We start from the raw sequence: 144,179 nt of genomic DNA on the forward strand, positions 1-144,179 counted from the left end.
CGCTCAACACCAGACGGCCGTGGCCATATGCAGTCGCCTAGCTGAGGCTCACCTACCCTGTCGTTACACGTGCTACCTTAGATTTCTCATAAATAAATGCAACATAGTTTCATTTCTCTTCAGAATAAGCTGCAAGTGTAAACCTTGCGCCCACGTTCATCTCCTGCGGGCACACATGTTGAAATCTGGCGCACGCACGTACGAGGAGGGGGAGGCGATAAGAAGGCGAGCGTGCACGCAGTCGCGTGACTTCACTAGGGACATCTCCGCCTCGCAAATCTAGGGAACCGCACAAGACGAGATCTGGCAACACTGGTGTGTTCTGGTGGGGATTTAAGAAAAGGCGTGCGTCTAAATGTCGTACAAAAATCCCTCACGTGACCAGATCCTAGGCACCTAAGGACACGATCATTTAGGGACTTTTGAGAAGGCGCGATGGTGGCGCCAAGTGACGACGGCATGGGATGGCGTGTTCGTTCTCGGCGTGATCGTTCTTTGGCCCGCGCCCACCGCGCGTTGTTCAACATTGCGTGTGTGATTGTGCTTGCGTTGCTTGTGTATTGGTTGTAGGTTCTGTGTTACTTGGCGGAAAGCCGTGAGTAGTGCTTGTGTGGCACTGCGGCTTTGGCCTCGGTGAGCTCTGGCAATACAGAACCTGCGTTGTGTGATCCGTGTTCCTTCACAATGCGGAGGTGGTGACGATTGAAATGTCGAAGTGGCGTAGCGCCTCGGCAGTGCAGTTCAGCGAACCGCGTCCGCCTTTGCATAACGGACGTCGAGAGATATGCTGCTCTCTACAAGTCATAAAAATGTGACTGCGTCGACCGCCCACGGTTCAGCGCTGAATGTGTGGTTCAAGTACTGTGCTTGAAACGAATGGCGCAGCTGTGGTGGCAGAACGCCATGAGGCCTCAGTTCGTGCTGTATGCTTGAAACGAGTGGTGCAGCTGTGGTGGCACACCGCCGTGAAATCCGTGCTGTGCAGACGCTCGAAATATCCAATTCACGTCGGCGTCTTGGCAACGGCCAGTTCGCGAACCGGCGAGCGGCGCCTCTGTGCCCGCCCTATTCGGTAGCATCGACGCAATAATATTTACGTAACCAGTCCTTGCTTGACAGACGCCGATGGCGAAGGTGCTGCGATATGCTGCCGGCCAGCTTTGCAGTTTTTCTCACATTAAAAACATGTAGCATATATACATGCCTAGCATGTGTTATAAGACAATGTCTACCATGAGACGATTGTCAGGAGTGCCCCAGTACTGCTCCCAATCTGGCATTCCACGCTTTGCATGCCCTCAGTAATCATGATGACAATGTGGGCCCATTTTCTTCAAAGTGAGTTGCTATTCTGTTTGCAAAATGGGGAGGCTAGCTAAGCTGGTCTGTTCTTTGTGTTTTGTCAATTTGATGACAAATTATTGGCAATGTTATTTTAAGGTGCTTTTAAAAGATGTTAAGCCTACCAAAAAATTCCACCAGTGGCAGTGTTCTTTGGTGGTGACAGAAAAGTGAAACTGCAGACGACCAAGTTGGCCATGCCCGCATTCTTGCAAAATTTAAGAGCAATGTCGGCACCCACAACCTTACAACTGTGATTGAGCCATGGATGGCCACATGCTTTCTGCACCAATTATAGGCCCTTACGCAACATCAGTGAAGAGCCAACAGACCAACGTACTGTGTTCCCTTCAACCTAGGCAGTCTACAGTTCATTGTTGTCGCAACAGCTGATCGCCCCGCAAATTCACAGCCTGTGCCTTCTGCTGCTACTACGGTCAACTCGTCACCCGTGCACAACACACTTCTAGTTGCCCTAGTGGTAGTGCCGTTGCTTCTAAATATTGAGTAACCACACATTGTAGGCTACAAGGGCATTGTTGCACTGCATCTCATCTCCATGTGTGTTGTGTTGCTGTTTGCATATATGTCCTTGTTTGATAAGTGCTCTGAATTTTTTTCACTGCTGCAATGTCTTGACTGCACTGTGGCAGTGTTGTATGTACTATCGATTAACCTCCATATACACAAGTGCTTTGATCATCAATCTTCAAAAATGCAACCTTCATGCTGCTCCTTCCTTCACAAGAAAGCGTGCATATTAAACATTATTCTTGCCCCAACTAGAATTGGTAGGTTCAATTTGGTCACCTCACCAGACATATCTAATCCGCATTCTTGAGTATAGCCAAAACTGTGCTGCACGTTTAATCGCCAGGGATTGCAACCAATATTTGAGCGTATCTAACATTATGTTGTCATTGTCACTACCATCCTTGGAATCGTGCCAGAATGTAGTGTCGTTTTGTCTGCTACATAAAATCATTAATAGTGAGCAGTCGTCCACCTTGCCTCTTGTTTGTCCATCCCACACATCTAGGTGCTTGCACAATCGCCTTAGCGTCCAGCACATTTTTGGTCGAACTAATGCCTTTGACTTGTGTGCTTTGCCACGTGCCATTAGGCATTGGAATGGTCTTCTCGATAACATTGCTGACATTAACAATACTGTAACCTTCAGACAAAAAATCAGTATGTTTGGGTAGTGTTCAAGTGGTTTCTATTTCTGGTGTATGTAACTTTTTTTATGTAAATATGCAATCGTACTATTCACTGTATAACCCAGCTTTCTAATGGTAGAATTTTACTTCACGATTTTATAATTTGTTATCTTTAATTTATTGCGTTGATCTTGTGTCGCTGTTTATATTTCTAACGTTGTATAACTTTTTCGCTCCTTTGTTATGCGATGCCCTCCCCCCTCCACGCAATACTCCTTCTGGAGCCTGTGACGTAGATGAATACATAAACCAGATAGCACTACTGTTTCTTGTGAAATCAAAATTGTGTATATTGTTGTGGTTTTACCAATAGAAGCTCTAAATCGTAAATTGTTCTCCTGCAATGCCAGCAACGTATCCATAACAGGCCAGTTGTGTATATTGCCTAGAATTATCGTTCTTAGACCCTGAAAAGTGTGGAATATCCTATCTTCCTGTCTGTCCGGGTCTTTATCCATTTTTCCGTAAACTTGGGTCACTGGGTAATCCATGGTATAAGGGGTAGAGCACTGGGGCTGTTGTGCTGAGGACACCCAGTTTGAAACAAAAATAGGTCACGAGGTATGGGCCGGGCCGCTCATCAATGACAAAAAAAAAAATTTCTTAGGTGCTGGGCAGATTCGAATCGAATGTCAAGCACCGACTTAGCGGCAACCCTGCTAACAGGCGTAGCATGTCCAGAGGGACTCGTGAGAGAGGAGCCCGACTCATACATGACTGATCTCTGTGGTGGCAATACAATGTCTTTACATTGTTTCAATGCTATCGTATTAGCATCGGCATCATTGTGAAATGGGTTGTGCCAGAATTTTTCTTTCTAAATTTATTCGCCTGTACCTATGTGCCACAGCTGAGCTTCTATCTCAACATTAGTCGATCTCAACTGAAGTAATGTATATATAGCCTTAGCTATAATTTCTAATGCGCATGAATGATTCTCACCAAGAGTAACAACCGCATCAATTCCATCACAATCTGCACCTGCATTATCAAATATGTTATAGTGAAGTGAGTCTGCTACAACTGAGGATCGAACATGTTTTCAGTTTCAAGCAAACCATGCCAGTCAATTTCATGAAAGTGGCATTACAGAATTCACAGGCATTCAATTGCACAATGCATGCTTATAGGCAATTTTATATTCAGTTCATGGCAGTTGCCATCTTGGGCTGTCGTAATCTAAATTTTGTGCATAGTGACGTCAAGTTAATCGTGGAACGTTAAAAACACCTGTGCACTGACTCTAGGTTGTTACAGCCAGAAAAATGGGCATGTGAGCAACCATGGTAAGAGCGCCCCAAAGCTCCAGTATAAGGGTGCCTGCATGCGCTCCCCCCCCCTCCCCCCCTTTCACCATTCAGTGCAGAGTAGGGAAAACTGCGTCATTTGCAACTGAACAGAAGTTACAAAAAAAGAGTTCCATAGAACAATTTACTTTATTTTTCATTAATTGTACATAATGACGGAAGTCTGCAGTCAGGCATTCCGCTCACTAAGGCACATGGAAACAAAACAGGAAAACAAAAATGAGTAGCTCATGAAAAATTAAGCCCTCGAACATGCAATATACATCCATCACCTGTGCACCATCAGCCCGATTACAACTTTTCTATTACTGTGCAAATATAGCTGTAGCCATTTGCCTTTGCACACTCAACTTCTTTCAGTGGTTTATGGGTTCAATTTATTAGATATCTTTAGTGGCACACCTAATTTCCTTTTTTTTTTTTGAGAAGCTCAATCACCACATACCTGTGATGCTTTGTTTCCCAAGCACCAAATAATGCCAGCAACCTCATCACATTATCATGGCAATCTCTTAAAAGTCACAATTTTATTTGGTCGTTTTGACAAGATTGCCAAGCTGATTAAACATGAATTGCACTGAATCCTTCTATATAATCTCAACTCTTTCCTTGATTGGCACCAGTATATCAAGCTTTAAGTTGACAACTTGAAGCATCACTTCATATTCTTCAGGATAGGTAGGTTATCTTTATGTTTGCTTGGATTGTTACACATTATTGATGGCAAGCGCCATGAACACTTCCAGATTTTGCGAGAACTTTCATTTTTCAACTTCTATTTCATCAGTGACTCCACCACACCTACCGGTGTGATAGTTTTCTTTGCATGCAAGGAGTATGTTATACTTTCACAAGCATCATCCAAATGTGGTTCACGTTCAAGGCATTCACCAGACATGGTAAAGCAACATTTGGCGGCAGTTGCAGCAAATAGAGCAATGTAACAGTCGAAAAAGCAACCAATCTGCGATTGTACAGCAAAATCCCATTTTTGCAGCTACTCTGACGCCACTGCTGTAATATAATATGTAGAAAACAGACAGCCTAAGCTAATGATCAAAGAACTGCTCAGTGACAACAGAAATTCAGACATGTGATCAAACAACCGCTCAGTGATCCACAGATCCAGACGTGATGCTGCAGCAACTGTGGAATTCCTTTAACGTGTTTTCACAGTACACCCATGTGCACAAGAAATCTAACACTATAGGGTATACCATTTGGGCAGCTGCTTTGGTGCTGCTACCACTGCCAAAGTCCTGCACCCCTCAGTCAGTCAATAGGCACTGAAAGTACTGGATTTGCATGCAAGTAACACGACCACAAAATATGATGCAACGAGCGGCTTTTGGTCTCTCCTAAATAAAAATTTAATGTGATTATATGTGTCACGAACCCGAATATAATGCGAGGCGCGTCCTGAGGCTGGAAATTTCAAGGAAAAAAAGGCAATATCCGTGAAAGTGAGCCATCAAGTATAGGGTGTGTCCTTCTACATTGAGCTTATTCCAATGACAAAATTCAGTGAGGCACCTGACACAGCCACCAACTCCACACCCCCTCACCACACATTCGTGCTGAGCCCCAACCCACACGATGGACTCCCATGTCTCATGTGAGCAGTGAGTGATAATCCTAACATACAGCTTGTTTGAAAGCAGAACCAAACAGAGTTCTGCAAACGCCACATTCGAGTTGAGGCTATATTCACAGCATAGCTGCAGTGCACGCTTGCTTGCTGTAGAGACTACCATCATAATAAACATGCACGGCATTGTTGACATTGTAGCATCGCCTCAGCGGGTTAAGATACGATTTGTTGCCCTTTTTGCACATAAGCACGCGTCTATATTGTGCGAATTAGGGCACCACAGCTGCACCACTCGTTTCAAGCACAGTACTCAAACCACACATTCAGCGCTGAACCGTGGGCGGTCGACGCAGTCACATTTTGTGACTTGTAGAGAGCAGCACATCCCTCGACGTCCGTTATGCTAAGGCGGACACGGCGACGCCACATCGCGGTTCGCTGAACTGCGCTGCCGAGGCGCTACGCCACTTCGACATTTCAATCGTCACCACCTCCGCATTGTCAAGGAACACGGATCACAAAACGCAGGTTCTCTATTGCCAGAGCTCACCGAGGCCAAGCCGCAGTGCCACACAAGCACTACTCACGGCTTTCCGCCAAGTAACACAGAACCTACAACAAATACACAAGCAACGCAAGCACAATCACACACGCAATGTTGAACAACGCGCGGTCGGCGCGGGCCAGAGAACGATCACGCCGAGAACGAACGCGCCATCCCATGCCGTCGTCACTTTTAGCGCCACCATCGCGCCTTCTCAAAAGTCCCTAAATGATCGTGTCCTTAGGTGCCTAGTATCTGGTCACGTGAGGGATTTTTGTACGACATTTAGACGCACGCTAAGAAAAGAGCTAGTTTTGGTGAGCAGCCCAGTGTTGCCAGCATGATGTTTTCTATACCGCTAACTTTGGGCGATGTTGTGGTCGGTATTTAGTCTCGCGCCTGATTCCTAGACGCGATGACAATGGGCGCGTTAAGTTAAGGCGCTCGAGCGCGCTCTAGCCAGCAGAGCACGCTCTTTTAAACTTAACGGCTAAAAAGTGACTTCCGGTGCGTGATTACGGAGCGCGCTCTACGCGCTCCACCCTGGAAACGGTGCGCGAGAGCGCGCGCCTGCTACGGCTTCCGGAAAAATGACGTGTTTCCGACTCTTTCCACTTATGCAAGTCCGTGCTCCTTGCCCACTCGTTCCTGCCGCCGCTGCGCAGCCGGGCGTCTGCTCTAAGGCATGATCGGGAACTTCGCGTGTTGGCGCGGTTTGAGCTTATCACGAACCGAAAATGACGGCCCGATCATTACTAGCCAGACGCTCAGGTACGCAATCGGACAGTCGCAGTTTGGCGCCTTCTCGTCGCTACGTTCATGTGTATGACTTCTTCAGGTTCTCATGTTATCATGGAAGATGTTGGGGCACTGCTCATTGAATTGTGTGTCCGTGTATCTGGGCACAAGGTTGATCACATAATCCTGGATGCCTCGGATCATAAGGCTTTCTGTCCTCTTGCGATAGGCAATGAGTCATCAGTCAGCATACCGCGGAGCAGAAATAAATCCTCTGTTAGGGTATCCTCTGAGAACAGCACGAACAGCTTGCATCGCGCACATAAGTCGCTGCTGCTTCGTTCGTCGCCGCGCGTCAAGTTCTTCTAGCTCTTCATCGTCTATCAAGAACTGCAGGATGGTGTTTATCGGCGGCGCCATCTTCAAAAAGCGCGCTCAATGCGATAGCGGTCGCGGAAGCAACACAACATTCGCCAGACGGCGCGTTCGTGCGCCCGAAAGCAGTCGGCGAAAATCGCCGTTAAGTTAAGCTCCGAAGGCGTCGCACTCGAGCGCACTCGAGCGTGCTCCTTTGGAGTTCGGAGCGCGCTAACTTAACGCGCCCAATGCTACAATGCCTTGCCGGTGAAAGTGAGAAACTGGAAGTGCATAGCGTTTCCGCAGAAATGGTTAATTTGTGTTAAGCACTGAAAATATGGCCCAATAGCCATTTTCAGTGGACGTATTCTCGGAGTGACACGGCGCATTGTTCGTACACGGCGCGTTGTATGATTCGAGCGCCTGAACGTTTTGTCTCCGACATATATGGTCTCCGAAACCGAAAGTGACCGTCCGAGAATATGTCCCCAGCCATAGCCAGGAGCACCGTGGCCAGGAGGCTATGCCCCAGCACGTGATCAGTTGAATAAATCCATAGTTTGTTCGTTTTTTTTTTTTTTCCCCCATAATCCTATTACTCATGTTCTAGCCACTTTACTCCTATGTTCTTCCCATAGAGTTAATATACTGACTGCGGTAATAATATAGTAATTACCGTAATATACTGAGTCAGTTATATTAACTCTATGGTTCTTCCCACAGGCGCAGTTGCAACATCCAAACCTATCTAGGTTTGGATGTTGTCTAGCAGGCAGATTGTGATAAGGAACGGCTATACACTCGTGTTCACATCGGCGATCGAGCACCGAGCAAATGACCCGTAACAGTCGCTTTTCAACCAAAGCGACCATCTCCGGCCATGTACGCGACCAACCTGATCGCACACTATGCATAACGCGACTCGCTTAGGTGCTCTGTGTGACCAACCTTCCAATCGTCCTTTTGTAGTCAAGTCTGTTTATGTTTACTGCTAACTGCTGCTTCATGTCTGCTTCCAGTTGTCTCCGAAATAATAGGGCTATTTTTTTATCTGCACTTCGTGCAGGCTCGTGTAGGCAAGTGTAGTGCCAGGCTAGAGTGTCCTAGAATTGGAGAGTGCCCGGAACGAGCTTCGAAAAGTGAAGCCAAACGACCGTAACGCCGCTTGGGGCGCTACGATCGGTAGCACACAGCCCACCGTGGCTCAGAGGTAGAATGTCTGTTTCCCACGCAAAAAAACCGGGGTTCGAATCTCGGCAGGAGACAATGTTTTCCCGTTCTTTTTACTACTTCATGCGTTTATTTTTTTATTCTTTATATTGCTACTTAATACTTGCTTCCGTTGCTATGCAATGCAACAAAAAGTAAAGCAGAAGCTGTAGGAATAATAACAAAATAACGATGTTTTGCAGTGAACGATAATGTTTGCAGCGCCACCTCACGGGGATCAACAAAACTATTCCAACCAAAGCATAGCCTCCGAGAACTGCACGCATACAAAACCCCGCCGACGCCTGCTTGACAGGCTCCGTTGTGCGCTCAAGGCTCATTCACACTAGGCCGACACGGCACCGATTTTGGTCAGCCGACTGTTGGCCACAGCAGTCTACAAAACGCTGTGGCCAACAGTCGGCTGACCAAAAAAGGTCACTACACTACAGCTAAAAATGGCTTCGTGTAGGTGGGCGGAGCTACACTTTTCTACACGACTTCCTACACTAGCTACACTCGTGTAGCCAGTGTAGGTTTAAAAAAAAAAAAAAAGAAAAAGAGCCCTAACTGCTAACCATGGAGGTTGCTAACAGATTATGCTCGATAATATATACACTCAATGGTTTCTGCAGGCATTTCACTCTTCATATGAAAAATTCATCCTGTAACTATACGCGTTGTCAGGCACTGCCCTATCATAAATTGAATTATCATAAATTGTTTCCCTTTACCTCAGCACCTTCCTCTGCCTTTTATAAGTTTTATCTGTTATATCTCTCGTCTCCAAAAGCTGGCCCAACACGTGACCCTGCACTAAAGCGACGCAAACATGGACGTAAAAGAGAAAACGAGAGCGCGAACGAAACTTGAGCTAGGACGAGCAAATGTGAAAATCATTCCGTGCTTTATTATTTGCATTGGTTAGCTTGGACTCAACTGACGAGTGGACTCAAATGTCGTGGCATGCGCGTCGCTTATTGGCCATAATACAACCCGATATAAAATCCTTGCGGCAAGTAACAGCTTATAAACAGTTCATAAATCTGCCCAAAGGTGACGCGACAACTTGTGGACACGACGGCAGCAGTGCACAATTGACTCTACAGGCCTTCTATTCTCGTGTAAACCATGAAAACTACCACTAATGCTCGAGTACGGCGTACTTGCGTTCGCGCTGCTGCAGGTGGCATAAACAAATGCGCCAACCCAAAGCAACGACGCCATGGAGCGGCCACGTTCACGCCAACCCGATTGCGCTTGCCACGCGACACGTCTCGCGGTTTTCCACGAGAGCTTGATTAGCACCTGCCGACGTGCCTGTTACTGCTGCGTGTCCTCATGCTGACCGAGCTAGTGCAGTGATAAAAACTGACACGTACAGGAGCTGCCAACATGCCAGTGTCGCCGACACCAAAGAAGACGGCTGGGATGTTAAAGGCCGTAATTCTAATCGGAGGACCCCAAAAGGGCACCCGGTTTCGACCGCTGTCGTTCGACATCCCCAAGCCGCTATTCCCGGTGGCTGGTCGCCCGATGATGCAACACTTAGTCGAGGCATGCTGTGGTCTGTCAGGCGTGCGCGAGATTCTGCTCATTGGGTTCTACCCAGCCGATGATGCGGACCTGACGGGGTTTGTGAAGAGTGCCAGCCGCGAGTACGGCATGCCAGTGCGTTACCTCCAGGAGTACGCGGCACTGGGCACGGCTGGTGGCATCCACCACTTCCGCGACCAGATTCGCCGAGGCGACCCAGAGGCCTTTCTGCTGATTCACGGTGATGTGTGTGGTCATTTTCCGTTGGAAGAAATGTTGGAGTTCCACCGGTCGCTGCCCAAAAGCAACCTGGTCACCGTGCTGGCCACCGAGGCAACACGCCAACAGTCACTAAGCTACGGCTGCATAGTGGAGGACAAGGCTACGCATCAGGTTCTACACTACGTGGAAAAGCCGTCCACGTTTGTCAGCGCAGTCATAAACTGTGGAGTCTACGTGTGCAGCCCAGACGTGTTTCAATGGACCGGGGCAGTGCTGCGCGACCGGCATGCGCGAGAAGGCGACAGCCTGGACGCGCTCAGTTTGGAGCATGACGTGCTGGCGCCGCTGGCTGCCGCCGGCCGACAGCTGCACGTCTTTCAGACGAATCGCTGGTGGAGTCAGCTCAAGACGGCCGGCTCGGCCATCTATGCAAACCGACACTACCTCGAGCTGTACCGCCTGGAGCACCCAGAGCGTCTGGCACGGCCAGGGCCCGACGGGCCCACCATATTTGGCGACGTGTTCGTGCACCCATCGGCAAGCGTGGACCCTAGCGCCACACTTGGACCTAATGTGTCCGTCGGACCTGGGGCGCGCATTGGCGCCGGTGTACGGATCCGTGAGTCATTGGTGCTCGCTAACGCCACTGTCTGCGACCACGCTCTTGTTCTTCACTCCATCGTGGGTCTCGACAGCTCGGTTGGCGCCTGGAGCCGTGTGGAAGGAACACCCTGTGACCCCAACCCGGACCGGCCCTTTGCCAAAATGGAAAATGTGCCTTTATTCAATGCTGATGGCCGTCTGAACCCGTCAATCACAGTGCTCGGCTGTCATGTCACTGTGCCTGCAGAAGTCATTGTACTCAATTCCATTGTACTGCCTCACAAGGACCTGGCACAAAGCTACAAGAATGAGATAATTCTTTAAGAGCAAGCCTGTAATGAGGAGCCACACCTCTCAATGACAACATAATGGGCATGGAAAAAAATGGGAGAAAGCGCGAACATTTCTATAACTTCCAATAAAAGATGTGAAGAGTGCATAAAAAGAGGAGACATTAACTGCACAAAAAGCAACAGTAAATGAAATAGGTGTTTGCTTGTGTGAGGGACTGAAATGCCAAGATTTTTTTCACTGGATAAATGTTCTTATACATGCATGCTGCAAAGCTCCTGTTCCACTCTTATGACAGTAGTCTTCTCCCTTAAGAAGCCATTATTTACCCCTGAAACGTTTCTCTACTTGGCACTCCACCTTGAATCAAAATGAATGGTATTGCTGCTCCTCAACGGAAGCGGTAACTGCACTTCCATGGCATGCCAAGGCAATTCCAGAGAGAAAGTTTGGTGACTAGGCACTCTTGGGCATCTACTCGAATGCACTTTAGTGAATGTGTGTTTCTCAAGCAGCTGCTTCACATCACCAAGGAGCATTGTTGAAGTGCAGTGTTGCTTTCAGCTGAGGGGTGGTGCTGTGTTCAGTGGACTTGCAGGTGCCTTTGCCTACACCCTTTATTCGATGACATTGAAAATGTCCATACACAGTGCACTGCCTGATCACTGTGTAGTGACCAAGGGCAGACTCGCACAACAGAGGAACAAATGGCAGTTTCAATCCACAGATTTGGTGTCGCATGCTACAGATCTGTGCTGTACGTTTGAGCACCAGCAACTATACTTGCAGACAACTTTGTGGCACTTAAGGGAAAATACAGGGGCAGAGCTTCTGCATGTTACTTTGAAAGTAGTCTGGAAGAGTTTGACACCTCTTTCCCTGTTTCTCAAAGCAGATACTACATCAGTCTAGCCTGCTATTTGCAATTTTGACAGAAGAGCAAAGCGAAAAATATAAAATTGATATGTAACACTAAGAGATACATTTGTTTTGTTAATATATATGATGTAGTAAATGTTTCCTGTTCTCCAGCTTAAACAAATGTGAATAAGAGTGTAGGACTGTTTTCTGGAGCGTTGTCACATGTGCATTTGGCCTGCATAGCTGTTTTTGTTGTCCCAGAATGCTGTCTGCGAGAATAGCTGGTTGGTGGAGTGAATAAATTGGAGATTTGATTTGCTGTGTGACTTCACCTTGACCCCTTAAGTGTTTTGGATGTGTCCAGCTCGTCAACGTGAATTAGTAAAGCTTGCTTTCTCGTCCACGGCAACATCACCATTTTCGAGGCGATTTGGACGAATAGAGGACATTCACATTTTATTCCCCTACTACTAGATGGCAGCACTTTGTCAGCGCTCAAACACGGCGTTTTTTAAATCTAATTTTTTGGCTATCTTTTGGCAAGAGCTTTTCAATGACCAGTCTCCCACCAAGAGTTTGCTCGTAAGTCGTGCAGGGCCTGGTGCAAGCGGTGTGGCAAAGCTCTATGTGCCATTCCGTGCCTAATGAAATTTCACACACTTTGTGACTTTCTTTAGCAGTAGAAGAATGTATGAAAAAATTTCTTTGATGCCAAACCTTGTTTCGCATAAGCTGATTTTGAAGAACTGCAACAGAAAGCATTTCCCTCTTTTACAACTGTACATTTGTGGCAATGATAAATACATCTATATTGCTTAGGTTTGCACTCATAAAATATAAAGTAAATTGGTTTGAAAAAATTTACAAGTGTTTTGGAGAAAGGCAAGTTTCAAAATAAGCCTTTTTTAAAAAGGAAGCAACATAAGGTCAGAATAACAAAATGCTTAAGGGACTCTCCAGTCCAAGAGCTTGGTAAGTAAACACATTCCATGGGCACAACACAAAAGAGTGTACACTTAACTGAAGTTTTATAGTTATTCGAGAAGCTAACAAACAGTACATAAAGACAGCTTCCCCCTCTCTTCAAAGAGATGGGCTCCGCACCATTTTCGGAACTGCCGGCTGGCTGCTTGCTGACATAGGGTGGCAGTAGCCCATAAACACAGGCCGAGCCATTGGCCAATCATTTCTGACCTCAAATTGCTTGTATGCATGCATACCCTTCCAGCATCCTATCTGTCGAGGATAACTGGGAAACTGGAAAGCAATGACTGTTAACATGTCCTGCCCGTCGCATTGCACTTTGGCAGCTTTTTCAGTGGCCTATCTTAAAAGGTTACACCAGGAAACAAAGGTGCAATAGGCAGGGCACTGCTAATGGCAGCACCCAAGCTGAGGGGAATGTGGAACATAAACGCTGCATTCCTTGCATCTCCTTTTATATAAAGTCCTTTTCAAAAATGAGAGATTATATGCATGTTCTTGAAAGGGATTGCACTCATTCATGAGGGTAGCTTGTTCGGCAAACTTGCATGGTTCTGTACATACAGAATGCCAGCGAACAGAAATACAAACGAAAAACAGAGAGGAATGTAAAGACGGGTAAGCTGAAGTCAAGGGAGCCTTTTCTGAAATCTGAGGGTTACATCGAGTGCTACACAGGGGCAATGCCAGCTTAAAGAAAACAGAGAGGAAGGGAACAACCAAGTTGAAGGCAGGACACTGGACTTGCAACCAACTTTTTTTTCAGTATAATGTCATATTCACACACTTCTACTTAATCGTCGCATACCGCCATGTCTATCTAATAAATGCTTTGATTGTCGAGAACAGGGACAGCACACTTAACACAGTTGTCAAGGCCCAGCTTTTTGATGGAATACTTCCAGAATATCTTTCTTACTGGGTCTTCGCTTTCCCAATAATTGATGTATTTATAAATTGTGGCATGCAACCACACTGCTTACAAGCTTCTGGAAGCATTCCATATAAATATCTGGACACTGACAACTGTGTGAGCATGCTATGTTTGTTCCTGACAAGCGAAGAGCCAAACTTAATAGGCATGGCTGTATGTGATGATTAATTACACAGAAGTGTGAGACTATGACTTGTTACAAATGTGTCGTTTGGTCTTTTGTGGACATTGTTCTGCTGAAATAAATCCAGTTGCAAGTCCAGTGCCCTGCCCTCAACTTGGTTGTTCCCTTCCTTTAGACTTTAACCCCTTCAGATGCCACTTTATCCTGTTTATTGAAAACTTACTTGCACCACATTTCTTGCATCTTCAGAATCATACAAAGTGCACAGATGCAGCAAAAAATAAGAATTTTTCATTTTTTAGTAAGTTTTGTTATGTTTAAAAAATGTAGACTACTTGTAAAAACTCACTACAGGAACATCAACTATTTCGTGTATTGAAAAGTTTGAAAAGCACTTATCCAGCCGCTTCAAAATTATGCCTGGGGCATGACATTGTGAAAAACAATGAAAGTGAACCTGCTACATACAACATATTGGCACCAAGCAAAAACATCCAACAGTCTACCTTCCCACTCATTTTACCAAAACATTTTGCACATGTCATCCAAAATTGCATCACAATTCCAATCATAAGTGTTTCAAATTTTTGCGCCACATTTGAAATATAATTACTTTCATCAAGGCTTTTGCTGTTGATGCACTACCTTGGTGTACACAATTGTGTACACCGCGAATTGTGTACACAGCGTCTGAAAGGGTTAAGATGGCATTCCCCCTGGTCAGCACTCGATGTAACCCTCAGGTTTCAGAAAAGGTGTTTCAGGGCTCTTTTAAAGCAACAACAGTCTGGGAACAATTCTTCATGTTCACCTAATACATCAATGTTCACCTTTCGGCAAAAACAAGGTGTTATCAAGCATTATTTGTTAGAGATTATGCGCTTGCATTTCAGAACAGTGTCTGCCACCAGTATCAATGAACCTGTTGCAAGAATCTGGAAGTTGGCTTCTCTGCAGTGCTCTACTCAAACAAGAACAGCCTTGTCCACAGACTGCCTTTCCACCCCACACACCGAGCGCCCACTGTAAAATATACCCCCCCCCCCCCCCCCCCCCCCCGCCGGAGAACTAACCAAGTAATTTCACACACACACTGCTCTAAACCCCAGCAGCCATCTTTCAGAACAACTACTGTGAGTCATCAGACGCCCCTGCAATTGAAAGCTTTGCGGTTAGAGATCAGGAAGCGATCTACCAAAGGCAGATGTCATTCCTCTTTTGCTAATTAGCATAAATGTAGAGCTGGATCTATGGAAAAGTTTTTGGTTATGGTGCAGCATAAAGGAGTACTGACATGGCATTTTCGATTTGTAATTTTTTTGCATTAAGTGAAGGTCCGAATCGTCTAAACCCTAAAATAAATACTGGCAATTGCATCAGAGCACACTAACTAAATCACTGTAATACTTGTTAATTTCTATGAACTAGTTTCATATTCTGTACCTAAGTGGTGGGCATGTCATGACATAATAAAACATAGGCCCACTTAATTCCTGCAATTGCTATGGCTGCATTATGCAAGTGCAGCCAGAAGTGCACGCAGCACTCGCTTACATATGTTTATTATTTATGAGTAACATCACTTCATATATGGAAGTAACTTGGCAGGCTGTACTTGCACATCTTTCACCTTGAATAAACAAAGCCTTCATTTTGTAGAACTGAACATACTGCCTATTGAACAATTGTTTCTACAGAGACTTGCAATAGACGCATGTAAACAAAGGTGTGCAAACAGTTAAATTTTGACGACACATATTTCAATTTAAATTCACTCTATACAATTTGCAGAATTCTTTGATTGGATTGGGATACCACAAGCTTAGACACACTATGGAATGCAGTTGCTAACATCTCAGATATCATCCCTGCTAAATCATTTAAAGGCTTGTTCACTCTGGCGACTGACAGTGGTCGTGCAACAAGTCTGAAATAGTCACAAATAGTCGCTTTTCTGGATAAGCAACTATTTTGGGCCAGTCACTTGCTGCTCTATTTTTTTCAGTCGCGTGACCGCAGTCGCAAAACTGCTGAACCAATCAGGCACGCAGGAACAGGATGTCTGTATACGCCGATACTTTTTTTTTTCATGGCGATGCAATTGTGAGCAGATGGCGAATGGCCGATTGCACTCGCCAGTGTGAGCATTGGTCGCCTTCAGACGCTTTTTGGTCGCCAGTCGCAACCTCCTTGAACTTGAAATTCCAAAATTCCATTTCTTTATAGACAAAAATTATCCAAACAGTATTTTCTGTGTCCACTTTTATTTCGACAATTTTTTTTTAGAATCGAAATCATAAGTAGTGATATAACTGATAACAGCTAACTGATAAGAGTATAATAAATTTCTGATCAGATACAAGTTCACTCCAGTGCTACACATTTGCTGGCACCTCCACACCTGCAGTTCTTGCCGTCCTGCATGGGGAGCACTTGGTGGGTCTGACTGCAGTGGACGTATTCACATCTTTTGAAGTTGAACATGTCATGTGTATATCACTTTACTGCATGAATTTGACTTATGTAGTATATCCACACTACTGCTTTTTATTTTGAAGCCAATATCTACTGTCATTGAACAGAAAAGTGTACAATCATGGCATTCTACCGGTGCTAACATAAGGGGCCGAAACTTGGAGGTTACCAAAGAAGCTCGAGAACAAATTAAGGACCGCACAAAGAGCGATGAAACAAAAAATATTAGGCCTAATGTTAAGAGACGGGAAGAGAGCGGTGTGGATCAGAGAGAAAACGGGGATAGCCAATATTCTAGCTGACATTAAGAGAAAGAAGTGGAGCTGGGCAGGCCATGTAATGCGTAGGGTAGATAACCAGTGGACCATTAGAGTTACAGAATGGGTGCCAAGAGAAGGGAAACGCAGTTGAGGCTGGCAGAAAAGTTAGGTGGGCTGATGAAGTTACGAAATTTGCAGGCCCAAGTTGTAATTGGCTAGCGCAAGAATTGAAGATCGCCGGGAGAGGCCTTTGTCCTGCAGTGGACATAAATATAGGCTGATGATGATAATGATCTATTATATTTAAACTATCTCACATTCTTTTTCTTGAATTCATAAGCTAGTACCTGATTGCCTTGCTTCTGCTGTTGTCCACCTGTCGTGAGTGACAGGGCTAAACACGTGCAGCGAAAAAGACGCGAAGGTGCATGTGAAGACTACGACGACAACGCCGGTCAGCGAAACGAAGTTGGGAGCACTTAATAAAAGAAGACAAAAAGGGAATGAATTGGGACACATGCTGCGTAAAGCGCGAGAGAAGAAAAAGAAGGCGAAGGCGGTTTAGTGGGCCACTGCTGACATGGACTTTGAACAGGCCAGACGTATCTCCAGCTGTGCTCTGAAGACAGGAAGGAGCAGCTTCGGGGACCCAGACCAGAGATGAGATGACCTGGAGATGGCCGGCAGTGGATCCAGGTCTTGAGCCCCGGCTACATCGCCGTGGCCTTGCTCCAAGAACCCGGTCCAGCCCCACGCTTCCATCACCGGCCACTGCTCAGTGCCACAAAGGCAACCGCCTGCCCACTTCAGCGGCATGATGCCCGACTGGCCAAGACCGCATCCTGTGCCACGCTGGTCTCAACAGAGAGCCACCACCCCACTTGCAATGAAGGTCGACACCTACGCCGCATCAGAACTACGGAGGCCGGCGTCTTGTGCAACACCGAGCCTACTTCCACCACTACTGGTGATGGTCGGAACGCTCAATTTCTAGTGGCTCCTTGTTATACTTGTTTAGTCAAGCTGAAGAACAGTATATAGTTGAGGTTTAGTTTTTTCTCTATGTATATAGCTAGTTCTGGGAGTTTTTTGTGCATACCTGCCAAGTTCGACGAAAGTCCGACGGGAGGGAGTGAGTCGGTTACACCCCCCCCCCCCCCCCCCCCCCCCCCGAGGTTTACATCTTCAAGTTCAGACAGGAGACATTCATTACAATTTTATTTACAGATGTACAAATGACCACATGAACGTCAATATCTCACTTTTGCAAGCGTTTCTTTGTTGCAAATTCTGTCTTCGACAATACTTTCAAATTAAATTAAAATTTCGAGTCTTACGTCCCACAACCACCATCTGATTATGAGGCACGCTGTTGTGGGGAACTCCGGATTAATTTCGACTACCTGGGGTTCTTTCATGTGCACTCAATGCACGGCACACGGGCATTTTTGCATTTCGCCCCCAACTAAATGCGGCCGCTACGGCCGAGGCGCACGTGCTTAGCAGTGCAATGCCAAAACCACTAAGTAACCACAGCGGGTGTTCAAAAATTCTTCAGATAATGTTTGATTGTAAGAAATTTCATCCTTCACATTTTGCGAGGATGAAGTTTCCCAGCGCCTTAGACGAGCGACACATGGATGAGCGGCACTGCGTCCTCGTATTTCTCCCAATGTTAAATTGCCGTTCACACTCTGCATTGCACTGTGGCACCAACAAAATACCCAAAGCCACTTTGGCCTGAGCACTGCATTAAAAATACTTGAAGACACTTTTTGCGCTAGCACTCCTTGCTTTTAAAGCCGACTGACCGTAGGCCTATGCAATGCCAGACCGGCCGACGCCGAGGAGAACGATGGAGAGTCAAGTGTTGTTAGTTACAGAACGCAGTATTCACTCGCTAGCTTAATGAGGCTAGGGCCACTAGGGCACCCAACAACCCCGTCAGCGTAAAGAGAGGCTCTGCGGTTAACGAAATGGCGCAAGTATAGGGTTCCCCTATACTTGGGTTGGATTCTTTTTGCCAATGTGGCCTGACAAAACGATGGATGCGGAGAGAAACGGGACACAACTGCAATTTCCGGGAGATTTTCCTGTCAACTGTACAACCGGAAGAAATGGTCCAAATCCAGAAGTACCCGGGAGACTTGGTAGGTATGTTTGTGTGGGTATAGGACTTATGGTGCGTGAGATTACTTTGTTTGGTTTTCTTAGTTAGAATTCTTTCTTGAGATAAATGGTTTTTAATATGTTTGCATCGTGTCCCTGTTTCTGGAATGCTGAAATTCGTGACACCACCTGAGTGTGAATGTATAATTTTTGGTGCTACGGCCATTGTCAGGCATTCTCTTTCTTTTAGCTGTAGATTATGCATGTGTCTTGAATATTTAGTTCAATAAAAAAATAAGAAAATCACCTTATCACTACACATCCGCAAATTAGTGATGATCCCCGTGTGCTTCCGCAAGTGCTCTAAACAACAATGATGCCCTGAACACGTGCCTATATTAGCTTGAGTTGTGAAGCAGATAATATGCAAGAGACTGAAGAGGCTTGCATCTCAGTCTGATGCCACAAGTGCACCAGAAAAATGGCACAATCATTACTTAGAAGACTATCAATTTATAACATGGTTCCCCCAGGCTCTTGCAGCTGATGCTAAGTGACATTGTACAAGAGCCAAGAGTAGTTGAGGCATGACCTGTTTACTGTGAAATGTGTCAATGGCTAAGCTTCACATTACAAGCATACTAAAGGTTTTGCAGCATCAAAAGCACAAGTGTGGGTAGTACTAAAAGTGTTACTATGCCTCGTACACAAAGGGGTGCTTTTTCACTGCCTTCTGAAGCAATTGACATACAGTACACAATGTCGTAGCTTTAAAAATTATAATGAAGTAACAACTATAATTGCTGCCACTATATATATATATATATATATATATATATATATGTATATATATCACATATATATCACGCAACCAGCTTCCCGCACTTCTCACACATAAAATTTTTTTCCCACTTTGACACTCCTAATGCCAATGTATTAGAAGTCAGTGCATGAAAACTCATCACTTCTTTGAATGTATGACTCCACAACGAAATGAAAAACACATTTAAAAATAATAACTGTAGCCACCTGCAACAGATATTGTGGTTCAGCAACATAGCTGACAAAATGCAAATTATGTTGATAATAACGGCCTTATGCTACTAGGTAAACTTTAAAAGTATAGCACACCACAATAAGATCAAGAATACCAATTATGCAGCATACCTTAAGACACAGTAAAGTAAAACTTTTTTCAAACTCAGAAAGACATTTTAACATACATACTTGGCAACAAAGTTTAGCGAAAGTCAGAATCACACACATTTTGTAAAAGATGTTAACACCTTCTTTAATGTCAGCCACAATGAAGGCAGCACATTTTTGAAAGCAAGTGTAAACTGCAACCTAGCTGTTATTCTGGTACATACGTACAACTTTGACAATGATGAATGGTTCATATTAGTTGCTGTTTTGACACTGTTTCTATGTAGTGCCATAAACAACTTCTGAACTTTTGTTTCAGTATGGCTGGCCATTTTTTTTACTATATACACTGCATGAGAGCATCTTAGGAAAACATCATGTCATACACTTACAGAGGACCACTCTAACGTTTCCAGACTTTCAATTAATGCAGGTATAATGATACATTATAATTACAATAAACAAATATTGTAGTACCAACACATTTGACTCACTTTCTGCACTAAATGCTCAAGTCTTGCCTATATGGACAGCTTAGGTGATGCACTAATCACAGCAAAACTTGTACTAAAAAACAGTGACATCTAATAGCCATGGAACAAAGCACAATACATTATCTTAGTGAATTTAGACTAGGCATCGAATGATAATAGAACAAGGCATAAAAGATTAGCTTTGTGATACTAGTCCACTTTTATCTGTATACTACCAAGAGAAATAGCACTTGTAGTCAGAATTTCAAACCAAGTTATCTAAAACAAACTCTATGAAGATTAGGTGCTGGCACTGTATTACACTAACATGAATATAAGCCACTTCCCCTCACCAAAAACCATGGTCTGAAGAAAGACACGTCGACTTCAGGAAAGTCTGCTTATACATATTATGAGAGCATTTTTTCCTCCTTTGATGTAAAGAATACTGAACGGCTAGGAAATAGGTATCTACTAACACAAGTTACACTAGATTGAACGCATGTAACTCCTACTTAGTATTTCAATTAGTGTTTAGTGCAGCCAGTTAATTATAGGGTGGTCACAAATGTCTTTTTCTGTATTAATTAATGATAGTGCCCGAAGCACAATAATTCCAGTCCCTTTAATTTGCACTTAAATTATGAAGAATGACACATGGAGAGGTCCAGATAAAGGTAGGGCATCATCTAAAGAGCAGGGCCCTAGTCTGGATGAGTATGTTTGAGATTACCACTCCAAATGCACACCATCGGTTATAGAAGCTCAACTGGACGGGGTGAAAGTACTTTGTGAGCGAATAAATTTCTTGCCAAAGCCAATTTGGTACAACATACCTGTTCAGTGCATTAACGAGACTCATTACACAAACTCTGCAGCAAGTTGCTTCCGAAACGGACGAATTGTCGCCTTTCAGTAGATTATGAGTGCCCATGAGGAACATGGCAATATCAGCAAATGCCCGTCAGTGCAGTGAGGCACAATGCTCAGATGTCATGGTACGTGGCGAGTCATAATTCAGTACAAAGCCCCTGTTCTGTGATGATACTTATGTGCAACGAAACACTGCTTTACAGCACAATTTTAATAAGCACAAAACGAACCGAGCATGTATCGTTATGCTCCCCTGTCACAGTAGACAGCAACATTCCACATAGTAGGAATGGGGGTACACTGCTGCTCGCAAAATTAGGTTGCCAACGCAGACCATCATATGCAGGCTACCAATTAAACATTGTTGTGTTACACCTACCAGCTGAGCAGTGGCTGTACACATCAGATAATTTTGACATGCATTTCCTGCAGCCCACCATGATCATCCTAACAAACACACAGCACAAGATGCAACTTAACAGATGTCAGACTAAACATGCCCGGACAACTTGGCTAATGTGAAACCAATGAATGCGGTATGTCACACAGGCTGTTGAGTCGAGGGGGCATGACATAAGTGGTGCTGGCCCAGAATGTCGGGCAAGTTCTGCGCAAACTCTTGCTGGATGTCAATGCAGTCCTGGTTAGCATCTATCACCTGCGCACAGCAAAGTACTTAGCAATAAACATGCAATAAAAAGAAATTTAGGGAACTGATTAGAAATTCCATTAAGTAGCAATCACTTGTGACAAAACAAAGCTTCATGAAGCCATTGTAACGCAAATGAAACAAGACACAAAGAACAGACGACCGGACACCATGGGCACTACACTTACAACTGATTTATTAGTCTCCTGGAGGCTAGAAGACAATGTACAATAAAATGTGCAGGTACAACGGTTCCATATTGAAAAAAAAAAAAAAAAAATCTCGCTTCTAGACTGACAGAAGTATCACTGACACAATATGAAAGGCTTGGAAAAGTTCACCTGCAGTAGCTTCTTAGCTTACTCCTTAGATGTGTACAATGGCATCATCAAGTTTCAACCAACTAGCACAAAAATAAGTAATGTTGAAAACAAAGCTTGTTTTCCAAGTAAAATGTTGAACTTCTTAAGTTCAGAGAAAAGAGGCTGTTGCACAGCACGGGAAGGGAGCGGGGGAGTCCCAGAATGCCTCCATTGCATAGCGCCTTTGCCTTGTTTCTTGGTCGCATTGACAAAGCCACATCTCATCCCCAGTTGTCAGATGAATGAGAAAATCTGTTAACTCACTTTCATAGATGCTGAAAAGCTCCCTTGATGAATGCAAGCAGTACTATCAATTTTGCACATAGAGGTACGTCTCATGGTAACCATCCTGCCGAGACCTTTAACACGCCAAAAATGTCATGAATGATTATGCATGTACTGCCACACAAAATGTTTAATTGCATGGCAATTTCAGACACCTTAATTCAACAACTGTTCATGACAAGGCTCTCAGCTTGGGCTGAATGATCCAAATCAATCAAAGTGGTGGGCCGTCCTGCACATCCACACGGCCATGTCTTGACTCGTTGAATCAACAAGTTACTACAGCATACGACGGACATTCACTGCCATACATATCCACTATTCTACAGTGTATTTCTTTGGTTGAACTCCCTTATTTGCTCAAAAATTTTACCACGCTCCTGCTGGCTTTCATGATTTCAGGCTTGAAATCATGAATCGTGACTCCCGGCCTATTAATTTATTAACCCTATTCCAGACTTTCGTTTCATCAGTACCAAATTTATGCTGCAGATGTACCTTTTCCAGCTCTCTATTAGCACATCTATGTGTTCTACTGCCCTGCGATTTTGCTTGTTTAAAATTAATCAGGTTTTCGGCTGTTGGAGAGTTGCGAAGCAATCCCCAGGCTGTTTTGCTTTTTACGTGCTTTTTGGCATTCGTTGTCGCTTATTAGCCAGTCCATTAGTTTGTCATATGTATTTTTCAGCAGCATCAATGAAACAAACCTGTTATATATGCCACAGCATTATCTATGTTGAAAGAGGCAATATCATCCCGGCTTAAATATTGTTACGGTGAGGAAAACAGACAAGGTCGACGAAGGAGAAGAGGACGAAGTGGCAACAGCCTCTCTGTGTTCTCAGCTGCTGTCTATCTCCTGTAAATACATTCTCTAAATAGTTTATACCCGTGACATTTTGGTGGAGGTGCGGGGTACGCGTCTTCGCCACGGAGCTCCGCAGCGGACGTCTCACCCAGCCCGAGAACATGCATTCAGCAGCAGGCACCGCGTCTGCAGCTGCATCGCCGACTACGCAGACCCAGTACGTTGCTCTACCTCAGCCGCAAGACCCCGGCAAGTTCAACGGCCTCAATGGTGTTGACGTAGAAGAATGGTTAAAGATGTACGAGCGCGTCTGCAAGGTGAACAGGTGGGATCCTACCATAATGCTGGCCAATGTCGTGTTCTACCTCGATGGAACACCGCGAACGTGGTATTATACACACGAGGAAGAGCTCACCAGCTGGGAGTTGTTTAAAGAGAAGCTGTCCGACGTTTTTGGCAATCCGACCGGTCGACAGCTAGCCGCCAAGCAACAACTCGCCACGCGTGCCCAAACTACTACCGAGTCGTACGTATCCTACATTCAGGACGTCCTCGCCCTCTGTCATAAAATCGACACGTCAATGCCAGAGGAGGACAAGGTTGGCCACATTATCAAGGGTATCGCGGACGACGCATTCAACCTTCTGGTCTTCAGAAACTTATCGACCGTCGACGCCATCATGAAGGAATGCCGCCGTTTCGAGCAGGCGAAGAGCCGCCGTATACATAATCAGTTTACACGGCTTCCAAATACTGCAGCGACCTCTTCTTGCACCGACCTAACCGACCAATCTAGCGTGCCACCACCAAGTGAAAACGTGACCCGCATTGTGCGCCGCGAACTCGAAGCTGCGTTTCCTGTCTCGCCTCAACCGACGTCTTGGACCAACATTGCTGAGACGATATCGCTGATTCAATCCGTGGTTCGCCAGGAAATTGCTAATATGGGTCTCCCCAGCGCCTTCTCCTTGAGTCGTCCTGACCCCGGCCCTGCCCTTATGCCTCGGTCCTATCGAGCTCCACCCTCCAGTGCCCGTTATCCCTACAGTGCCCGGAATCCATCGGACTGGCGTGCACCTGATGACAGGCCGATCTGTTTCTGCTGCGGCCGAATCGGTCACGTTTCCCGTCACTGCAGTAGCCGTTGGTCGTCCCCGCCTCGAAACACGTTCTGGAATACAAGTTCGCCCCGCAGTTCTTCACCCCGTCGCTTCTACGACGCTTCCGACGCCGCTACCTCTCCTCGCCGCTAGACTCGCTCGCCCTCGCCTCAACGTCGCCAGCCACGTCCGCCCCAGTTTGACCGCTCGCCCTCGCTGACCTACCCAGGACCATCCCAGCCGGAAAACTAGGCAATGCGGCACCTCGGGGTAGTGCTGCAATGTCGAATACGCCGCAAAATCCTCCTTTGACGCTGTTTACGAAACGTAACCTTCTCGACGTCCACGTTGATGGCACACCCGTTACAGCACTCATAGATACCGGAGCACAGATATCGATTATGACCAGCCGCCTTCGCCGCCATTTAAGGAAAATTGTTACGCCTGCCGTTACTCGGGTCGTACGAATCGCCGACGGCAGCATGGTGGCCGTGGTCGGATTGTGTACTGCAAGCGTGAGCATTTCCGGCCGCCATACTGTCGTACTTTTCACTGTGCTTGACCAATGCCCCCATGACCTCATACTAGGCCTCGACTTCCTCTCTGCCCATTCAGCGCTCATCGATTGTTCTTCAAGTATTGTGCGTCTTGACCTGCCTCTGCTGGACGACCCTACAACACCTCACGAAATTTGCCTGAGACCAACTGATTTTGTTCCCGTTCCACCACAGGCCTTGCAATACATCGAAATGGTGCCATCTATGCCAGTTCCCGATGGTGATTACATCTCCGCTCCAATAACTGCCATCGTTCTCAGCCATAACGTTGCTGTCCCGCATACAATACTGAGAGTCAAAGACAATCGCACCTATCTCCCTGTGGTGAATTTCGGGCTTACGAAGCAACTTCTGCCTAAAGATATTACCCTGGCTACGATCATTGCTTTAGAAGTTCACTGCGTTGAAACTTTTGCCGTCGACACGTCCTGTGAACCTTTCCGGTCTACCAATTGTACTGACCACGACATTACGAAAATGATCGCCCCGGGTCTTACGCCTGTGGAGGCTGAACAGCTCTGCAGTTTATTGCTTTCGTTCAAGGATATATTTGACCTAAACAACCGTCCCTTAGGCCAAACGTCTCTTGTCAAACACCGTATACATACAGGCGATAATCCTCCCATCCATCGGCGACCCTACCGAGTTTCAGCTTCGGAGCGCCAAGTCATCAAAACGGAAGTGGACACGATGCTCGCGAAAGGCATCATTGAGCCATCGTCAAGTCCCTGGGCGTCACCTGTTGTGCTAGTAAAGAAGAAGGACGGCACATGGAGATTCTGCGTCGACTACCGGCACCTCAACCGCATCACGACGAAAGACGTCTACCCACTACCTCGTATAGATGACGCCCTTGATTGCCTATACGGGGCACAGTATTTTTCATCCATCGACCTACGGTCCGGATATTGGCAAATCGCTGTGGATGATCTCGATCGTGAAAAGACCGCCTTTATAACGCCTGATGGTCTTTACCACTTCAAAGTTATGCCTTTTGGGCTCTGCAACGCTACCTTTGAGCGTATGATGGACTCATTACTCCAAGGATTCAAGTGGTCGACTTGCCTCTGCTACCTAGATGATGTTATTGTGTTCTCGCCCACTTTCAGCACACACCTTGAGCGCCTTTCAGCTGTACTTGCTGTTTTTCGCAAGGCCGGTCTGCAGCTCAACGCGAAGAAATGTAACTTCGGCCACCGTGAAATTACAGTCCTTGGCCATGTCGTCAATGCGTCTGGCATCCGACCGGACCCGGAGATAATTCGAGCCGTGAAAGATTTTCCTGTCCCACAGTCCGAAAAAGATGTCTGCAGTTTCGTGGGCCTTTGCTCCTACTTCTGTCGCTTTGTTAAAGATTTCGCCACCATAGCACGCCCTCTGACGGATCTTCTGAAGAAAAATGTGCCGTTTTCATGGGGAGACTCTCAGGCCGCCGCCTTTTCTCGCCTTACCACCATACTCACCACCCCGCCGATTCTAGGACACTTCGATACGTCAGCCCCTACTGAGGTGCGCACCGATGCCAGTGGCCACGGCGTCGGTGCCGTCTTGGCACGAGTTCAGCACGGCCGTGAACGTGTTATCGCGTACGCTAGCAGTCTTTTGTCACCTGCGGAGCGGAATTACTCTATTACCGAGCGCGAATATTTGGCACTTGTGTGGGCAGTAGCAAAATTCCGCCCCTATTTATACGGCAGGCCCTTTTCTGTTGTAACTGACCACCACGCCCTCTGTTGGCTTTCCTCCTTAAAAGATCCCACAGGGAGGCTTGGACGATGGGCTTTGCGGCTACAGGAGTATTGCTATTCTGTGGTGTACAAGTCTGGTCGCCTACACAATGACGCTGACTGCTTGTCCCGTTACCCTGTACCCACGCCCGCCAACGCCAACACGGATGCTTCCGCAAGTGTTCTTTCCATTTCCCAGCTTTTGGACATGGCCCACGAGCAACGCCATGACGCTACCTTGAGGACCCTCATTGACCGAGTGCAATCTGCTCCCACTGATCCATCGTTACGGTGGTTCGTCCTCAAAGACGGGATATTGTACCGCCGCAATTTTCACCCTGACGGTCCTCCCCTTCTATTTGTCGTTCCCCAACACCTCCGCTTAACCGTGCTTCAGGAGCTGCATGATGCACCTACTGCCGGACACCTTGGGGTTGCTCGCACTTATGACCGCGTGCGCCGCCGCTTCTACTGGCCTGGCCTCCCGCGCTCCGTACGGCGATACGTAGCTGCTTGCAAGTCCTGCCAACAACGGAAAAAGCCAGCATTGCTTCCTGCCGGGTACTTACAGCCGATCGAGATTCCAACTGAGCCATTCTTCCGCGTGGGTTTGGATCTCCTTGGCCCTTTTCCTGAGTCCAGCTCCGGCAACAGGTGGATCGCTGTGGCTACTGATTACGCGACGCGCTACGCCATCACTCGAGCGCTTCCCACGAGCTGCGCAACTGACGTGGCCGATTTCCTACTCCGGGATATCATTTTAGTCCATGGCGCCCCGCGACAGCTCCTTACCGACCGTGGCCGCACTTTCCTCTCCCAAGTCATCGCCGATATCCTACGCTCTTGTTCTACCAAGCACAAACTCGCTACGTCCTATCATCCCCAGACCAACGGCCTTACTGAGCGACTTAATCGGACCATCACTGACATGCTATCCAAATATGTCTCACCCGACCACAAGGACTGGGATATTGCGCTACCCTATGTCACGTTTGCCTATAATTCGTCACGCCATGATACTGCTGGGTATTCCCCCTTTTACTTGCTCTTCGGTCGTGACCCTGTATTACCATTGAATGCTTCGCTCCCCTTGGTACAGAACTCACAGACCGAGTATGCCCGCGATGCCATCGCCCACGCTGACCATGCGCGCCAGCTTGCCCGTACTCGTTTGTTGGCATCGCAGGAAACTCAAAAGCACACTTACAATTGCCGCCATCGTGAGACATACTTTGCACCAGGCTCTCTCGTACTCCTTTGGTCCCCTTGCCGACGTGTGGGGCTCTCTGAGAAACTCCTTCCGTGCTACAAAGGTCCTTACCGCGTTCTACGTCAAGTGACCAATGTCACCTATGAGATCATCCCAGTGACATCCGTCGTGCCAACCGGTTCCACATCACCCGACATCGTACACGTCTCTCGGCTTAAGCCCTATTATGCCCTTCCCGATGGCCCCATCTGAAGCACCGGGACGGTGCTTTTTCCGCCGGGGGTTGTGTTATGGTGAGGAAAACAGACAAGGTCGACGAAGGAGAAGAGGACGAAGTGGCAACAGCCTCTCCGTGTTCTCAGCTGCTGTCTATCTCCTGTAAATACATTCTCTAAATAGTTTATACCCGTGACAGTATGTTAGTTCTCGGAAAAGTTCCCAGTTAGCTAAGTCAATCTTCCATCGGGGAACATGTGACGAGCATCCATCTTGTTCTGTTAAGCTTAGCATAATTGGGAAGTGGTCGCTGCCAAAAGGGTTCTTAAGAATGGACCACTCCAGGTATGGCATTAGTGTACTCGACACTATGCTTAATCTATGGAGGAGTATGTGCTATGCGCCATGCTGTAGTACATTGGCTCTTTCTTATTAAGTATACATGCTCCTGAGGAGAACAGAAAGTTTTCAAATAGGTGACCTCTCGCATCGCAACGAGAGTCTCCCCAGAAAGTGTTATGTGCGTTTATATATCCGACAACTATGTATGGCGCCGGAAGTTCATCTATGTAGTTTTAAAATTCAGTTTTATGAAGATGATAACTGGGAGAGATGTATATAGAGCTGATAGTGACTAACTTGTCAAACAACATCTCTCGGACAGCAACTCCCTCGAGGGGCGTATGAAGTTTTAATTCCCGGCAGGCAACACCACTGTCGACTACGATAGCCACACCTGTACCTGATGACACAACACTGTCATCGCGGTCTTTATGAAAAAAAGGATATTGTAGGAGAAAATTTGTTTGTGTATGTTTGATGTGTGTTTCTTGAACACACAGCACCTTTGAATTATACCTATGTACGATTTCTTTAATGTCATCAAGATTGTGGAGGAGACCTCTGACATTTCAGTGCAATATCCGTGCATCCATGTTGAATGTGGTTTTTGTGCTGTGTGTTTAAGAGAGAAGAGTTAGATCACAGAGCCCTTTCCAGGCGCCGTTATGCAGTGCTTTTCTTTTTTAGAGTGATCGCGAGAATCTCGTCGCTTCTTAGGTGCTGGCGGCGCCGTCTGGCCGGTTGTGTCCATGGCCTCTTGCGAGGCGCACACGCGCTCTTGCGAGAGAGAGAATAAACATTTTATTAGGTAAATGAAGCTTCGGAGAGGCATCTTCATTCTAGAATGCCTTGAGCTCGGTCCAAGTCCTGGGCCCTCGCAATCAGCCGTTGCTGATCCTCGAGGTCGGAGCTGGCCAAGGCTCTCTCCTAAAGCTCATTGGTTTGATAAAGGTTCAGAGGATGTAATGGTGCCTGTCTGAAACCCCCTACTATGTGCCTGAGGGACCCGGGCTCTGCGCAGAAGCGGCATTGCGGAGAGAATTCTGTAGGGGCCATGAGGTGATTTCTGGTTGGGTGGGGGAATGTTTTAACCTGTAGAGCTCGGAGAAATCGCTCCTGCTCTCTAGGTAGTAAGGGTGCGTATGTTCTGCGGGTTGCTTGTAGTGTTGTGTGATGTCTTGGTACGAAACTAGAGGGTGCACGTGCTCGGGTTCAGATTCCTCGGCGTTGACTCGGTGAGTCAAATCTCAAGCCATATACTGGTTGGCAACCTCGTTGCCAGGAATGGCGTGATGAGCTGGCGCCCAGATGATCATGACTGATCTCGTTGGCAGATTTTGATTGATGATCTTGAGCGTAGTGGCATGAATTCTGCCGCTAGCGAAGTTGCGGAACGCCTGTTGGGAGTCGGTCACTATGACTTTAACATGCGAGTCCTGGTGCAGTCGCTGACTATGGGACCCTTGTCTGTATATTATTTCTTATGTAAATAACTGTGTGAATGCATAATAATAAACTGAAACTGAAAACTTCTGTTTGGGAGAGCGCGAGGGCTATGGTCACTTGCTCGGCTTGGAGGGGATTGTTTTGGGGGAGCGAAATGCTGCTCCGATGTTCTTTGTTGACGATTACGGTAGCTGTCGTGGCTGCACGTCTGAGGTAAGACCCCACATCTGTGTAGGCTGTAGAGGGTTGACTACTGTACTGCTTGTGTATGGCCCGGGCCTCCCTTCACTGTGCGTGGTGCACTGGGTGCATGTTGCGAGGTAGGGGAGGCACGGTGATGTTGCACCAGATGGCTGAGTGGGGCAGAGAGCCCCAGGCGTAGAGGATGGACCTCCCCGCTTCCATAACTGCCAACCTTGTTCGCTGGCTGGATAAATGTGCCTCGATCAGCTCCTCGGCCGTGTTGTGCACTCCTAGTCGTAGTAGGCGTTCTGTGGACGCACTGATCGCCAGGCCCATCGCCTGCTTATATGCCTTTCTGATCATTGTGTTGATTTTCTTGAATTCCGTCGCGTTGAGTAGTGCGTAAGGAATAGCATAAATTATTTGAGACACGATGAAGGCTTGGACAAGCCAAAGCTTGTCCGCCTCCCTCCCCCATGCCTCTTGTCTTGGTCGTTACTCGCCGGATCATGTGGGTAACTTGGGCTTTTGTATTCTTAAGCATGTTAATTAATATTGTGTTCGTGCGATCCGACTGGAAAACCATTCCCAATATTTTTACGCTCTGAGACGGAATGATGGTGTGTCCCTCCAGTTTCTTTTTTTCCTTTGGCAACATCAACGGGAAGCGGAGAGTGCCGGCTTGGCGGGCGAAGCCAGCTGCAGCAAGCGGCGGGATCAGGTTTGAATGACGGGAGGGGGAGAGGTCACGCCCACGGCGGCAAGATCACCGGGTCGAGGGATGCAGGCCTGCCTCGTGCACGCTCGCAAGCACGCACATGTGCGCTCGCTCTCCCCTCGCAGTCGCAGTGAATTCGAGTGTGCCAAGCGCGCCGCCGCCGCTTCGCATTCCATTGCAGCGGAGAAGGTGCTTCTGGTTGCTGCTTGCGCAAAAATGACAAAATTTGGGGCGAAATCTCTAGGTTGTCGGCGGGGAAAATTCGTTATTTCGAGGGGGTCTCCCGCTGTCACTTCATTATGTGGAGGTCTCAAATACATGTGCTTCTATGGAGTAATGGCGGAGAATAGAAAAACTGTGTTATATCCAGGAATTCGTTATATGTAGGTTCGTTATAAGCAGGTTTAACTGTATATCCCAGTTGGCAATGCTACCTACAATGTTGACGGACCACAACATTGCAGACAGAATCCAAAGCAATCTAATCTGGAGTAGTTTACACTCCAGACTAACAGCGTGTGAAATAGGCTGAACAGGACATGAATAGCTGCTTACGCAAACAATGTCTCGATCCCAGGACACATGCTCTCATGGATGACACTTGTGAACTGTCCATGCTGTAGGCTGTATCAGATAGCTTTTGTGCTTTGGGATGAAGCCATGATGAGGAAAAGCCATTTATTCATTTCCTTATGAAAGCCTGCTTCACATGATGCAGATTGCCTGCTATTCCAGCTGAACAGCCACAGAAACCCGTTGAACACACTAATTGTTACTGATGCAGTTGCCTCTGCCAATTGAAGCACTGCGGCATGCTGTGATGTATGTGTCGACATGGCAGCAAGAGCACACGCTTGCAACTCATAAGGCAAATGCTTGAAGCTGGAACATGTGAAAACTGCCCTCGAGTGCGGAGCGGCACAACTCGTTGAAGCATTTCACGTTGCATAATTGCACCACGTGAAACAGGCTTAAGTGGACGCAGCCCCACTGCAAGTGCCCATTTTTTACAACAATGTTCATAACCTCGCCTATGATGGCATTGTGGTTATCAGTAGATGGTATGGATGGTATTGGCCATACACTCGCATGCTTTACAGCCAAGGTCGTTTTTGGCATTTTCTGTGTCCATGGGCAAAAATGTGGGCTGAACCCGGAGGTAATACAATACTGGGCCAACCCGTGGCGAAGGTGAAGCTCAGCAAAATGAAGCAGTAAGTGCATACATTCTTTGGAATCATGCATACAACATGCAGAACAGCATTTGTTTCAATACAGTGTAGACCGCTTATAATGTAAGTCGCCGGAGTCGCGAATATCCGCACTATAAGTGGTACTGCACTATAACCAAAGCAACAATTTTCAAGGCCCGCACATATGCTAAACATGTGCACCGAGCTGCCACGCGTATGCGACAGTCGAGGAATGCGGCTAGAACGTTTGCATTCAATTTACAGTCGAATCTCGTGAATGCGAACCAAATCACGCGGCGGCGCCTCCGACCGGCATTGCTCTGGCACCGCCATAGAGTAAAAGCTTAAGAGAGACCCCTCAATGTCGCGCGCGAACAAAACAAAAAAAAAAAAAAAAAAAAGAGAGAAAGAAACGCGGCGGAAATTTCACCCTCTCTCAAATGGCAAGGTCGCCGATTCTGTGTTGCGCCGGAACATGCGTGTACGTGCCGACGTCTCAGCCACGCTACCCTAGCCACGCATAGACAATGGCAGTGAACCCTTCTTTCTCCTTTATGCTTCCTCTACTTTCTAGTCACATGTTGACCTTGCACGCTGCGGCTACGGCGCAGAGGGAAGCAGCGGCGCTGTTTGCCCACGAAACTGCCCACGCCGGCAAACGCCCGCTTCCCGATACCGGCAGAAAACGAAACTTCGGAGAGCTACGAGGGAGGGCGAGAGGAGCCACCGAAGCAGCGGAGTTGCCGAGGCGAAATCCGCTTCCCTGCCGCCCTCCTCCCTCACATTCCACGGTCTCCGCGTGCGCCCTTCGCCGTGCTGTGCCGGCGCCGCCCGCTCCCTGAAGTTTCGTTTACTGCCGTTATCGTGAAGCAACCGTTGGATGGCATTGGCAGTTTCGCGGCCCTCGCTCGCTATGCGCGCCGTGATATTTCACGACTCGCAATCAAGATTCTGGTTTCAGCCTCACTGGCTGTTCGTTCGCACCACGTGCCCTTCTCCACTTCGTCTCTCTTTCTTCCTCGAGCACTCCTTGGGGCGCCCGTTTGAGGGGAGCGTTCGCTGTCTCCGCTGACTTCCGTACTCCCAGGCAGCCGCACTGTAACCGGTATTTCGTTTCCTGCAACTGCACTATAAGCGATACGTGTATACATGGAGTGCTATGGGAAAATTAACAGGAGTCTGAAAAGACCGCACTATATCCGGTCCTGCACTATAAGCGGTTACGTTATAAGTGGTCTATACTGTATATAACAAGCACAGAACAAGCATTTGAACCACGTAATTGATGACAAGGTGCTCCTGATAACAATCCGAAGCATGTAGCACTTCCTACATAAGCTTCCTGGTAAAGATGACTGTTGCGCAAGCTGCCGCGGCGACGGCATTGCGACGTCGGGAGTCACGTCACTAGCCTTTCGTATATAAAAGAACCAGCCTAGCAACTGATTTCACTGTTGTTGCAGCACCAGTATGGGTAGACGAGGCATAGTTAAGACTCCCGAGGAGCAGCGTGAATACGAGGAGGGGCAAAGGGAAAAAGAAACGGCAATACGAGCAGCGGCTACGTGCTGTCAAAATTTTCACTACTCCCATTACTCTAAATTACCATTACTACCACTACTCTAAAGCAATAAAGCATTGCATACGTCCCTCAGCAGTTGCAGTGGTGATTTTCAACAGCTGTGCTGGACATCCACTTTCGCAGGGCCGGGATGGCGAGTCAATATTTTATTAACAAGTTTGAGCTTGGTACTATGCAAATGTTTTCTTGGTGGGTTCTCTTTGGATAATCAATAATTTGACAATCCGATTATTCTATGCTTTTTGCTGCTCCTGCATGATATTATTTAATTACCTAGTCTTTACAGAACAGTAGACTTCTGCTAATTCAACTCCAGTTAATTAAATTTTATGATTAGTTTGATCCCAATCGAAGGTCCCAACCAAAGATCTCGACCGGCGCCCATGCATTTCTATGGGCCCAAATTTTCGTTATTTCGATCCTAAAATTGGCCTTCGTCGGACAAGAGGAGAGCAAACACTTCGCCTGCCTCTTGCTTCAATGAATTTCCAAAACTATAGATTATGTGACCTCCAGGACTAAACCCATGGGAAGAGGCGCACATGAATACAATGTGCCTTCTGTAAATCTAGTTAAGTTACTGAGAGCCATGATGTCTGGAAAATGTTTTAGCATACTCACCAAGACCTTAGGTGGCAGTGGAAACTTTGAGCGACCAAGCAGCCAATCTTCATGAAGGTCATGAACTTGACAAAGCCAATCCTGACAAAAGCATAAGAATTGATTTATTGAAAAGATGGATCATTCCACTCAATAGTTCTACTACGCTGCATACCAAGAATATAGAGCACAGTGTCTCATATTTATGAGTTCAAGCTCAAAACCAAATCATTGCCTCCTATACACTCTCATGTGTATAGGAAGTGCGCAGGGTGCCGGCTGTCGCGCCTGGTTCCAACACTCGCCACCAGTCCAGAACAGAGCAGATGATGCTATAGAACGGCGCACTATAGAGCTATCATTTTTTCTACGCAGCTTCTATTGCTTACCAAATCCCTTTTTTCTTTATCTTATTCTTGCGCATAAAATTTCTCTTTGTGTGTGTGTGTGTGTTCACGTGTTTTTTCAAAAAAGTATAGGGCTGTTCGATTCATGTCCACTATCTGAACAAGTTCACGAGGCGCTGCACCCTACCATTTGTTTCAGCGATGCAGCAATGGTACCCTCTGAACCACACCATTAATTTCAAAAGGTGCAGGGCTCGTTCCCAACTTTTCTGCACTCTCCCTACTGACGATGCCAATCTGGTGCAGACATGCAGTTGCGAAGCACTAGTGTAACAGAGGACACAGCACACAGATGTAAGCGCCATTGAAACCCCGCTTACATGTGTCTGCTGTGTCTACACGACGTATGGGGTGTTTACGCATCAGAAGCTGACCATAAATATGGCTCGGGACCTCCCAAGCCAATGTGGACAGTGCATATTAGGTGAACAAAACATAACACCAGCATCACGTGCGCACCTTAAAATTCGTTGCATTGCGTTGTGTCTGCACCGCTGAAGTTGAGCTGCACAATTTCTTAACTTCTCACGCCATGCAGTGAACTGGTTCACAGTAGTGCAGGTGAATTGAACATACTTTATATGCATGAAGGAAGTCTCTTTCTAGCAAATTGTTGCTGCATCATGTGTAGGAAACTCTCAGCCAAGTCTAGGACAAAAATAGAGGGAAACTTTATTTAATGGTGGAAAGGCGTCGTCGTTAGCCTGAAAGACACATCTCTGGCCTGATACTTCATATAGAAAAGGGGAAGGGGGGGGGGGAATCTATGAAGGCAGAGGAGGTAGAAGATGAAGGGTCACATATTATTATTATTATCAGATGACTTCCACTTCCCTGCTGCCTTTCTGAAGCTGTATACTACTATGTGCTTTCCACCACTAGAATATGCCTCTGTAGTGCTTTGACCTCATTGAGCACATGCATCCAGCATAAATTTATATTTGCTTTCAAGCACCCCTTTAGCCATTCTGGTGACCATAGCTCAGCCATTTCAGATGTATTTCAATTTGCATCTCTAAAGTCAAGACGTATTAAGTCAGACCTTTTGTTCCTCCTTAAGGTGTGTGGCACTATTGCTCAAAGCTTCTTAATCATGTAAAATTTTGCATACTACAAAAATCTATCATCCGTCTTTCAGTGCTGCACCAATATGCACTAGCTATAGTACCATATACTAGCTTCGCACCAGGCACAATTTGGTGTTCATGTTTCGAATCAATGCCAGCTGTGTTTCATCTAAAAACTGATAACATATATTATAACCTGATCACTAGCATCTACTGCCCCCTTTAAAAACACAATAAGACGATCTTGAAGCAGCCAACTGACCCTCAGACGTGAACATCACAGCACATAATATATTTTGCCCAATTTGTGTTTTAATCATTTTCAGCTATTGAGTTCCATGCCATGTCAAGACAGTGTACCCATCGATTACCAATGCAACTGTCATGGGCACGCGTGGGAGAATGCATGGTCTGTGAAGGCAATGAAACATCGCACGAATTTTTTTTTTTTTCACAAATTTTTTTTCTTTGACCAAATGCATTTCACTGCTTATTGCCGTTACTAATGCACAGGTTTTTAAAACTTATAATACATACGAAAGGAAGTTGGGCCTCCTCAGGACGTTTTCGTTTCTGGATCCTGGACATTGCAACTTCTGGCCTTGTTCTCAAGTAGACTGCGTAATAAAAAATAAAAAAATAAATGATTTTTCTTTTTTTTCTCTCTTGCATTTACACTGTGCTTACTACACAAAGCAACAGCGCCTCCCAGGTTTTGTCTCATCATGGAGAAAAAGAAAGTCTAGGAGAAAGCTCATCACATATACAAAGCTCAAGGGGCAGTAAGTTAGCCCCCCACCCACACTAGTTTTTAAATGAAAACTTTATCATGTCCTGCAGACCAGTCAATTAGTTAACAGTCTTGTTTTCCTTCTCTCGAAAAGACATTGATACTATTGTATGATAAAAATTTATTGGTCATTTAGGAACATATCATGAATGTCTTAGAACAATTTTTTAGTTAACCAAACAACACACTTTTCTATAATAATGTTACGGGAAGGAAGAAACGTACTGGTTTTACAGATGGGTTTTAATGGCTGCGCAGAGAAGCGAAAACCCAGAATCTTCTTTGTCGTCTCCCAGGGTACCAACCATGTCCTCTTCTTTCCACCTTACGCACTGTGACATTACCCCCGTCAGAAAAAGCACCTTACTGGTGCGACTCACTGGTTCCAGAAAGGAACGGTTTGAGGCGGCTGACGTGGACGACGTCAGATAGAGGTGAAGGCACGGTAGCATCCAGTGGAGACATTTCATATGTGGCAGCCGTCACCTGGCGGAGGATGCGATAAGGGCCGCAGTATCGCGAAAGGACTTTCTCCGAAAGACCGACACGTCGAGATGGAGACCAAACTAGCACAAGAGCACCAGGTTCGTATTCGAAATCGCGGTAGGGCTGATCGTAATGGCACTTCTGACGTGTCTGTGAAGCAGAGAGACGAAGACGGGCAATCTGGCGTGCCTGGGTCACTGCGGTTATGACATCACGAGCGTACTCTGTCGGCGAGTCGAGTGTGGTCGAAAGAAGAGTCTCGAAAGGCAAGGTTGGTTCACGGCCATATAGAAGGTAGAAGGGCGAATAACCAGCTGTGTCGTGGCGCGAGGAATTGTACGCAAACGTGACAAATGGTAAAGCAGTGTCCCAGTCGCGATGATCGGAGGAAACATACATCGCGAGCATGTCAGTTATTGTCCGGTTCAGGCGTTCAGTAAGACCGTTAGTTTGAGTATGGTAGGCTGTAGTAAGCTTGTGTTTAGTAGCACAGGATCGAAGTAAGTCGTCGATGACTTTGGCAAGAAAGTATCACCCGCGATCGGTGAGAAGTTGACGAGGTGCGCCGTGGTGTAAGATAACGTCGTGAAGCAAGAAGTCAGCGACGTCTGTAGCGCAACTGGTGGGAAGGGCTCCTGTAATGGCATAGCGGGTGGTATAGTCCGTAGCGACGGCAATCCACTTATTTCCGTCGTTTGATATAGGGAATGGTCCGAGAAGATCAACGCCAACGCGAAAAAAAGGGTCGGTCGGTATATCCAGAGGCTGCAGCAGACCAGCGGGATGTACAGCTGGTCGTTTTCGGCGTTGACACGACTCACAAGTGGCGACATAGCGACGGACGGAGCGGTTGAGACGGGGCCAGAAAAATCGTCGCCGAATTCGGTCATAGGTCCGAGAGACGCCAAGGTGTCCAGCAGTGGGAACGTCGTGCAGTTGCTGGAGTACAGTCTGCTGAAGATGAGACGGAATGACGATTAGCAGCTCGGGCCCGTCTGGGTGCATGTTGCGCCGATACAGGGTGTCATTTTGTAGTACGAACATGTGAAGGGATGGGTCAGACGGGTCAGAGAGCAGGTGTTCGATAAGCTGCCGTAACGATTCATCGCGTCGCTGTTCAGCCCCTATGTCTTTCAAGGCGGAAAGCGAGAGAACGCAGATCGGTGCGGCATCCACTAAATCGTTCGGTGCATCGACAGGGTGACGAGACAGGCAGTCGGCGTCCTGATGTAAACGACCCGACTTGTAGACAACAGTGTATGTGTATTCCTGAAGGCGTAGGGCCCAGCGACTGAGGCGTCCGGTGGGATCCTTGAGGGAAGAAAGCCAACAAAGGGCGTGGTGATCGGTTATAACCGTAAATGGTCGACCATATATGTAAGGTCGGAACTTGCCCACAGCCCAAACGAGGGCGAGACATTCCCGCTCAGTAATCGAATAATTACGCTCAGACGGGGAGAGGAGGCGGCTGGCGTAGGCCATCGACGTCATCGTTGTTATCGACGTCAACGTTGTCAATCCCAGAAAACATGCCAGGGTCACGGGGCTGGGTTAGGATGACCGTCGGTGGCGTCGACGGGGCCGCGGTTGAAGACTCCCCTTCGGATGACATGGCAGCCAGGTTATGTCCGCTGCGGAGCTCCGTCTTGCGCAAGTGAGTACCCAGCACCTCCACCAATAATGTTACGGGAAGGAAGAAACGTACTGGTTTTACAGATGGGTTTTAATGGCTGCGCAGAGAAGCGAAAACCCAGAATCTTCTTTGTCGTCTCCCAGGGCACCAACCATGTCCTCTTTTTTCCACCTTACGCACTGTGACAATATTATTCTGATAGGAGAAACAACCGAAAATCAGATTTCGTTTCATGCAAAGCATTCCAAGAACAACTAATTTCACAGCGATTCTACTCACGACGCTGCAATAAATTGATAAAACAGTATTTTTTGAAGTGCAAGCTCTTCCTACTTAAAGTAAGCTTATATATTTGGACTTGCGGCACCGCCACCTAACCATAGAACCAATGTATAAAAGAAACTGAAATTTCAGATGCTGCACTGCCTGCTGCTCAACTTTTCGGACATGATCCACACATGCAACAGTGCAAACATGGAGGTTGTGAAAAAAGTTGCCGCCACATCAACTTGGCACAAAACTGCAGCTTTGGCTGTAAACTTCCATACAAGTGGCCCTAGTGAGGCCTGATGGCATACATAGTGGCCTAATGAACTTCAACAAAAATGTGCTAATGGTGTAGCTGGTGACAAGCTGTCGGTGGAGGCTCTCCATGAATACGGTCATGCCAGCAGACCTCATCAGCAAACAAGCGTGAGATCGCATGCATGGGCTAGACTGACAGCCATTGTAGCGGAGTTGGGTCTGTGTATGGCTCCCTTCAAGTTCGAAAAATCCTTCGGCAACTAAGCGCAACTTTAAATGCATAGACGAAAAAACTCCAACTTGAAATCACACATTCTGGATGTATGCATTTTGGCTTGCCACTTGGCTTGGTTGGACCACAGCTACAGTCGACAAAAGCTTGAACTATGAGCACTGCCAAGCAGCTCCTACGGGAGATGGTGATGCTGCTTTGTGATGCTTTTGCTAGATGGCACACGCTGTAGCTTACTTGTCAGACTGAACATGTAACATTTTGGGTCAGAGGCATTTGTTATGCTTCTTTACGATATGTCTTTTGCTAATTATGCAGACTGAACAGATGCCAAAGTCATTATTTTGTGCCCCAATCGTGCAAGCAGAAGCTGTCACTACTTGGGAGTCCTAAAAGATCATGAGATGCTTCAGCAGTGGCAGTGCAATATACCATGAGCAGACAAGTCACTGGGGAAAAATGCTGCTATTTGCGAGCTTCGCTTAAATTATAGACGGTGAGGTTGTGTGATTAAATATAGCTAGGCTTGTCCATTTGCCAAATGCAGTCCCGCCAATTTTTAACGAATGTGCCTTTCTACGTTTTATTGCGTAAGCATTCTAGGGCTACTTCCCTCGGAAATCTGTCTGTCCGTCTGTCTGTAACGTGACACAATGCGCTCCATAGGTATACATGGGGTCCTATGGGGTATATGAGAATGCCTATGACTACGTATGACTACTAAGATTTATGATTATGACTATATATAGCGAGTACTGAACAGGTATTAAGCTAGAGTAATTAAGATTAATAAACAACGAAGGTTAATAACTATGAAATTAAGCCATAATTAAGACTCCTTAAGACTAATGAACAGTTAGAAAGCCTAATAGAGATTAATTGCTAATTGTGAATTAATTACCTAATTATGAATTACACACGAGGCTAAATAAAATTAATTTAGGTTAAATTAATTAAACCTAACCAATATTAATTAGGGCAATTAGGATAATCCGAATGAGGATTAAATACGATTACGTTACCTAAGCCCAATCAAGATCAATAAGGGTAATGAAGATTAATTCATATTACATTACTTAACCCTAATTCAAATGAATTACAATTAAATTAATTTCACCTAATAAGATTAATTCCGACTAACCTGGTTCGCCAATTAGGTAACTGCAACAGGCCATTGCAATACTTACAGCACATTGCATCCTCCTTAACACAGTGAGCCACGGTGTACGTAATTTGGCCACTCAATCAATCATTCGTTGCATAAGTGCAAGATGATCAACTAGAAACAATGCTTATGCATTATATGACATGTCCCACTAGGGAGTTTCTGCAGTAATTGTTAAGTGTGTGGAGAAGAAAAGAAACCCCAAGGAGAGACAGTGCCCGCCCCCCTTGAAATTCCTCAGAAAAGACATCCAAAGGACGACAAGATGCAGCCACTGCCACAAGAAGAGCTGCAGAATGGATCTGTGCGGCCCAACATGTTTATGCCGTAATGCCATACATGCCCCAGGGCACTCATAAAAAAGTATGACATATGCTTTGGTTTTAACAAATATGTGCTCTCAAGCACATCAAAGAAAACAGCAAATATGGCAGAGCTTGAATGACATGACGGACCCATTATAGATGAAATGAAACTAGCAGAAAACTTAAGCAGTTCAGAGAGGCACCAGCAAAGTTAATGGGTTCATTCACTCCTGAGGCTGACAAAACTACTCCATGTGACCACAGCCTTTTGGTAATGTTTCAGCCTGTTAGGCTCGTGGCACCAAATTTAGGCAGCTTTGCATCTATGGGAACTATGGAGGCACTACTGCTTTCCGAAATCATTTTGGAAATGGTTGTCCAAGCACAAAATGCTGGCCTAAAGGTAAACCGTGATACTGGATCATGTGTGGGGGATGCGCGACTCTCACGCCTCTCCTGTGGTCCGGCTTCACCGCGTGGATAAGTGCCAGCGGCGGTCGTAGTGGTTGCGGCGCATTGCGAGAGATGGCGCGAGTGTCGCGATGCTAACGCCACCGAACGGCGGGGTGACTAGGGAGAAAAAAGTCGACGGCACTCTCTCTTCGGGTTGGGATCGGTGAGCGACGCCGCGGACGTCCCGCGCGTGCGCCGATCCACGCTTCGCGAGACGTCTCGCGTGGCTCGGAGCGGGGCACCGGTATGGACAAACACGGATCATTCGAACGCGCCACCGTTCGCGTGACCGTACACGTGAACGACTAGGCGATGGTATCATAGCATGGGGTGAACATATTCGTTCACTATCCGGTCGCGGTGAGTCGGAATTCCTTGATTTGTCACGCGCCCATGTGAATGTTCTATTGGTAGTAATTCGGCTAGTGTGTATTAGTGTAGAAAGGTGCAATAAATGCCCTATTGATTGTTTGCACTGCTGTGTTGTTCTTTTGTCCCAAGAGCATGTGTGAGACCCCACATCTGGCTGCCCAAGGTGGACCTCTTGGGACATCGGACGATAATTTTGAGTTTTGCTCGGTTCGAGACAACCTTTGTTTGAACCGAAGCGTATTCCTAACGTGGATTTTGATCGCTAGCGCCGGAGGCGTGCTTTCTTGAGCAAGGCGATGGTTGCTGTAGCGTGTTTGAACTTTTCAACATGCTAAGCCTTTTCGCGAGTGTTTTGAAGTACACTCGTCGGTACGAGAGCCACGTGGTCTGCATTCTGGGAGAGCGAGGCCTAGCGCCCGCAGAGCATTGGCAAGCCTGAAGCGAGTGAGTACGGAAGCCTCGTGGGTGGTCCGAATTTCTTATGTAAATAGCTTCTATCTCTTTGACTTCGGAAGTCGCGACTCAGGGAGCTGGGTGGCCACAGGTGCCGCTACGGGCTGACTGGTATTGCAGCCTGGCACCGAGTGCTCCGACACCGCCTGGGACGGTGGGCGCCGTCAACTCAGATGCTGTGTGCACCGAGCGGGGTAGGACCACCTCACAGAGCTAACGTCTCCTCGCGGCTGCCAGTTGTGCCCGTTTTGGGTGACGTTTTTTTTTTTGGATGCCGGTTGTTGTCAGGGTAGCGACGCATTAGGCCTAAGGCTTTACGAAGCCGCCTGTCGCACGTGGAGGGACACAACCTAGTGGACCGTGGTGTTGAGGTGGCGCACTTTGCTTCCCTCATTTCATTTAACCTCGCACGAATTGAAATTACTCGTTCGACTCAAGAAAGCAAGCTTTGTTCACGTGAACTTAGCATCTGAAATGCCACCCGAAATTTTTGCTAGCCAAATTGAACATCGTACCATGTGGGCGATGCGTATGCTGAATTCCCCTCCCTTGCACTACTTTAGTGTTTGTCGAGTGCATTGAGTGTACGCAGCGTGAGCAGAGTCACCCCTGGTTTGCTGTCACCTGCACATCATCAGCACTGCTGCCCCGGACTACAATCGAGCTACCCCAGGCGATGCAGATGCCTGTGGCCAGTTCGGCGCAGCGATTTCGGTGGCCACCTGTGTCCGGCTCGCTACCTTCGGCGGCTGGGAAAAGAGCCGGCAGTCACCAACGGCTACAGCGGCTCTCGCCGGCAGGGCGCGTTGGCGCAAGCGACGCTTACTCGTGCCGACTTCTGCGTCGCCGTTTCCGGAGTCCTGTGCTGGAGTCGTGCCATCAAATCTGCAGAGCTGGTGCTGTGACCAACGGACGCCAGCGGTGAACCCCAGAGACAATGTCGGCTGGCATGTTGTGGATAACGTGTGGACATTTCCTCGGCGGCGCCACTGTCGCATGTACTAACTTTTGTTCGCGACGCGCGCATTGATAGACCTTGTGACATGTTTCGCCGGAGTATGTGTAGTGATTTAAGTTTTTTTATTCTCCCCCAGCTTCACTTTTTCACAAAATCTCTCAACAAACAATGAAGTCCCACGAGAGAAAGAACAAAACACCGCAAACTTCGAAGGATAACGAGACGTGCCTGCGTCGTGCTAGCTTTCTTCCAAAATTCGATGCTCTCTGACATGAACTGAAACATCTTCTTCTTCTTCTTTCTGGGGTTTTACGTGCCAAAACCAGTTCTGATTATGAGGCACGCCGTAGTGGAGGGCTCCGGATTAATTTTGACCACCTGGGGTTCTTTAACGTGCACTACAACGCAAGCACACGGGCGTTTTTGCATTTCGCCTCCATCGAAATGCGGCCGCCGCGGCCGGGATTCGATCCCGCGATCTCGAGCTCAGCAGCGCAACGCCTTAGCTGACTGAGCTACCGCGGCGGGTAACTGAAACATCGGAGACTAGTAATATACTGTATGATTTTTTACACATTTCTGGATTATTAAATACTATGGGGTTAAATACACAAGAATGTGTAGCTACCTAAAGTTTAGAAGTATTTGCAGGGTCATTCTCGAAAGTATCCTTACAGGGCAATAGTTGGCATAATCTGTCAAAAAGACTGATTTTACACATTGTTCATGCTAAATGGTAAAGGCAACCTTTCCTACATTCTAGTATTTAAGAAAATTGAAATTAAACAATCAACAGGATTTTGTTAACTTGCATTTCTGGAGGCTGCTTATAATCTGTATAAACATTTTTTGCTGCTTCTTTCTACAAAGAAAAGAATTATCAAATGGCTGTCACAGTGAAAACACCGAAATCTGAGCATTTGACATTTTAATTTGCTTTTGAAATCAGTTTCCACACTAACTGCAGCATCATACATCAACGATTTTTAGCAGTGGATGTTTGGACTGGTTGGGGAATATGACTAATTTAAAAATAAAAATCTTTTTTTTTTTTTATGCTTTCTAAAGCTACGAAGAGGACACACATTTGTGCAATACAATTTAATTTCGTTTGCAATTAACACTAAGTGCACTGTCCAACGATCTATACTTGCAATATAATGCACAAATAAGCATTTGCACGTAGCACATACGTATCAACAGTGCATGTGTAAGAAGGTTCTTTCTGTAAATTTTTTACAAGCATCTGATGGCTATTTCTAAACTTTACTTTGTGTGAGACGTGGCCTTCAAGATTGTGTGCGCTGGCAGGTTTTGCTCTGGCCATCCTATTCAGCACGCTCCCAAGAAATGTGTTATGCGGCGCACGCACACGGCTGCCTCGAAATTTACAGAAGAATAAAATTGGGTTGGAGTGTATACGGCAAGCATTATCAAATCCTGACTGGGAGCTTACCACTGTCATTGAAAAGAAAAGTGTACAATCATTGCATTCTACCGGTGCTAACATATGGGGCAGAAACTTGGAGGTTAACAAAGAAGCTCGAGAACAAGTTAAGGACCGCACAAAGAGCGATGGAACGAAAAATGTTAGGACTAACGTTAAGAGACAGAAAGAGAGCGGTGTGGATCAGAGAACAAACGGGGATAGCCGATATTATAGTTGACATTAAGCGGAAGAAATGGAGCTGGGCAGGCCATGTAATGCGTAGGATGGATAATCGGTGGCTAAGGGCTCTGGCGTCAGGAAAGGTGGCGGTGGAACACAGACCGCACAACATCTTGAATGTGCATACTGCCTCTCTTTTTTTCTTTTCCTTGCATAATCATCGCACCCTGAACTTGCTGCTGTGAAGTAGGAGACAGGGTATGATTCGGTGTCCGATATGGCATCCGGTGGGTACGATTGTATCGGACGCCGAATTGCACTATGTGACTCCTACTTTTATTGCGATAGCAATAATATGGACACTCCAGGTGCATTTTTGCCGTCGGCGCCGACGAATATGGCTCAATCTCCCGCATTCAAGGAAGGAAAGCGGGGAGGAATTGCGTCGTATTCCGTCGCGCACATGGTGCCGAGGGGAGGGGAGGCACAGCAACTGCGCATTGCGCGGCTGCGCGCCATATTTTGAAATCGATCTGCGTCGGGGGCTGAGTCTAGGTGCAACGGCAGCTCATACTTTTGCGCGTGATCTGTTCTCACCGCTCAGTTTGCGTTGAAGCGATACACAGCACAAAGGACGCTTCGCTCGTTGCTGCCGCGCTTGCTCAGACCAGCGTTTTGACAGAAAGTGTCCGCAGTCATCGAGTGTGATGTGTTCATGTTTGCCTGAGCGCGCTGACACCGTGCTTGTTAATCTACATAGTTAGCGAATGTTTGCAAGTTTATACGGCCAATAGAACTACGATCTTCACTTCGTATAGCTGTCGACGCATTTGCTATTGCAATCGATGGTTCGCTTCTCGGGTGAAGCTGCAACTTGTTTAGAGGTGGTTGAAGAAAAAAGATCGCTCAAAATTTTACCTCGCATAATGAATTAATGCACCCCTCAACTATGTGCACATATTTCGGGAAAAAAATGTGTGTTCGTTATGCGAGTAAGTACGGTATAACGAAATCGATAGTTCCGCGAAAAGTGGTCGTTATATCAGTAGTTCGTTATTTATGGTCTCGCCCTTAAAAACGTCGAAAAATTGACCACACTGAAGCTGGCGTCAGCCCTTACAATTTGGCATCACTTTGGTCCGAAAACCAGCTTTTCAGTGTCATTTTTGTTCCTGGTGCGTTCCCGCACCTAGCTGCAAACTTCCGTTAGAAACGTCAAGAACGAAATGTAGCATCTTGTAGCTCTTTCAAGACGACGCCCGGTTCCGATCACCTGTCATTTCGAAACTGCAAGCGCGGCCGCCATTTTTTATTTGACAGCTTGTGATATATTTTACTACCAGCAGGATATGACTGTATTCTGCACACGAGAGCGAAGCGTTGTAGCAAGCTGGATGCGTAAACTTCAGAAACTACTGGGGCATGTTGCCATTCTGCGAAGGTTTCGGACGTCATGATTGCCTCGGCGACAGTATCGCCGCCAGAAGCGCACTGATTGGCTGGTTAAGCAACATTGAGTCCTATGTCACGCGAAGGTAATAGTATCGCTGAGGTTATCGTCACAGAATACATTCCATGGTCAACGAGCCAATCAGTGCGTGCCTGACGGCGAAAAGTGATCACGGCAGAATACAGTAATCCCTCGTTATAACGAAGTCAACGGGACAGCAAAAAAAAATTCCTTATAAGCAGTAATTCAGACTCGAGAAAAGCTAGAGCTGTCAAGCTTTAGTTGTGCCACAACTGCGAGGAAGTCAAAATACAATCTATTCAGTGAAGCAAAACCTTATTCAGGTGCAAAAAAGGCAGTGAGCTTTATCTGTTCCAAGTTCTTACCGGGCACGAGCAACCCCTGCTCTAATTTGTCCAAGCATTGCATGAGGCTGTGGTCGCCGCCCATACATTCAACCTTATTTCGCAGCAGGCGTAGGTACTCCCGCGTCTACACCATAGTTGGCACTTCACATGGCTCTTCGTCCTAGTCGGGGCCACCAACAGTGTCAGTTATCTCCGCATCCGTCGCTGGGGCAACCACGGGAGCAGTAGCGTCAGCCAACACAAATGTCTCGAAGTCGTCTTCTACCTCTTGGCCAGCAATTTTATGAACAGCCTCGTACAGATCACTGCAAGTCCGGTCATCGTCAGGCTGGTCATCGTCAGGGTTGCTGACAACGACTCGGGGAAAAGCGGCGTGCGCAAAGCAGTTGGCGACCTTCAAAGGTTCGAGTTCTTTCCATGAAAAGTTCAGCAAATGGATCGCACCAAGCAAATCAATGTTGTACCTCTTGCTGGCGTCATACGCTATGAGCATGCGCGGCAAGAGAGCCTTGCGGTACAGCTTCCGGGTGGTCTCAATGATGCCCTGATCCATTGGTTGCAGTACTGCAATTGTGTTTCCAGCAAAAATTCCACAGCGATCGCCTTACGGTTGTCGATATTCCCGTGGCTCGGACAATTGTCAATTATGAAAAGCACTTGCCGATTCTTTGCGTCGAACCATCTATCCAGAAGGTGCACATAGTCTTCAAAAATAGCAACAGTCATCCATGCTCGCTTGTTACTTCTGTAGATGCATTCCTTGGGAATAGTTGCATTTCGGAAGCACCGCGGCTTCTTTGCCTTCCTCAGTATCAACAAGAGAAGCTTGTCCTCGCCTGTTGCATTGGCACCAAACAGCACCGTGACAAGCTCCATGCTCTGTTTTCCTCCGGATGAGGATCCGCTAGCGGAAGTGAAAGTGCGATTCGGTAGCATCTCGTAGAAAAATGCAGTCTGATCTAGGTTGTAGTGTAGATGTCTTCGTCTTCATACTTTTCAAGTAGAGCTTGGAGCTGATGTTGGCGCCATACGTCTACAGTGTTACGGCTGCGCTTTCGCCAACGATCGACTTCCAAGGTCACATCGTGTAGTTTCTTGAACTGCTCAAGCCAGCCATTGCTGCACTTGAAATCTTTATGACCCATTTGGAGGGCGAGAGCTTCGGCTTTTGCACTAAGTGCAGGTCCATGTACGGGGAGATTTGCACTCCTGGCGTTCTTCAGCCACTGTAGAAGTGCACCTTCTACTTCGGGGTATTTCGAACCGCGATTACTCTTTCTCTTCACCGAGAATCTCTCTTCAAAGCCATCGAGCACAGTTTCCTTGTTTTACAATTCAGTTGATAAAGTAGACGGCAGTATGCCGAATTCCTTCGCGACGTCAGTTTTCTGCCGGCCGCCTTTTTCCACTTCTTTTATCAGCAGAACTTTCAGCTTCAAAGTCAGACACTTTCACCCGGAGACTGACGGAGCCATTTATCACTTTAGACCACAAAAGCACCTACGAGGTACACCAACGAAGCACTCTGAATAACACACAATTACATGGCCAGCAGCACGGATTCAAACGCACACGCTGTCGGCGCCAAAGTGACTGAACGCGGCAGGCGACGCAGAAGGCAGAAGCTTCAAAATGTCGTCAGGGCATCTTGCTTTCCTCGTCAGTGCACACTGGTGATGGCGACGATTGAAATGGCGGGGTTGGCATCGGCTTCACAGGCAGCGAAAAAAAGGCCATCAGAATCGTGGAGACCAAGAAGCAAGAACCATGGAAGGGCACCCGTTCGTGGAAGATTGTGCTCGGGAGGGCAGGCCGGAAGAGGGCAGCTTTGGAGGATCAGCGACGTCGAAACTGGCAGCGAGGAGGCGAGGAGTTGACATGAAGGCGAGTGAGAGGAGTGACTGGTGTCCAAACGGCTTGCAGACTTGAGAGCAAATGAGGAGGGGAAGGCAGTGGCTGCTTTTATGGGGAGGCGCAGAGGTCACGGAAGACTACGAGAGTATCGCGCATGCACCGCAAATGCGGTGACTCGAGTCTAAGGTTGTGTTTTTTGCGCTCAAGAAACGATTAGCCGCTCATTGTGGGTACGCAGAGCGATCGTGAAAACTGAACGGTTTTGCAGTAGGGGCTTTGCATGATCACTGGGCAATTTTTTTCCCGAGGTGTGCAGCCGCGAAGTTTGCAAAACGAGAGTTTTTTGGCGCACCATTGTCGACGACACCGTCCTAATTCTATGGTTCGAGTGTCGGTGTTGGCGCACCGTCGCATCCGTGCCATTGACAAATGTATAGGAACAAAATTCAATGACCCTACCAAGCATTTAGACTGTTTGTCTAAAGTCGGATGACATGAATCAGCATGACCGGCTCAAGAAAATCGCCAGGAAACACCAGCTTGCGTTGACCCACCACGTTGACAGCCTGACTTGTTGCTGGCGACGCTCCGACTTTTCGTGTTTTCGGGAAGTTATCAATCGATTTGCATCGTCAAAAGTGCATCAAAGCTAGGGGCGGTGTTTTACATTTAAACCTGCTTATAACGAACCTCCATATAACGAATTCCTGGATATAACGAAGTTTTTCGATTCCCCGCCGTTACTCCATAGAAGTACATGTATTTGAGACCTCTACGTAACGAAGTGGCAGCGGAGACCCCCTCGATATAACGAATTTTTCCCTCCGACCACCTAGAGATTTCGCCCCAAATTTTGTCATTCTTGCGCGAGCAGCAACCGGAAGCACCTTCTCCACCGCGACGGAATGCGAAGCGAGCGCACGTGTGCGTGCGTGCGTGTACGAGGCGGCCCTGCATCCCTCGACCCGGCGATCTTGCCGCCGCGGGCGTGACCTTCCCCCCTCATTCAAATCTTATCCTGCCGCTTGCTGAAGCTGGCTTAGCCTGCCAAGCCGGCACTCTCTCCTTTTCCAGCTGATGTTGCCGACGCGCTGGTACACGCTGTGGCACATCAGACTCGATGAGCGCGGACACGCGCTGTCAAACGCTGGCGGCGTGTGGAAGCGCCGCTGGAGAAGCGAGCGAAGTGACCTTCGTGCTGTTGTCTATCGCTTCAACGCAAACTGAGTGCCGAGAACACACAGCACGCAGAAAACTACGAGCCGCTGACGCACCTACACTGCTAGACTCTGCCCCAACGCAGATCACTTTCAAGATACGGCCTGCGCGACCGCGCGCCGCCCCACTATCCCTCCCCCCTCGCTCCCTCGCCGGTGCCTCGAGCGCAACGGAAGAAGGCGCGCTTCCTCCCTGCTTTTCTTGCGCACGCGAGATTTAGATGCGGTCGTCGGCTCCCCTCGCACGTTTTCACTTGCACATACAGCATACGGTGCGCGGCGGCTGCGTTATCGCCCTTGGACTTTAGGGTACGGCCACGCTAGCGGCAAAAACACGCAGCAAAAATGCGCGGCAACGCGTTATGCCACGCGCGGCAAAAGCGGCAGGAACGGCGTGCCGCACGAAATGGGTTCTGCAGCAAATGCCGCGAGCCGCGAGATGAAGAACCAATCAAGAGCGACGAGGGTGACGTCACAGAGCCATCACAACCGGAACGCCGCCGGTCCGCACCGGGTTTTCAATCGACGATCGTCGTCTCTAGCATGAAACAACGAGCGCTCGCGGTGTTGCTCGCCCGTTCGGAGAGCGCGGGAGATGCTGCGCGGCAAGACGCGCGTGCCATGGTGGCCTCACGGCAAGGCGCTGACGCGCGGCAACTTGCCGCTCGCTGCATGACGCGTGCGTTTTTTGCCGCTAGCGTGGCCGTACCCTTATATACGGAATATCTATGAGCCAAAACCAATTTTAGGGCCACAACGTGTCATGGACACCATCTTTATATAGCAAATACGGATCTCAAGGGCCATACTTTTGCTGGCGGAAACCGAAAATACGTCATAGTTGTCGCTCCCGGCACTTTGGGCGGCCAATATGCCATCGTCAAGCGACCAAGCCAAGCGACATAAAAAGTCAAAATGGCCACTCGGGCCGGCATGGGGTGGCAGTTCGCAACGTATGATGCGGGAACGGTCCCACAGTTGCGACGCAACAGCGGGGTTACCAATGCATTGAGTTCTACGGGAGCTGTGCCGGGACCGGTCGAAAACGACGTAACAGCCGGGAAAACGCAGCCCCCGGGAACGTAAGAGCGAGGTTCTACTGTAACACTATACGACGCTACGACGCCATCGTGACGCTCGCTCTTCGTTTCCGATGCCTCGCGCTTGTGCGAAACGACACGCGTCCATGCATCCGGTACCTGGTGTGACATTCCGAGGATGAGTGCTTCGACGAAAACGGAAAACGGGTGCGCGTTAGAATTGAGGGCGCGTTAGAATCGAGTAAATAGGTAAACATTTATTTTTCGAATTTTCATGCCGAACCGTCATATAACGAAATCCTTTTATAACGAAGTTTTTCGGGAATTTGTCAATTTCGTTATATCCAGGTTTAACTGTATTGCAATGCAGGCCGATTATGGTGAGCGGCGAGCAAATTTCTAGATCGGCTTCCCCGAAGTCGTCTTCCCGATTTGTTAACGTAGCTCCTCGCGTCAAACATGGTACTTATAATTGGAGGGACACTTCTTTTGAGCTTTTCGGCATGTTTCAGCTCCAGAAGTGGTCTTTAGAGTGGTAAAACTTTGCTCATCGAGTGCACCCCATGGAATGCTACGGTGCAAGTCTGCCCGCGGCCACTTTTCGGCATCAAAGACACTACGGTTTTCTGGCATCGCAAAGCGTCAGGAAAACTTTATTTTCGTGTGGATTCTATCACGGGGGACACCAGCGATGCAATTGCGACAGAGATTAACGGTTCAGGCACGCTGCACCATGGAATGTGACGGCTTCCGTTCGCTCCGCAGTAAACAGCTGGGAGCACTCAGCGCTCACTAGGTACCCATTACTAGGCGCTCATCGGTCGTGGGTTTGGTATTTTTGTGGCCTGTTCTGTGCCTGCATGTGACTAATTCGTTGGCGGTATTAATTTGACACTGCATGCGCAAAAGCATCACCGCAACTGGACGGCGCCAATGCCTCTGGTCGCCACTTCACTCTAAGTGGGTCAAGCTCTTTGTGCGCTTCAAATAGTGAGGCTTAAAATGCATGCGCTTGGGTTGGGACCGGAAGAAATTTCGAATAAAGCAATATTTGAAATAAAGCGATTTCGTTATAACGAGGGATTACTGTATTTCCCATGGTCTCGGCATTACGACTGCGCGTCAGCCACAGAAGTGCCGTAAATTTTACTTATTTATGTTGCTTCGGGCACATGGTGTAGCATGGACAATTGCGCAAGAATAAGAGTGATGTCGTCATGGCATCAGATATCGCCCCAGTGCACACCCCCACCCGAGAGGCGTGCCTTGAAAATGCGTGACCTTCTTTGCAGCTTCCGAAATCCGCGTGAGGTGGTTGCTCCCACATCTCAAAGGCCGTACCATCGTCGCGGTTGGACTGGAGCGGGGAGCGCGTTGCCGTGCGCCCAGTTTGGTCGCGCTTCTGTGCTTTGGCACTTCTCGTGTTCCCTTTTTACCATGACTGGGTACGAAGCGTTCATTGTAGCAGTACGGTGATTTAAAGAACGTTCGTTACACATGACGTAGTTTCCATAGGGAGAGTCGGAAAATCGTAAATCCACTGAAATGTGGTCGTTATAACCGATAAATTGTTATATCTGGGATCGTTATAAGTGGGTTTGACTGTAGGTGAATATTTTTTGAACAAGAGCTCACTGCATCAGCTAGATCAAGTGTAAAATTGTAAGCTTAAAGTTGTTTTTGGTTTCTGGTGTTAAATGGTGTACTAGAGAGACGCGGTATCATACATCACCTATGAAACATTTGCGAAACAGGCAGCATGTACTTACTTATCATATCCAATCCAACAGCAACATTTTCATTGATCCAGCCAAACCACTGGTCCAAGATGCTCAATTCCAGAGATGTCATGTGGCCACTGCAATGCAAAAAACAAATGCAAGAAGCATGAGAGTTGTCTTTTACATACACATCACGTGTTTCTTTCACTAGTATGATACATCCGCCTCATTCTCATTGTCACATGCCCAGCTGATGACATCAGTACCTATATTTATACCCCTATGCAATAAACAATCCAGTATCCCAACAGAAACTTCTGCATCACCTCAGCTTTGTGCATGGTGCTCGGACACCATTTGTCTCTGCGTCTCGCCTTCGGTCACTCCATCCTGTGTCCTCAGGACACAACAAGAGAAGTGAAAATTTTCAGCAAAAATGGTTAAGCAAGTTAAGTAAAGGTGGTAGCGCAGCTACTCTCTATCTCCATGTCAGAAACTGTAAGAACTTGAACGCGTTGGTAATACATTGTAATACAGGAGGTACACAAGCACAGTAGGGTGTGTTCAGATAAGTTTGGCTGGGGATGTCTGGTGACCATTTTTATATTTACCAAAAGATATATTTGGCTGCCTGAGTGCCAAGAAAGATGAAACCAATCTTCGTTTTGCGAGAGAAAAAAATTTGTCTTCCCGAAAAAAATTATGGAAGCGCCCAGTCAGTCAGAAGCACGTCTTGCAAATTTTGCAGAATCCCCATTTTGGTTAGCTCTCTCCAAAGAAAGCGTTGCAGCAACGGCTCTAAAAATATTTAGTGATACAGCATGGGTCAATAGCATCGATTCTAATTAAATATTACAGAGTATCACCACTATGATGTGGAGTTAGGAATAGAGAGAACAGAACATTGCAGAATATGTTGGCCAAAGTCGATATATATGTATATATATATTTTATGCCGTATCGTTGAAAAGCACGATTTTCAAATTTTACCATCCTGTTGCCATGAAAGTAATTGAAATCTTTGCCCCAGGTAGAACTAAAAATTCACAAGAAGTGCTCAAGTTTAGGCCTATTGTTAATTTAGCACTACCTCAAAAATCTTTTTTTTTTTTTTTAAGACCATCCTTGATTTTCTTTTAAATTTCCCAAATGAAGTTTATTGACTTGATCTAATGTAATCTAGAAATGAATGTTGTATATAATCCTTCTTTTTTTTTTCTGAATTATAAAGTGAGAAATGTGACCAAATAAACGGTACTTCCGCTGCAACATATTGACCTTTTTCGCGGAGCAGTTTGTTCTAGAGAAACGAGATGGTGCTTACATCGGCGCGCCACACGTTGCCTCAGCGACAGCGCACGGATACGAAACCATTAGCGAAGCTACCTTGCTTCTGTGTGATCAGCTGTCGGAAATGCAACCGAGTTTTCACTAACGCACTGTGCTCCATTCATGCTGGTTTGAATCATGTGGATTGAAGACGCGTGCAGTAGTTGGCTGCAAAAATAGTGACTGGCATATTAAGGAATGTAATGAATCTATGGGCCAAGTTCACAGACCGCTGCTGCAACTGTCCGTACGTGTTTCCGGCACTTCGAGATATACGGCTTTCCTCGAGGATACATAAATTTGCACATTCTCCAGCGTTGCATCGCGAAGCTTCAGCCCCGGTACGTCGGCAAGAGTGAGTACCGCTCGTTAAACAATGATAAAGGGAGTAGCGCCGCTTCCTGTCATAGTACGTTTCGCGCACAATATCTAAACCCATCTACCCCAACCGGCACGGAAAGTTACCCCCACTCTTTCGCCAATGTGTCAAGAATAAGTGAATGGTCGCACACTTGAATACATGTGCACTTTATACCCACAATAAATGACGGACTACACCGATAGCGCACGAATGGTCAAAGCTGAATATTTCGTGACGGTCCACGAGAGTAATCGAGTTACTAGCGATAATACATCTTTGCTACAAGGTATTACAGTGTACAGAACAGCTACGTTTCAAGCCTTGTGCGCAGCAAGAACAAGCCTAACGAAACTGAGCACAACCGCGAGCGATTAGGCAGAAAATAATATGATGGTGAGCGCACCGAGAAACTTTACTGACTCAGAAATATGACAAGCCGCTGCATTAAAATATTTGCCAAATAAAAAACGAAGAGCAAAACACACTAATCCTGATTCATTTCATGAGTGGAAAGTTTGGAATTCATATTTAGCCCCGCTTTTAGAGCAAACACCATATACGCTGCTTGCGCCATTTGGACGTAGCTTAATCGGCTCCGAAAGTGCTTTTGCATGTTCTCTGAACCTGTGGACAAAGCTTTGTGTCATCCACCCAGTTGCCGTTTACAATATCTCCCGAAACGGAGGTTTACTAAGCCGCACCGGCGTCATACACATCCATTGTAAACATGAAGGCAACGGAGGCAGTTGAGGCAAGTGATGGATGCGTCACCACGTCATCAAACATGGCAGCGCCCACGGGATCGCTGCGAAAAGCGTCAATAGGGCCGAGCATGCTTGTGGTTGCAGGTTCCTTTCTTTTGCATCACGAAAATGCTCCAGGTAGTTCAGAAAGCGAGGATTAACAAAACAAAAAAATTTGAGGTGAGAGCAACCTGATTTGCGATTCCTGGGCAAGAACTTCCTGTTCTTGGACAGGAATCGCAAAATCTGAGCATGTGCGCAGTGACAGCACAGTGGGGTATTGTCACATGGTTTGGAGTGCATGCTCTTGATTTAATGCAGGCATTTAATAAGAAACAGAATGGAAATGACGCAACAACAATGTTTTTAGCTGTAAACAGGGTAGTAACTTCACCAATGAGGGAGAGCACAGCCGAATTAGTAGTGTTCCAACATCATTTCGGTTTCGGTGCGCATCGCACTTCACAACTATAGGAAGGAATAGTCTATGCACTCCAATGGTGACCCCACATAGCAGCTTTAGGGGCAGTGTTTGTCTTAGCAGAGCTTAGGGGACAGTGAATGCATTCAACGCAAGTCACCTCCTGTGAAAAACACCTATTATCAGCCTGCCCTAGGAGAATTTTCAAGCAATAACCGTAGTTCACGTCTGATTACATTATTTATCCGATTTTAACGCGTACATTTTTTCCCCTAGAAAATTGGGCCGAAAATTGCTTGCACGGTGCAATCAGACACGGAACCAATTTACGACATTCGTATGCTTTACCACGTAACACAGATGTATTGCAGAGAAGAAAACTGCATTGTGCATCACATATCACTAATTTTTCGTGCTAAAAAAACTGGGTACACGTTAGATTTGTACTTAGCTTAGAGCTTTAATGTCATTTCTATGTTAGTTCTCCTACTTTGTACATATAGAAACCGGGTGCATGTTTAATTTGGGAGCGTGTTAAAACCGAGGAAATACTACCAAAAGAATCGGCGATATGCTTGGTGTTTTTTCTGCACCTGGATTAATTCAACTTGCCAGATAATTCGATCAATTTGGTCAGTCCTGTCAGGGTCTAATTAAGGGAAGTCGACTGTAGTTACAAATTTCACCACTTGTGCAAAGCTTCCAGTTACACTTTTGAGATAATCATTCAGTTGGACAATTGACACATATTTATATGACAGTTACAAATTCCTTGTGACAACACTGGCTTGACATCCATAGTGCAGACATATATGTTGGAACTTTTAACAGCGAAGCTGTTTCAAGCCAGCCGTAATTTGTGGTTTGAGGTTTGTATCAAGAAACTATGAAGAAATAAAAGAAAATAAACTTTCTTGCCAAGGCGGGATTTGAACCTGTGCACCCACGGTCCCAAGGGGAACATTGTAACCACTACGCTATACAGCCACGCTTGCAAAACATGCATTTATGCAAACCATATGATTGCGTTCGAGCGTCATCGTCTTTGTCCTCAGCTGGCGCCGTAATAAGCAAGTCATCATCATGAGTAATAAGATGAAAAGTTAGCGCGATTTCCGGAAAATGCTAGGCTATGATCGCCCAGCTTCGCTGTTTTAAGCGTTGCGCGGCCGAGTGCAAGGTTGAGCTTATTTTTATTTAACATTAGTTTGCCCTTTGCCATTAAACATTTTCTACATGCATAAAGTCAAAAAAAAAAAAATGGAAGAAATGAGCCGAAAATTTTCTACAGTAGTAACTGGTACATACGGAAGTTTCACGTACCAGTTACAACTATAACTTTTTGTTGCTCTAGAAGTATGGTAACATGTTATGTGTAATGGTTGTAACAACACAAATATCAGAAATGAAAAGGTAAACATTCACATCAAAATGTATTCATCATGGAATGAAAAATTGCTTTCCAAATAAGTATACTAATAAATGTTTCGCAATCCTATTACTTTAGGGTAATTAAAAAAAGAATAAAATAGCAAGCTCTAGTCATGCTGAAAGAGAGTCTCAGATTCAAACCAGTCTCTCAGCCATTCCTTGCAGATTTAACTTTTAGACTAATGCCTACAGCATTTCTAATGTTGGCTTGCATGTCATATCTGTCTTCTCCCATGTGGGCCCTCCGCTTTTTTTTCTCTACACAAGACGTTATCCACATCTCAACACAGTGCTTTCTCGTGCAGAAATTGAGTGGTTGTCATCATAAACCTCGACAAAATGAGCTGCTTTAATCAACTCCTGTGCAGTGCCAGTATAAAACAAAGCAACCTGCCTTGCAGCGCTAGTATAATTTAGGTGCTTCAATACATGAAGGATTCAATGCATTGACACCAATTGATTGCCCTGACTGATATCACCAGCGAAACTTAAGAGATTGCAATAGCTCACCTGCGGTACAAGTTCTCGATAAAGACATAACGTGCACTGTGCAATGATCGCTCCATAAGTTTTACTGGAGTCTGCACAGGTGCCAAGTGCAACTGCATCATCGTCAGCTGAACATAGGTCTGGAATGCCAAGCTCCATCGCTTCGGCTCCTTGTACATCAGCTCCTGTTTCAAGAAAAGCAAGCAAGGTAATAAATATATGCCAAATATGTTTCAGTAACAGGAGTGCATAGGCACGCAGGTGGCAATTGCATTTCCCCTGCTGAACTGTTGACAGGGGAGCAGACTTGCCTAGCAGTGTCTAGCCTCCTGTAGAGCTCATCGACAACAGTGAAAGACGTAATTTGGAATGCGTCATCAATGTTGAAGTTCACGCCACCAAATAATAAACGCAAGTTTCCTCGTCCTATATATATGGTGAAATAGTTTGAGTGGCTACATTTTAGGTGTTTGGAGACTTTGCAACTAGCTCATTGACAGTGTGAGCTGGCAAAGATGCCCATTGGTGGTAGGGGCGAAGTTCTGCCTAGTGGTTGGCCCCCTCTCATCCATAATGAGCACCTCTGCACACACCTATTACTATTAGTGCATTGCTGTAGCAATGCGACTTCAGGGTTCTAGCATTAAACAATCTCGGCACAGTGTACTTCATGCACTAATTACTCTGCCATCTATAACAGATATTGTCACTCCTGCCCATTTCCTTGTTTCATAGTAACAGCATGTTCAATGGCCAATGGGATGAAGCATGAAGTAACACATTTCACTGTGCGCACTATAGTGGCAACATGTGACCACAAAACTGTCGTAACGCGATTTCCATCATTAGAAGTTCGTACAGCAAGTCCCCCCCCATACTGAGATAAGTATGAACACCATAAGCCAGGAAGCCCAAAGTGCACAACCTGCACCCGTAATTATGAAAGCTTGGTGCTGGTTACTCAGTTTATTACACGTGGAATGGTTCACAATGCTGTTTGTTGAAGGTAAAGATGGTATTAGTTGATGGCAAAAATTTTCACAGAAAATCAGACCTTCATGCAACTTGGTGTATGTGCTGCTTAATTTCTTACAGTCCTTGAATGCAACCTTTACTTTCAGGCTCGACAAACTGCAAAATGCCTCACACAGACGACAGTAAGAATTAGCTACTTCTCTGCACTTAAAGGCCAACTGGAATGAAATTTCACATTGAATGAAATGGTTATAAATGAGTTGTATATACTACAGAAGCAACGTTGGCAAAAGCGGGAGGGCTGATATAATTGTGTATTCGTCTCATAAACCGCCTTATTTTAAATGGCACCTAAGCAGAAAGGACATGAACCTGATGGTTACATGATACGAGACAAATCCCAGCATGTCGCCTTAGAGGTATTCAGGACACTAAATAATCTCAGAGGTCATGCCCATAAAATACACTGTTACTCAAATTTCTGGATTCTTCACGGAGGCTGCTCAACAGCTACACTATCTGTAACTAGGCTTTTTATGTGGTCCACAATTTCGTCGCAGTTGGCCTCTAAAAGTATGTGCAGCATACAATGAAATGACAACAATGCCCCAAATGAACATCAATGCTTGCAGATTTTAAAAGGCTGCTGAATGCATTTAATTTTCAAAAATAGCAACACAAGTGAGGACATTGCACTAAATTATTCTAGAGAAATTTAAGACTGTAGTTTGAATTACTTTTACCAAAACATTGCTCCTTAAGAGATGGAAGTCCGGGGGAAATAGGCCACAGAAGAGCCAGCTATATGCAGCAGCACTTTCAATGTATGCTGCATATAACCATGTGCACAGCTAAGCGGTGATTGGTAGACACTTAGGGCACGCAAACTCATTGAGAATAAGCTGTGTTCATACCAGCAGATTTTGTCCTTGTAAATCTCTCCATATGTTCACTGGTTCAATCTGTACCTGCAGTCAGAATAATAACTTTAGTAAAATGCAAAAAAAAAAAATATTGTAGAAAGAACTGAAATAGAGGAAATTCAACATCATTATACATTTATTAATCCCTATAGTTTGAAAAAGACATCTTAGTACCGACAAACGTGATATTTCAATATGATTTTATAAAAAAACAACATGTGAAACTCTTGTCATAGGGAGGGTAAACAGAATTGCTCCCAAATGAACACAGCAGTTAAGAGACATCTAGACTACATTTAGCAAGTATCCCACATGAATAAGTAGATACACACTAAATATGAAAGCAGAACAAGCACTACAAGGCCCACCAATAGGCTTCTATAGGATAATTACATTTACTAGTCTGTGCCATCAAACTCTGAAGTCTTCCGTTAAATTGTGGCAGTCACCTACATTTGTTTCCCCTAACTGCAAATGTAATGGCCAACTGTGGGGCCTTTGATGTATAATACATAAATAAATAAATTTATATATATACAAACATTGTCAGAATCTTATGATTGTGACTAATAAACACCAAGCCCATCTCGGTTTCCTTTTTTCTCAATAATATATATTTATACACACATACATAAAGTTGGCGCTAGTTGGTCATGCTCATTGACTGAAATGTGCTTTTGGTGTAACAACGGATACCATAGAAAACAAAGACAGAGCATCACTAGCCACTGTTATTTCACTCAATCACCAAGAGGCTGCATGTGAAAAACATGTGAAAAAGAAAAGAAAGAAAGCACAGCATCTACATTCTGTCTACTTTGTTACTTAAATCCTGCTACTTTGTTAAATGCCAACTGCAGCGAAATTTCACTACGGCTAAATTTGTTATAAATGAGTAGCCTATACCATTAAAGCAATCTTGGTAAAGCTGCAGGGCTGGTAACTGCATATTTTTCATGTTGGACAGCTATAAACAGCACCTAAGCAGACGACTCGTGTACCTGGCGGTTGTCGCTGTGAGCTAAGTCCCAGCATGCCGCGGGCAGCTGCAGAGGTCATGCCAAGGAGTTGCGCACTCTAGGTCATGTTTCACACACGGCGAGCGCCAATGTCAGCATTTTTTAGTTTATGTATTAAAAACGGCTATTTTTGCTAGCTTTTCGCGACGCTTCCACTCGAATTTCAAACAAATTGCAAAATTTGAGAGGCTCCTCTATATTTATACTATCTTAAACTGGCTTTTTAAACATGGTGAAATATTTCGTTGTATTTGGCCTTTAAGTGTGCAAGGAACATTCTTTCACTTGCCACCTGATCGCATGTATTGCACAGTACTACCAGAATACAATGGGGGGGACAAACTTGTGCTGTTTTTCCACTGTATGCAACCGCTGTGTTGAACAGCCTGTGAGTGGCCAACTGGAGATTACTCATAGTCTGAAATTCCTTGCATTGGTAAACATTTTATAAAACATTACATTAGAGTTTCCATGCTCTTTGATGGGGCCAAGGTGAAGATTTTCTGTGCCTAGTGCCTTCCTGAATATGAATTTACAGGAATGTCTTATGCCAGTCTTGGAAATTCAAAATTACAGCCTATACATACTGAATTAACAATCAAAATATTCTATATGCTAGTATTTGGAAAATAAAATACTTAATCAAATGTGGGGTTTAACGTCCAAAGCTGTGACCAATACTTCCAATTTTCGTGACGTGCTGAGATGCTTTGTAAACAAACCGCACGCCAAGAGGCCACACTCTATTTGGCGGGCATGTTGAAATGGACACCTTAGAAGAGGATATAATTGACAATTTTTTGCATGTTCAAGGAATTCTGCCACTACACTGTAGCTACAGAGTAAAGAAAAAAAAAAAGAGAGCAGGATACAAAATTTTTGCATCAGTACCGCTTTATTGTGAGCCCAAAGTGCAGTGCACAAACGTTTTTCACATTCTACCCCTATCGGAATGCGGCTGCTACAACTAGGAATCAAACCTGTGACCTTGTGCTCAGCAGCAGAACGCCATGGGCATTGAGGCAGGTAATCAAATACTTCCTATTCATTTCGAATAAGAAAGTGTATATTTTGACAATCCATTTGTTACATGAAAAACAAAAAAGAATATTTGTACATCTTTGCTATAAGTAGTGACAATACACATCTTACCGTTGTGTCAACAAACTGCTGGCAACCTTCAAGAAAAGTCGTCTTGCCAGAACCAATGTTGCCTTCCACTGCCACCTGCAATTTATATGATGAGCGAGAGAGTACAAAAGAAAAAAAGCAGATAGCTGTTTGGTTTCAGCACAAAACTAAACTAACACAAAAGCTAGGTGATTAGTGAGCACTTTTAGGACACCTCTTGGTAATCCTAGATTGTTAGCTTAAAAGAGTTTGACAATGGGCACATTCATGCAGTGCACATTATGGTAACTGAGCACATGAAGAATATTAAACAGATGACAGGAGTCTGTGAAAGAAAAAGGCAGTAGCAAAAAGCAAAGTTTTACTGAGCTCCACTGCCGTAGAGGCAGAGAAATTGGCACATGGCTGAGCCTTAGTGAGTCCTGGTTTGTGTGAACCATTTTATTTGATCCAAATATATGCTATCAATGATGTAATATTACAATACAGCTATTGACATAGTCACTGGGAGAACTTTTCAAAAAAATATGGCTACTACACAAGAACTTCGGTCTTACTTTCACTGTATGGCCTTTCCTTGCTGCCTTAAGGAGCGAAGTGTCACCCACAACGTCTGTTAGCGTAAAAGAAAAGCAAATTAGGCTATTGTTCAAAACTGAACCAATCAAGACGTGTCACGTACCAAAGAATTAACACAGAGATGAAATCATTTTTGAACAAGACCTGCCAGTATAAATATTTTTTTTTTTTTTTTTTTTTGGGGGGGGGGGGGGGGGGGAGGGGGCATTTGTACTGTTGAGCAAAGGTGGTGCCTAGACTAAAACAGTACATATTTGCTTCATGTTAAACCATATTTCAACTTTGATCGGCACCACAACTTCGACATCTACGATTACAGTGTCATTACACATGCTGGCATTTATTGTCAAACACTCACTTTGGTAGGTATGGGCACAATTAGCAACCTGCGCTTAAGAGGAAGCTTTAGCTCGGGCCCAACTCTGATGCCCACCTATCCAAATACACATAAAACGCAGAAATGCTTTTCTAGGATAACCATTGGGCCGAATTTAATGAAATTTGATGCATTTGAGAGAAAAAAAAGTTAAATTTTAGTGACTGTTGGAAGCGGAATGATTTGGGGCCTGAATTTATTCAATGGAATTTTCAAGAATTGGTAAGCTTGACAAAACAAATTATACATACAAGCACGAAGTTTACAAATTCATACCTCGACACCTAGAACAGATATCGCAGTTCTGTAAACTGCATCCATTAGAGCATCCAAAGCGGACAAATTTGATATGTCAATTTATATATTACGTGAATCTGCTACGTTGTTTACAAGGGTTTTCCAAAAGTTCAACTCACAAATTAGTGGTCTATTTAAGAGCCATGTATAAGATGTACTATTAGGTGCAACTTACAGAATTGATATCATTGTTATAGCAGAGTAGAGTTCTAAACTAGATAGTTTCCTTTTCTGAAAATTTGCGATTTTTGTAAACTTTTATTACAATAGTGACGATTTAAATCGAAAATTCGCAACCAACAATCACTAGATTTTAACACTTTCTTTCAAATGCAACAAACCTCATCAAATGTGGCGCAGTGGTTGTCGAGAAAAACAATTTCTCCTTTCCCATGTTTTAGATAAGAGGCCCCCAAGCTAAAGCTTCCTCTTGCGCATACGTGTCGAAAGACAACACGAGAACGATTTTCAAAGCGGAATACGATGTAGGGCTGGCATAATGTAATGATTACTTTCGCTCGATTCTATTCCTTCCTTATCTAACGCTCACGATAGGCCGGGCTATCTGGTGATAACGCAGGCAGCTCCGCTCGGACCATTGACAAGCCGGGCGAGATAGCATATCGCCGAAGCGAAGGACACGTGCCTCACGCTAAAATCTACAATATTTCACGCCATTTGCACTCAAGAATATTTAAACAGTGAAAATAATCTACTACGCCGGTCCGCCGGTCGCCCTAATGTTTGACACGTGCACACAGGTCCGAAAACGAAACTATGTCGAACTGCTCTACACCCCCCGAAAGCGCATGGACATGGAAAATTATTGTCAGTACGTACACATCGTTACCACGACTGCCTTCCCGCACACGCCGAGTAGGTCGTCGTACCTTGTCACTAATATATTTACAGCAACACACAACTTACACAGCTACACATTAACCACGTGTTTCAAACGCCCGGGCCGCAACTGCCGATGTCGGCTGCACCACATAACACCTATACCACTGCCACCAGTCGGACACGACTGTGACCACTGGGTGTCCTAATTTTGCTAAACTAGCGCTATTGTAATTACCTGTGTGTTTTTACATAACGTACTTTTCTTCATTTATTTTAAGAAAAAAATACGCTGACGCACTGATGACATTTATGTCGAGAGATCATAGGGGGAAAATGAGCTTGAGCATGGTGAGCTTGAGCAATGGCTCCGAGTGTGGTTAGCGCCGCAGTAGCTGCACGCAGAAGCGCGCGCTTTATTGCCTAGCAAAACTACCGCTCCGCATAGTGCTGATGCGGAGCTGCACAATATATGTAAAAAAAGAGAACGTTTCTGCTTCATCGTTGCTACGTTACACAAGTGAGCACGATAAGAACATTTCGCTCGCAGCGGGCTGCGACGCTCGATACAATTAGCAGAAAGCGCTCACCCAAAAAGTGAAGTGGACTCGTAGCTTTCCAAAGCTGTCGCAGTACTCTTGACACGAACATAAAAATTTTATTCCTTGTCTTTGCTAACTACATCGTTAAAACTTGACGTAAACACGCGTTAATGACATTACTTGCAACCCGTCGCTGTCCAGGGCACTACTGCAGTATGATCACAGCAGCGAAGCATGGGCGAAGCTGCAACAGCAGACAACAGTTCGTAGCCGCCTACCCGTAGTTGCTTAGTAGCCAATCCAAGATCGATCCAGAGGTGTTCAATGCTTCAACAACTCTCGTTCATGTAATGCATCAGTGATGTGCATTCGAAACACTTTTTGAGCAAGCTTTTAAGAGACGAGAGAAGAAAACACTGAGTAATACAGTTTCCGAGATTGCAGGATGTCCACTTTTGACTTGACAAAGCCAGCCGACAGTTCTGAAAGTGAAGATGACGACTACGTTCCATCGGGTACGTGCCGCCAATCTCTAGACTGTCCTCTCATAAATTCGATGATGCCTCAGAAGCGTTCGGCTCGTAAGCGCGGTCGGTAGCTCACATACCTTTTATATGAGCTGTGCTGGCGGTTAATGCTTTTTTCGAGGAGGGGTGACATTGCTTGGTGCTACCTGTCGAAGTAGAGCGCTGTCATGCCCTGCGACTTCTGCAACACAGTCAGAACTTTGCCCCACTCTTTGCTATGGCCCCACGGGGAACTTGTATCATTCTGCATTTTCTCAAACGGCTACGGCTAACAGTTGTGTTAATCTGTAAAAGCAGCTAGATTTTATATTTTTCTGAAAAATTTGTAGGGCGTCACATCAGTGAAACTGACTCGTCAGATGCCACAACCTGGAAGTTGGTGTGTGCGCGTAAGGTTTTTGATTTCCCATTGCACAGCGTCACTTGACTATTTTTCAGCCGAAGAGAGCGAAATTGATGAGTCGGATGCTGAAAACGATGCTGGGGATGACGCTGAGATACCTGCTGGGAAGAAGCGCAAGGTAACAACGAAAAAGCAATCGTCAAGGTGAGGATCTGAACGTATCTAAATCCTGGCTTCCGATTTTGCAGTGTTATCAGACAACACAGCTGAATCAGACAGCAACGAAAAATATATCCATGTTAACCTTCTAGCTCACAAAAGAGACAAGGACACAATAGACTTGGAGAAAGCTCTGCATTTTCTTCACATATAGATGTGATGTCCTAGGCCGGTGTAATGTAGCATTTCCTTCCGCTCGATTCAATGCCACTCCTATCATTGGAGACTGGATGTTAGGCACTAAAATGCTGTTTTAGGCGCCTATAACAGGCACTCAAGATGTCATTCAAGGCATATCTAGGCACGAAATACTGTTCTTTAGGCATGTATAGGCTCAAATAATAAATTATGCTGTGCTTCTGAGAATAAATAATTTTTTTATGAGCACAACCCACTAATTCCCTGTTTTGTGAAATTCACTATTGATAAAACAAAAGTTGCGTAGGTTATAAGATTTATCTGAAATTTAGTGCGGCTCTCGAAACTGATCAACAAAAAGAAAGTAAGGGATATCCGAAATTGTAACGTGGAAAAGATTGAGGAAGCAGTAAAATATGGACGCAGCATGAAATCGGTGAGAAGAAAACTAGGCATAAGACAAGGCAAAATGTATGCACTGAAAGATAACCAGGGTAATATCATCAGCAATTTCAATGACATAGTAAAAGCAGTGGAAGAATTCTATACTGAGCAGTACAGGGCCCAGAGCAGCCAAGCTACTTTATTCGAAGTAGCGATGAACAGGATACAGAGGCCCCTTCTAAACTAGCAATGAAATTAGAAGGGCCTTGAAAGGACATGACCAAGGGAATAGCTGCTGGAGAAGATGGAATAACAGTCGATTTACTCAAGAATGGAGGAGATATATTTGAAAAGCTTGCGGCCCTTTATACGCCATGCCTCACGACTTCAAGTGTACCAGAAAGCTGGAAGAACGCCAACATTATGCTCATCCATAAGAAGGTAGACATTAAAGAATTGAAGAATTATAGACCCATTAGCTTGCTCTCAGTATTGTATAAAATATTCAAGGTAATTTCAAATAGAATCAGGGCAACACTTCAGCCAACCAAGAGAACAGGCTGGCTTCAGGAAGGGATATTCTACGATGGATCATATCCATGTCATCAACCAGGTAATAGAGAAATCTGCAGAGTACAATCAACCTCTCTATATGGCTTTCATAGATTATGAAAAAGCATTTGATTCAGTAGAGATACCAGCAGTCATAGAGGCACTGCGAAATCAAGGAGTAAAGGAGGCATACGTGAATATCTTGGCAAATATCTACAAGGATTGCACAGCAACATTGGTTCTCCACAAGAAAAGTAGAAAGATACCTATCAAGGAAGGGGTCAGGCACGGAGACACAATCTGTCCAATGCTATTCACTGCATGCTTAGAAGAAGTATTCAAGCTCTTAGACTGGGAAGGCTTAGGAATGAGGATCAACGGCGAATATCTCAGCAACCTTTGGTTTGCAGATGACATTGTCCTATTCAGCAACAATGGGGACGAATTACAGCAAATGATTGAGGACCTTAACCGAGAAAGTGTAAGAGTGGGGTTGAAGATTAGTATGCAGAAGACAGAGATAATGTTCAATAGCCTGGCAAGGGAACAAGAATTGAGGATCGCCAGTCAGCCTCTAGAGTCTGTAAAGGAGTACGTTTATCTAGGTCACTTACTCACAGGGAATCCTGATCATGAGAAAGAAATTTATAGAAGAATTAAATTGGGCTGGAGTGCATACGGCAGGGCAGGCATTACCAAATCCTGACTGGGAGATTACCACTGTCGTTGAAAAGAAAAGTGTACAATCATTGCATTCTACCGGTGCTAACACAAGGTGCAGAAACTTGGAGGTTAAAGGGACACTAAAGAGAAACAGAAGTTCTGCTGGAATAAAAGAGGGACCTTCAGGAATGCATGAAGTTTTTGTTGGGTCCAAGAATATGAGTTATTAGCAGAGAAATTCATAAACAAAGACTAAATATCTTTTCCTCAATTTCTCTCACCCCAGATTCGGCGCTGAAGCAGTGTCATCACGGATTTAATTGCTCTCAGCGAATTGGAGGGCGCCATGATACATCACCGCTTTTGTAAACGGCCGAGGCACTCGCTCCATCATAGGCTGCATGGCCGCTGCGTTTGCGTTCACTGCGACTTTTGTTTAGGTGTTCTGTGGCCGCGATGGATACCGTTGCTGACGCTGAACCTTGCAACGAAGAGCTCGCCAGGGAAGTGGGACTGCATTTGAGTGACTTCAGTGAAACGGAGCACAAAATGATCCTCCGTGCTCGCGCGGTAGATGTTTCCGCGTACGATGGCGGTGAGCAGCGGGCCGCGCCGACGGAAAGTGAAGCCTCGTTTTCGTCAACGGAAGTCGAGGTGGCCGGTCCGTCAGTCGATAATATTCCCGACAGAAAAAGCGTAGAAAGTTGCGCGCGTACTCGGTACGGTTTTTTCGTGTCTTTTTTAATGACATTCAGCACTCACCGAGCCGCCAGTTTGAAGCTGCAGGGGCATCAGTAGGGGTTTTGATGAAGGCGACATTGATGGGACAGCTGCTCGAGAAAGGACTGGCCTCTGGGGCACGCCAAGATACTTTCCGAGGGCAGGATTATATACATACTCCGAGGGCGAGAAATGCTGGCTCTTTTGCCGTTTTATCATTGGCAGAGCACTGAGCCATTGCGAACTCCGGGGCTCATCGCACGGCACCACATGAAAGGACACAGTCGGGTCAACACTGCCGCTGCCCCTGAGCAAGCACCTTGCACCATTTATACAGCCCTCAACACTACACACATGAGGCATTTTCTGGCTGTTTCCCGCGCAGTCAACGTTTTTCGAGCCACGCAACATGCAACCAAACACTGCAACACTGTAGAGCGGAACAGGTGCGCGCGATGATGCATGGAGCATAAACGAAACTATCATGACCGCATGTAGCGCCACGCCATTTTTTCTTATAACTTATTTAGTTTGTGCTAAACTTGTACATCCTCTCTTGAAACGGCTTAAAAAGTTGGCAAATGCTGTTTATGTACGTTTAAGGTTTTCATTTTGAGTTTTATTAACAGCAATAAATCGCTCTCGACCAATCGCAGCCGGGCTGCGTTTGTGATCTCCGACATCACGAACGTGTAGTGTGGGAAATTCGAAGGGGCGTCAGCACCTATCCTTCAGTTTTCGCTATTTTCTCGCTTATTAAACCTCTGTTCGCAGTAAGAATGGTATGTCTGTGATCGTGACAGGATAATCTACCATTAAAGCTGAACTTCCGGTTTCTCTGTAGTGTCCCTTGAACAAAGAAGCTCGAGAACAAGTTAAGGACCGCACAAAGAGCGATGGAACAAAAAATGTTAGGCCTAACGTTAAGAGACAGGAAGAGAGCGGTTTGGATCAGAGAACAAATGGGGATAGCCGATGTTCTAGTTGACATTAAGCGGAAAAAGTGGAGCTGGGCAGGCCATGTAATGCGTAGGATGGATAACCGGTGGACCATTAGGGCTACTGAATGGATACCAAGAGAAGGGAAGCACAGTCGAGGACGGCAGAAAACTAGGTGGAGTGATGAAGTTGGGAAATTCGCAGGCACAAGTTGGAATCGGCAAGCTCAAGACAGGGGTAATTGGAGATCGCAGGGAGAGGCCTTCGTCCTGCAGTGGACATAAATATAGGCTAATGATGATGATGATAGACACCATGAGAAAAGTTGAGAAAGCAGTGATAAACAAGCACACAAGATTTTTGGGTTTGTCAATACTTTTTTCTCCGAGTCTTGGGCTGTATGCAGAAAAGCAACGTTCGACATCCACCAAAGTTAGGAGTGCATATTCGTACTTCACAATAATCTATGATCCAATGCCTTCTGAAAATCTAGAATGTTTGTTGGTCAGAACCTTTGACAGTTCTTTCAATACTGAAAAACCCAGAATTTTTGTCCAAGACAAGATTGAAGTTTCAAACGAACTCTATCAGCAACAGGTCCATTGGGGATGGTGGTGAACTTTTTCTGAACATCCAAAATGAGCCCTCCATTCCCAGTCAGATTTGCACCCGAGCATTCTTGATGATCTTGGCTAAGAACGTAAAGTGAGCGCACAATTACTCTAAGTGGCTTTCATGTGTATCGTCGCATAGCGATGCTCTCGTCTGCTGAAAAGCTGTTAATAACAGCCTTTGCACCAGCGAAGTGTTTATTGTAATAACCGGCTGCCGTCAGCCAAGTTTCCCAGAGGGTGTTAACATTATTTATGTAAATAAAGTGAGGCTGGGACAAAACACTGAAAAAGGCATTTTTAGACTCAAAAATTCCAATATTGACACCAAAATCGAAATAGGCATTTATAGGCACAAACAAAGTGGCACTAGAATATTTCTAGACCAATAGTCTGTGCTTGTATGTTAAATAGGCACGATAAGGGCATCAGAAAAAAACAGGTATTTTTGCCTAAAATTCCACTCTCTACTTATCCACCGTTCACGGCCAACTGATCTCATTGATAACGCAGGCGAACTGCCACTCTGATTACTGACGAAGCGCAAAAAGGAATGGCATTGGCATGGAATTGTTACATTATCCTGGGGCTTAGTTTCTTTTGTGCGCTAGTAGGCTAATGTAGAATCAACAAGCCCAAATTTATACATTCTTTCAAGAAAAATGTCATTTTAAAACATGACAATTTGGTTAAAAATATGGCATGTGTATGACACCTTTGGTTTTAAATATTGCCACCTCCCAGTGTGTTCAGGTGCAAAAGCACTCTCGCTGCCAACATACATGTGAATGCATTAAGAACAGCAATGAATCGATAAATAAATGGCATGGGATTTCAAAAGGTTATAGCACTTGAAAGAATTGTGCAGAACCACTCTTTGTACATTGGCAGTGTAAATAGCACTATAAGGAGCACATATTAGTGCCAAGTTTTGCTCTGGATACTTGTCAGTATCCTCTAATTAAACTCTTCACTCTATCTCTCAAGAGACCAAAAACTACTGATTTGCTTTGTTATATTATTTTTTGTGACCAGAACTTTTATGGACCAGAATTTTTATGGACAAAAAAGATCTGATTTATGGATGGCGTCTAGCATTAGACCAAAAATTATATTTTCTAAATGGCACAAGGTGTGAAAAACTAAACAAAGCTATTGGGCACAGTATGAGAGATAACATGGCGTGATCCGTATGGCTTGGCTACCAGCACTTAAATGAAGCACCGCATGGGCTCCCTTCTGGAAATTTCTGTAAATGCCTTCAAAACAAGGGAATTTTTTAACTGTTAAAATGATGTTCCTGGACAAACTGCAAACACAGACAGACACCGTCTCTTCACGAAATATATTGCACAACCACTGTCTGTGGTCGTTGCAGTCGGGTCCGCTGAGCCAAAATTTTACCTGAAAAGTGCAATTGCCGTGAGAGTATGATGGGAAATAACTCGTGTTGTAGTGCTGTCTGTACAACCTCTGGCAATGATGTCTCAATGCAGCGATCGCATGGGTTCACAGTGATTGTGAATGCTCAGGCAAGTGCGCAATGCTGTTCCCATTTCGTTTTGAGTGGTACTGTCTATTTTTAGTTTGACCAGAATTTTGAAAATTGTTTATGAAGTATAAAGTAATTTGGCCTCTTCCAAGTGGCTGTATGAATCGTTATGAAGAGGCACACATTACTTGCACAACAAATTGAAATCTCGATACAGATAATTAAAAATATTCACTTATAAACTTCGCTTGTTGAAGTAGTGAAATTGCAGTGGAGAAGTGGTGAAGTCATCTCTTTAGCAGAAATCCCAAGACTAGCATCACCTTAAAAGTATCCGTGCCAAAAAAGTGGTAAAATATATATTGGTGTTGCAGTTATATTGGTTTCAAAATGTTAGAGAAAGGCTTTTAGGAAACTTACATGAACGCGAATATATTTCATATGAAATGTTGCAGACAGATATGTAAAAAATGGTGATAGTCGTAGGATCTCTGCTAAGTAGACATGACTTTTTAGTTCACAATGTCAGAATATAAAAACGTGAACAATTAAAAAGGTAGTGTTTTTAATTAGCTACATGAATGAACATCGAGATTGGCCGTTCAAGTAACATCTGCCTCCTCAGATAATCCATCTAAAATGGCGGAATTGTGCTTTCCGTGCAATTGCAATAAAAATATACATCATCATCAGCCTATCTTTATGTCCACTGCAAGATGGTATCTCCCAGTGATCTCCAGTTCACCCTGTCTCTTCTTGTAGCTCACGTCTATCTCGTTTCTCTCTCTCCCAGCCTTTGGCATAATGTGTATTCATACTTTTACTCCTAACTAAATATGTATTGGTACAACCTAGTTCTTTCGACCCTTTTTCTCATGTTTAAAAAGCATATCTTATTTTTCCGTCTTGTGGGGAGACTTGGAGCTGTATTTTCAGTGCCTACTTGCACATATGAACCCCCTTCTGTTTTTGTCACCCCTGCTTCTTTGAAGAACCAACAGCAGTACCTCTACTTGTTGCCTAAAACACCCCTTCCCCCATTTCCCCCATTTTTGCCCACCCCCTTCCCCCTTTTTAAAAACAAATTGACTTTCCTTACCTCATTCTTCACACCGGCTAGGAGCAAGCTACACACATGACTGCTGCTAAGGAAAGCAGTTGCTGCCCTGTAGAAGACCAGGTCTCCTTATCAAAACATTGGCTTCAGTGACATTCCTTATTCGACCACTATTCATCACTTCAAGCCTCCATCTTTCTGTGAACTACTCTCATTTGGATTCATGCCTCTTCATTTAAGTCAGCAATGTAATGCTCTTCCAAGAGATATGCCTCCAAACTGCAAGAATCAGTAGTGTCATCTAAGGTTGTTCCAGGAGAGTTTTGCAACTTGCCAGATTGTTAAAAATAGCACTGAAAAGTTCTTCAGACTACACAATAATTCTCTATGAGGATGCTTAAAATAGGCACATGTCATGATATATTATGGAGCCATATATGGGTGTGGTGTTTCACATTATTTGTAAAACTATTTATAGCTTATTCTTGAGTGTTCATTTTGCTTTTGCTTTGTTGCTTATATTTGAACTTGTCTTACTTCTAACAATTTACGTGCATAAATGTGCATTTCATTGTTTTTTGTAGAAAGCGCAAAGGCGGCATTTCTCTGGAGGGTGAAGATAGCCCAGCACATGAGAGTGCCAGCCCTAATACGGCAGGTGATGCAGAGGAGCCAACTTCTATGCTTACTCCTGAAGAGGAGAAGAAAAAAGCAGACCTCCTGTGGTCTGATTTCTTGCGAGATGTTGAACCCATTCCAAAGAAACGAACTATCCCTGCCGTGACTGCAGTCACTGTAAGTTACTTGGCTTAACATTCGATGCCAAGTGCGTAAAAAATTTCGTTAAAAGTTTTGCAGATTCTTTAAAATATGTGAAGCCAAGTCTTTGGAGTTTAGGAAACAATTCCTGGCTACTCAGCCATGCCACTGATATGGCGACTTGCAGGACTTTGGGTTTCATTGCTGGCCACAGCAGGCGCATTTTAATAGTTGTAGATTGCAAAATGTGAGATTCCTGGCTTTTGGCGAGGTTGAATGCACCCTAGGCTTTGAAAGTGTGAATTCACTAAATTCGCATAACATAACTGCCAGCAGTGCGACTGGAGGTGGCATTGAGCATTGCAATGATGCATGAAGCCTTCACAAAATGTTCAAGCCCTGTAGCACTTTTTGAACAGGACAATTAAATAGAGTTCTGCATTTTTAGATTTTAATAAAATGTGGTAAACACTTGCCAGTAAGAAAAGTAGACAATTTGGATTTATCTGAAAAACTCAAAATTTCAAGGCACTCAGTTGTAATCACATGACCATGTCCTCACTACAGCTCTGAAATTCACTTATGCTTTCTGATGGCTTCTTCAAATCCCTATCTTTCAGTGCACTGGATAGTGCAGTCAGGTCATTATAACAACTGTTGGTCCTATTTTAAATTATGTCGCAAAAAATTTTTATTTTGAGCAAAAGCAAGAAAATCCTAAGTAATGTTATTATATTTTAGATTAGTTTATTGACATGTGTGTAACCTCATTACTCTATAAAAAGAGTAAAGGACTACTGCCTTGCATCAGTTTTGCACTTTCAGTCTTCAGTGACTGTCTGCAACCTCATCCATAGTGCAAGATCATGTCATTGCTAAAGCTTTGCTGACTGCCTTGCTTGAAATACATTTATGTTGTCTGGTGTTTGTGAATTTTCTTCCGGCACCCAGAATCATTTGAATGCAAGCTGAGATGTTACTGTTGATTATTCTAGGTTTGTCATTTTAAGACGCGCAGCATAAGCACCTTGTTGCATTTGCTATATGAGTTCAATTGAATCTGCTTGAACAGCTCCAGTACTAAATATCAATGCAAAATTATGATGCAGCTGTGCATTTATTGGCTATAAAGACAAAGACATTGAAATTTCAAGTCCGGTTTTAAAGTTCAAGTCTAGTGCCGCAAAGTGCTGAGCCTGGGCAAGTATTCTTAGAGTGCACTGCATGTTCATGTAGCTGTTCACAATGCCAGCTGTTTGTACTTATACAAAAATGGGGCGGCGCTTCGAATGGCAAGAGACGTGTGCATGCATTATCGCTTATTGATAAACATAACCTGACAGAGTCCATGGCGTGCGTCAAGCACAGAATTTCACTCTCTTACAACAGTTTGCCACTGTCCAGCCATGTGACAAAAAGCATTGCTATCCCTTCAGCTGACGCAAGACATTTGCTCCTTTATCAGCCACAAAAGGCAGCATATCAAAATTGCAACCTGTTGCACTAAAAACTGCTCCCTTTACTCCGACTGTAGCTTAGTGCTACATTCAGGTGGATGACAGTTTTTCCCCTTTCATGAACCTTTCTCCACCTTGTGGGATTCCACAGAACTGATTGCCATATTCAATGCCTTCTGCATTTTCCAAGTTCTGTTCCAAATTTGAAACTTGCCCTAGTGTTATTTAAAAAGTTATTAGAATAAATGAATTAGTGCTCTGATTTTTATAATTGCAATAAATCTTGGCAAAACTTGTTGTGAACCACTTGTCTTTAATACATACGTCATCACTAGGACACCTCATAGGTGAAATACCAACTGCTTGCAACATCTGGGATCACTTTCAGAGCATTTGTTATGTTTTGCATCACACATGGCACGGCAGAAGGGCAGCAATATAGAATGCATATTGATGAATATTGTTTTGCCCAAGCAGACAGCATCTCTGATTCTTCATTGATGCAAAAGCGTCAAATGGCTCTTTGCGCAAAAAAGTCAGCGGTGTCTGTAGCGAAACGGTGCCTCATTTCACATTGTCTGCAACGCCACATCATGAGCGCATGGCACTGGCTAGCGCTTGCTGGCTCGGGCCTCGACGAAGCAGAGCAGGCGAAAGGGGATACCTGCTGCCGCAGTATTGCGTGAGGGGAGAGGGCATCGCCTTGATGCACGTCACCCTCGCTCTCTGAACCCTGTGTTATCCAAACATTCCTAGTCCGCGCAAGCTCTTGCCTGCGTTCTGACTGCGCCTCAGTAAGGCCAAATCAAAATGCACCAAGCATATCAATGCACTCGCTTCCCCGCGAGGAGTTCATAGCACGAAGGACCGCACAGCAGTGTTCAGTTGGACATTAATGCTTTCGCATTCACAACTCAAAAGAAGTGTTTAGGGGTCCTCGGATTTTTTTATTTATTAATTCTTTTACTCTTCGGAATCGTACATCAGCGCTGCATAAATGGTAAATGGATCTTCTCTCTTTTCCTTTCATTTACTTGCCATTAATTGCTATGTTTTCATGAGACTTTTTGTTTTGTATACTACAGTATAGACCACTTATAACGTAACCGCTTATAGTGCAGGACCGGATATAATACGGTCTTTTCAGACTCCCGTTAATTTTCCCATAGCACTCTATGTTTACGCGTATCGCTTATAGTGCATTTGCGGGACACGAAATACCGGTTACAGTGCGGCTGCCTGGAAGTTCAGCAGTCAACCTAGACGGCAAACGCTCCCCTCAAGCCACAAATACTGTATTTACTCGAATATAACGTGCACTTTTTTTTCCCGATAAAACAGGTCCAAAATTGTGTGCGCGTTAGAATCGAGTACGACCCTAAATCTGCGTTACCATATAGCCGTCGGCATTTCAAAATGGCTGCCTCGCACGCGCGTCGAGCCTAGCTACTCTTGAGCCTAGCTACTCTCGAGCCTAGTTACCGTAGCTTCCTCCATGTGCTGCAGTACACGTGCTTAGGCAATAGGCTACTGTCTGTCTTCACGTTCTCTGCATCTGCTCTATCAGCATGAAGCACCAAGTTCATCATGATGCCACATTTAAAAGGAAAGTGATCATGCGTGCGGAGACGGATGGAAATCGGGCCACATCACGGGCGTTCGGAGAATCCGAAACTTGCGTTCGGGACTGGCGCAAACAGGAGGAGAGGATTTTCGCCAGCAAAGCAATGCGGAACGGTTTCAGTGGACCGAAGCAGGACTTAATCTGCGATGATTCAATTCGGCGATACGATCGCCTTGACCCTATCTTTAAAGCAATCTGCAACAATGAAAGTCTGCCGCGCACTGTGTTTTCACCGCTTATAGGTCGCGTTAATTCGCTCGCCGCGCTTCACTCAAGTGTTTTGACAGTTCGTTTCCGGTCAACGAGCGAGATGTGTTCATGTTTCCTTCTGCGCGCGCGACACCGTGCTTAATTTATTTAGTAAGCGAATACAGAACCTAGAGCACGGTGACAGCGACGGCAGAAATGCGCCTGGAGTGTCCCTTATCGCAATAAAATAGTTGTTTTGGTTATAGTGCGGATATTCGCGACTCCGGCGACTTACGTTATAAGCGGTGTACACTGTATTCAGGATTGATTGTGGGTTTAACCATCTGTGGTGACTGGATGGCCAAGGCATTCTGCTGCTTAGCACTAGGTTGCTGGTTTTAATACATGGTCGCAATGGTTGCATTGTGATTGGAGCAGAATGCGAAGCATTAATGTATAGAGTTTGGGGTCGTCAAAGTTTATCCATGGCCCTCCGTTGGCAGCATCTCTCGTGGTACCTCTGTTACTTTAGATGGTGGTAAACCTAATAAATCAATCAAGCAATTTATAATAAATGATTGGTATGAAATTTGTTTACATAGGCACTATAAATTATTTTGTAGGGAAAGCTTTTGATACAGTACAGTAGAACCCCAATATAACGAAGTTGTACTTGCAGTGAAAACTTCGTTATATCGCGAATTTCGTTCATTTGAGGTTTCGTTAATTCAATGGAACTAAGATTGGGAAATAAAAATAGTTTGTTACATCGCGAAATTTGTTACATAGAGGTTCGTTATTTTGAGGTTTGACTGTATCCACTAAAAAAAATTTCACATTTAAGTGAAAAGACCATCATGTCTATTCTAACATCTTATTTGCAGGAGCCCAGTAAACCGTCTTCCTCCACCGCAAGCTCCCAAGAAGCGCCCCCATCAGAGAAGAAAGTGAAAATTACTCAGTTACTGGAGTTTGCTGGAGAGACCATCAAGTGAGCACTCTTGATTTTGTTATAGCGAAGCTGTATATGGCTAACGAATTTGTCCGTCCGTCGCCTGTACGCAGAAACTATCATCATCAGCAATGGCTCGAGCGTCGTCGTCTTTCACAGTTGGCTCATTGGCGCCGCTCAGCGCACCGCGCGAACACGCTCATGCCGCTGCTCCCGCGTTTGTTGTCGTCTTCTTCCACAGCTGGCTCCATTGCTACTCATCATTTCAGCTCAGAATTTCACTTCTTTTCTGTCGTCGTAAGGGGGAGGCTGCGTTTATGGGGGTATGAGCCCTTGCTTAAGGGGATATGAGTCATTCATTATCTTACGTGACGGGCAGATTTAATTTTGAAGAATTGCGAGCGGCAATGTGACAACGGCGGACTGCGGGCATTCTGTCAGTGACATCATTTTCTCCGTCGCAGCCGAATGTATGTGTGTGTAACCTCATTAAGAAACATAGACGTAACCAATAATTGAAAAAGACTTTAATGTACTGTCGGGATTAACCCAGTTATAAACACCGGGCCGCACATTTCAGCTTCGCTGTTACCATCTGTACGGAGTGCTTGGGCGATGATTTTTTCTTCAGCTATTTTGCTATGTATATGTTTGTGGCCCAGCTTGCAATAATTTTTCACATTGTAATGGCTGATCGAGAGTAAAGTAACAATCAAGAAAATCGAGATGTGTAGACAGCGCCCCACGGCCCCTCTGGAGGTATGGGACACTGATATGTCTAGCAGGTGCCGTATGTAATTTTAAGGTCGGAAGGTTGCTGCTAGTGTGGCCTCAAATCAACTTCTGTGTATGTATGCTAGGAGTACTTTCCATGTGCATCTCATTTTTCCTCTCATGTTGCTATGGCAACAGTGTCTTTCAATTGCTTCCATTCATGATAACTGAACCATAGCAGCAGCTGGGTCACTATAAGTGAAAGATCTCTGTAGGCCTCTTGTTATGTTTGTTAGTTGATGAGAAACTTCATGCTAAGCAAGGGGGTGGGGCTCGGGCTTACATTGAGTGGGGCCAACTGTTTCATGAAATACATTCCACATTGGTGAGATGTCTGTCTGACTTGGAAGGTAAAAAATACGAAAGGCTATTCCACCTGCAAATTTTTTATGGAAATTTTTTAACCCAAGACCGTTACCAACTGCTTCAGCATGCACTATTTAGTTCATGAAACATGTAACACATTTTTATAAAGAATGAATTAGTTTACGTGTGGGCAATAAATGGTGAATAGTCAAAAGACGGGGCCAAGCTTGCTTCATTACATAGCTGGTTGTCATTTAATGTTGGTGCCATCATGCTGCACTCTTGTACATGGTGCTTTATGTTAGTGCTTGGAAAAGAATAGCATTCATGGTATTTGTGTTAAGTGTTGACAGGTAGCTGCTCTCGAATCTTTCTTTATGTTGACAGTGGCAGTAACTGGTCTTTGGTATTTTAGGGTGGACAAGGAAGTGTCAGCTGATTCTAAGGAGGCACGCTTATTCGCAAAAAAAGAGGAAGAAGAGGTGGCTGGACCGACCAAGTCACCACCAGGACTGACTGGGTATGTGGAGCACAGTGTATGCAGGCTTCATTTGTCTAAGCCACCATTGTTGCTGGAATAATGGTCTTTGCTATGCTTGAATAGAAAACCTCGCATAAGTGAGTCATACTTTCTCTAATGAGTGTTTTAGCAATTTGAATTGGTTTGTGCCAGCTTTGTCCAAAGTGTTGTAAAGGCATGTACAGTAAAACCTCGATAATTCGAAGGTCGCCGGACCGCGAAAATTCTTCGAATTAAGCGGATTTTCGAATTAATCGAAACGAATAATAAAAAAAAAAAACAAGCAAGAACTTGCCGCAAAAAGAAATCACCTTTATTTTCCATGTCCGAGAAAAATTACTCAATGTAATCACCGATGCGGGATTACTTGGCGCGCTGGTTCGCCGCTCCTAGTGCCATGCTCTCCAGCTGGCTCAAAAAACGTAGCATACAAATATCACCCGCACTGCACTCAACAAAGTTGCGGACGATGTTCATGGAATCGATAACTGCCGCGAAAGCGGGCGTCGTGGTGCTTGACTCCAAAAATTTGGACTTGCTGGATATTCCGGACTTCAAGAATGCACCGTCACGGTTCCCATTGAGTTCATGCATTTTCGCACCCAATTTTTCTGACGAATTGAGACCCCAAAGTTCGATTTTGCGGACTAAATCGCTCTTTCCGAGCCGCGCTACCCAATCTTGGAGGCCGCCATGTTGGATTTTGCACTGGCTTGGATTCCAGTGGCTCGCTGTATAGCCTCCAAGATTGGAACGCGCGCTATCAATAGAGAGCTCGCGCAATCCTCCAGTCTCGGAGGCCATGCCCGCTCTTCCTTGACTGACAAAACGCTCCAGAGTACATACTGCACTTTTTCTTTTTTCTTTGTATATGCGCTCAGCACTATCGTTATAACCATTTATTGTGGGATGTTTTTTTATTGCGACAGCAATTATATGGACGCTTCAAGCGCAGATTTTCGCCGTCGGCGTCGCCGCCCTGAGGTTCCATACAAAGTCCAAGGGTGATAAAATCATCGCTGCGTGCCCGCCGTATGTGCGAGTGACAGCGCGCGGGGGACGCGCGCTTTCATGGAGAGCGAACGCACGGCGGAGCGTAAACGCGACTTCCTCCCTCGTGCGAAAGGCCATGGGGGTATGGGAGGGATGAGGGGGGGGGGGGGGGGCTTCTACTCTTTTAACAACTGCGTACTTAGCGCTGGAGCAGTTTCTCGTGCGCACCGTATCTTGAAAGTGATCTCCAGACGGCTCTGACCTTTTGTATGTGCTGTGCTCTCGCCGCTCAGTTTCCGTTGAAGCGATAGACCGCACGAACCTTCGCTCGCTGCGGCGGCCGGGCTCGTTCGTGCGTGCTGACACCACGCTTGTTAATTCAGTGAGTCTTTTTTTTTTTTTTTTTTTTCTCAAGTTTCGGTTGCTATTTTGAACATGGCGTGTACACTGAGCAGGTGTCTCGGAGACCCATGTCTCAGTGATCGGCGCTACCTCCTGTACCTTCGCGAGAGCTAAGCGGTGCGAAGCTCGTTTCTTGGATCTCCATGGCGAACTCCGTTGGCAGAGATCGCCAACGCGGTGATGTTCGTGTCGACTGTACACGGAGACGTCATTGCTGCGCAAATCCAAGCAAGTCGATCCCCTCCAAGCGTAGTATGAGGCAGGGCATTATTAGAGATTTTTTTTAAGCCGCACTAATTTTTTTTTTTCGGCCGAACGAGCTTTCCGGACTATTTTTCAGTCCCCACGAGCTCGGAAAATCGGTTGGCGACTGGACGGGGCGCCCTAACCTAACCGCCGCACGTTGCTACTAGCCGGAAACTTCGAATTATCCGAATAGAGCCGCGCGGGCCATTCAAATTATCCGGTAGAATTTGCATTGAGAATGACGGGACCGCTCAAATTCTTCGAATTAACCGAATTTTCGAATTAACCGAGTTCGAATTATCGAGGTTTTACTGTAGATTGAGGAAGTATCAAATAATACATTCTTGTTTGTTGATAGAGCTTACTGTTGCAATGGCAGCTCTCTGCTGTGTGTGCATGTATGTGCTGTGTGTGCATGTATGTAAATGCCATCATATGAAATAATGTTAAGGGTGGCCACAGGTATTTTATTTTCACTCTTAAAGAGCTGCAAGAGGCTATGTTCAGGCGCACTGCAGTGTGTGCGAAGTTTTGACCCTTTGGGTGCCGTGTGTTTTTCCAAAGTGCAAGAAATTCAATATCTCTCTTAAGTAATACATTAGGAGGCTTTAAATTCAATTGTTATTTATTGGTGATATGTTGTTGAACATTTAAATTGGAACATTCAAAGGAAATTAAGACAGGTTAATCAATGATTTTTATTATGACATTAATGTTACTCTGGCAACATGGCCTCTTAGTTGCTGTCATTGCCTCTTGAAGCTCATAATCAACAACAAAGTCCTAAGAAGTTTTTTAATTTCCACATCAATGTTAAGTTATTGAATATCTGCATCATTAAAAAATTGTGCCGGCTTTTTACACCGGCCTACCGTGTCGGAAAACAAGACGCAAGCAACGATGACAATTGATGAGTTTTGTAGCACCATCCGTTGTATAAAGACAAAACCTACCATAAAATTTTAGTTAAACCAACTTCTGAGTAGATGACGCAACCATGGTTGCCCACGGTTGCGCCGTCTACTTTCACGTTCACAAATTATCTCGGGCATGGCCAGGGGTGTGCATTGGTGGCAAGATGAGTATACTTGGATCTGGCGCTTGAAGGGTTAAGATACAGCAAATGCTTCTGTTTCTTGATTCTGAAGCTCGGTGGTTGAGAACTACAATTTCATATATATTTTCTTTCCCCCATGGTAGTTTTTCTTCCTTGCCATTCATATGCACTGCTGTTTAACATTCTGTTTTGCTCCTAATTACAAATATAAAAGAATTCTATAGCTCTGAAGTTTTCTTGCTAGTTTGATGACAGCCACAAAGCTTCTCATGCACCTTAAGGGCAACTCCGGTGATTTTTTCGAGGTCACCAGATCCTAATTAAATTTGATGAGTACGTTCTCCTGCACGCTTCCGGCGGCCGCATTTCGATGGGGGCGAAATGCGAAAACACCCGTGTACTTAGATTTAGGTGCACGTTAAAGAACCCCAGGTGGTCAAAATTTCCGGAGTCCCCCACTACGGCGTGCCTCATAATCAGAACTGGTTTTGGCACGTAAAACCCCATAATTTAATTTTAATCCTGCACGCTTCCGTCATTTCTTGAAAACATCAGGCTTGAGAGTTGCACAGATTTTTTTACATATGAATTTCGCAGTGATTCCACTCCTGCGCCAACTGCGCCAAAGTGCGCTATTTCCGGGAGCGTAATCAATTTATGGAAATGAGCTCCAGGAATAGTTTTTCCTACGACAGCCATGCGAAATTTTCCACTTCACTAAGGCAGGCATAAAGGTCAATGTCATAGCTGTAATTGGGATTTACTGCGCTGTCCTGATATAATCGACGAAAATTGCGCCAAACAGTCTCGGATTTGACGACGTCTATCGCCAATTGCACCACCGGGGAATTAAAATGTTCAACGTGACGATAGGGCGAGCCTTAGTTGCAACCTTAGCTGCAAACAAGAGACGAGAAAGCTCTAGCGCGTACGTCCCAATTAAGGTCACTGGAACCTGGAAAGTACCGCAGCCCTTTTCTCTAATTAGCCGCCGCGCCGCCGATTGGTCAGTTGCCGTCAGGTGATCATTTAAGCCGCGCCGGAGGAGATAAGCAGACAGACATCGCTCGCACATGCCGCGCGTACGAGTCATCAAGGAGGTTAGATTTTGCATTTTGTATAATTTAGTGTATATGTAACTTTCGTAGACTTAAAACAAAACGAAAGGAAATGCCCGGGTGCTGCACATTCGGGTGCAGCAACCGCCGGGAGTCCGGGAAAATGCTTTTCGCGATACCAGTTAAGCGGAAAGAGCGACAGCAAGCGCCGTGCTATCTCTGGCTGCACCGGATCAATAGCGACAAGTTCACTCCCACTTGGTGAACTTGTTGATATCGAAGTCCGCGCGCGCCTCCGGCCGCCTTCCTCTCTCGCGTGCGTGAGAATAAATTGCAGTTGCTGGCCCCTAGCAAGCTTTCACCTGCACACAGCGCACGGACCGAAAAAAAAAAAAGCAAGTGCAGCTTTTTAGAACGTTTTGTCGGCCAAGGAAGAGCGGGCATGACCTCGGAGATGAGGGGATAGCGTGCGTGTACTGATCTTGAAGGCTATACAGGTAGGCACTGGAAGCCAAGCCAGCGGAAAATCCAACATGGCGGCCTCCAAGATCGGGTAGCGTGGCTCAGAGCGAGTGATTTAGTCTGGAAAATCGAACATTGGCTCCTAGATTCGTCCGAAAAATCGCTCGCGAAAATGCATTAGCTCTATGGGAATCCTGCCGGTACATCTGCGAAGTCCGGAATATCCAACAAGCCCAAATTTTTGGAGTCCGAAAAATTCGTCGGCTACTGTACCTGTAATTTACATCGTATCTAGCTAAACAAAATGCAGTTTTGTTTGTGGATTTCACAGGGCCCACTGCGGCAGCCATCGTGCTGTTCTTCACTGTAGCAAGCCTAGAAACCTAGAAAGCCCGAGGAAGAGCTGCTCGTATTTTCCACGCAGTGTTGCCTGCGCTCGCTCCGGCGGTTGCGGTACTTTCAAAGTTCCAGGTTCCAGTGACTTTAGCAGTGCCACGCACGGCGCCGACGCGGCGTCTGCCTTGCAAGGCGGCTCGACGGCAAAGTGCGGTTTCTGCCGAGGCTCGCGGCTTCAAGGTTAATTGGCGATTCATCGGCGGACGTTATCTACTCTGGAAACGCAGCTAGTAGCTTGTTTGAAGCGCAGCATGACGTGGTTATAATAACTGCGTGCCACCAATGTGTCCATCATTTCTGTTTCTAGATATTACCGATGACATCTGGGAAAACTAGCAATATACAAAATGATATCAATTTGTGTCTGTGTGTGTCGCATGCACACAAGTGCATTTTTTTCTCCACGAGATCTGCAATAGATGGAAATGTTTACGAAGCTTCTCGTGAGAACATAAGAATTATTCAGGTAATTGAAATACTTCAGGATGTGAAAAATCAGCTGCTCCAAGCTGCTCCAAAATGCCAAATTGCCTGCTCCAAAGTGCTCCAAAATGAAATTTCTGATGCTCCAAAAATTGCTCCAAATCATAAGTCCGCAGTAGCATCACTGATTTCGTTTATCCCTCTAAACGCCTGCCTTGGCTGCTCCTCATCTACTGGCCATATTGCATTCTGACGTAAAAGGAGGCATACACAGAGCATGCTGGGAATGAATGGCAGGCAACAGGGCCGAGGTGTGAGCTCGTGTTTGACATGAGAAGTTGCTGTTGCTGTCGCGAAAAGTTACGTCTGTGTGGAAGGGCAAGAGATGCAAGGCAAGAGGTGTTGCATTGTTAGTTACATGAACTTCAGCCCTCGCCATCTGCACATACAGTTTCAGCCGATGTCGAATGCGTTCAGCCGAGTTTAAAGGGACACTAAAGTAAAATAAAAAGTCAAGCTAAAGTGATAGAGCAATGCTCTTGAACGTCTAAGGCGTCAATATAATTGCGAACAGAGCTTTAGTAATCGAGAAATTGAGGTAAATGCTGGACACGATAAGAGACTCCCCAGGGACATTCTGGTACTTAACCGGTGACGAAGGCACTCCTAAAAAAAATTGCCACTAGTACTCAACCACTTGTATTAAAAAGATTATTTCGTTGGAATATAAGACGGAAGTAAATGCTACTTGTCTACTTCTGTTAGATTCTTAGAAAAAATACCTTTTTGGCGTTACACTTGATAATGACGCGGGCGGTCAAAAGGTTTTGTTTTCGCTCGACTTTGCGCGCTTTCGAGTTTCAGTAGTTCCGATATCGCGTAGTGCTGCGCTGGTGTTGCTGGCTCGCTAAACTCGCACTTGAATTTGCTAGCAGCTTGAGAGTCGCTACGGCACGTCCAGACGGTGACCAGCTTCGTCGCGCGACGTCGCATTGCTGGAGTCCTCCTTGCTTTCGTGCTCAGAAGAGCCGGTGTCGAGGCCGCCGTCGTAGTAGGCAACGACGCTGACAGCGGGAGCCCTCAGCTGCATGTCACGCTCATCGGAGCTTGAACCGCTAAAATCGAGCCCAGCATTGCGAGCCAATGTGTCATTATCAGGGTCCTTAACTAGTTGGTCCATTGCGATGAGCGTTAACGATCAGTGTATTCACAATTCGGCGCGCTCGTTACCTTCCGCTTTCGCACTGCCGTCGGCTCTGTCTTGGCTCTGTTTCTAGCCACGCGTTTGCGCTTTCCACAAAAAAAAAAAAAAAGCCGTAACGTTGTCTGCGGCATGGAGGAAGGAATTTTTCTACCTCCATAGTCTGCGGCGCCATTTTACTCATCGGCGGCACAATGTGGCCATGACGTCACCACTCCTCGCGGGTGATTTGAATTGCGCTAGATGTACGCGGACGCTTCAGACGCAATTTTTTCTTAAAATAAGTATTTTCTTGGCACGAACAAGCGTTTCGAGGTTTCTGGTATGCTATTTTAACAGTCAACATGGAACTAATTTTTGCCTTTAATGTCCCTTTAAATGTGGTGGCTCCGGCCATGGCTGAAACGGCGCTTTTAAAACTAAGAGGTGAGAGCACACACTTTTCATAATAAACGCTATATGGAAAAGCATTCTGCTGGTACAGCAAAGCCTTTTCATGATGTGGCTTTCCTGTGGTTTGGTCAAGGGGATGCATGGTGGCAGAAAATTTTGTTAAATGGGGACAAGTTGTTGCACATGCTACTGAGCTTGTTTCTCTTCGTTGCATTGCTGCCATTTTGCTATTTTCGGCTGGTGTAGCTTAGCGAGCGAGCATTGCACACTGCTAACGCTCTTCCTTAGTCAAGTTCCCCAACTTTACGTCTCTATGTGCACTTCTACAGTTCCCGCCATTTTAGCGCCCAGCCTCTTGCAAATTGGAAAGCTAAAGTAGAGATTAGAGAGGTTTGTGGTCATACTATTGTGATGGTGTAGGGGTCATACTATCGTCATCACAGCTTCATCATCTAATTGGGTCGTCATTACCTAGCCATGCATGGGATTCACATGTTTTAGTGCCACAACTTTATGTTGAGCTAAATATATCTTGTAAAAATGTTCTTGTTTCCCATTGGGCTCCCTCCTTCTGAAATCTCTTTCAAAGGCAATTTTTTCACTTGGAAATATGCATTTAGATGTTCCAAAAGCTTGTTTTTCTGCTCCAAAACGCACTTGTGGCTGCTCCAAGAAGCTGCTCCAAAACAGCCTCGGCCAATCACATCACTGTAGACGAGAAAACTATCACCAGATGTCGCTACTGCGCCTCCTGACAGCACTCTCAATGTGGAAATGTCAAGCAGCGCGGTTGCGCCGTGGCGCAGTCTACGCTTTGTTTACATTGTTTTGCCCGCGCTTTCCTTCACTGCTCATGCTCACGGCACTCCATTTTTGACGGCGGCAGATCGCGTGTTTGCTGAACAGCGATGCAAAAACTGCAATGCGGTTTTAAGAAGGTTGCCGACGCCGACAGCTTATTTCGTGGCGGAAACCTCAAGAAAGAGGAGCGTCTGCTTCTACACGTGTATGGTGTTGAACAAATTGTGGGCAGTGATGTGACAGTGCAAGCCAAGTGCGTGGCGGAGGTACACACCAAGTTAGTAATTTAGTCACTTTTCATTTCTCTATGGTGCAGTCACAAAGCGGTCATGCATGCTTGCAGAGATGTGCATAGATGGTGACAATTTCGGTTGGTTTCGTTGGTCGCTGGGTGCACACACACGGCTGCTCTCATTTTGGCTCCCAGGGAGTGGCATCAGCACTGTCAGCACAGAAAGAACACATGCATTGGGCACCAATAAGCAAATAAAATTAATTAACGATGTAAGTGCTACATATGCGCATAATGCCTTATATCATGCTGTATAAATATTTAATGTATATCATGCCTTATTCAATGCAGATGTTAGAGTCATGGCAACTCATTGCGTTAGTGAGCAAGGTTTTCACTGCTCATGAGCAATTGCTCGTACAAACTTCTCCGCGAAATGAACCCAGATCACGATAACCAATGATTACCTTGGGACCTGCAGCACGAGCGCAAGAATTAGCGATACATGCCTCATCAAAGCAAATCTACTTTCTCGTCGGGTGAATGCCCCGCCGCAGCTAAAGTAAACTCACGTACTGATGGCCGGCTACTACACGAAACGAAGATTCTTGGCAGGAAGTGAAGCAAGAAGAATGTGCAAGGTGGCAATTACTTTAAAGCATGCTTGGATATTGTGAACCTAGAAAGCATAGCCAAGCAACAAACATAACGTGCACGTTTCGGGCCGCTGCTTTTCGATCTGCCGCTTACCGACGCATGTGATGACCGCAGCTTGCATTAAATACGGATTGCCACCACACAAATTAGCATGCGGCCCCTTTTGTTGCCTGCACAACTAGCAATTTAAGTTGCAGCATTTGGAAAACGGATATAATTCTCTTGAGCTCCTCCTTGCCGATCGCGAGTGAACAAACAGTACAATCAATTAAATTCGGGGGTTTTACATGCCAAAATCACGATATCATTATGAGGCACACTGTAACGGAGGGTCTAGGGAATAATTTTGACCACCGGGGATTCTTTAACGTGCACAAAAATCAAAGTACATGGTAACAAGTGTATTCTTGCATTTCGCCCCCATCGAAATGTAGCCACCGTGGCCAAGAATCGAGCTCGCGTCGTCGAGCTTACCGGCGCAACATGTATGCATTTACCGCTAAGCTAATACTGCGGATGTCACTACAGTTCAACTACACAACACGTCTAAACAAACGGCCATGTGCTAACAGGCATATTACTATTGCGTTTTTATCGATCGGCCGTGATATTGCGCACGAATGCGAAAGTACGTGACTTCCTTGACTTGGCGCACTGCAGTTATCCAAGCTTGTCGTCTGCCCTTCTCGTACCGCCTCCCCGGAATTCTGTAGGACTTCACGGGCAGCTTTCGAGGCTGATGTGGCAATCAACAACACAGCAGTATTGCGTGCCACCTTTCCTGGTTGATGAGGTCGCGCTTGCCGTCGCGAAAAGAACGCGTACGATCGCTCGCGCCATAGAGGACACGGGCGTGCGCTAGCCCAGTGACGACCTTCGACACTTCCATCCTTCCGCCAGGGGAGTATTCGGCGCTGGTGCTGCGCGGACAAACTTTAGGTTGCCTCTTCTATAGTGGAGGGCTCCGGATTAATTTTGACCGCCTGGGGTTCTTTAAAGGGACACTAAAGCAAAACAGTAAATTAACTTAGACTGGTAAAGTATTCTTCAAAAACTCTGTTGTCATTAATTACACTGCAATAGGTCAATAATTGGAAGAGAAAATGAAGCTCAAAGTTAATTTTTTTTAATTGCGCGCGGAAACCCCAACATCAGCGCTTCAGTGCGACGTCATGACTTCTAAAGTAATTTTTCGTATTTGGGCCACGTTGGCTCAGTAAATGTTTGTGAAAATTGCCATATTCAGTCTTGGTCTCCTTTAGAATACAATGTAGTCAATTTTTACCGCTAAAGAATTAACTGGGACCTAGAAGACTCTGTCAAAATCCATGACGTCATGGTTAGCTGGTGCGGGAACTTCATGGTGGCATCGCCACTCGCCTTTTGTGTTTTTCTTTTCTTTCTGGCTTGCCAAGCGGCTTCTCATGGTGTTTTTGGTATCATGGAAGGGCAATCTACTGATACAGAAGAAATTATTTTTCCCTTTAGTGTCTCTTTAACGTGCACTACAATGCAAGGACACAGGCATTTTCGCATTTCGCTTACAGCATGTCAAACGTTACGTTATACGATAATGGCATCGCCGTGACATCATCGTCAAGTGATGATGTCACCTGATGACATCATGTGATGCCTCTTGGAGAAGCAGCACACTGTGCACTTATCGCTTCTTTGCACTGTCTCCAGGATTGGCCCACGATGACGCAACGTGATTACGCCATCATGTCAAACATAGCGTGATGACATCATCACATCAAACGTTGCGTTACATGATAACGGCATCTTCACGTAACATAACATTTGATGTGATGATGTCATCACGTCAAACGTGAAGTCTTCGTCAAGTGATGTCACCTGATGACATCATGTGATGCCTCTTGGAGAAGCAGCACACTGCGCTTACTGCTTCTTTGCACTGTCTTCAGGATCGGCCCACATTGGCGCTCACACAGCTTGCTTCAGCTGTGGCTTACAGCTTCACAGTAAAATTGCGCAATAAAATCATTTGCCTATTCTCAGTCAGAGTTCAGAATAATAGCATGGCATTGAAGGAACATTCATTAATATACCAGCAACTCATTGCTGGTTGTCATATCAGGAGCATTTGAATGAGTAAGCCCTCTGTAACAGTTGATACTACTGTCTGCAACTCTTAAGTAGTGGTACTCTCATATGCATGCGCACTGCATGAGGGTATGCTGTTTCAAAGCTAAATATTTTTCAGGCAGGGTTTTGTCTTGAGCTTTCATTAAAGCAGTCATTGCCACAAATACTCAAACACGCTTGTTGCAAGGTTTTACCTTCATGGTAAGCGCCACCTTCTTTACTTCGGTGCCCTTAGGTGAGGCTCAGGCCATGCTTCAAACTTTTTGCACATGTGGCTAACTTTTTTCATTATCACAAACACTGACAGTGGCTGGGAAATTGGTGTACTAGGTAACAAGTACATGTAACATTGTAACTAGGTAACAAGTACATGTAACTTGTAACATAGTGGCATAGTGGCTTCTAGTGGCAAGCATCACTTAAATTACATCGCTAACTGCCAGCATTAATGAAGATCATACTGGGTATGCCGAAATTATGGGTCTGAAGACATGCTCTCCAGCCAAGAGGTTAAACAAGAGTGGAATATCTGCTAAATCAGCCCCCTGTAGAATCGTAAGGCATCCTTGAAAGTTGACAGTGCCTTGAGATGCCTTGCATGTCCTCTTTTTGTCTGCTGGGTGAAGCCTCTGATGAGAATGCAGAAAGATGTATGAGAATCGAGAGTAGTTTACTACTGGGGCTGCAAAATGAGCTCATGCTTGTTCTCGTTGCATTTGATGTATCCATATGGCAATAAGTAATTGTTGGTCTGTAGTGAATGTCCTGCATTATGCAAGCAAAGATAACCATAACAAAGTAGCAAGTACAGTCAGGCTTCTGATAATTCACCGTTTGGCTGTCAACAGTCCAAAAATGTGATCATACTTAACATTTAGACAAATCAAGTCCCGCACAGGTCAGAATAGAAAAAGGCATCTGAATTTTCTTGCGCTATTTAAAACGAAAAAAAAAAAAAAAAAAGAAGGGAGGGATATGTTACAGTCCAAATGGTTACAAGTGCACTTTTTTTTTCTTCTTAATTTCAGAAAAAGGAAGCCTGGTGGTGTTGGAAATGTCTTGAATCAGCTGTTCAACAAGAAGCAAAAAATTAGTACACTGGTTGGTCCTGTTTTTTTTTTTTTTATTGCCTAGATTCCATCACATAGAGGTTGCAAAGTGTTGTGTTTAAACCTGTCCTTTTTTCATACATTTTGAACTTGAATTAGAGAATTTTTGATGTGCCATATTTCTTGCCTAGGATTCATTGCTAGAAAACTGTGCATCTTTTTGCTTACTTTAGTAAAAGGGGCTGTGGCAGTAATTTGGGTACTTTGGTACATTAATCTGGTTCGTAATGCACTTAGACATGAATTGCGACAATACTGAGCCTGCTTGAGATCAAAGCCAGAGGAAGCTTGCCTTAGCCAAACGTTCGATCATTCTTATGCACGAATGTAAGCCAGCAGTGGAAGCACATCAATGCTGCTCCTGTTAACATGGTGGACACACAAGGCAGTCATGCACAAAACTCCCGCCAAAAACGCTGCAGCAGGTGCCACACAAAGGAAAGCTTTAGCAGCCACGTGACAGGAACTCTGCTAGCTCTCAGCTTCAACTCACAACACAACATTCAGACTACCTTCGAGTGCCTTCAAGCACTCTGAGTTGGAGTATGGTGCTCTGAATCAACTAGGCAAATTTGTTTCAAGAGCTCTCGGAACACTACTCAAAATATACCATTAACTATTTACGTCATTGTGCATATAACTGGTACAGTCGACTTCCATTAATTCGACCCTGATGGGACCAGCGAAATTGATCGAATTATCTGGCGGGTTAAATTAACTCTTTAACTGGCAAGATAAGAAAGACTTGGCCTGGAACGTTTTTATTGCTTTATTCCTTCTTTATATTGGCTAAATACACACCAAATGAAATGATAGAGTTTCTCTAAAAACTTAGCGAGATACAGTAGGTAAAAAATATTTTTGACCAGCTGGTTAAAGGTGAATGTATGATAAAAAATTGGTGTTTGGTACTTGCTTTGGCAAGCTCAATGCGTGTTATTGAGATTCACTTTTATGGTGATAAAAAATAACAGCATGCTTAAACAAAGGAAAAAATTTTCGTATTGGTGAGAATATTACCACCACGTGCTCTAAGAAGATACTGACAAAGTCTTTCGGTTTTGTCATCAAAATATCTGCTGCTGCTCACGATCGACATTTTTGTGAATACCACTGTTGAGAAGGTACATCAATAAAGGTAAATTGAAACGCACAGACTAATATTTGGACTTCTCTAGTTTTTGCAGATGCTTGTTGGGTCAAGAATGTTGTTGAGTTGCCAGTTACGTAAAGGGTTGAACAATATGCAGAAAAAAGCCTAAACACACTGCTGATTCATTTTGCAGTATTTGCCCAATTCAAACACGCCCCCGAAGCAAACGCGCGCCAACTTTCTATGTGTCCAAAGTAGAAAACTAACATATAAATTACATTAAAGCTCCTAAATCAAAGTACAACTCTAACGTGCACCCGATTTTTTAGCGGGAAGAATGGGCAGGGGTGGTTGCACCATGACGACCGATTCCTTAAAGCTAGCTTCGCTGCACGTTTGTTGAAGTCAGCTTCGGTGCAATACATCCGTGTTATACGGTGAAGCATACGAACGCCGCGAAGGCGGCTTTGATTTTGTGTCTGATTGCACCGCGCAGGTAATTTTCCGTTTAATTTTCTTGAAGGAAAAAAGGCACTCGTTAGAATCGGTTAAATATCGTAATCAGATATTGTGAGCTATGGTTATTTCTTGAAAACCTTCCTAGAGCAGGCCAAAATGGGAGTTTTCAATGGGATATATTTTTGGCACGTGCTCAACACATTCACTGCCCCCAAGCTCGCCGAGACAGATGCTACCACTAAAGAGGTCACTATTGGGGTCACCATAGAAGTCAGGCGTAAGCGTGCTGACCGGATAAGTTTGAATTATGCAGCAAAGGCCAATTTTAGGATAGAAATATCAAAAGTTTGGGCCCATAGAAATGTATCGGCGCCGGCGGGACCTTCGGTTGAGATCAAATTAATCTGAGTTCAATTAACAGAAGCCTATTGTACATAAAATGGCCAGCATAAACTTCATTTGCCTCAGCATCATTGTCTACCTAGCGAGACAAACCAGCTGTTTTGGCAACACCATCTGCTGGCGTATAGGCTAATTAGCATTATTGAGAGATTCGTTTCGTGTCTGTCTAATGTAACTGCATTCTTGTAGCTGCTTGGAAGAGGCGGTGAAAGTCATAAATTCTGAACACTTTACGTAGCTCATCAGCCTGGTGGTGGTCTGTGTGTTGCAGATGATCAGTGCTCCCACTCTTGCGCCAAATGCGCCAGATTACGCCATACGAGATTTCCTGCGTCATCCTGATAAAAATACACGATTTTGCGCCGAAGTGCAACAAAATTAACGCCTGCGCATTACGTGTGTGGCCGCAGTGGCCCGCAGACGTGCGTAGTGCGCATGACTAAACTGGCTTCATAAATCGAACGGCGACTGATAATTTGGCCTCAATGGGGACCGCATCAAAGTACAAATAATTGGAAGTCAGAAATATCCAAATTCGGCAGAAAATAACTGAATTTATTCCGCCAGTGGCTAAAAGAGACATTATTCTCGGTTGACCACTTTCGGGGATACGTTCACTTAAGGGGGGACACGGGTTGTGGCGACCAAAAATCGCGAAAAAACTCGATTTTTTTTTAATTGCATTGTTGGAATGTACAGCTATTATTGCACCTATATTGTTAATTTCATACCGATAATGTCAATATTTTAGCCGCAATGATGCCTTATACGACATGTACTAGCTGAATTTCAGGCTAAACTGACGCTGAAACGGCACATTTTCCGAAACGCGCACCTGCTCTTCCACGTGTGCTAGCGCGGACATCTTGGTCTCATTTGAAAGAGCCGCTTTTTGCCTTCAAATTCCCGCCAGAACGGGCCCCATTCAGCTATTGGCCACTTAAAAACTGCGCGCCAAAAAATGGTACTAAAACGCTCTCCTATTCGGCACTTGGCGCACGTGACTTGAGCTTGCCTCCCAATTGGCGGAACGGCATGGCCATCGTCTGCTGCGCGCTTGGAGACGCGCATTGAGACGCGCCATCTTGCCCCAGTGTCAGCGAGAAAGCTTGCCGTGTTGTCGAAAACGGTGCGCAAATTTCGCACGCGGCACAAGTTTGGTGCTAAAAAAGTACGACGGACGCTCATCGAAAACTGCAAAGTGCGCTGCTCGACGCCGCAAAACGACCAGGACGCCACAACCTCAGCGTTTGATGCCCAAATCGTCGATGCAGCAACGGTAGGCCTAACGACCGCAGCGGCTGCTGCGATTCAGAGTCCGTCTGCCGCCAAGCCTTCGACCTTCACTCGCGGCAAGGTACGATCTACCGGCAACCCTCCGAGCTGAAGGAGGAAGCGGCGAAAGCCAAAGCGAATCTATCAGCGTTATCTTCCGCTCCAGCGACAGAGAGGAAACGCGAGTTCGTGGGTGACAGTACCGACGATGCACTTGGCCCGGCTGATGGGACTACGTTTACGATTGTGGATTTGAGTGCAGTGAACACTTGATTAATGTTTGCGACGTGCAAAAACTGCAGTGGTGCTTTCGAAATCGTCCGAGACGAGCGGGAATACGGACTCGCTGTGAAGCTGTGTTTTATGTGCGCAAACTGTGGAGAGACTTACGTCGGTGTGGAGCTCCCCGCGCGTTGATAGTGCCGAGCGAGTGAACTCCTTTGCTGTGAACGTTTTGGCTACGCGTGCCATGCAGGCAACGGGCAACCGACAGACCGCGTTCAATGACATTTTCTCGTTGATGGACATCAGCCGTCGGGCTCTTCACACGAAAACGTGGCAGAGCTACGTGAAGGCGAAGCTGACGCCCGCGGCCGATCGCGCGGTGCGTAATCTGACGAGCGACTGCGTGCGGTCGATTCGCGAACTTTACGCCGAACTGAACGTGGACAAAGCAACAGAAAACTTGCGCCAGTCCCCGAAAAAGCGGCACACAGGGGCTGGAAGTCAGCAGGACTACATGTCTGGTGCCTACTGAGCTGTTCCAGCTGTAAATTTGCAAATAAAAAGGTTTTGCATGTTTTCTCACTTTTCTCAAAACTTGTTTTTGGGTGACTTCACCAGATTGTCAGAGTGATATCTCATGATCTAGAACAGCTAGAGCAATAATTCTTCCCTTAGCAGAAAGCCTAATCTGCATATTACAATGTGCTGAGAGCAGAATTTCAAATTTCTGCCCATGTATATTTTTATTTTATTAATTTTCTTTTGTTGTGGTAGCCATAGGACAAGGAAATAAATTTGATCACCTGCAAAATGGCTAATTATTATTTAATTTGAAAACTTTTTTGCAGCATTGCATTTATTGCATATTATAGTATCTAGCTATGAAATAATATTCACTTTCTACTGAGCAGTTTTTTTTTTCCATTGTCTCCTGAAACAATAGAGCGACAGATTTGTGTATCTTCTGAACAAATGGACCTACAAGAAAAATTATTGCATATTTGAAATCAGCACAAAAAACTAAGCAAGCCTGATTATTTTCATCAGAATTGGCCATAAGATGCAGGACATAATCTCCACAACCCATGTCCCCCCTTAAGCGGGATTTCGCGTCACTAGCGTCGGCATACTTGGTAGTGTGCCAGGGACGCTATCATCCGTCGACGTGTCCAGTGCTAGTCGCGTGAAATGTCGCGAAAGTGAAAGTATCCCGGAAAGGGATCGTCCAAAAATAAAGCAGAAGTTTGTCAACGCGGTCCTGCGCGCACGTATGCTTGCCTATGATCTGGTCAGTCCATACCTCTGCTATTGTTATGCTGTCGCTACAAAAAGACGAAAGTACAAATAATGCATGCATCTAATCTTCAACCTTTGGCAACAGGACTGTGATTTTGTAGCGATACCTTTTCCGCTGCCACTCCTTGCGATTTGTCAGTGGTATAAGAGCGGCGCTCCGCCTGCGTTCTATGGTATTAGCCGGCAGAGATCGGTGGATGATAAGGGCGGCATATAGAATCGAGCGGAATGCATCGCTACCAAACCGCCGCGCAGGAATCGACCACGCTATCATACCCGAATGACGGCGTTTTTTTTTTTTAATTAAACAGTCACTGTCCTTGTCGGCGGAGACATAGAGCGTGTAGTCGGCGCCGCTTAACACAACTTAGGTCGCCGCGACCATGTCGCTAGTTAACACGTCAATGAATAAACACTGGACGCGTGGAGCCAACCCGAATGCACTCCCGAATGGCTTGCCGTGGTTCGCTTGCCCGACGGTTTGGGCGCGGTCGGTGCTGGATTAACTAGCCTTCGTTAGTTTCCGTTTCCAGGAGGTGTCGGCAACATGGCCGACCACCATACTGCGGTGATGCCAACGATGTATCAACGCCAAAATATTGCTATTTCCGCTCAACTCGGCGGTCAAATTAGCACGCAGTCGTGCAGGCGGAGTCCGAATTATATAGAAGGCGTACCTTAAGGTGTCCGAAATTTCGGTCGTACTTATACGTTTAATTTATTGGCCAGTGATGGGTACCATGCCTCAAAGTAGTCTGAATAATTGAGCTTGTTTGAATTGCTGGTGTCGAAATAATCGGTCGATGCCAGTTGTGAATCGGCCAGTTGCTGAACAGAGGCTTCAGCTTTACGAGGAAAAACAGACCGTTGAAATGTACCTGGTGTCGTCTGAAGCAATGACTGAGCGTTACGAGGGGCTTATCAAGGCTGGCCTGGCTCAGAATAGCATTGATGACATTGTCTGGCGAGGTGTTTCTGACTGATGCTAGAGCCTTGCTGAAAACATAACAAAGTGTCAGCTGTCACTGAAAAAATCATACGATGTAAAAGACAACATCCGAGCAACTTCACTAAACTTGGAATAAACTAATTACAACACACTGTGTGAACAGGTTTGTTGTCTTCATTTAAATTAAAGGAAACTCATGTATTTAGAGGCAGAGCAACATTGTTTTACAGCAAGGAAATAATTTCTGGAATAACGCTTGTCAGTTTTAAATGTTTGAACTAGCTTAGGATGTGTCCAGCAGCTGGCATTTATTAGCTCCAAAGTGCTCTGAAATCTGTATCTGGATGCTCCAAACTGCTCCAAAATTAAGATTTTGCTGCTCCAAAAATTGCTCTGAATCTCAGTTCGTCAGCACCACTGGATGATACATGGAGAGCTGCAGTTTGTGATGTCGTGATCCATATCATCACGATGCTTGCTCCCATTGGGAAAAGCAGGCGTTCAACTCATAGTCCACTGAGCTCTGAAGATACAAGGATACATTGAGGGGCCCCTGTACTTTTCACTGCAGTGTAGAACTAAGTGTTGGTCATATACACCATAGTCCCTTGAAGAATATTTGAATTGTAGTTGCAGTAAATAATTTTGCAAGAAAATTTTAGCTAAAGGCTTTTTTCATAATTGCACAGGAAAAGTCCAAGTTGGACTGGGACAACTACAAGAAGAGTGAGGGCCTTGTAGAAGATCTGCAGAGTCACAATAGAGGCAAGGACGGGTAAGTAAAGTGCTTTCATTGGAGTTGTTGCACATCAGGCCAGGTTACTTCGCTGTCACTGGGACACAGTTACACATTTGGGCAGTAACAATATTAAACTTTTGCTGCTTAGCACAAGTTGACGGGTTCAAATCCTGCTTCCCATAGCTGGATTCCAGTAGTAGTAGAATGATAAAATGTAGGTATAGTGAGATTTAGGCACACATAAACCTCAGCTGGTCTGAAATAATCTGGAGCCTTGCTATTATGGCATCTCTCGTAGCCTAGGTGATGCTCAGGGTTCTTAAGCCCAATTAGCATCATCTAATTAGTATCAAGCATGTGTCTCACTGATTATAATTCCAGAAATTTTGTAATTCTTGAAAGGTAGAGAAGTGATAAAGAACAGCATCATTCTGGAGTTGTTTGGCATTTCAATACATGCGCATTTAGTATTCTGCTACGCAATATATTCTTAGATAGAGACTGTGCAGATGTGTTTTTTGTTTGATGTTAAGGCTGCCAAGAAAACCGTTTTTAACAGCATTGCAAAATTCATTGTGCCAGGTTGCAGTTATTGATTCTTTTTTCTTTTTCTTGTGCCCTTCCTTGATTTCTAATTGAATGACTTGATCTGGTTAAGATTAATAGACTTACAGAGGCAAAAGTTGTATGATGATACTATGTCAAAATGTTTTACCCCAGTTTCATGGCACATGCACTGTGAGCCTAACGTATGGATAACGCAAGGCTGAAAAGCTCAGTTTCCACGCTACACATTGTTATGGTGGCTAGCAATGCATCGGACTCGGGTTAGTCCGAAAGGTGATCTATGAGAGCGAGAAGTTTTGTTCAAAATAACCGTTGCTCAGTTCTGGAAGCTTGAATTTGCGGTAGTTCTTCCTTATTCAAATAGTACATGTGACTCTGGCAGGACGAACTGATTAGTTCGAACTATTATTCAAATAAAATTACGTGATTTCGAATTAATGGGATTTCACTGTACGAGTGTTCTACAAATGTAATGCCTCTGAATGATTGTTCTCAATTAACTTTCGTAGCATGTATAATGGAAACCTTCTGTTGAAACTGTGTGGAATTTTTGTTGGATGTATCTCAGCATTATCAAGCATTATCAATCAAGCATTAAATATTGTCGTCAACTAATGTGATCTACATTAAGCTAGCTAGTGCATTCCTGGTTCTTATTATACTTACATGTGGCTGTTATTGCTCTATGGAAAACACGGGGAATGCGGGAGATGGAATTTCAAGCCTATGAGCAACACGAGAACAAGGTGAGAGCAGGAGCCAACGTTTCGACAAGTGGACTTGTCTTCATCAAGGCGACACATGCTCTCCTCGGCACAGTATACATAGGTAAAGTTCTTCTAAAGGCGAGAGAAAGTAAGGCAGGTGGGTGAGGTAACGAGCGAGAGTGTGCTAGCGGCGAGGGTGTAGAATTGAAAAGAAAGTTAATGCACTACTGATAGTTGGTGGAGGAATTTGAGGCAGCGCCGTGTGTTAGCCGGTTGACGTGTCATTGTAGGTTCCTCTTTTTCGTGGAAGAGGCCTGGACGATGGGTAGGGGGGGAGGGGGGGGGGGAGGTATCTCCTCCGCTGGAGGTCAGTGGACTATCGTGTCTGACAGAGAGAATAAAAGTAGCGGCAGAAAAATGGTGCTCCTGAAATAAAAAAATTAAAAAAGGGGGGGGGGGGGGGGGCAAATACATAAAAGAACGAAAGGAATGAGTGAAAGCAAAGGGAGGTTGGAATATTATTGACAATCGAATAATGAAAACAAAAAAAGAAGAAAAAAAAACAACTCAATGAAAAATAACTAAGTGCTGTTGCCCATGTTTTGAAGTTTAGCATCGCGAATAGATTCTAAAGCTCCCTTTGAAACGTTCATGCCTATTGGTTGCAATGTCTTGAACTTATGGATGAGGTACGATTCTCTAGTGCACGTTAAAGAACCCCAGGTGGTCAAAATTAATCCGAAGCCCTCCACTACGGCGTGCCTCATAATCACAACTGGTTTTGGCACGTAAAACCCCAGAAAGAAGAAGAAGGTACGATTCTCTATATTTTCTGTCTCGCGCAGAACGGAAATTTGACTAGTATGTAGAGTTAGAGTTCATCAAAGTGATGACCTGGTTGGTTGAAATGCTTGGCAACGGCTTTGGGAAGCTTCTTAGCTGTGTCCGTGCGATGTCCGTTTAACCTGATGTTCATTGATTGTCCCGTTTCGCCGATATATTGCTTCTTACAGAAGGAACACTCAAGCATATAAATTGCATCTGAGCTAGTGCAAGTAAAGCTAGTTTTCACGTCGTGTGTGTATCTATTTGCGGTGCTTTTAATTTTAATGTCACTTTGAAGGTGCCTGCAGATTTTGCACCTGGGGCGAGAACATGCTTTTATTACGGGGGAATGATGTTGGCTGACTTTTGCATGCACTAACATGTCTTTAAAGCTTCTGTTGCGGCGATAGGTAGCCCTTGGTACATCCGGGAACGCTTTTCTCAAACGCTCGTTACTTGATAATATTGGGTGGTATTTTCATAGGATGTTGTTTATGTTTGGAAGGGCATTAGAATATTTTGTTATAAAGGCTGGTGGTCTATCAGATTCTGGTGTAGGTTGCTTCTTAGCTAATGCCGACTACCTCTCTAATCTTAACGCGACGTCATAAGCCCGGTCGAGAATAATTTGTGGATGGTTTCGTTCCGCTAGCGTTACTTTAAGGTCATTTAGGTGGTGGATATAATCGTTTTCTTCGCTGCAGATTCTTTTTATTCGTTTTGCTTGTCCGACACAAATTCCTGGCTTGCAGTGTCGCGGGTGATCACTGGTGTAATCTAATTATCCGTAGGCTTCTATGTAAACAGTCGTGTCGAAGGAGTTGATCTGACTGGGAGAGTGGTGAGCAGTAAACTTAATACTTGCGTGAAAGCGGTTGAAATGGCTAATTAGGTCGGTTAGCGCGTTTGTGCCGTGTTCTCATATTATGAATATTTTGTCAATGTAACGCAGGTAGGTGTGGGGTTTGAAAGGGTATGATTTTATCAAGTTTGCTTCAACCTGTCCCATGAAAATGTTGGCATACGTGGCAGCGAATGGTGTTCCCATGCTTGTGCCGAAAGTTTGTAGGTAGTGAATACAATCGAATTCGAAATAGTTGAGCGTGGGAACTAACTCGAGGAGTGACAGGTAAACTTCAGGAGCGTGCGCTTGAGGATTGACTGCAAGGGACTTCAACGCCGCTTCAATTCCTTCCCTCATGTGTATGTTAGTGTAAAGAGCAGAAACATCTAAAGTTAATAGAATAGCGCGGTCGGAGAGGATTTGGTTAGCGTTAATCAAGTCGATAATTCGAAGGAAGTGGGGCGTATCTTGAACAAAAGATGGTAGGGTGGTTGGAATGTTTGACAGATGGTAATTTAAGAATTTAGATGACTCGGTAGGTGTGTTATTTGACACTATAGGCCTGCCTGAAATTTCTGCTGTAAATATTGCTTCTACGGGAACCTTATGTATTGTAGGAAGGTAAAAGCAGCCGGCTTCTTTGTTATTGGGCCTCATGCAGCGATATTCAGACTGGGTGATTAGTTCCTGGGACAGCAGCTGCGCTATTGTACTTTGGACAAGGTTGCTGTAAACCGAAGTTGGGTTAGAGTCGAGTTTTATGTAATGGGCCTGGTTGCTCAGTTGTTTGAAGGCCTCATTTTTGTACTTTTCTATGGGCCAGATTACGATACTGCCGCCTTTGTCTGCTGGTTTTATTACAATATCGTTTCTTTCCGCGAGTTCTTTAAGAATTTTGTGTTCAGCTGGGGACAAATTTTTGCGCTTGCCGCACTGCTGCGTTGACTCTAGAATTTCCTTTTTGATTAGTTTTATGTATAGATCAAGGTCTGGGCATTGTTAGGCTTCCGGTGTCCACGTGCTAGGTGGTCTCAGAGAGTCTTTATCATGTTTTCCTATGTCGGGCCTATCGAAAAAGAATTCCTTGATGGCGCCTCAAGGAATTTGATGCCTCGAATTTCTCCATTGACTATCAGTAGCGCATTAACTTTCGTTTCAATTATACACCCTCGCCACTAACACACTCTCGCTCGTTACCTCACCCACGCGCCTTACCTTCTCTCGCCTTTAGAAGAACCTTACCTATATATACTGTGTCGAGGAGAGCATATGTCTCCTTGAAAAAGACAAGCCAATTTGTCGAAACGTTGGCTTCCCTTGTTCTCACCAAGGGTCTCACCTTGTTCTCGTGTTGCTCATGTTAGTGCTATACAGTAAGGTACTATGATGGGACCTTAAATATATGTTCATCTTAACAGCTCACTGAATCAGCAAGAAAGGCCCTTAAACTGCTCAGCTTATCAGAGAATTTGTCTTAAGAGTTCACCCTAAATAGAGTTTACTGTGTCTCTTGTATCTCAACATGCTGTTCCATGCACAAGTTATACTGGTCATACCAATATGCAGGTACCTGGAGAAGCAAGCGTTCTTGCAGCGGGCCGATGTGCGCCAGTTTGAAATAGAAAAGAACCTGAGAACCAAGAATAGGCCATCCAACTACCTCTGAGCAAGAGTCCGAGTGTTCCATTTCATTTTTTTTTCCCCTTTTCTTTATTTCTCCATGTTTTTGAGCATCACAGTTTGTCATTGTAATGTAATAAAGACATTGTACTTCATGTATCAAGCCACCTTTTGTTTGTGTCTACAACTTTTCATTCTTTAATGGAATGTGTTGCTAGGCTTAGTAGTTGGTTCATACTTGCAGGTTTAACAAGCGCACACCTTAATCGGGACAGTGAAGTAGACACAAACCTGGGTAAGAGTGGAGACACATTTGCGCACGAGTTAATTGAAGCTTTTTTCAGGGATGGAAGTGCTGCGCCAATTCCGCCATCTTGCGCCAAACCACCGAGCTGTGCCAACTTGTGCCAAAACACTAACTTCGAATGAAGTCATTAAATTTTGCAGGATGTTCGTGTTGCTAGCCATGTGTTGGCTAGCATTTAGCCCTAGAAGCAAAGCTAAAGCAATCCGTTGGAGTATGGGTATGTTTGGTGGTGCATTGTAACTTGGCCGCAGGAAAACGAAAATCCTTTGTGCTATACAATGCATTACGAATGTTTCATGTAATATTCAGACCAGCTACAGATGATTTGAACTGATGCTCTCTTTATAGGGCAGTCAGGAAAGAAAGCTATGCTCTCAGCTGAATGAAGAAGTCTTAAGGTCTGTCGTTATGCATTTTAGGGCTCGCTTGTATGCCCTATTGGTAAATCTACATCGATTAATGGTGAATGCCATGCGTGTAACGAAGTATATTTCGCATGTGCAACCACGTCCGGTTACCGGGATGATAGCACGGCATGCTGACAAACGAGCGGCTGCTTTCGTGAAACTTCTTGACCCGAAATATCCAATGACAACCGTAATCGTCGCTCCGGGTACTCTATATTCCGCACAACCACATCATACAAAAACTGACTTGCAGCTGCAAAATGCAAACCGCGGATGTAAAGTTCCGGTTTTAGTCTACAGTAGCGGCCAAATGGCTGTCGTAAAGGGTTGGAGAATATGTGGACAGAAATTGCGTTCACGGCAATGATGTTCACGATGCGGCTTGCGCAGACAGAGTCTGAAATTTTTAAGGTACCATTGTTTGGCATTCAAAATAACAGTCGTCGTTTTAAATTCACTTTATGGGGCAGCCCTAATAATTGAGAATGTGCAAAATAATGCTTGGCAACGCTGATCAGAAAGCCACTGAACTTCCCTTGATGCTTTTCATAAATCTCTCTTTTTAGTTTTCTTCTCTCCAAGTTATGTGGAATACTGGCAGATATGCAATGACGAACAAAGTAACTTCGCATTTATTCTGTGGTTCTATGCTATCCCAACTGAATGTCTCCAAGGATAAAAAAATAACTGAGGGCATTGCGCGAACGGCGTTCACTGTACGTTGATGGGTGTTGTTCATGGTTGTCGCAGTCAGTATTGTTCATTGTGCACGAATACGTCTAATTAGCGAACTTTATAAATTTACATAATCGACATGGTGTCAATGAAAAAGTTGAGGATGTTTCAGAATGAGCGATAACTCGATTTAAAGCAACCTAGGATTTGCACTATCCAATATCCTTATCCAATAAGTGAGGTAATTAAAGTCAGCTAATTAACCTAAATATTAGTTGCTTGTGCACAGTGAAAAAAAGAAAAAAAAAGCTCATGCCTAGCATTAAAAGCCTATCAACATACAATGGGTGCTGTTTGCATAAATTTCAAATTTTTTTTTCTTGGCCACATTTAGTTGGCACGTCTGGTATGTAACCCGAGGAACGCATATGGGTTTCCTTTGTTGGGTGTACGACATTTTTTTCCTTTAGTGAACTTTCCTTCACATTGTGGGCTTCCGCATAACTAATTCGCCGAAACCTAATGTTCGGCAAACTCAAATAAAGAACATCCATTCTTGATTTGTCAGTATGTCACTCATGTTGATCCTTGCACAGCATGCTCCAAAACGAACAATTCCTGCTTCAAATCTGCGCCAATGCGCCAGATTTGCTGCTCCCAGAGCTGCTGCAGAACTCCTTTGGCTGCTTCCATCACTGTTTTTTGTATCAGAAAGAAGAAGGAATGTATCGGTGATCAGTAACATCTGTATTATTGCACAGTAATGAACAAATAATTTTAGAGAGAATGCTATAATTGGGTTTTTGTTGTATGCATTGCAAGTTGACCATGATATTCTTGGCCTCTTATGCACGGTACATTCTGCGCACCTTCCTTGTTTATATGTATGCTGTATGCTTCGAATAAACTTTTGTTGTGAATTAGTTCTTGTCTTCACAATCCAACCTAAGGTGTGCGCTTGTGAAAACCTGCAAGTACTTTTTTCTGGCTTACTAGTTTTGATACAAGGTTTTAAACGTTCTACAATTGTCTGTGTGCCTCTGTTGTATGGTACTGTTAGCGGTTACCACCAGTTCGTTCCAATGTTTGCTATTAGGAGATGTCGAACCCAATTTTACCCATATATGTTCATCGAAAATGTGTAAAAACATCTATTCATAACAGCAGTGTATATTTTCATGACCTTGGCTATCGCAATTTGCCATTCTCACTACTGCCAATAACATATTAACCTTTTGTTACCCTCATCTACTCATCACAGCAAGTATGTAGCCTTTGAGGCCTTTAAAGAAGCATCTATATTTTTCGGGGAAATTTTGTGGCACTGCACAGCCCTTAAAGACAATGCTTGTTCAGAGGGTGCTCAATAAACTCAATGGTAGCATACAAAAGTTTCATTTGTTGCTTGTAAAGTGTACTAGTGCACACAGGGTTCTTCGAATCCCTTTATAAATAGCCATGATGAGATAGAAGTGGCCAGCGAAGATGCACATGTACTACTTGATAAGAAAGGCTTGGCTGAAGCGGGAAAAAGTCTTTTTTTTTTTTTTTTTTCTATTGTACAATGCGTTTCTCAACTTTCAGATTTGACTTTTTGTGAACACCACCTGATGATGAACACACTCGTGCTTTAGGCACAATATGATCGTCCGTGTGTTCTCAAAAGGGTTAATAGACATGGAAAAGTTTTTAAAAGCTACTTTGCAAAGATTTTTCAAGCTGAAGAACAGTGTTAACGTAGCTTTCTGTTCATTCTGCCAGTACTATTCTAGTTTGTTTACAAACATGTAGCTTGTCTTCAACATGCATTCTAATGTAATTGAGCACTTTTTAATTGTGCTTTAATGTATTGGACCCTGCTGTATAGTGCACAAGTGGATGATAAGAAAGGGCAAAAAGATGTTGAAATGTTCCATCTGACTGTTGCCCAATTAGCCTGCATTTGTTTGAAATCAATTGCTCATTCACTGAAGATGTTTTCCTGCATTTTCTCTGCTTTGTCTGCAGACTAATTTCTTCCTTCACACGTAACTTCACATTACAAAAATTAAATTCTGGGGTTTTATGCCAGAACCACAATCCGATTATGAGGCACACCGTAAGGGGGTACTTCAGATTAATTTCGATCACCTGGGGTTTGCACCATGGTCATGCAAAAACATGTTCGCTTGTTTGTACGTAGGCATAACACCATTTCAGTTTTCCTGTTAGGTGCAGCAGTAGTGGGAAATAGACTTCAGTTTTGACTCTACCCTATGGAACTGCTTGCCACGAGCTAGCAGTTTACAAATGTGTATACTTTTCATGACACAGTTTTACATTATTGTAGTACATGCAAAATAGTGATTGTAATATATTTGTCTATCTCGTACTCTGCCGATTACTTTCGGGAATACTTTTGCACGGTGTCTAGTTGAAGTGATGGCTTATCCAGTGAATGCGCACCGAAAGTGATCGACCGAGAATCGGGGCCTCTCTGCGTGCATGGACAAGCATTGTAGTATGTCGCATTAACACGCCAGTGGTTGCGAATGCCAGTTATTTACTAATGAAGCCCTAGCCCAAGTGCGTATTGTTTGTGCCACGTAAAGGGCAAGATAGAGCACCGAATACTGGCAATTAACAGAAACAATTGGGCAGTAACAAGTAATTTTACTAGGCACAACTTTGTGCGTGTAAAAAGTTATCCACCACTTGTGACTTCTCGGCTGACAGACTCTCAGAAAAGCGATAAAAGAAAAAAAGTAAAGCACACAAAGGCACACACGCAGTTTCAGTCTCGAACTTGGCCAAACGTCTCTCGGGCCCATTGCCGGCGTCTCTTGCTTCGTGCCGGAGGACTGCACAAGCATTCCCCTAAGGTGCACGGGCAAATGCGCAACCTACTTCACCTTGATGAACTTATGCTCCAGGTCGTAGATTCCAACGGCCTGCTTCCCTTGTTCGTCGTAGTCGGCCCACTCCCTGCTCTCGAACTTCACTTCGTCAAAAATGGTTCCACTTTCAGCAGCTGTAGCGGTGAATCCATCCCTGGCGTCGAAAGCGACCGGCTCCACGCCGCGGCATTCGAAGACGATAACTGTGACAAACTGCGACGAGCTCTCAGCATCGTACGCCTGTATCTTCTCGTTGAGGACATCCATACTATTCTCTCGGCTGCACAACTTGCATTTCAGAACTAAATTGGCATCGCCGCGACTACCTTTCATAGGAGATCGGTTGGCGGCCTCAACAGTTTGCCAGGCGCTGGTTTGTTCGCCACAATTCATGCATTTCAGTCGGAGGTGCCACACGCAGTCAGGGCATGGCTTGAAGTTTGCAACGTTCTCCAAGTTAGCTCGAAGCTGTAGTGCGATCTTGACCATTTTTTGCTGGGCGAAAAATATGTCTGTAGAAAATCTGGTGCTAAATGCCTGGCCTGATTGGACCCTGCTGACACAAGCCCACGACCTACTGTACTACTCAGCTGACCTGACCAGCGAGCAGAACACCAGCGCGCCTGTTCTAGCTCATATCTCTGCCACTACGAGTCTTATGGCGGTACTAGTTACCCCATTTGCGCCGCACTTTTGCTGTCGTCTGCTCGCGCCAAGCCGCGACGTTTGCGTAGGTATGCACTTTATACGACTAAGAAAATGATCAAAAGTACGTTTATTAAACAAAATCAACAATAATGCCGCACTGCTTCGTGACTTTGTGTAAATCACGGCAAGGTAAGACGCCTTACATTGAGTTCCCCCTTTCCGCACCTTGGTGAAAAAATGGATCAAGGCGTGCAGTTTCTAGAAAAGGTGAGGCTGCCCTAGTGTTACTTGGTGTGCCGAAAATGCAGCTGCATGCCTTAAATTGTTCTACGTAGGTGTTCTGTGATTAAAGAGATGTGCCCGCACATTTATTGCCACTTAGTGGCATTTCCCGAATACCTTCGCTACCGGTATCAAATTTGCATTGCGAGCATGCGAGGCAAGGGTTGCACGAAATATTTTTGCAACAAAGGCCAGAATATGATTTAAAGACTGGTAAGATCTACTGCTTTCAATACTTCTATTCATTGTGCGCTAGGTGCCGCACCAAAAGCGAGCCGCATGTAATCAGCAAAAAGGAAGTGAAAGGAGGTGCAAGCACATACGTTATACAGTCGAATTTTATGCAGTGAATAAATGGTCCTCGGTCGTATACAGTACGCGCGTCGCAAAGCCTGTCACAGAACGACAAGTCATGAATTGGTACAAACAGATGCACCACTAATATCTTCAATAAGAGTTCAGAAGGTTGCGAAGTTGATGGTGCCCAGACTTGCACACTGGGACTTTGAATTTTATTGCAGATTGTAGACTTTCTTGAACGTTACAATGCACCTTAGACATTCTCCGGGACCCAAAATATTTGTTAGGTCCCAAACAAATCTAGCAACATGAAAACATTCAGCGTCAGCTTTCTAGTTTTTTTTTTTTTTTCAGTTTCTAGTTTTTTTTTCTTTTTTTTTTTTTTTTTCTTTCTTAGGCGCAGAAGATATAGCAATATTTCAGCGGTGCGTAGGTCCCACGCATGATCTACCATCTTAGCTGCGACTGTGGGGATCATTATGGCATGGAAAGGTGGGCTGCCGTACCCGAGAGGTAGATGCTAAAGCTTATGCGCTATTGCCGGATTAAGAAAGACAAAAAAGAAAGCGAGAAAAAAAAGAAAGTATGTCAACGGCCCTCCAAGCGACCGCTGGATATAGTATTTACACAGGAGGGCTCTACTGAAGAGCGGATAATAAGGTTCACTAAGCTCGTGCACGACAAATAAGCCCATTTCGCACTTGCACAATCAACAAAACAAAGAAAGAAACGTGCGCAATTGTAGTTATTTGCTGAAGAACCGAAATTGTGCCCCAGTTTTGGTGCAGTTCCTTCCTTTGTAAATAAACGATTTGAAATGTTGGCTGAAGTGCAGATAAACATTCTCACTATCGCAAACATTACAATAGATTAAAACAGCACATTGCGCGAGTGAAGCACTTGTACAGAGTGCACGCGTGTGCTGCAACCATGCGCCCGTCGATGGTCGAGAAGGGTAACTCGAGCGTCCCCTTAGCGGTGAAGTCTGGAATCAGTTGTCAATGGCGCTGGTGCTTTCCGAATTCTTTCATTTCCTTCCTCCATGATTCTTTCGGCCGTTTCGGCACTTTCGCTTGTCGATTAGTTGCATGCAGCGATGTCAACCTCCGGTGCCTAGATATCCCTAAAATAACCCCTAAAAATTCCTAGCTTACCGGAAAATCTCTAGCTTGATACATTTATACATTTTATACATATAGGGCTATTTTTCATGAAACCACGGTTCGCTGTTATATGTGGCGCTTCGTAATGGCGGTTCTAGCGCGAAAAAACGAGGACAAGAACTCCATATCTTGTGGCACGCACTAATCCTTGTCTTAACCCTTCCCATTCTGAAAAAGGCGCTTCTGCTGCTGTTGCGGCTGTTTTGTACGCGTGTTGTGGAAAGAGTAATGTTTGTGTATGTGTATGAAAATAAAGACAACGTATATATATATATATATATCAGTGGCGCACCGACGGGGGGGGGGGGATTCGGGGGTTGTAACCCCCCCCCCCCCTGAGGCTGACTTAACCCCCCCTTTTGTTTAACCTCTTTTCTTTCCTTACGCATTTGAGTGCTGCAACTAAGATGTAAGACGCGCAATCGTCTGTACACTCGCAAAAAGCGAATTTTTTGACAATTTCCCGTGAATAAATCGAAATTAGTACTGTTTAGATGGTATTGGCAAACTGTCAACCCCTCCCCCCCCCACCTGGCAGAGATCCTGGGTGCGCTACTGATATATATATATATATATATATATATATATATATATATATATATATATATATATATATTGTCGCGAGGATTCACGAGTACACGTAGCCTGTAAACATTACAATGTTTACTGGCTACTGCTCCCACAGAATGGCTGACAGCATCTCACGCGGCATGTCCCGTCTTCTTTCAGTTCGCGTACCAAAGTGGTCCTTTAACGGCATGCTCATACGCATTGCCTCGTAACATCACCCCGGGCGGACTGAGCGCCATCACGGCGCCTTCTAAAATCAGTCAGCACTGTTGGTGCAGTAGGGTTTTAGCCGCGACACCTGGATAACATCAGTAGCAGACGTAAAAGAAGAAGACGTGCGATGTTGGAGCGAAGTGATGAGGTGGTCAACGTCATTCAGCTTGAGGAGAACTTTGTAGGGTCCTGTGTAGCGAGGGAGGAGCTTCTCGCACAGGCCTTGGCGTCGAGACGGCGTCCAGAGTAGGACCAGAGATTCAGGAGGGTACCCTACTTTGCGGTGCCGGTTACCATAGCGCTCTCTTAAAGCGTATTGTGAGCAACCTGGCGAGCAATTCGGGCTCGAGAGCGGACGTCCTGAGCATATGCGGTTGGTACGGACGGATCAGCCGGAAGGAGCGTCTCGAAGGGCAATGCAAGGTTGCGGCCGTACAGGAGAAAGAACGGCGAATAGCCGGCGGTGTCATGCCGGGACGAGTTGTGAGGCAAAAGTAACGTAGGATATGGTGGCACCCCAATCGCGGTGATAAGTAGAGACGTACATGCATGGACAGCATATCCGTGAGAGTTCGGTTGAGCAGCTGGGTAAGACCGTTGGTCTGTGTATGGTAGGCTGTAGTAAGGCGATGTTCAGTAGAGTAGCTACGAGTCAATGACCTTTGCAAGGAAACAGCGGCCATGATCCGTAAGAAGCTGGCGCGCAGCCCCGTGTCGAAGAATGACATCATTGAGCAACAAGTCTGCAACGTCTGTAGCTCAGCTACTGGGCATGGCGCGTGTGATGGCATATCTGGTCGCACAGTCAGTTGCGACGGCAGTCCATTTGTTGCCGGATACGGACGTAGGGAAAGGTCCGAGCAAGTCAAGGCCGATGCGGAAGAAGGGCCCCGGTGGAATGTCGACAGGTTGAAGCAGGCCAGCCTGAGGAAGAGCAGGACGTTTGCGGCGCTGACAGCACTCGCAGGCACCAACGTATCGGCACACAGAACCATACAAGCCAGGCCAAAAGAACCGCTGTCGCACGCGGTCGTAGGTGCGTGAAACGCGCAGGTGTCCCGCAGTTGGAGCATGATGTAGATGTTTAAGAATGGTGGCACGCAGGTGTCGGGGAATAACTAGCAAATATTCCGGCCCGTCAGGTTACATGTTGCCACGGTATAGAACTCCATTGCGTAGGACATACTGGTGTAGAGAAGGGTCGGAACGTGTAGAAGAGAGTTTCTGAATGGTGAACTTTATGGTTTCATCTCGACGCTGTGCGGTGCCGATGTCGCGTAAATCAGATATGGCAAGCAGATAAGAATCATTGTCATGGTCAGCGAGACTAGCAGAGTCCACTGGATGGCGCGAAAGACAATCGGCGTCGTGATGTAGCCTGCCAGATTTATAAGTTACCTCAAAGGTATATTCCTGTGGTCTTAGAGCCCAGCGACCATTTGGGTCCTTGAGCGATGACAGCCAACAAAGAGCGTGGTGGTCGGTACGAACCGAAAATGCGCGGCTATACAAACACGGGCGGAATATTGCGACAGCCCAAACCAAAGCAAGGCACTCGCGCTCTGTGATCGAATAGTTCCGTTCAGATGTGGAGAACAGGCGTCTGGCGTGTGCAAAAGACGTGTTTGGCCGTGCTGGTGCTGAGCGAGGACAGCGCCGGTACCCACTAGTATCTATGCGAACTTCAGTAGGCCCTGAGGGGTCGAAGTGAGCTCGTTTCTACATAGTTTCTACATAGGCATAGGTTCGCTTGTTTCTACATAGGCATAAGACCATTTAACTTTTCCTACTAACTGCAGCAGTAGTGGGAAACAGTCTTCAGTTTTGACCCTACCCTATGGAACTGCTTGCCAAGGGCTAGCAGTTTACACCGTAGTGGGGACTATAGATTAATTTCGATAACCTGGGGTTTACACCATGGTCATGTAAAAACAGACAGACAGACAGACAAAGAACTTTTATTCAGGTCCTGAGGAACTGCGTTTGGACGCCCCCTTTCAAGGGGAGTCGGTAGCAGTCGCGGGCCGCGCCAAAGCAGAGACCGGAAGACCGTGGCCCTCCGCCCTCTCGCAGGCCCTCTGGACAGCCCGAAGTTGAACCGAGAGGTCGCCGCTTTTAAGGGCTTCCTCCCAGACCTCTTCGTTGTTGAACTCTGTGTCGCGTAACGCAGGACATTGCCAGAGCATGTGAGCTAATGAGCAGTACGCCTCTCCGCAGTCCGGACATTGCGGTTCGATGTTGGGCGAGAAGTGACTAAATCTGCCCCTCGAAGGGAAAGACCCCGTTTGGAGCATCCTAAAGGCAGACGATTGCGATCGAGTGAGTCTAGGGTGAGGAAGTGGAAAAGCCCTCCGCGAAAGATGATAATGAGTCAAGATCTCGTGGAAAGTGAGGAGCGAGTCCCTGTACCTCCCGGCGTCCCCGCCTTCGAATCCGCCAGCACCGCCGCGGTGAGCGAAATCTCGCGCCCGGTCATGGGCAAATTCATTGGCGTTGGGAACATCGGGATGTACGTTGGCCCCCATGTGGGCCGGGAACCATTTTATAGTGTGAAACCCGGCAGCTCCCTCGCTGCCGAGGATGGCCGCTGCTTCCCGCGAGATCGAGCCCGAAGCGAAAGCCCTAGCTGCGGACCGCGAGTCCATGAATATATTTGGACGCGACGGGTCCTTCATTGCTATAGCGATGGCCATTTGCTCAGCCACCGTTGCCGAAACATTTCGAACCGAGGCAGAACATAGGAGTTTGCCAGTATGGTCGACAGAAACCACTGCGAAGCAATCGGAACGCTCGTACTGGGCTGCATCGACAAAGGCTGCGAGATCCCGACTATCTGCAACCGATTTTAATAAAGAACGGGCCCGAGCTATGCGGCGCCCTACATTGTATTGCGGGTGGACATTTCTTGGAAGTGGAGCTACCGTAAACGTACCTCTGATTGAGGACGGTAGAGTCACTTTACGCTGGTTAGTCTCCGTAAGACCGCAGCCTATAACATGTTCGCTCGTTTCTACATAGGCATAACACCCATCCTCTTTTCCTGTTAAGTGCAGCAGTAGTGGGAAACAGTCTTCAGTTTTGACTCTACCCTATGGAACTGCTTGCCAAGAGCTAGCAGTTTACAAATGTGCATACTTCTCATGCCACAGTTTTACATTATTTGTAGCACTTGTAAAATAGTGATTGTAATATATTTGTCTACCACATACTCTGCTGATTACTTTCGGGAATACTTTTGCACGGTGTCTATTTGAAGTGATGGCTTACCTAGTGAATGCGCACCGAAAGTGATCGACCGAGAATCGGGGCCCCTCTGCGTTCATGGACAAGCATTGTAGTATGTCACATTAACACGCCAGTTGTTGCCAGTGCCAGTTATTTACTAATGAAGCCCTAAACCAAGTGCGTATTGTATGTGCCACGTAAAGGGCCAGACAAAGCACCGAGTACTGGCAACAGAAACAATTGGGCAGTAACAAGTAATTTTACTAGGCTCAAAGCAAACCACACAAAGGCACACACGCAGTTTCAGTCTCGAACTTGGCAAAACGTCTCTCGGGCCCATTGCCGGCGTCCCTTGTTTCGTGCCGGAGGACTAGACAAGCATTCCCCTAAGGTGCAGGGGCCAATGCGCGGCCTACTTCACCTTGATGAACTTATGCTCGAGGTCGTAGATTCCAACAGCCTGCTTCCCTTGTTCGTCGTACTCGGCCCACTCCTTGCTCTCGAACGTCACGTCGTCGAAAATGGTTCCACTTCTAGCAGCTGTAGCGGTGAATCCATCCCTGGCGTCGAAAGCGACCGGCTCCACGCCGCGGCATTCGAAGACGATAACTGTGACAAACTGCGACGAGTTCTGAGAGTCGTACGCCTGTATCTTCTCGTTGAGGACATCCACACTGTTTTCTCGGCTGCACAACTTGCATTTCATAACTAAATTGGCATGGCCGCGAGTACCTTTCATGGGAGATCTGTTGGCGGCCTCCACAGTTTGCCAGACGCCGGTTTGTTCGCCACAATTCAGGCATTTCAGTCGGAGGTGCCACACGCAGTCAGGGCACGGCTTGAAGTGTGCGACGTTGTCCAAGTTGGCCCGGAGCTGTAGTGCGATCTTCACCATTTTTTTGCTGGACGAAAAATAGGCCTCTGCAGAAAACCTGGTGCCAAACGCCTGGCCTGATTGGACCCTGCTGAGGCAAGCACTGAGCGTTCGAAAGGGAATCAGTTGTCAATGGCGCTGGTGCTTTCGGCTGATGCTTTCGGAACTTCTTTCGGAAGTTTCGCACTTTCGCTTGTCGATGTTAATTGCATGCAGCGATGTCAACCTCCGGTGCCTAGATATGCCTAAAATAACCCCTAAAAATTCCTAAATTAACGGAAAACCCATAGCTTGAGACATTTATGCATTTTATACATTTAGGGCTATTTCTCATGAAACCACCGTTCGTGGCGCTTCGTAATGGCGGTACTAGCGCGAAAAATGAGGACAAGAACTCCATGTCTTGTGTCACGCACTAATCCTTGTCTTAAAAAGGCGTTACGAATCAGTTTTTCAAGTTTACGATTCACGATTCATTACTCGTCTGTTCCAAATGGTGGCCGCCAGTTATTTAATTGTTATTTGGCCGCCGGAAAAATGAACGCGATAGCATTCAAAGATCCCTGGCTGCTTATCAGGCTTTTTTTCGCGTATATTCAAATTACAATCCGACGCTATCATGTCTGCAGGTTTTCGTTAAGTCGTACTTTACGATTTTTCTGACTTATTTTACTCTGAGAAATTCAGTTTTTGTTCACTAACGCCTTGCGCCAGGCGGAGGCGGCCGAGGTGGTTCGGGATAATTATTCCCGCCAACGACGCCGGCGAGCCCACGCCGACACCGACATATTAATAACAGACGCATTTAAATCAAACATATGCCACCGTCTTTTCGAAGTGCTGGCATTGTATTAATTCCTAATAGTGAGGATCCTATGAAACTTGTATCAGTGAAGTCTTATCGGCTTTAAGCCAACGTTGATTATAAAATATTTATGAATGTACTGGCGAGAAGATTGCAATCTGTCATAAAGAGATTGTAGGGCAGCATCAGACCTGCGGCATAAAGGGAAGATCTATAACTACCAATATACACACGGCAAGGAGCGTCCTAGAGTGGTGTGATGCGTGGCAGGTACGCGTGACTGTAAGCCTACCTGCCACATTCTTCCTCGGAGTATCACTAGGAGAATACCAACAACCAGAGGATCTTTGGAAAAACCAAACTGAACAGTTACGCGAGAAAACATCTAAATGGCAAGGAAAGAATCTGTCAATATTTGCAAGAGCAACCATTTGCAACACATTCCTTGTAGCCAAGGTATGGTACTTACTCCAAGTACTGTGCATGAACAGAGTGAACGCGCAGGAAATGCACAGAGTTTTTGCGGTTTTTGTGCGGGGCTCGACCTGGGAGAGAATGAGTCGCACAAACTTGTTTCGACCAGTGAAAGCTGGAGGGCTGGGACTAGCGCACTTGTTTCTAAAGCAAATTGTGCCACGATGTATGCTTCTTCGCGACCAAGTGTTCCCTTTCTACGCACTGTAATAGAAGTCAGACTAAGCATTGCGTTACCACAATTTGTATCGTCCTCCAGCTTTGAGCACACAGGCATTCGTGGTTATCTACGTGAAGTCGTGGCTGCGTTCAACATTTTAAATGTGCGATATTCCTTAGAGTGTCTTTCTGGTGTCACCAAAAAGAAACTATGTAAGGTGCTTATGGAGTCAACGTTACCTGTTCCCATTTACCGGTCGATCTTTACATTAGGACCAGAAAGAAATTTACTCAAGAGAGTCAAGAGAATGCCTGTGCGACCGCCAATAAAGATGCTTTTCTTCAATTTACATATCGGCGCGCTTCCAGTGAAGCCATGAAGCCACTGGCTTCAAGACAGGGGGCTCTTCGTAGCCTGGACAATCAACGGCCTTCTTTGTAAAGAACCTGAAACTATCGAGCACACCTTCCTTGACTGTTGGAGTGCAATCTTTCACTGGGACATTCTACAGCACCCAATAAAGAAAGATCTCCCATTAAATCCGCACAGAATACGCTATCTCGCAATCGAAAACACTGGAGGCGTGCCATCTGATACGTTTATGGTATTGAGTTTGCATAGTATGCGAAAGACCCGCATGGCTGTTAAACATGAACATGTTCATATACTAACAGTAAGAGAGCATTTTTAATATGTGCAAAGTACTGCATATATTAGAAATGTGTATGAGTTGCAAAACGAGAAGCCAGAATGTTTTCCCTTATTGAATGAACTTGTCGCGCTAAAACATATTTAGCCGCACAGCGTCAACCAAAGCCAGGTGACGCCTCTTTTTTAACAGCGGAGCTATTTAAGCTTTTTGTTTCCCCGTGTAGCGTTCGCAAAAACTCGCCTAGCGATGACGTCACTGCATACAGCTGCGCCTCGCTTCGCCTAGCTGCTCCGCCGCCGCGCTAGCGATGACGTCACTGCGCACAGCTGCGCCTCGCTTTACCTTTTGATAGCCAATCGATAGCTAATCAATAGCTAATCAATCAGTAATCACTGAATTCCGGAAAATACTGGGGATGACTTGGTAGTGCTTAGCCTAGCCCAAATACGTGGCCAATACCTCGCGATAGCCAATCGATAGCCAATCAATAGCTAATTAATAATCGATCAATAATCAATAAATTCCGGGGAATGCTGGGGATGACTTGGTAGTGCTTAGCCTAGCCCAAATACGTGGCCAATACCTCGCGATAGCCAATCGATAGCCAATCAATAGCTAATCGATAATCAATCAATAATAAATAAATTTCGAAAAATGCTGGGGATGACTTGGTAGTGCGTATAGCCGAGCCCAAATACGTGGCCAATACCTTGCGATAGCCAATCGATAGCCAATTAATAGGTAATCGACAATCAATCAATAATCAATAAATTCCGGAAAAGCATAACCCGTAAGGCCAGGGCCAGCTAGGTACCGATCAGCTCCGCTGGGCCTTGCGCCACTAGTGCAAGCTACGCTAATTTTTTTATTTCTTTATCAGAAACGTTTATTGATATGTGTATATGCATCAGTGTCCATATTTTGTACAACCGTATGCTGAACCAAGATGGTAATAAAGAAAAATCTCTATGATCTAGGGTTTTCGGAACTAATTAACTTAAGAGATTTAGCGTCCTTGTTGCGATATCTAGGGGTTTGTTAAAGATGCCGATAGCTTTTGACTCAACTTTAAACGTTAGACGGTAAACTAAAACGCGCAACTTAAGCCTTAATACCACAGGCCTCCAGAAGCTCATCGACAGCATTACAAATGAACGTGTTGTCAGTTGACTGTAATACGCGTCGTAACCTCTCATAAAACTTAAGGACTTTTCGTGTTGAACATTGCCATGAAAACTAGCTGTTTTGTAAAGCTGAAAACAATGCAAAAAAGAAAGGCTGCTGAGAGACTTAGAATCACACCGTGCTCAGAATTCATAAAATTTTGTGGATGAAATTCATAACTGGGGATGCTGCGCCACATTTAGGAAAGGCTGAATGTACGCGTCAGTCATTTACACTCTGCTTGATATGAAGTGGCAATTATAAAATAATATGGGCCTTCTTTGAAAAACATGGCTATAATAAAATAACTGGCGGCCACCATTTGCAACACACGAGTAATGAATCGTGAATCGTAAACTTGAAAAACTAATTCGTAACGCCTTTTTCAGCATTAAGACAAGGATTAGTGCGTGCCACAAGATATGGAGTTCTTGTCTTCGTTTTTCGCGCTAGTACCGCCATTACGAAGCACCACGAACGGTGGTTTCATGAGAAATAGCCCTAAATGTATAAAATGTATAAATGTCTCAAGCTAGGGATTTTCCGGTAAGCTAGGAATTTTTTAGGGGTTATTTTAGGGATATCTAGGCACCGGAGGTTGACATAGCTACATGCAACTAATATCGACAAGCGAAAGTGCGAAACTTCCGAAAGAAGTTCCGAAAGCATCAGCCGAAAGCACCAGCGCCATTGACAACTGATTCCCTTTCGAACGCGCAGTGCTTGCATCAGCAGGGTCCAATCAGGCCAGGCGTTTGGCACCAGGTTTTCTGCAGAGGCCTATTTTTCGCCCAGCAAAAAAATGGTGAAGATCGCACTACAGCTCCGGGCCAACTTGGACAACGTCGCACACTTCAAGCCGTGCCCTGACTGCGTGTGGCACCTCCGACTGAAATGCCTGAATTGTGGCGAACAAACCGGCGTATGGCAAACTGTGGAGGCCGCCAACCGATCTCCCATGAAAGGTACTCGCGGCCATGCCAATTTAGTTATGAAATGCAAGTTGTGCAGCCGAGAAAACAGTGTGGATGTCCTCAACGAGAAGATACAGGCGTACGACTCTCAGAACTCGTCGCAGTTTGTCACAGTTATCGTCTTCGAATGCCGCGGCGTGGAGCCGGTCGCTTTCGACGCCAGGGATGGATTCACCGCTACAGCTGCTAGAAGTGGAACCATTTTCGACGACGTGACGTTCGAGAGCAAGGAGTGGGCCGAGTACGACGAACAAGGGAAGCAGGCTGTTGGAATCTACGACCTCGAGCATAAGTTCATCAAGGTGAAGTAGGTTGCGCATTGGCCCCTGCACCTTAGGGGAATGCTTGTGCAGTCCTCCGGCACGAAGCAAGAGACGCCGGCAATGGGCCCGAGAGACGTTTGGCCAAGTTCGAGAGAAACTGTGTGTGTGCCTTTTTTTCTTTACTTTTTTCTTTTATCGCTTTTCTGACAGTCTGTCAGCCGAGAAGTCACAAGTGGTGGATGACTTGTTACACGCCCAAAGCTGTGCCTAGTAAAATTACTTGTTACTGCCCGATTGTTTCTGTTGCCAGTACTCGGTGCTCTGCCTTGCCCGGTCTTGCCGTTAATGTGGCACAAATAATACGCACTTGGTGTAGGGCATCATTAGTAAATTACTGGCATTCGCAACCACTGGTGTGTTAATGCGACATACTACAATGCTTGTCCATGCATGCAGAGGGGCCCCGATTCTCGGTCGATCACTTTCGGTGCGCATTCACTGGATAAGCCATCACTTCAACTAGACACCGTGCAAAAGTATTCCCGAAAGTAATCGGCAGAGTACGAGACAGTCAAATATATTACAATCACTATTTTGCACCTGCTACAAATAATGTAAAACTGTGGCATGAAAAGTATGCACATTTGTAAACTGCTAGCTCTTGGCAAGCAGTTACATAGGGTGGAGTCAAAACTGAAGACTGTTTCCCACTACTGCTGCACTTAAAAGGAAAAGTGGAATGGTGTTGTGCCTATGCAGAAACGAGCGAACATGTTTTTAACAGCGAGGCTGTTTAAGCCAGCCGTAATGCGTGGTTCGTATCAAGAAACTGCCGCGCCGTATCCATGGCAACCAGGGGGGCGGCGACACCCAGGCGCGGCGCATGCGCACGCGGTCTCCTCCTCGCCAGCTCCCTACCTTCTCTATCCCCGCCTCTCTTCTCTCCGCGGCGCACAGGGAAAAAAAAAAGGCGAAAGCTTGTGCTTAGCCGCCCAAAGCTCAAGACACAGCGAAGCTGGCCGATTGCGTCTCTTGGTTGTAGCTACGTTGAACTTGGCTATGTCGAGGTTTAAACCTGGTTGTAGCTAGGCCTATACTTGTGTACGTCATATGTGCTAGCAGTGGAAAGGCTGCGGTAGTATTGGAAAGGTGCGCGGTGGTAGCGCGACGGTGTGGGGGAGCATGACGTCATACCAGCTGTGGCGGCGGTGATAGCGCGGCGGTGGTAAAGCCCCTGAAAAAAAAAAAAAAAAAAACTAAAGTAGCGACATTCATGTCAATGTGCAGGTACCTCCTCACGTGCGTTCTGTAGATTGTAAAGCAAGCTAGTTGAGGTGCGAAGTCCGTCGAGTGTGGCGCTTGGCCGGAAAGGTGGGCTCGTGCAATTATCCCGTTAGGGCACAGCAGGGCGGTGCGGTTCGCAGTGGTGTATTGGGAGAGGTTCGAGAGAAGCAAAAATGCGAATAGGTAACGTTGAGTACGGCAATGGAATGTATGTAGAAACAAGGGGGCGTGATTTGTGTCGTGCCTGAAAGTGTAAAAATATGCGGTAGTAATGAAGCAGACGCGCCTCGTGTTTCCGATCGCAGCTCGGAGACGACGACCCGTGCTGTGATTTGCAAGAGAGCTCGGGCTGCTCGCTGCTGCTAGGCTGCTGTTCATCTGCTGCTTCCCATCTTTAATTAAGCGTCATTATATTTGGTGGAGGTGCTGGGCATCAATACCCGTACCACGCGGTATTCAATCAGCCTATAAACAGAAGTGCTCGCATTGTGTTTAGATGCATGACATAAAGCCCCTGAAAAAGAAAGATATTTTTTTTTTAGGCTCATGAAACTGAGAAGTTTATGCCGATAGTGCGGTTACGCCTTGTTCACTATTTTAAGGGTACACCGTGTCATGGAAGTGCTTGATAGAAGATTTAAGTCAAGTACACGCTTGTACTGGGAAAAACCATCCCCGCAAGCAAGCTCGGCCGGACGCGAGTGCGTTTGCATGCAGACGCGCTCAGCGTTGACGCTACTGAAGGCAGTGTCACTGCACTGGAAATGGACATCCGGTTAAGCTCGCGGCGCTGAGAAATCGCATGGTTGCAAACGTGACGTATTATGTTTTTAGAAGGACGAGAAAGCGCCACCTTTAATGTCCGCTCGTTTTTCCTTCTTTCTTTTTTTTTTTTCTTGTTTACTTGATGGGGGCGTGGCGTCTTCCGTAGTTTTGTTGACCGTGTCTGAATCTGTTTGTACGGTGGCTCTGCGCGTTTCGGGATTCCGACCTGCTGTGTTAGTGGTACCATAGGCGCCGGAGACAGCTCCCGCGCTAGCGAACGCGCGCCACTCGAGCCCGGACGCGTCCGGTCGTGCTCGCGGCTCTCGCGTTCGTAGCTACCGTGTGGACACCCTAGAGGCGCTGCTGCAGCTGCCAGGAAAGGAGGCAGAGGCGAAGAGCGCAGTTGACGCTACTTAAGTTTTTTTCCAGGGGCACTGGCACTAGCGATCCCGGATTGCCGCACGGTTCTCAGCGACTCGAAGCCGGCAATAGTCAACTTTGCTACAAACAACGTCCATGGAACTACTGCAAGAGTATGTTCAACGATAGCAAGACCGGAAACCAACGTTACCGTCAAGTGGTTCCCTGCGCACGCCGGGGAGCTGGACGCGGGCCCGAACCGCAACGAGGAGGCAGATACGGAGGCACACGCGCTAACTAGCCGCGGGTCTCCGTCAACGCATTCCTCGGAGCCGCAACGACCCGATGCCGAAGACGAAGAGTATTCCATCACAACCTACGGCGACGTTTTGCAGTGGTACAGAACGAGCAGACGCCTCTACCCACCGCCTCACCGAAACCTACAACGCAGCGAAGCAGCCACACTACGGCAGTTGCAAGTACAAGCCATATGGACCCCCGTCTGGGCAAAACACGTTTGCCCGGAGGTATACACACCACGGATATATGCCAACACTGCAAGAAGGCGCGCGCCACCCAGAGACACCTCCTCTGGGACTGTGTGCCACCGCCGGGTAACCAAGAAGAAGCAATGCCAACTGCCATCAGCAGCAAGATCATCAGCCGAGAGCCAGGCAACCAAAGAGACGTGGTCCAGCACGTGCTTAGCATCCTGGAACGCCAGCGGCCGAAAGCGGCGCCCCCACGGGTTTGACGCGAGTAGGTTGCTGCTCCGGGACGTTCGAGCACGCTAGTGTCTCGCTTTAATTCCCCTACCCCTTCCCCCCTTTATGCCGGATCGTCAATAAAGTTGTCTCACTCACTCACTCAGGGGCTTTAGGGCGGTGGCGAGATGGCGCGGCGCACCTTTCCAGTACTAGCAACCAAGGGTGCTATGCAGGATGCGCCGAGTTTCTCGTTCGCACGAGTTTTACCCGAGTTTGCTCGATGGCAGTCCGTGAACGGAGATAGCAAGGAACGTGCAAGAACAGCAGGCAAAAAGAAATGTCCAGATAAAGCCGCGTATGACAACAAGAGCGCACCCTGCGCGGCACAGTGATTCCGTGCTTCAAGCACAGAAGACTGCGAAGCAAAACGCGCCAGCGCCGCGTATTGTTATCAACGTATTATCACCATTTAGCAATACCGTGACTGTACCGCTGTCTATCTGCACACTTGCCGTGAGCCACTAGGGCGCGTAAAGGGCGTGCCTCCTCTTTCGAGCATTATCTTTCTATCCTCCGTCGAATGCGAACAGGGCAGATGCGGTGCATTGTTGCGCCTACACTTTCCCTCAATCGATTACGTTAAAATACAACAAATGACATAAGAAACACATTATTTCTTGAAGTATCTGTTTTTCGTTTGGAATGCTATAAATGTTCGATGACAAAAAGAGATCGAGCGAATTATTAAATTTTGCACTGTTTGCCGCGAGTGGCGACAGTGAGGCGAAAGCTTACAAGCGGATACATTGTAGAGGGTCGCACGACCGAGGGAGTTCATACGGTGAGCAGTCGCCAGGGGCGCTGCAGTTCTATCCTTGAGCGGCGAATTGAGCTCGAAACTCGTATCGGCGAGTTGCTTAACAGGGAGGGGGCCGAGGCCGTCCTGGTAAAGCGAATAGCTGGCGAGCTACAAGAAGAACGGGAAAAGCGGGCCGTGCTGGAAGAGCGGGTGGAGGCGCTAATGGTACAGGCGGCGCGTAATCCCGGGTCAGCTCAGGCGGGCGGCGGGGACAGCGCGGAGACTCAGGCAGAGGCATGCCATGAGAGCAGGGAGGGACGCCTAGGGGCCGTTGAACAGCAGGCGAGAGCCGGCGGCAACACGGCGGTTCCACAACTCTACAGCGAGGTAGTGCGGCAGGCTTCGGGTGGGAAGGGACGAACGGCAGGGAGCACATCGTCACGTGTCAGTGGCGCAGGGCGGGTGGAGAACCAGCTAGCGCGAACTGGAGGACGACAATCGCAGGCGGGAGGCAAACGTGTAGAGCGAAGGGTCCTAGTGGTGGGGGACTCCAACGTAGCTAGGGTTAAGGAGGGCGTCCTTACAACAGTGAAGGCAGACGGGCGGGTGAGGGTGGAGGCCCAGTCAGGGAAGTGCATGGTTGACGCAATGGCAGAAGCTCAGAAGGTGGTATCGGACAACCTCGAGCATGAACATCTGGTCGTTATCCATGCTGGTCTCAACGATGTGCTGAAGGGAAGGAGCCAGAACCTAAACGGACAGTTAGAGGTTGGGTTGCGTAAACTCAGAGAAACCTCTGCGAAAGTGCATGTGACCATATGCACAATCCCACATGTCCGGGGCCAGGCTAGCGCGATGGAATGGAGGGTGCGTGAGGCTAACCGGGTCATTAGGGGTCTGAGCAGACCACTTGGGTACGGTGTAATGGAGGTAAACCGGGAAGTGTACGAGTCTGGCTCCCAGCCTTTTGCACAGGATGGCATTCACTACAGTGGTGCCACGGGCGGGAGCGTAGGTAGTAGGATAGGGCGCCAAGCTACGGCTTTTTTGGGGGGACCCAGAGCCCTAAGACCACCAGTGTAGACGAAGACGGACCCAGAGAGGCTCCAAGATTCAAGAAACGTAGAATCGGTAGAAGAAATAGACGTAAGCACCAGGGGCAAGGTCATTCTGACATAGGTTACATTAACATGCAAGGTGGCAGGAATAGGCTGAAGTGGGAGGAGATAGACGAGCAACTAAGGCAAGAAAAGCTGATGGTATACGGGTTTGTGGAGACACATCTTAGGGACATGGAGCAACCTCCCTGTAACCCTGACTATGCATGGGAATATTGCAATAGAACAGAGGGCAGCAGAAAAGGGGGTGGAATTGGTGCATTTATTCATGGAAGTATGAACTGGCAAAGGGTCAAACAAGAATGCAAGGAGCATTTATGGCTAAAAGGGAAAGTTGCAGGAGAGCAGACACTCCTTGGCTTTGTATACCTGTGGACAGGAGCAAATGCCAAAGAGGAAAACAAAAAAATGCTGGAATGCATATCAAGTGACATTAATGAGCTAGGAGAAGGGTGCGAGATTATTATACTAGGAGATATGAACGCACACATAGAAGACATGGACGGGTACACAGACTCAACAGGCAACATGATGCTGGATATGTGTGAAATGCATGACTTAGTTGTATGCAACAGTACTGAGAAGTGTGAAGGGCACATAACATGGGAGGTAGGGAGCCTGCAGTCGACGATAGATTATGCACTAATGTCACATAGGATGCACGATAGGCTAAATGTAATGAGCATAGATGAATATGGCTCCAGAAGTCTAGGTAGTGATCACAAACGTATTAAGGTGAGTTTTAGAAGGGAAATGAAAGTAGGTAGGAGGCAAGATGAACAACCAGGTGGGATATTTTACTCGGAAAAGCAGCTTGAAATAGCAACCCAGCAAATTGAGGAAGTAATTTCAGAGGATACAAAAACAGAATGGACATATGCAAATTTAACATGACTATTTGAGCTAGAGCTTACTAAGGTACGAGTCAGGACAAAAGGGAACAGAAGACGTAAACCCAAGAGCTGGTGGGATGAGGAGGTTAAGAAGGCCATAGAGAAACGCCAGGAAGCATCCAGGGAACACAGACATTCAAAGCAGAGGGGTGAACCAGAAGCTGATGTAGGCAGAAAATGGAACAACTTCTTAAGCTGTAGAAGGGAAGCATCCAATTTGATCAATGAGAAGATCAGAAGAAAGGGGAGCCAATGGTTGTCAGAAGTAAACAAAAAGGATAGAAAAGCAGCGAAGAAATTTTGGAAACATCTCAACTCCTTGAGTAATAAGACTAGCCTAGAGCAGAGGTTTATAGTTACAGCTCAAGGTGTTCGACTAGAGGGAGATGAGGCAATGGAACATATAAGAACAATGATGACAGAAAAATTTAAAGAACGAAACATAGCATGTGCTCAATCAGGTGAGGATGGACTAGTCAGTGCAGTGGCTCCACTGGCACAAAGCGAGTGGGAAAGGGCAGAGAAGAGGGTTCCTAGTAGCACGTCGACAGGTCCTGATGGCATCCCAATTATGTTGATAAAGACATTGGGCCCAAAATCTAAGAAAGCATTAAGAGAGGCAGTGAGCAAAATGATAATGGACGGTAAAGCCCCTGACGGGTGGAGACTGAGCAGGATGAGCATGATATATAAGGGAAAGGGGGACAAAGCCGACATAAACAACTACCGTCCCATAACAGTGACGTCAGTGGTTTACAGGGTGGTGATGCAGATTATAAAGGACAGACTGCAGGCATGGGTGGAGAGCGAGGAGGTGCTGGGGGAACTACAAAATGGGTTCCGAGAACAAAGAAGGTTAGAAGATAATCTGTTCTCATTGACACAGTGTATTGAAATAGCAGAAAAGGAACACAGGCCCCTATGGCTTGCCTTTCTGGATATCAAGGGAGCCTATGACAGTGTAATCCAAAGGATTTGTGGGACATACTGGGCACTCTAGAGGTGGAAGATGGAGTAAGAAATCTTTTAAAAGATATCTATAAAAGTAACAGGGTGCTTATAAAATGGGAAAACAAGGTATCTGGGCCTATAGAGATACAGCAGGGGCTTAGGCAGGGGTGCCCTCTGTCACCTCTGTTGTTCATGCTGTATTTACAAGGATTAGAGAAAAAATTAGAGAGGAGTGGACTTGGCTTCAACCTTTCCTATTCCAAGCAGGGAGAATGGATTAAACAGTCATTACCAGGACTGATGTATGCAGATGACATTGTACTTATGGCTGACAGCAAGGAAGACTTGCAGAGATTAATGGACATCTGTGGTAAAGAGGGAGATAGCTTAGGTTTGAAGTTTAGTAAAGAAAATCGGCAGTCATGACTTTTAATGATAATCAGGGCAGCGAGCATAGAATACAGGAGGTTACGCTGGAGGTGGTGGATAAGTACAAATATCTTGGAGTGTGGATAAACAATGGGGCTGAGTACCTAACGGAACATGAAAAATATGTGACGGCTAAAGGTAGCAGAAATGCAGCTGTGATGAAAAATAGGGCACTGTGGAATTACAATAGGTACGAAGTGGTGAGAGGGATTTGGAAAGGGGTGATGGTCCCTAGTTTGACTTTCGGCAATGCGGTCCTGTGCATGAGATCAGAGGTTCGAGCAAGGTTGGAAGTTAAGCAGCGAGGGGTAGGTAGACTGGTTCTGGGAGCACACGGAAATACACCAAATCAGGGGGTACAGGGTGACATGGGATGGACGTCATTCGAGGGCAGGGAAGCCAGCAGCAAGATAGAATTTGAGGAGCGATTGAGAGAGATGGGAGAAAAGCGGTGGGCAAGGAGAGTTTTCAGTTATTTGTACATGAGGAATGTTGATACAAAATGGAGGAAGCTGACCAGAAAACTGTCAATCAAATATTTGGACTGCAGGAGGGGTGCAGACCAGGAAACAGCGGTTAAGAAAAAGGTTAAGGAAACAGAGAGGGGTCTGTGGAAAGCAGGGATGCAGACGAAATCAGCACTGGGCACATACCGAACTTTCAAGCAAGAAATTGCCAAAGAAAATATCTACGATAATTCTAGGGGAAGCTCTTTGTTGTTTGAAGCCAGGACGGGAGTATTGCGGACTAAGATGTACCGAGTCAAGTACCAAGGTATAGACACGTTGTGCTGTGCGTGTGGAGAAGAAGAGGAAACGGCTGAACACCTCATACTTTTCTGTAAGGGGCTTAACCCTACAGTGCAAGGCAACGGGGCTGATTTTTTCAAAGCATTGGGGTTTAGGGACAGTGAAGGCAAAATAGACTTTAAGCGGGTAGAAATAACCAAGCAGAGGTTATCTGATTGGTGGATAAAATTAAGGCAGGGGTGAAATTTCACCCACCACAAAGTACAAATTATGTTAATGGTCATGGCTAGGTGGCGTATGCCACCGCCCGATTTAAAGGGTTCAGCCTCATCCATCCATCCATCCATCCAAGTTGGGCGTGGCCCAACCGTAGCGGGCGCGCGCACAAGAGTTACATGCCTCGCGCGGGGCGTGACGTATGGTTTTGACTGACACGCGAACTCGGGCCAAACTCGTACATCGCGAAACTGCCCTCCAGTTGAACTCGGGAACGTGATGGCGGCAGCAGCAGCCTGTGCAATCGCATCCAGTGGCAGCAAGCGTCAGTATGACCGTCTGGACCCGTTCACCTACATGTCCGACGTAGAGTTTCAGCGTCATTTTTGCCTTTCCAAAACGTGATTGCGCTGGCTGAGTGACGAGTTAGGCGAAGGCCGTCGTCTGCGGAGATAGGGTGGCGGGAAAATGATGCTTTCCCAGCGCAGACTGGTGTGACTAGGCTGCGGAGGAATAGTTCGTGCGATCGCTTCGGCTCTCTCCTTTTTCAAGCAAGCTCGTCCACCGCGCCCCAGCCCCAGGCCAGGTCAGGCGTCGTCATCGGAGTTCTGGAGCACCTGCGAGCACCTGGGGTTCAACCCGGACCAACCAACCTGCGCAGGCGAAGTAGTCACATTATATTGGAAGATTCAGAATGGACGCCGGGCTGAAGTTTCGGTGCAACAGGTGCCGAAATCAGTTTTCGCAGGTACACGGTACCCCTGCACTACACGGGCAGAGAAGCGAAGGAAGTTACTGCGCCAACACGGTCCGCCTCGGCCGTCCGAACGACCACCTCTCCAGGCGGCAAATGATTTAGCTCACGTACTGCGTGAGCAAAAGCGTAGACATATGGATGTTGAAAGAGACCGTAGACTTGTTTCCTCTATCGGAGCACGCCATAGCCGACTGGAGGAGCTACCCCCGTAAGGTCGCAAGGGACGAGCTGCTGGCGCGAGCTCCACTCGTTGGCCCCCGGGAAGACAGCGCAAATTGACGAGTGCCTTCTTCGCGGCGAGCAAAAGTGCAATCGAGGCCGCCTAATGGCGGGCGACAGACAACGTTCCGCCGAGCCGCCAAAATTACGCTGGTGTTAAAGATAGTGGCCCATGGGTCTTCGGCATGGTCTGCGCGACCTGAGGGGTGCTGCTACTTTTCAAGGTCGACCGACGAAAGGCGGCGACTCTAGGCGCCATTATTGCAGCCAATGTTCAACCGGGGACCACTATTCATAGTGACGAATTGGTCGCATACAACTGTATCCCAAATTTAGTGGATGCTAACGGGGCTATGCCTCAATCTTCATTGGGAGACAGTTAACCACAGCGTGCACTTTGTGGAAACCAACACGGGCGTTCACACGCAAAAAATAAAGTTATTGTCAAAAAGTGAAGCGCCACTTCGTCAGCAGTGGATACAGAGTAACTGCACTGATGCTGGAGTCCCACCTGGGATGAACGTGGTGGCACTCAACGGCCACGTGCGCTGCAAAGACCCTTTCTTGCGTTTGTTAGAAGCCACGGATCGCTCGGGCTACCCAGTATAAAGACTTACGCTCGGCGCTAGCCAGTATGAAGGTGCGTCACAATGTAAAAGAAAATAAAGCGTAGTTTTTTTATCCTTGCATGAGTGTTTTCCGACATTCCTGAGTGCTTACACGGTAAGCGCGCGGCAGACCACTTCTGCGCTAGCCGACGCTCCCTTCGTCTCGCAGCCTTAAAGCCGTTTCACATGGTGCGATTTTGCACTGCGATTATCGCACCGGAAGTGCGATTTCCGTCGCATGCGACGAAAATCACAGTCGCAGGGCCGTTTCTGCGATTTTCGGCTGCGACCAACCGGTTGGTCGCAGCGTCGCAACGTCGCAGCAATCGCTGCGATTTTTCCGTCGAAATTGCGCCGAGAGGTATTTCGCGGTCTGTTTTGGAAAATGGCGGCGGTCGCTCAACGCAACGTTTATAGATACTTTTTTCTCTATAAATATTGGATCAACGAGCCTCGAACAGTGCAACTAATTGAGTGGAGCCTTGGATTACGCAATCGGTACGTAACATCAGCACCGACACGCGAATAGTGCAGATAAAAACTCGTAGGTCAGATTCGGTTCTGTGATTTCTACGAGTTTGTTGACACGCTACGTTGCTAATCTGGCGACGCTGTTTTTTAGGTTAGCTTCGGGTGCTGATAGTACGTACTTTTGCGTGATTTTCCGTTATTCACACGCGCTGCGAGTTGGTAAATACTACGAGGTGTCCCTCACGGGAAGGCATGGCCTTCGGATGTCGTCCCAATTTTCTGGTTCTGGAGACAACTCGCGATATACGAAAACGCCACAGTTTTATCGCCGTATGCTTTTACGGACGGAACAATTTAAAGAATATGCAACTACGGACAAATGCTGTGGTCGCGCGTATAGCGTGACCAAATGCTTGGTCACGCTATACGCGCGACCATTTAGTTGCAGTTGGTAGGTTAGGGCTTTCATGCGCATTTTCCCCAATGAATTATCTCATTTCAAGGTTCTGTTACTTCCGCTGCGAGACGCAAAGCGAACGTGCAAACTGGATATCGTAATGAATGTTCTACAACAGCATATTTCACGCTTTGACTGGGAATAAGCAGTATTGCCAATTTATTTTCGAAGCAATATTTAAAGTTTTTTCTAATTTTTCTGATGCATTATTTTTCTCCTGAATAAAAAAACCAATAAACATTCAGTGTGTTGCAGACTTTCTATCCTTACTGCATCTGTATTAACCCTCACATTAAAAGGTAATTGCACATTTCGCTTACCTCAATGCATCGAATTACTTTTGTTTATGCTGGTTGTAACATATCGCAGTACTCTAAGAAACTACTTAGCCATAAACATCCTTGCCTTTTCTTGCTTCTCTGTCTCTACTTCCTGTAAAACACATGCAATAATGCGAAAAGCAGGCGAACACCTTGTTTTTATAAGCAGTAGATAACTCATTAAACAAAAGCAGATCAAAATTGTGCAGTGAAGTCAGCCGGTTGCATTCCTTCGTATGAATGATAGTATCTTTTCAAGTGTGGGTGGGTCTTGCATGTCCACAGCTCATAAAGTGAGGCGTAGGTATAGCCCATCAAGATGGAGGCAATGTTGCTAATGAGTCTGCACTTACATGTATTACTGCATAAACTCGTATAACCATATCCCATCATTACTCAATCGAGCTTGCTCAGTCATATTCACCAAAATTCTACTTATCCGAGCTTGCTCCGACTCATATTCACCAAAATTGTACTTGGCCGAGCTTGATCTGACTAATATTCACAAAGATGCTACTCAGGCAAGCTTGCACCGAGTCATATTCACCAAATATCTACTTAGCCAAGCTTGCTCCGACTTATATTCATCAAAATTCTACTCAGGTGAGCTTGCACTGAGTCATATTCACCAAAAATATACTTGCCGAGCTTGCTTTGACTCATATTCACTAAAATTATACTTGGATCAGCTTTCCCCGACTACCACATGACAATATTCACTCAAAGTTTACTCAACTGAGCTTACTATTACTCGTATTCACCAAAATTCGACTCAGTCAGGCTGAAACGAACTCAGACTCACGGTTAGTTCGAAGTCTTAGTGAGCCGTCATTTGAGTGAGTTCACCGTGCTATGTATACATCACATTATGTGACCTGTGCGGTGAATAAGCAAACATTGTCTATGAGTAAGTGTTGCATCGGGTGAAATAAGGACAACTGTAAACACTGCAGTTAGTTTTCTAGAGTTCAACTGACCGTTGCGTGAAAGCTTCGCCTCATGTCGATTCAAGCAAGTGCATTGGATCTGCATCATATTTTTTGACAATCCTGCTGTCTGTCCTAACCATTACTGGGTGGCCACATTTTGTACATTTCAACACAAAGTTTAATAAATGACTGTAGTGCAATATATTAAAAAAAAAGATTCTTGCATCACTGCACGTATAACAATCAGAACATGACACAAACACATGCACATAAGATGCACACAAACGATAAATACATAAACAGATGAAATCAGCTAGCCACCACCTATTGAAAAAAAAAAAAAAGGACAGGACTATGTATAACCATTCCCCTTGCCAGGTACATGGGCTATAGGAGAAACACACGTGCAACCTAGCAGTTACCTCGAGGTAGTAGCTATGGACGCTTTTGCATTCGCAGCTGGCCACTCAACCACTCAAGTGTGTACAGTGTGCACTTGTACTTAGGCACACTTTTTATTGTCTGTATCTCAAAAATTTAATGTGGCTCCTCAAAATTTTGAGAATGTTTGGATTCTGAGGCTTGCAAAGGTAAAAATTTTTATTCCATTTTCGTTCAAGGTGAAGGCTCATACAAAGGATTAGAGATATTGTCAGTGCCCCTCACTTTCTCTCAGAACATAAGTGGTCTGTTATTGAGATACTAGCAGCTTTTCAATAGCAAGAAAGGGAATCAGCTTCCCCTGTTTTCAGCATTGGGTTAATGCAGGCACTTCAGGGAGGCATAAAGTTTTGCTATAACAATAGGTTCGGGAATACCAGATTAGACTGTACCTTGACACTTTCCTTGCACTTTCTTATTTTGGTCAAATAACCCAGTTTGAAATGGCTCCAGTTAGCATGCTCTAACATTGGTCTAATATAGGTTAAGAACATGACTAGCTTAACAGACTAGGATGCTGGCTTTCATTTCCAGGAAAGGAATCATAGCACCTGCTCCAGTTGCATATGTTTTTGGTTATCAGGGGTATTCAGGGATATCAGGGTATCAGGGTTATTATTATCAGGGATATCAGGGGTATCAGGTGTTATCAGGGATAACGTGCTGAAGCAGGTAGAAGCACACGCATGCCATTAGCGGATAGTTTCGATAGCTTCTTACCTTACACTTGCCACCATGAATACAAAATTTTAGCGTTCGATTTTGTTATTAAACAAACAAACGTACTCCTAACAAGGTATTTTAATGTTAGCCGTGTGGCTACGCGGCTGCGCTACGTACTGCAGCAAATTAACTTAAGCTTCTTGATACAGATTCACAGCACACTAACAGCGCAAGAAACAGGACGAGAAAATAGACGACGCCCATGTCTGCCAGCATGATACGATTCTACGTACACAAGTGACTGCAGCTCCTAAAAAAAAATGTGGTGTCGGCTTTTACTCCTTTCGAAATATTCAGAGAGCACTTGTATGAATAATTACAGCACAGGCGCCGAGACGGACGAGCCAGGCTGGCGCTAAGATAAACGTTCACAACACAAATTCCATTGCACGTTCAGTAATTACACACAGATCATTTGCGGCTTTGTTCAGGGGCAGACGTGAGCTTTTGGGTTGGTGCTTGCTGCTAAGTTTTGTGCAAGAATATTGCTAGGAGCAGGAACCACTAATGCGCAATCACGAGCAATACACACACACATCCGTTTTTTCAGAAGCTGACGTTAATCACGGGTAGCGCGAGGGTCTCTGCGTTGACATGACGACTCCGCCGAATCCCGAATACTGCATATGCGATGACAACAGCTATAGGGGCTTGTTGATAGGTCCTCTTGTAATTTGTTTAACCGCAGGTAGAACGACACAGGCATAAAACACACACGAGACAGCACACAACGCTGAACGACGACCTGCGATAACCTGCGAACAGCTGTTTACGTCCGCCATTTCTCCTCGTATTGAACTTCACAAACCGCTGTTGCGCACTCCAAAACAAACTAAACTTTGAAGCGTTTTTAAATTACAAAACGCACGTATTATTTGATCCTAATAAAGAGAGGTCAATTATATTATAACACGCACGTCTTTTTCATTACATTAAACGAAATTATGCGGCGTGTGCGACAAAATCTGGCAGCAAGCAACCCTGGGCGTCGCAGAATCGCATTGTTGACAGCGCGAGACTAAATACCGACCGCAACATCGCCCAAGGTTAGCTCTATAGAAAACACCATGTTGGCAACTCTGAGCTGCTCACCAAAAATTAGCTTTTATGTACCCAGAATGGAGCCTGGAATTCCCTAGTAAAGTCGACCAGTTGAACAGGCGAAGTGAAACTCGCTGTGCGAATTTTTTCGCTGCTGCCCATATGATTAATGGTGGACCCGCCTATGCGCATTGTTCTGTTTATAATATTTTCTGTGTTTGTTTGTTTTAGCCAGGATTGCGTTATCTCGCGAGCGCTCACTTGAATTCACGGGGAGATTGTTAGGACTGTCAACAGCTTCATCTTCGGCGATGCCTTGTGGTCTTGTGTGGCATGTGCGGTCATTTGGATGAATCGTCTTGGTGGCGACGATTGTTGACCCTTTTTGTGTATGTAAGTGGTCGATTGTGCGTGATAAGGAATCGGTTAGTCGCATTAACCTGTGTGTGTGTGTGTGTGTGTGTGTGTGTGTGTGTGTGTGTGTGTGTGTGTGTGTGTGTGTGTGTGTGTGTGTGTGTGTGTGTGTGTGTGTGTGTGTGTGTGTGTGTGTGTGTGTGTGTGTGTGTGTGTGTGTGTGTGTGTGTTTATTTGACAAGAAATTTAGTTCGCTCCGCGGTCAAGCTTCAGGTTCTTTCTGTGTTCTCAAATTGCGCAAGCTGTTCACATCTGTGCACCCACTAACCTCATGATTCCAAAAAGTCACGTTAGAAACATGATCTGTCCGCTTTCTTGAACCAGTGAGCTGTTGCATGTCGGTTAGACCTACGGAGAGTCCGCGTGGCAGGTCGAAGAAGTAAGGCGACTGTTGCAATGCACCTGTAGATCGTCAGCGCGTTTGTCAACGCAGGTTATAGGCTGACTTTATTTGAACTTGTGAATCGATAAGTCGCGCAGTGTGTGCTGCTATGAGATGCAGAATATGCAAAGGCACAAACGGAACCGAGATCGAGTTTTCTCAGACGTGCAAAATTTTTACAATCGGTTCAGGTCAGCCTGCTAGCTGGAACCATGTAGTGCTGATGACATGCTGATTGCAAAATAAACTGCACCACCAGAAGTTTAACAACTGCCTTGCGGAATAACAACTGCCTTGCGCATAAAAGGCGTCAAGAACGAGTCGAGAGAGCGTCTCGTCACTGCCCGATCGCTCAGCACCAGATGGCCGTGGCCAGTTGCCTAGCGGCTCACCTACCCGTCGTAACACGTGCTAACTTAGATTTCTCATAAATAAATGAAACGTAGTTTCATTTATCTATTAACTTCCTCTTCAGAATAAGCTGCAAGTGTGGACCTTGCGCCCACGTCCATCTCCTGCGTGCACAGACGTTAAAAATCTGGCTCACGCACGTACGAGGAGGGGGAGGCGATAAGAAGGCGAGCGTGGCCCGCAGGCGCCTGACTTTACTAGGGACATCTCCGCCTCGCAAATCTAGGGAACCGTACAAGACGAGATCTGGCAACACTGGTGTGTTCTTGTGGGGATTTAGTCGCTCCCTTGTTGACATCGCACCATGTGAAATGGCCGTTGCGAATTTCGCATCTGCGAATATCGCAGCTGCGAAAATCGCAGTGCAAAATCGCACCATGTGAAACAGCCTAAAATCGCAGCTGCGAAAATCGCACCATGTGAAACAGCCTTAAAAAATCAGGCGCACACCAATCTGTGCTCGGAAATGTGAGCGCAAGCACGTAGTGAGCCGCACCAATTGAATCCAGAGGAAAGAGAAAGAGCAACGAGCGATCTGTTCAAAGCCCAGTGCGAAAACCAAGCGCACACCAATCTGTGCTCGGAAATGCTAGCGCAAGCACGTAGCGAGCCGCGCCAATCCAATCCAGAGGACGAAAGAGGAGGGCGAGCGTGCCCTCGTGGTATAACGCGAAACGATTAAACTACAAATTAGTCTAATACACATTCAGTGTACAACTTGTAAACTTTAAAACACGTATACCCTACGGTAATGTGACTACTATCATTGTACTAAATGCATTTATTTGATAACTTGCTTGTGCCTTTAATGCACTCGGTGGAACGACAAACAAGTGAAAGAATGCACGACCATGCACCGACCGTATGATCACGTGAGCCCCAGTTTGTCGATTGCCCATATGGCAACGCCCAAGGGATGATGGCCACCCAGAGTGAATCTAGATCAGCCAATGAAACTGGAGGTGTGCCGACGGACAAACTTTGTCTTGTTACCATTAGTTCTTTAATCTTGGGGCGTCGCCAGAGCTCGTGAAGATCCCGAGTTTCGCCAAACTCGGGGCATCCTGCATAGCACCCCAAGTTTAAACCTCGACATAGCCAAGTTCAACCTGGCTACAACCAAGAGACGCAATCAATCAGCCAGCTTCGCTGTGTCTTGAGCTTTGCGCGGCCTAGTTCAAGCTTTCGCCTTTTTTACATAACCATGGTGTAAACCCCCAGGTGAACGAACTTAATCTGAAATCCCCCCTACGGTGTAAATTGCTAGCTCTTGGCAAGCAGTTCCATAGGAAAAGTGAAATGGTGTTATGCCTATGTAGAAACAATCGAAATTAATCTGAAGTCTTCCCTACGGTGTGCCTCATAATCAGGTTCTGGCATAAAACCCCATAATTTAATTTTTGTTATGTGAAGTTACGTGTGAACGGAGAAATTAGTCTGAAGACAAAACAGAGAAAATGCAGGAAAACATCTTCAGTGAATAAGCAATTGACTTAGAATCTGTTTGCACGGTGGCTCATGCGCGTTTCGGGATTCCGACCTGCTGTGCTAGTGGTACCATAGGCGCCGGAGACACAGCTTCCGCGCTAGCGAACGCGCGCCAGTCGAGCCCGGACGCGACTTTACAATTTGCTAGTAGGTACAGCGGAGGCGTGGCACTGCGGGTCATGTGACTTCCGCTTAACACGTGTTGTCATGGCAATCGTGGAGCTCCTAGGTGTCTAGAGACATAATCGCTTAGGGACTTTTGGGGCACTGGTCTGCGCGGCGGAGTGGCGGCTGCTAGTTACTGAGCGTGGCTCTCTTATCTCCGGGACCGGGCACAGCGACCTTGCCGAGCGTAGCTCCTACGTGCGTAGGGGGCGAATCGTTCGGGCGCGTGGAATGTCTGGCGGTATCTGGCCCACGTCGGCCGCGCTTTATTATTGTAGCGTTTGTTCTGGTGGCGGAAATCCTTGCAGTAGTGGTGGTGTGGCGCATGACGGCTTCTCATCTCGGTGAACTGTGGTGGTGTAAACAAGCGGATACTGCTCGCGTTTGTACCCCCGTGGCGGAAGCCACGGTGCCGGGCGCCGACGCTAAGCGGTGGTCGCTGGGGTGTTGCAGAGCGCAGCGTAGCAACACCCCAAATAAAAAAAATAGTGCTCCAGTCAGGTAGACTGCTGCCTCCCTGATAGTGAGATTATATTTGGATCATCAAAACAGTGATGCGTTTATTTAGGAATGCCATCGTTTCTCTCTCGCAGGCGCGAGGACAAGCGGGTGCTCGCGCCTGCGATAGAGAAACGAGAGAGAAACTCCAAACGCGCACGGCGTTGGTGATTGTTGCCGGTGCCTCTAGCGGCGGCTCGGAGGTTTTCGACGAGATCAGAACGGGACACTCGTCGAGCAGCGTCGGAAGTCTTTACCACCATCCCGCCTCGCAATGTTTTTATATAAATACGCATTTGGTGCCGCAGCTAAACGTCGCCTCCCCTCTCTCCCTCCCGTCCCTCCACGGCCTTTCGCGCGACGGAAGAAGTCCGTCGCGCGAAAGGCCGTGACGGAAGAAGTCCGGCCCTCGCGCGCTTTCACACGCACATACAGCATACGGCGATTTCGACGATTTCATCGCCGTTAGACTCTATACGGAACCTCACGGCGATAGCGACGGCGACGACGACGCCGGCGGCAGAAATCCGTTTGGAGTGTCCATATAATCGCTATCGCAATAAAACTCCCGATACAGCTTTCTGTTGCTCAATACGGGCTACATAAGTGTTTTTCCGCGTGTGAAAGAAGCCCGCGATTACACGCAAAGTGCCTGGAGCGGCCAGTCGCGCGGTAATTCTGCGTGTATTCGCGGGCTTCTGATATATATATATATATATATATATATATATATATATATATATATATATATGGCTTCTTATATGACTAATAAATATCGGGCCCCTCGGTTCCCTTTCTTCTCGTTCATTACATAACGAAGGTATCGAATCCGGCAACATTGATGTCTTCAGGTAGCATGTGTGGGTTTATTGACCAGTTATCTTCACCCAAAATGATCACGTACTCGTGACCAACGTTTATAGAACCTGCTATAAAGAAGTTCTATAAACGTTGCTCGTGACGCCTGCGGCAGAAAGAATGTTCCACATCCGCCGCCAAGGTTTATGAGTGGTGGCGCTGGCTAACACTCCCAGCGTTAGTTGCAGTAGTAAAACCAAAACATAAATACCCCAGAAAGTGGATGGGGAAACGGCGCTGCGGTAGCTCAATGGTAAGAGCATCGCACGCGTAAAGCGAAGACGTGGGATCGTTCCCCGCCTGCGGCAAATTGTTTTGTAGAGATAGCTACATTACGGCAGGTTTTCGCCTCTTCGCCGTCGCCGCACTTTGAGCCGTGGTCGCTCTGTGACGCCACACCACGGCCCTCAATTCTCCGGCAACTAGCCTCGTCGCGGTCGCCGCGCGGCCACCGCTCCTGCCGTTAGGCGCTCGCTGCAGTTTTACCCGTCGGTTGACCACAACGTGTCTCCTCTCTTAGTCTAGCGGGAAACCACTAAGTTTAATATCAACATGTCTAACTACAAGCGAAGCGTAAGCGCAGCCGGGGGCCTGTAGCTATTGCTACTCGACTAGGTTTAACCAGAGGTAAACCACAGCCATTTTTTTTTCATCCACTTTCATTTCCATTAAGTTATCATTTCTTTATTTAAATTAGTAAGTACATGTAATTTCCCCTATGTTGTCCTTGGTGTCTATGTTTGTTGGCTTCTTGTAAGATTAGTAAATATAGGGCCCCTGGGTTCTCTTTCTTCTCGTTCATTATATATATATATATATATATATATATATATATATGAGATGCTGTCATCCATTCTGTGGTAGCAGCGACCTGCAAATATTGTAATATATGATTGCGTTTCTCCCGCGTACTATTAGGTGGATGTGTGGGGTACCAGAAGAAGCGCTGTACAACGGAGCTCCGCAGTGGTCGTCGAGTCGGGGTCATCATGATGACAGACGAGACGACGCCGCCTGCGCCGGCCAGTACGACACCTGCACCAGCCCCGACAACAACGTCAACGATCGTCCTTACGCATCCTAAAGACCCAGGGACGTTCTGCGGTACGGATGAAGTTGACGTCGAAGATTGAATTGCCGATTATGAACGCATCAGTAAGATCAATCGTTGGGACCCGACGCTGAGGATGGCGAAACGTGCTGTTTTATCTCAAAGGAATGGCAATTCGATAACCATCAGGCGGAGATTGGAAGTTGGGACACTTTAAAAGAAAAAACTTTGTGCCTGTGTGTGTGTGTTTGGGAAGCCCATGGGTCGAAAGGCAGCCGCAACGAAAGAGCTATCCATCCGCGCTCAGACGTCCACTGAACCATACATATCGTATACATTCAGGACGTCTTGGCTCTTGGCCGTGAAGTCGACATTGACATGACGGAGTCGGACAAGGTTGGTCACGTGCTGAAGGGAATCGCGGACGATGCGTTCAACCTATTACTGTGCCGAAATTGTGCGACCGTTGACGTCGACGCAATTATTGAATAATGCCGGCGTTTTGAGCAGGCCAAAAGTCAGCGTATTCAGGTCATTCGTTCGGCTACACCGCTCCGAAATCATGATGCTAGAACGGACAGGCCTCTCCTCGGCAGTCGTCGCCGCCGTCGGAACTTGCACGAATCGTCCGTCGGGAAGCCGAAGCAATTGCTCCTCCTCTTCCTAACAACGGCCACGGCGATTTTCCCGTCCTGGCCGTTTCCCTGGTCCACTCTATTGTGCGGGAGGAACTCGACAACTTGGGTTTCGCCGTCTGCACCGTTGCTCAGCCTCGGACAACTGACGTTCAGCCTAGATAGCCGCCTCTCCCATGATAGCCGCCCCAGGAACAACGGATCTATCCGCGCTCTCGTAATCCGGCTGAATGGCGGACGGTAGATGATCGGCCGCTTTGTTTCCACTGTCACCGTATCGGTCACGTCGCGCGCCATTACAATACCCGTTGGGAGTCGCCATTAACCCGGGATGACACTGCTAGCCGCACCGACAACTATCGCCGTTTTCAGCCCACTCAGCCATACCAGCCATACCAGCCATACAACAGTGATAGCGACCGCCGCTTCCGGCACAGCCGTTCCACGTCGTCCCGAGGTTACCAGTCCCGTTCGCCGCCAGCGCGTCGTCCGCCGTCTCCTTCGCCTCTATAGTCGATGTCGTACTTCGCCTCTATAGTCGATGTCGTACTTCGCCTCTATAGTCGATGTCTATAGTCGATGTCGTATAGTAGAGTCCTTCGCCTCTATAGTCGATGTCGGACGCCGTCGTATACGACGGCGTCCGACATCGCCGCTCAACCTCCGACAGGGAAACTAAGGGATGCAGCTCTTAGAGGTGACGCTGCATCTTCGACTTCCGCCTCAAATCCTCTCCTCGTATTGCCGACACGACGAAACTTGATCGACGTTGACGTTAACGGCCTAACTGTTCCCGCACTCATAAATACTGGGGCACAAATCTCCGTGATGACTAATCAACTCCGTCGCCGCCTCAAGAAAGTACTTACCCCAGCCGCTACTGGTATTATTCGCGTCGCTGATGGAAGAAGTCCCGTAGCCATCGGAATGTGCACAGCTCGCATTACCATCGCCGGCCACCATATATCTGTTTTGTTTACTGTTCTCGAGCAATGCTCCAACGACGTCATTCTCGGTCTCGATTTCTTGTCGGCCCATGCCGCTCTCATTGACTGTGCAAGCGGTGTCCTTCAACTTGAGCTTCCTCAACTTGCTGATGTTCCTGCTTCACCGTCCACCGCTTTTGCTCTGTCTCTGTCGATTATGTTCGGTTGTCACCGCAAGCCGCCACGCGTTGCCTTGACGACGGCATCACTAGTCCCAGACGGCGACTACAGAGTATCTCCACTAGTTGACGTGCTGTTGACCCGAAATATTGCTGTGCCGCACACCCTCGTGACTGCTGTTGACAACCATGTCCAGCTCCCGCTCCTCAACTTCAGCAACTCGACCCAAGTTCTCCCACAAGGCATCTCATGTGGCCAACGTGTCAGCGCTTGATGAATGCGACGTGGTGGCATTTGACACCGGCACTTGTTCGTCCTTTCTCGCAACCGACCCGGCAAGTCCACTCCGCGACGAAATTACCACGATGATTGCCCCTGATCTTCCGACCTGTCAAGCTGCGGAGCTCCACCACCTCCTAACGACCTATAGGGATCCATATCTTCGACTTCGATGACCGTCCTCTAGGTCAAACGTCTCTCGTAAGTCATCGAATACGTACCGGAGATACTACTCGTATCAGACGGCGACCATATCATGTGTCCCATTCCGAACGCCAGGTCATACAACGAGAAGTCGACAAGATGCTCACCAAAGGCGTCCTCGAGTCCGTGGGCGTCACCTGTCGTCTTGGTCAAAAAGAAGGATGGCAGCTGGAGATTTTGCGTCGACTATGCCTTAAACAAAATAACGCGCAAGGACGTATTTCCGCTGCCACGGATCGATGACGCCGTTGACTGTATTCACGGTGCGAGATACTTCTCATCCATAGACCTGCGCTCGGGTTACTGGCAGATTTCTGTTGATGAGATAGACCGAGAAAAAACTGCCTTTATCACACCGGACGGCCTCTATCAGTTATGCCCTTTGGACTGCGCAACGCCCCCGCAACGTTCGAACGCCTGATGGACTCTCTCCTTCGTGGCTACAAATGGTCCATCTGCCTCTGCTACCTAGACGACGTCATTATGTTTTTCCCAGCGTTTGAACGTCACCTTGCTCGTTTGGCGACCATTCTAGCTGTCTTTCGTCGAGCGGGACTCCAGATAAACTTCAAAAAGTGTCATTTCGGCAGACAACAGATCACTGTGCTTGGTCATCTTGTAAGTGCTACAGGTGTCCAACCTGACCCTGCCAAGATGAGCGCTGTCAAGAACTTCCCTGTGCCCTCGTCTACTAAAGCTGTGCGGAGTTTTGTTGGATTATGCTCGTACTTCCGCCGTTTTATACGCAATTTCGCCATCATAGCCCGACACCTAACCGACCGTCTAAAGAAGGACGTGCCCTTCTCATGGGGCCACGACCAAGCGGCTGCGTTCTCGGCGCTGACCAACTTGCTCACTTCGCCGCCTATATTTGCTCACTTCGACCCCTCCGCGCCTACTGAAGTTCGCACAGATACTAGTGGGCGTGGAACCGGCGCCGTCCTCGCTCAGCACCATCACGGCCAAACACGTGTTATTGCATACGCCAGCCGTCTGTTCTCCACATTTGAACGGAACTATTCGATGACAGAGCGCGAGTGCCTTGCGTTGGTTTGGGCTGTCTCAATGTTTCGCCCGTATTTGTATAGCCGCGGATTCTCGGTTCATACCGACCACCACGCTCTTTGTTGGCTGTCATCGCTCAAGGACCCAAATGGTCGCCTTGGTGACTGGGCTCTAAGACTACAGCAATATACCTTCGAGGTAATTTATAAATCTGGCAGGCTACATCACGATGCCGATTGTCTTTCGCGCCATCCAGTGGACCCTGCTAGTCTTGCTGACCATGACAATGATTCCTATCTGATTGACATTTCTGATGTACGCGACATCGGCACCGAACAGCATCGAGATGAAACCATAAAGCTCACCATTCAGAAACTCTCTTCTGCACGTTCCGACCCTTCTCTACGCCAGTATGTCCTACGCAATGGAGTTCTATACCTTGGCAACATGAAACCTGACGGGCCGGAATATTTGCTAGTTATTCCCCGACACCTGCGTGCCACCATTCTTAAACATCTACATCATGCTCCAACTGCGGGAGACCTGCGCGTTTCACGCACCTACGACCGCGTGCGACAGCGGTTCTTTTGGCCTGGTTTGTATGGTTCTGTGTGCCGATACGTTGGTGCCTGCGAGTGCTGTCAGCGCCGCAAACGTCCTGCTCTTCCTCAGGCTGGCCTGCTTCAACCTGTCGACATTCCACCGGGGCCCTTCTTCCTCATCGGCATTGACTTGCTCGGACCTTTCCCTACGTCCGTATCCGGCAACAAATGGACTGCCGTCGCAACTGGCCATGCCGAGTAGCTGCGCTACAGACGTTGCAGACTTTCGGCTCAATGACGTCATTCTTCTACACGGGGCTTCGCGCCAGCTTCTTGAGGATCATGGCCGCTGTTTCCTTGCAAAGGTCATTGATGAAATTCTTCGTAGCTGCTCTACTGAAAATCGCCTTATGACAGCCTACCATCCACAGACCAACGGTCTTACCCAGTGGCTCAACCAAACTCTCGCCGATATGCATGCTGTCCATGTACGTCTCTACTGACCACCGCGATTGGGACGCCACCATACCCTACGTTACTTTTGCCTACAATTCATGCCGGCAAGACACCGCCGGCTATTCGCCGTTCTTTCTCCTGTACGGCCGCAATCCTGCATTGCCCTTCGAGACGCTCCTTCCGGCTGATCCGTCCGTACCAACCGCATATATGCTCAGGACGTTCTCTCTCGAGCCCGAATTATTCGCCAGGTTGCTCACACTAGGCTATGTGCGTCGCAGGTCTCCTTAAGAGAGCACTATGATAACCGGCACCGCGAAGTAGAGTACCCTCCTGAATCTCTGGCCCTACTCTGGACGCCGTCTCGACGCCAAGGCCTGTGCGAGAAGCTCCTCCCTCGCTACACAGGACCCTACAAAGTTCTCCGCAAGCTGAATGATGATGATGATGATGATATCCTCAGCACATGGCTCGTACCTACTCCGGGGGATTGGCCAAGAATTGGGCACCTGAACATTTAGATACGGTTTTTGAAACTACTGTTACAGTGCAATTTAGTAATCAGAACAGACAGAATAATTTCCTATACTGCACTTTTTATAATATAAATGTCATGCTATATCTCTAGTTGTGAAAGTATGGATTTAAAATTTTATTCGTTTAGTTGATTGAATGAAACTACAAACGGCATCAAACACGTCCCTGTGGCTAAAGCCGAATACCGAGGCACCGAAAGAGAGCACTATTTCTGATGTTAAATTTACCCCTAATTTAGCGAGCGGAAATTCAAGAAGTCTTTTTCTTTGTAATTTACACCGGCGACATATTAAAAAGTAGTGTTCTATGGTTTCTATTTCTAGACAGAATGGACACAGCGGCGATATCTCCAGACCAGCCCTGTGTAAATATAGGTTTAATGGTGGGACACGGCAGCGTAATTTTGTGATTATTACTTCCGATTGTCTTGATGGACACCAATGTATTTTCCACGGAAATTTTAGGTGTTGAAATTCAGTCCATGATGTTATTGTTTCAATTATATCTCTACGAATTGAAAAATTCCTATATCTGATCGCGGTTATTTGTGCCACCACTGGAAGGACCGATATTATTGGTCCATTCAGGGATGCTCGCGCTAATGAATCGGCCATTTCATTTAAATGTAATCCGCAGTGTCCTGGTACCCATAATAATTTTACAAGATTCAGCTGGGGGGGGGGGGGGGACTAATGTTAGAAACGTCTTTAGAGCCGGCGAATTTGTTGAAGCTGTAAGCGCAGAGCAGACAGAAAGGGAATCTGTTATAATTACCGCGCTGGATTCATGTAAAGGGAGTTTACGCAGTGCAAGAATCATTGCTAAGAGCTCAGCTTCAAATACGGGAGTAAAATCTGGCAGTCTCAAGGAGAATGACCAGCCAAGCGACATCGAGAAAATGCCTACGCCCGCCTTATCGTCGTTCACAGAAGTGTCAGTGGCTATTATGTTAATTGTGTGTACGTGCGCAAGGTAATCTTGCAATAAATTATTTAATAACCTGACTGAATGAAACTTAGGGTTCTGTGGGAAAATTTCATCGAATTCAATCGTTAAATTCTGATTTGAGTCATACGATGGAATAACGTCTCGAATTTTTACATTTAAACTGTCTAATTGTTTTTGTACAAAAATAATCTGTGGGGTGTGAAAACGTGGCCAATGAGCTAGAAAGAAGTAGTTTGAATCGCTTATAAATACATACTCGGATCGTCTAATTGGAAAACTGTAAAGTTTTAGAAATGTTTGTATGTTAAGATGCGGAATATGCAGGGCAATGTTGGTAGGCGCGCTTCCTGATAAAGAACATTGTTTGCTACAAACCTAGGGAGTCCCAGGCACAGGCGCAGGGCTTCACGCTCCAAAAGGACCAGAGGCTTAGTTTTATAAGCAGGGCTTCCTGAGAATAATACACAGTCGAATTCCAATATTGGACGCATGTACATTTTAATTGTATATCATTATGAGGGCGTCCCTGCGTAGCCCATACTTTCGGTTGCTCAGTCTGCAAGCTGAATGACGTTGACCACTTCATCACTTCGCTCCAACATCACAGGTCTTCTTCTTTTACGTCTGCTACTGATGTTGTCCACGTGCCGCGGCTAAAACCCTACTACACTTACAGCGCTGACTAATTTTAGAAGGCACCGTGACGGCGCTCACACCGCCCAGGGTGATGTTACGAGGCATTGCGTATGAGCATGCCGTTAAAGGACCACTTTGGTACGCGAACTGAAAGAAGACGGGACATGCCGCGTGAGATGCTGTCAGCCATTCTGTGGGAGCAGTAGCCAGTAAACATTGTAATGTTTACAGGCTACGTGTACTCGTGAATCCTCGCGACAATATACATATATATATATATATACGTTGTCTTTATTTTCATACACATACACAAACATTACTCTTACCACAACACGTGTACAAAACAGCCGCAACAGCAGCAGAAGCAAGCCGAAACCGAATATAACGCACGCATATCTGCAGGGAATTATCAGAACGAACGAACGGAGTGCAGCGGAGGATGAAAGACAGCGATAGCGAAGAGAGCGAGTAGAGGAAAGCGGAGGAGAGAATGGCGAAAGGGTGAGGAGAAGAGTGGAGGGCCGCACGAGACGTACTGCACAGCGGGGACCCGTTACGAGATGGCGCCATAGTAGCGTGCACCGTCACCCGTTCGCCGTTTACGTTATTACTAAGGCATGCGGCGAACTCATCCACCGATACCATATATGGAAACAAAGCACTAGCGTGGGCTTCGGACCGAAGGCGCATGCGCTACTTCGCCTGCGCCGCCGCCGCTAGAGAATGCGCTCCTCACGAGCCACGCGTTCCCGTGTTCCCGCTTTCTTTCTGAACAATGAGCGACGCAACCGGCGGAATTCAAAACACCTAAAGAGCCGCGCTCAAATTTCGCATTAGGAGTATGGTAATCGTCAGCGTTTTTTTTTTATCGGTGCATCAGCAGACGCCGAAAAGCAGGCGTGTGTTTAAAAAGTGCAACGTTATACGAGGTGCTGCCCAAAAGTTCCAGGAATTCAGTCGTAAAAAAGAAAGTGTTGACCATAACGCCTAATCAGCACTGTCTCCTTCAAATTAGTCCCCTTGAGCATGTATGCACAGATCCCCGCGTTTATGCCGCGATTTCATGCGTTCGTGGAGCTCTCCAAGCGACAGTGTGTTGAGGACCGCCTGCGATTCCGATTGGATCTCTTCAGCAGTGTGAAACCGAAGTCCTTTCAGCCTCAACTTCAACTTTGGGAACAAGGAAAAAGTCACAAGGGGCGAGGTCAGGTGAATAGCGTGGGTGCGGAAGCACTGTAATTTGTTTGGAACTCAGGAACTGTCGAACAACGATTGATGTGTGAGCGGGCGCGTTGTCGTGATGAAGAAGCCAGTTGTTGTTCTTCCACTTCTCTGGACGCTCCGGACGCTTACGTCACAGTAAAGCTCGCTTTTCACGGTTTGTCAAGGAGGTAAGAATTTCTTGCGGGCAATTCCATGTACGTAAAAAAAGAAGAAAAAAAAACAGTCAGTATGGACTTCACGTTCCCACAAACTTGACGTGCCATTTGCGGCCGCTGGGAAATTGGCGACTTCCATTGCGAAGACTGCTGTTTGGTTTTGAGGATGGTAGCCATAAACCCATGCCTCATCCCCGGTTATAACACTGGAGAGGAATGTGGAATTGTCTCTGACTTGTTGCTTCAGTTCCGTACAGAGAGAAACACGGCGCAGCTTCTGTTCGTCACTGAGCAGTCTTGGCACGAATTTTACAGAAATATGCCTCATGTTCAAAAACATACGACAAAATTCGCTGAAGTGTGCCGTAAAATTGTCCTACAATGTCGCAGACATGTTTAGTTAGCCTCTGATTTCC

General features: G+C 46.1%; 4 protein-coding genes across 6 annotated transcripts; 2 read left to right on the forward strand and 2 right to left on the reverse strand.

The window, feature by feature from the left end:
- Positions 1 to 9,445: 9,445 nt before the first annotated feature.
- Positions 9,446 to 12,104, forward strand: LOC119433773 (mannose-1-phosphate guanyltransferase alpha-A-like). The gene has a single exon (XM_037701024.2). It carries the CDS (start codon positions 9,703 to 9,705, stop codon positions 10,990 to 10,992), a length of 1,290 nt encoding a protein of 429 aa, XP_037556952.1. The 5' UTR covers positions 9,446 to 9,702; the 3' UTR covers positions 10,993 to 12,104.
- A 3,223-nt stretch (positions 12,105 to 15,327) lies between these two features.
- Positions 15,328 to 63,980, reverse strand: LOC119433793 (thymidine kinase 2, mitochondrial-like). 2 transcript variants are annotated; one of them, XM_037701069.2, is made up of 9 exons: positions 63,196 to 63,351; positions 61,661 to 61,716; positions 61,125 to 61,199; positions 58,945 to 58,998; positions 57,077 to 57,240; positions 52,330 to 52,418; positions 36,188 to 36,267; positions 34,198 to 34,278; positions 15,328 to 21,856 (listed from the first exon to the last, which is right to left on the reverse strand). In XM_037701069.2, exons 1-9 carry the CDS (start codon positions 63,197 to 63,199, stop codon positions 21,740 to 21,742), a joined length of 720 nt encoding a protein of 239 aa, XP_037556997.1. In that variant the 5' UTR covers positions 63,200 to 63,351; the 3' UTR covers positions 15,328 to 21,739. The 2 variants fall into 2 exon arrangements, with proteins under 2 accessions (XP_037556997.1, XP_037556983.1); XM_037701055.2 differs by lacking the exon at positions 63,196 to 63,351 and adding an exon at positions 63,786 to 63,980 and having other exon boundaries at positions 15,329 to 21,856.
- A 57-nt stretch (positions 63,981 to 64,037) lies between these two features.
- On the forward strand, positions 64,038 to 100,667 carry LOC119433782 (craniofacial development protein 1). Its single transcript, XM_037701045.2, has 8 exons — positions 64,038 to 64,252; positions 64,703 to 64,811; positions 71,967 to 72,177; positions 76,296 to 76,402; positions 77,859 to 77,963; positions 89,419 to 89,491; positions 95,888 to 95,973; positions 100,447 to 100,667. Exons 1-8 carry the CDS (start codon positions 64,183 to 64,185, stop codon positions 100,544 to 100,546), a joined length of 861 nt encoding a protein of 286 aa, XP_037556973.1. The 5' UTR covers positions 64,038 to 64,182; the 3' UTR covers positions 100,547 to 100,667.
- A 3,860-nt stretch (positions 100,668 to 104,527) lies between these two features.
- Positions 104,528 to 112,135, reverse strand: LOC119433819 (CXXC motif containing zinc binding protein). Of its 2 annotated transcripts, none has more exons than XM_037701082.2 (2): positions 112,099 to 112,135; positions 104,528 to 105,288 (listed from the first exon to the last, which is right to left on the reverse strand). In XM_037701082.2, exon 2 carries the CDS (start codon positions 105,252 to 105,254, stop codon positions 104,772 to 104,774), a length of 483 nt encoding a protein of 160 aa, XP_037557010.1. In that variant the 5' UTR covers positions 105,255 to 105,288; positions 112,099 to 112,135; the 3' UTR covers positions 104,528 to 104,771. The 2 variants fall into 2 exon arrangements, with proteins under 2 accessions (XP_037557010.1, XP_049527684.1); XM_049671727.1 differs by lacking the exon at positions 112,099 to 112,135 and adding an exon at positions 111,981 to 112,088 and having other exon boundaries at positions 104,528 to 105,173.
- Positions 112,136 to 144,179: the final 32,044 nt, after the last annotated feature.

The sequence above is a fragment of the Dermacentor silvarum genome, chromosome 1 (genome assembly GCF_013339745.2).
Source record: "Dermacentor silvarum isolate Dsil-2018 chromosome 1, BIME_Dsil_1.4, whole genome shotgun sequence".
Taxonomy (NCBI): domain Eukaryota; kingdom Metazoa; phylum Arthropoda; class Arachnida; order Ixodida; family Ixodidae; genus Dermacentor; species Dermacentor silvarum.

Excerpts from the sequence above, each read along its gene's own strand:
- LOC119433793 (XM_037701055.2), bottom strand. The coding sequence starts at position 63,846 with ATGTTCGTGTCAAGAGTACTGCGACAGCTTTGGAAAGCTACGAGTCCA. Across the intron at positions 61,717-63,785 it reads GAGTCCACTTCACTTTTTGG|ACGTTGTGGGTGACACTTCG; the intron begins GTGAGCGCTTTC and ends TTACGCTAACAG. Across the intron at positions 52,419-57,076 it reads ATCGAGAACTTGTACCGCAG|TGGCCACATGACATCTCTGG; the intron begins GTGAGCTATTGC and ends TTTGCATTGCAG.
- LOC119433782 (XM_037701045.2), top strand. The coding sequence starts at position 64,183 with ATGTCCACTTTTGACTTGACAAAGCCAGCCGACAGTTCTGAAAGTGAA. Across the intron at positions 64,253-64,702 it reads TGACGACTACGTTCCATCGG|CCGAAGAGAGCGAAATTGAT; the intron begins GTACGTGCCGCC and ends ACTATTTTTCAG. Across the intron at positions 95,974-100,446 it reads CACAATAGAGGCAAGGACGG|GTACCTGGAGAAGCAAGCGT; the intron begins GTAAGTAAAGTG and ends ACCAATATGCAG.
- LOC119433773 (XM_037701024.2), top strand. The coding sequence starts at position 9,703 with ATGCCAGTGTCGCCGACACCAAAGAAGACGGCTGGGATGTTAAAGGCC.
- LOC119433819 (XM_037701082.2), bottom strand. The coding sequence starts at position 105,254 with ATGGTCAAGATCGCACTACAGCTTCGAGCTAACTTGGAGAACGTTGCA.